Source organism: Dermacentor albipictus, chromosome 1 (genome assembly GCF_038994185.2).
Source record: "Dermacentor albipictus isolate Rhodes 1998 colony chromosome 1, USDA_Dalb.pri_finalv2, whole genome shotgun sequence".
Lineage (NCBI taxonomy): Eukaryota > Metazoa > Arthropoda > Arachnida > Ixodida > Ixodidae > Dermacentor > Dermacentor albipictus.
In genome coordinates, this window is record NC_091821.1 from 176,615,017 (window position 1) to 176,759,195 (window position 144,179).

Consider the following 144,179-nt stretch of genomic DNA (forward strand, 5'->3'; position numbering starts at 1 on the left):
GTAAAGGCATGGGCAGTACGAGCCCACAGATTTTACTAAGTGTGGCTGAGGTGATGCGTCTAGATTTCGCTATGAAGAGAGCCAAATAAAAGGTTGCCTATCCATCATACCTATTCTGGAGCCTTTTCTTGAGCTTTTCTAAAACATTAAGCTCAGCGTGTACACTTTATCACAGCATAATTATTACATGTGATATAAAACATTGTATTGTGCAGTTTCTCCAACTCTTCGTGAAGGCATCTATCCATACATTAAACAGGAATAGGCTCAATGTTGACATATCTCCACAGTAGGATCTCCAGGACCTCGTACTGTCACAATGCATCACAGACATTATTTAAGTGAACTCCAGAAGTGAAGCTCTTCGTTAACATTGGCTAAAATTGTATTTTTATATAGCAAAGTGATCATGCATAAATCTGTATGTCATGACAGAACACTTTGTTTCTCACGGACTTTAGATTACAATTGTTTTCAAGATCAGGAAAATTGTGCAGTGTGCTAGTTGGTTCAACATACTTAACACTGTTGTGCGGAGTGACGAAGGGACAGGACTTGAGCAAGAAAACAATAGACACCTGAGCACAAACTATCAACTGGTGATTATCACAAGGCAATGATTCTGCTGAAAAGTAGGAACCAAAGGAAAAGACAAGTCGTGGAAGCATAAAACCTCAAAGTGGACCCACAGGGCTCATGTGTCAGCCCGCCGTCTATTTCACTCAGCAATAAAGAGATTACCATAATCACTGACAATAGAGGGTGTAGGGAGACCGGGAAGAGGACTCCTGTGCATGCGTGTAGGCTTTATGTACGCTTCACTTGCAGAAAAATAAACCAGTTCATAGTTTGCGCTCAGGTGTCATGTGTTGTTTTCTCGCTCAAATCCTGACCCTTCATCGCTCTGCGCAACAGTGTTAAGTTTTCAGGTTGTTCACTATGTGATGTAGGAAGGGTAAAATTGATGGGAAATCCCAATATTCTCGGGCATATCGCGAAAAATATGGCCCAAGTCAAGTGTCATTTTAGGCTTCACTGTCCCCTTATATAGGGCAAATAGTAATAGTTTGAATTCTACGGACGCTGGTTGCTTTTTCTGACTTAACCTAGGCAGTGCTCAGCTCTCAGTTGAAAGGAACAGGTAAACAGGAGGACTTGCCACATAAGCAGAAGGTAGCACTCCAGACTTAAGCTTAATATACTGCGTGCTTCCACAGCCCTAGGGGGCTAGTCTGCAAGTGTTGACTAAGTGGACTGTCCATTCCAGTACACGCTGAATGAACAGAGCACGAGAGCCCATGGTGATGATTGCCACTTGCTCTACCAGCTTATAGCTCTACCTAATCAGTGTGTGCTGAAACAGTCCACTTAGTGGATCCTTACAGAATCCTTCCCTAGACTGATGTTTATGTTGGTAGGTTGCAAGTATTGCACTTTCTTTCCTTTGATGTGGGCAGTTCCCACATATGGATGCAATTTAACATATTGTATTCATATTGCCTTTGGTCTATACGTATCTAATTCATGCTTATAACCAGGCCTACAAGCTCTTGTCCTACATATTTATATAGCCTTCTCATTGGAGAATGGAGTCATTTTCCATTATACCCTCAAGCACTTGAAGTAGACACTGCAATAACCCCAAGGGAGGAGGGACAGTAACGCAAAAACCTTACTGGGCTTGTGGTGCTGCTGAAGAATGCACACATACCATTTATGCTAAAATTCCCAGCAGACATTCCAAAGTTTGTACGAGTTCGACTTTAGCTGGCTAAACTGAATGATTCATATTGAAGGCAATTCTTGCAACACTTGGTCAAACTGAATGAAACTGGACAGCACAATTAGCTGTGTTCATCTACCATTTATACGACTGCTGCCCCGAGCATTTTGCCTGTTACTGTGCCTTTCGTTTCTGTACTGTAAAGTTCAAGTACACATGTACTTTATCAATGTACAAGTAGAATGGCTTCAAGGCTTTTCCTGGGCATTCAACAGTCACTATTTATTCCTATAAACCTTCCTGCATGTGAAGGCAAAAGAAACTTATTAATTCATGCTGGAAGTATAAAAAGACAGATATTTGCACAGAAATTGTTTATTTTGAGCTCCGAGGTTCTTGCTGATGTAGATATGGTGCTGGCTCCCTCCTTGCCCGAAGCATGTGCTTGCTGTACACAGCACCAGATGATGGCTTCCTAGGTCAAAAGATCAAAGTGAAATAAGAGGCATTTTGTTTTAGCCCCGGAAAGAAAAAGCAGGATTGAGACATTAACATGTATAAAAAATACTTGGCTAAAGAAAAATTAATACACAAGCAAATTCACTAAAGAGGTTCACTTTCAAGAGCGAAAGTATGGTTACGATGAAAATTACAAGGAAGCTTCACTGCTCATTGAGGTTTCGGTTCAGTAGTTGTTGAGCCACGAGGGTTAGCATGCTACATCTTGCATATTATGTTTTGTAGAACAATATTGCACTTTGAACAATGTAGTGCCTATTTAAATGAACTGACAAGGAACGCTGAAACTCCAGGCTAGTTTGGTCTGCACAAGATATGATACAGACACTGTACTGCATTCATTTAGTGTTTTTGTCACTGATCTCGTGCACAAAGGTCATTCACACCTATCCTACATGAAATGCAGTTACTTCTTTGAAGCTTCATCTAGTCCTTGAATTTGCTGCATGCTTATGTCTAAGGGAGTTCGTTTGGTTCCTGTTAATGTAGTACATCTAAGCAACTGTTATCAAATGCCCATAGTGTTCCCTTGCATGTACAAAACATTTTTGGCCCTTTCAATGCACAATACTCATTACATTTGACACTTGGGACTCGTGCAAGGCGCCATTTAGTATTATATGCTTGTCCACATCTGATAATACTTTCATAGCTGGGTCATTCCCATGCCAAATGCCTTGGTTATTACTGTGACCATCTCACACTTTTCCTTTAGAATCTTCTTGTCCACTTTTAAGGAAGCACCCCACGACACAATGTCTCCATCCTAGTGGTGCTATGGAGTTAACTTATGTGCTAGTTGTAGCAGATGACGTCAACTGAAGGCCACTGAAGATAAAACTCTCTGCGACAATTCCTTTTACACAAAAAATGCAAACAATACAGAATAGTCAAAATGTAGTTATCTGGCAAGACTGGCTGCATCCATCATCTTTGCTTGGCGCAATTCTGAGGAGGCTCCATGTTACAAGACGCTTGGCGATTATTGCCATGTGACTGTTTGGGACTCTATAAAACACAAGAATTGCCTTACTCCGGCCTTTCTCTTTGTGCAGCGGCCAAGGTTATTATTCGTCCAATCGCACCGTGTCCTGTTCGTGTGTCCATAGACTAAATTCTTCACCACATTGTTTTTGCGGTATTTCGTGAGTGACCCATGAACTCATCTTGGGGTGGGACTTCTTATCTTTGGCGTTTGCTTCTATCTCTTGTCGTCAGCGCCTCACACAACTGGATGATGCCACTGGCAATTCTCTTCCTAACCATGAAGAATGCATTCATCTCGTCACCTCTTCCGATTACATTCTTTGGCCACCTAGAGAAAAGATTATAGGTGTCAACTCCTGTAACATTGTGGATGGCGGCGTATTCATTCTACCCTATGACCATACCCTATCTCGAGCAATTCTGATTACCCCTGGCCTTATTCGCTTCTCTGAGGGTTCTGCATTGCTTACTGCAATAAACCAAATCGAACCCCAACTGTTGCCTCGTGGATCAACTGCCACTTGAGCTGTTGACACTCATGTCGTTGCAATTGTCACGAAGACAGCTCAGTGTGTTCTTGCGTCTGTTACCGTGCGCTGAACAAAATCGTGCGCAAAGATGTTCACCCCGTGTCACGGATGGATGATGCACTAGATTCACTCCATGGTGCTGAGTATTTTTCTAGCCTTGACTTTAGACCAGGCTACTGGCAAATACCAATGTCCAAATCCGACAAAGCAAAAACGACATTTGCTACCCCTGATGGGCTCTACGAGTTCAGTGCGATGCCTTTTGGACTCTGCAATGTGCCTGCCACATTCGAACGCATGATCGATAAGTCTTGTGTGGCTTGAAATGGAAAACCTGTCTGTGCTATCTCGACGACATTGTGTTTTCAACCATGTTCTCACAACATTTGCAACATCTTGATGAAGTCCTTGCCTGTCTTGCAAATGCTGGTTTGCAGCTCAACACACGCACACGCGCGTGTGTGTGTGCGCGCGCACACACACACACACACACACACACACAAATGCAGTTTGGCCAGCAAGGCCATCAAAGTTCTGGGGCACATAGTCTGCAAAGAAGGTATTTGTCCGGACCCCGAGAAGCTTACTGCCATCCTCGAATTTTGTGTCCACTGCGTCAAAAAGACATGCACAGTTTTCTTGGACTTGCTTCTTCCGGCACTTCATATGCAACTTCGCTACACTTACGTCCCTGCTCCATCAACTCCTCCCCAGTAATGCACCCTTTGTTTCGTCCGACGAATGTGAACATGCTTTCCTGCTTTTGCAACATGCCCTGACGTCAGACCCAGTACTGCGCCACTTTGATTCAACCGCGCCCACCATCTTTCACACCGACGCTAGCAGTCAGTCTCGGTGCCATTCTACTACAATGCGACAACACATTCCGCGAACGAGTACCGTATTTACTCGCATAATGATCGCACTCGCGTAATGATCGCACCCCTAAATTTTGTCGTCAAAATTTGATTTTTTTTATTTCCCGCGTAATGATCGCACCCCGAACTTGTCGCAGCGATATGTCGTGTGCTAAGTCTAGCGAATAATGATCGCGCTTACCACCTGTCGAATGCTACGCGAACGACTCTTTAAGACAAGCCAAGCGGCCTGCACGCACTAAACATTCTTAAGTAGATGCCTCATTTCATTACTTTCATCACTTTCCGCACTTCTATGACAAAATGAGGTACAACCAAACTTGCCTTTATTATGGATTGGCTTTATAATGGCTGATGTCAACAAAAACAATAAAGGCGCATTTCGATTCTTTTCATCTGCTTTTGCACTCGTGAGCACGCAACAAATCGCGCGCGGCAATGATATTAGCCACGTTTACTCTGATACGTTAAAAGTGTACCCTATTCATACGCCGACGCTTGTAACACAGCTAAGATATTCGCCCACCCTTAGCGGAAACGTGCCGTATTAGAATAGTAGTGAAGACAGATGCCGCAGTTTCCGCAGCATGCCCGTCATGTGTTTATATGTCACTGGCTGCTAAGCGCGCCCACTTGTTTCTGTCCCCTCAAAGTGGACATGGCTACGTTATTGCCGCAAACTTGCCGATATTAACGATATTATTCATCACTGATATGGAAGAAACTGTTTCAATGCTCGTAATGTACTCACGAGAAGAAAAAAACATCGCGTTCGGCGCGTTCGGCTTGCTCCGCCAGCCGCCATTTTTGTTTTGGTGTCCCGCACCCGCAATCTCACATCTCGCAGCAAACGCGGAACGAAAAAAAAAAATTTTTTTTTTCGCGGTAAATTTAACCCGCGTAATGATCGCACCCCTGAATTTGCGTCAATTTTTCTGACAAAAAAGTGCGATCATTATGCAAGTAAATACGGTAATTGCTTAGGCTAGTCGTGCACTAACCAGTGCAGAAAATTACTACACCATAACCAAGCAGGAGTGCTTTGCTGTTGGGCCGTGCAAAAATTTCACCCATGTCTTCATGGCCGCCATTTCACAGTTGTTACCGACCATAACACACTGTGCTGGCTTTCATCGCTAAAGAATTTATCAGGTCACCTGGGTTGCTGTGTGCTTCACCTACAGGAGTACGATTTCAATGTCACCTACAGGGCTGCAAAGAAGCATCAAGACACCAATGCTCTCTCTTGCTACCCTCTGTCGAATCATGACGATTCACCATAACCTCTCCGCGATTGTGTACGTCCTGAGTCCTCTTCATCGGCTTTACCCATTGTAGCCCTCGAATGGCTAAGACACAACAGCCCATCTGTCCTTGTGTCCCACTAACGCATCGACCCATACTGCTGAACTATTCTCCAACGCATGGAAGATTCTTCATCACCTCCAAACGCCTGACTTCGTCGACAACTTAATCAATTCAAGCTGCACAATAGGGTTTTACATCGCAACATTTATCACATCGATGGCAACAAATGGGTCCCGGTCATACCATGTTCTCTGCAATGTGAGGTGCTTGAAGCCTTTCACGATCATGCGACGACTGGTCCTCTAGGCTACCACAAGACTTACAACAGAATATGAAGTTGCTGCTCCTGGCCTGGCCCATCTTCAGCCGTTGCAAAGTATGTTGCACCCTGCGTTCATTGTCAAAGCAAACGCAACAGCTCCTTCTGGCTCTTTACAACCTCTGCCTTGTCCCGCTTCGCCTTTTGAAGTAGTTGGAATAGACTTGTACGGTCCTCTTGCCATGACCTCACATGGAAATCGAAAACATGGATTGCAACGTCCATAGACCATCCAACACACTATGCGGAGACAGCATCTCTACCATCCTGGACTGCTGCGGAAGTCGCCGATTTCTTTCTACACAACATTATCTTACAACGCAGCGCTCCGCGCGTTCTCCTCAGTGACCGCAGCAGTCTTCCTCTCTTCTATCCTTACCGAAGTTCTGTGCGCCTCTAACACAATTCGCAAGACGACTTCCAGTTACCATCCGCAGACCAACAGCTTGATGATTGCGATGTACAGTCACGTGCAATATGAATTGCAACACCGGTGCCCGTGGTTGAAGGGGTTCCAAGGCTGTACGGCTGTGCAGACACATGGTAAGTTCCAGACCGAAACACAGCTTCAATTAGTGGTGTCTATTAAACTGCTATTTCGAATGTCAGAGCTGCTGCGCAGCCGTGGAGCCCCTTCAACAACGAACAAGAGTGTTGCAAGTCATATTGCATGCGACTGTACATCTACCCTGGCCACACGAACGGGGATGCAATCCTGTCGTTCATGACATTCGCCTATAACATGGCTACGCAACGTACCACTGGATTTTAACATTTTTTCTTCATCTATGGCTGTTCACCAAGTTTCATTCTTGATGTATCATTCCTTTCGACTCCTGTACCCCCATCAGTTCCTTTCTTGGAACAGTTTGTGTCTCGCCTCGCAGAGTGCAGACGCCTCGCCCCGCTTAACACCGACGTCTCCCAGGACGCTCGCAAGTTTCGTTACGACTCGACCCACTGTGCTGTAACTTTTTCTCCTGGTGACAAAGTTCTTTGGACTCCTGTGTGCGTTCCTGGCTTATGCAAAAAATTTTGCAACACTTCTTGCTTATGCAACACTTCTTGAATGCCCACACCACCGTATCGTCGGGCAGCGAGCACAACCTGCGACACCCATGTGGCCACAGTGCCGAGAGGCGGCCTGCGCAGCTGGCCGGTTGGGGTCATCAGGTTGTCGCCGGCCATCCACTGATTATATTGTTCACGGACACGGTCTTTAACAGGCTTGTTGAGCACGACGTCCAGTGGCTGAAGTGTTGACGTCATGACTCCCGGAATGACGGCGAGTTCCGTCCTCCCGTCGCGGAGTGCCAGCTTCAATCCTGCAGTCAAGTGCCCGCGAAAGGCATCCAAGACGAGCATGCTCGGACACCGCAAGAGTGCCCCTGGTTGCCGATTCCAGACGGTCTTAATCCAATTGAGCATGAGGGCCTCGTCCATATAGCCCTTTTCATTCACGCGAACGACATCCGGTGGGAAAGCCTCTTTCGGCAGCGTCTTCCTCTTGAATATTATGTATGGGGGCAGCTTTCTGCCATCTGCAGTACACGCGAGCATCACCGTGAATGCTCGTTCCCCGTAGAAAGAAGCTCGACTTCTTTTGTGCCGCGTTCGCACACTGGTGAGCGACGGCATGTCGAACCACACCGGCATTTCATCAGCGTTGCCGATCTGTACCAACATGTAGCCATGCTGCTGCCGGAGACGGATAACATAGCGCTGGAATTCGACCAACTTGTCCTCGTATGCCTCTGGCTGCTTCTGCCAGATTGATTTGCGCTGTCGAAGTGCGAATCCCTTGCGTTGCATGAAGCGACGAACCCAATAAATGGAGCCCTTGAATTGTTCCTTGGGCAGTCCGGATTCTCGGGCGATCTCAATAGCTTTGATGCAGATGAGTTCTGCTGTGACTGGCAAAGATCTGGCACGATGCTCGCGGACAAAATCCGCCACCCTGTCTTTGAGCTCCGGGTGCACTGCGCCATAGAATAAAGAACTTCGTCAGAATAAAGAACCGCGCAGCGCCCACGAGTTGGGCCGCGTCGGTCACCAAGGGGGTGATAACAATGTGGATGCCGAAAGGTCTGCGCTCCTACATGCTGCCAGACGACTATTCATGCTGTGCCAAGGGCCGGTATGTAAGTCAAGGGGTGAACTTTTAGTAATATTTTTGGGAAAAAACCTCAACCTATATTCCGCACTATACGGTACTCGCACTGCTGGAGACATATGCCGTGGCCGAGAACCTACGGCTTCCCGACTACTCGGGTGCCACCACCTGTGCCACACGCAGTTGCACTGCGGCACCCTGCCTAGATGGAGTCCATAAGCCAGGAAAGCCATGCACGGCAATCTATGTCCGCAGCACCCTGGCGCGTGCTGTTCTACCTGTTGCTGACATTGCCGGTGGCCCCTTGGAGTCATGCGCCGTTGTGGTACGCCTTGGCAGCCAGGACACGGCTGTGGCGAGCATCTGCATCCGTCCAGGAAAGCCGTGGGATCCCTCCAGCCTCATCCAGCTGGCTGTTCGCCTTGGTGGGCATACAGTTATGTGCAGTGACTTCAACGCACACCACACGGATTGGGGAAGCCGCAGCTGCACCCGCTGAGGCAAAGGCCTCACAGATGCCATCAGCTGAGCTGGCCTGCTGACCTTGGAACACCAGGGAGCCCACCTACGTCTACCGCAGAGCTCGCACGGCCATTGACCTCTCCCTCAACACTGAGCAGTGCTCCTACTCCTGGGCCACAACTTCGGACAAATGGGGATCTGACCACTTCCCTATTGCGATCAGCCCCAGGTCTGGGAGAAGGCCTAGGTCAAGAACTTACGTCACAGACTGGTCCCTGTTCCGGAAGCACTGCAGCAAGTTGGACGATGGCCGTGACTTCCTGAGCGCCATCGTGGATTGTGCTCAGGCTGCCACCATTCAGTGCTCTACCCAACCAGATACCCCCGCTCCAGACCTCCACCTGCTCAACATTCGTGCCTCCAGGCGCCGTATGGAGCGTGGAGCAATCCGGACGGGCAAGGCAGAGCATTGGACCGAGTACAGACGTGCAGCTGCCCGCTGCAGACGCCAAGCCCGGCGCAGGAGGAGCCTCTGCTCTGCCATCGAGGGCAGGTCCAGGGGACCCCTGGCTTGGAGACTGCTCAAATCCCTCACCAGCAGGAGAGGAAGCCTACAACCTGTCCTCGCCGTGGCCATCACGCTGAGCATCAGCGAAGAGGCCCTTGCGGAGCTCCTCGCCAACCAGTTTGTGCTGGCTGTACCACGCACTGCAGCCATCCTGAAGGTAGGGCAGCCTTCCGTCAGCCTGCCTAGCTGCCTGCACAACCACCACAGAGGGTCTTCGCTTCTGTAAATGGCCTGTCATCCAGTCTTGGGAGCCTGGCCTCACAGTTCATTGGCCCAGAAAGCAGTCCGAGCACTTTTTCGCTGCCTGAGGGCAACAGACTTGAGTGCCCGACTATAGACATCCTACACTTAAGTTCTCTCTCTTCCTCTTTCACTCCCCATTCCCCTCCCCACGTGTAGGGTAGCAAACTGGACTCAGCCTGGTTAACCTCCCTGCCTTTCCATCTTCCCTTCTCTCTCACCACCCAGGGTGGCCATCGAGCCAGGTTATGGCTATCTACCAGGACCCGCTGACACTGCACGAGCTCCAAGCATCGCAGTGCACCAGGAGCCCAGTGCACCAGGAACCCAAATGCTTCGCAACCTGGCCGCCAGCGAGCAGCTGCACCTGCTTGACTGCTTAAACATCTGGCAGTCAGGGCAGGTGCCGGAGTCATGGCGCACAGCCTACGTGGCCCCCATCCTGAAGGCCGGCTGAAAAACGTGAGCTCCTATCGGCCAGTCTCACTCACCTCTGCTGCTTGCAAGCTGATGGAGGCCATTGCTTTCTGGCCGATGAGCAGATAGGCTTCCGGCGGAGCTGATGCAGTGCGGACTCCATCGTGGACGTGGTCTCCACGCTGGAAGAGGCCAAGGCCTGCGGTGACGCCGTGCTCCTGGTGCTTATCGGCATGAAGGGGGCCTTTGACGGCCTGCCCTATCCAGTCGTTCAGCAGGCCCTGGACCTATTTGGTAGAGGGCGTCCCACAAGGATCAGTGGTGAGCCCTTTCATGTTCAACCTGGCCCGACTGCCTGCTGTCCTGCAGACTGACCCCCACAACCACGTGAATACCTCCATCAACGCGGACCACATCGCCCTATGTGTGCGAAATCCACCACACAGCCACAGCAGTGCGCGCTCGGCTCTGCAAAGAGCCCTCGACACCGCCGCTGCTTACCTGAGCTGCATTGGCCTTGCCATCTCGGCAAGGAAGACGGAGGCCATGCTGCTCCACCCAAGAGCAACCGCCCGCTGCACAGCTGCAACTGGAAGGCAACCTTGAAGCCCGGCAGTGACGTACCCGGGGCTACACGTTGATCACCGGCTGACCTGGCTGCCTGCTGTCAAGACCCTGCATGTCCAGGTCCTCCGGGTCCACAAGGCAGTCTCCCAGCTTGTTGCCCGAGGACAGAGCTGCACCACTAGGTGGGCTCTGCGGCTGTACCATGCAGTAGCCACCTCACGCCTGCGGTACGTCCTCCCACTCGTGGCACTACCACGTGCCCGTCTCAAGAAGCTGGAGCTGCAGCATAGGGCCAAGATTAGGTTCTGCCTGGGCGCTCCCTGCAGCTCTGAAATCGCTGCAACCTTGGCCGAGGCAGGAGCATGGTCCCCATCACTCCTGTCACAGCCCACATTCTACAATCAGCCACAGGTGTGCACATCGCTGAATGACACTGCGTTCAGGAATATCGGTCACATACCGACCGCACACACAACCCCCATCACATCTGCACTGAGCATTACGCTGCGGAGAAAGCTTATCAGTGAATGGCTACTGACAGCGCAGCGAAATTTTGGTTCTAAAGCAATTTTTCCCGACCGTGCAATGAGGCCGCAATGCGAGACCGCAACGAGGCCGCAATTTGGTGACTTTATTCACTACCGCCCTTAACCGGCAGATCTGAACCATGCATCAGGAATGTGCATTTCCATTGGGGAACAATAGAAACTCTTATTTAGGCTAAACAAGCGCGCGTACGTACGTACTTACATGCCGCACTCGGGACATCTGCCATTCAAATATTCTGCCATGTAGCAGCACCGTAACCAAGTAATGTTACTGTTACGTGCTTCTGACAAAGACTCTAAATAACTCTGAAGGAGCGCAGTTCCGTGTAATATACGTTCTCTGCATTAGGACACTGTAGCACTGGCTGGCCGGTGTGGCGGTCCCTGCAATGCATCACAAAAGCTCGTGAGGAACCTGGCTATAAAGTATCATCACAGAACACCTATATATGGCATCATGCAGTCGAAAGATTAGCTACGCGTAGTAGATGCACATCAAACGCAAAGACGAAGTATACTTACGAGAAGCAAAAGCCCGAAAAATAAGCGATCCACCGCTTCGTGCACTCCGAGCCTGCCATATGCCATATTATGCCGCCAAAAAGGCCGAATGTGACATCACAGACGTCAAAAAACAAAGACCGGATGTGGCGTCCCGGACGTGACGTTTGGGTGAACCTAACGCTTGCGCTGCGTTCACCGGGTGAACGCAGACACTTTCTTCAGCTTGCTTCGCGATCACGGACGTATCCAGATCCGGTAACTAGCCCCATCCACATCCAGCCGCTCTTAATGGCATACTTTTATTTTGTTGGGGGCGTGCTGCGCTGCTGCTGCGGTGAAGAGTCACGTAAATGATGCGGATGTGCCCAGTTATTTCCCACAACAACGTGTAGTAAAGCACACTCTTGATCAGCTGCGCGCGAAATGGGTGCGTATTCCTGAAAGGAGTGGTAGAAAAATATTTACTTTGGCTATCAGCTGTTGCGAGGTGGCAGTAAGCAGTTGACAGCCCTGGGAAGGGCGTGACGGCGCGCGCGAGCTCTGTTATACCATTTGAGGCAGAGAATTCGTATGGAGAAGTTTGAAGCTCCTGTTAAGTAGCTTGTGGACACATAAAATGTGGAAATTTGTCTTCCCCCCCTTTTCTTTGGGTGTTCGTTTACTATCGCCAACTAATCGCTTCAACCATTTTCTCTTCAATCACATGTCTTGTGAATCGCATTTAAGATGCGCTTGTGCACTCTCTTAAGCAGCGTTTCTGCCCAAACACGTTCAAAATTGTTTTCAGAAAGCATTACAGAAATACTCGACGGACTGAAGCTCTGCGTTGGCGACGAGCAAAAAGTGGACGATGCCGATTTATTTCTTCGCCTGAAGAGTCTCCTGGCACTCCTCGCAGCTGATGGTAAGAGTTACTTCAAAGGAGGGCAGTGCAACTTTTTTCGCCGCAGTGCAGTGTTAAACCGTGTGGTGACGCACTTTTGTGCATCTACTATATTGATGCATCTTTGTTGTGCAGAACAACATTCCAAGTCCGAAGCGAACCGGCAGCAGGTGTGTGAGCGTCTCGTGAAGAGTGCGTTTGTCAGTTCCACAAAAGATATTCTCAAGGGTTCCTCAGCCGTCACTGAAGAAACCTTGGCTCTCCTTGTTCAAGTGATAGCCGAAGCGGCCAAATATGGTTGGTTTGGCTTTCACATATGCTTTATGTAAAAAATAGTTGCAAACACATGTGCTGTAATAGACAAATTAATAGCGCTCTGTTTCATCGCATTTCGCTTTCCCGGATTTCCATTTGCATTAATGGATATGTCTGAGTTGTTTCTATGAAGTTTGAAGTTTGTGTATTGCTCCCCATAGCCAAAGGCTTGTTGTTGGGCAATATACAAAATTGTAATTGGCAGTAATCGAAGTCATTAACATCGCATATACTAGAATCGGAACAAAAGTACACTTGAAGGAAGAATACAAGCACCTGTCTATACACTTTCTTATAGTTTTATTTTTCATTAGTGAAATACCCAGATGTCGCACCTGCCTGATTTCACAGACAAGTAAGAAACTTGGTGTGAGAAGCAGTTAAAATCATTGTGATATTGAATGGTGAATGTGGATTCTCACGTTGAGTGCTGCAAACAGTCTGCATCATAGTTTGGTGTCAGCAGAACTTCTGCCCCTTGCTTTCTTGTAGCTGCCACAAAGGTACAGGGAAATAATATAGTAGTGCTAGCTCCTACCGAGTGCGTGGACTTGTTACTGTGTAGATGAGCTGCGAAAACTACAGGCAACTTTTCTGTGCTGCAAAATTTTATGCACATTGGTGGCTCAGCCAGTTCTCGTTGCAGTTGTTAGGTGCAACAAAGCATTTCATGTATACAGCTTCTGTGAAGTCCTGTGCTGCATGCCAGAAGCAGCTCAAGACAGCACTGTTCGAACAGAAATAATGGAATCTAAGGGGCACAAAAGCATCAATTAAGGTGCTAAAAAGAGATTGAGCCCCGGTATGCAGACTTATCCAGCCTGAATATGCACTAGCCGAGCCTGCATTGCACCTAACATTTGGAACAAGGATATATGGGCTGTGCCTTCACTGCATAAAATTTTGCAAAGCAGGAAAACTGCCTTGTAGGTTTTTCAACTCATTGATATTCTTGTCTCTCATTGATCATGGTATAAAATTATTGCTTTACCAAAATCTCTATATATTAAGCATCCAGTGGTGTTGCAAGAACTAGTAACACCACTAGTGAAAATTAAGTTGGTGGCATTTTTGTGGGAAGCTTCCCTCAGAATCTGACAAGTGTATTCTGAGGCAACCAGAATCTGATTTTCAGCATAAAGCCCTGTGGTGTTAAGTGGCATGCTGCATCACTTGCCGTGTTATTAGGCAAGTAATGCGGCACTGGCCCCATTACTTGCTTCGCAACTTTGATAGAATAATTGCAAGAATTTTATAATGCAGAGTGAGGAAACACATGTTCAGCTTTCACTTGTGCAATTTTAGAAAAAGATAGAAAAGTGGCCTTTTATATAAAGTGGTTTTTAGAACTTATTTTTGCTGAACCATTTATGTTGAGTGGAACATTAATAAGATGTCTGTCAGAGGTGTGAAAATTGAGCTGGAAATAGTAAAGACATGTAAATAAGCTTCCTCCATTTATTATTCGGACTGTAATATCTCCTGAAAAATAATTTCCTAAATTAACACTGTTGTATGCCCCATGGTATCTTTCTGCTTTCTTGAAAATTGCATACGTAAAATAGCATAATAAAGCTTCTAGCCGATTCAACTTTATTTTTTTTTAAGCCTAGCAGGAATGATAATCTGCTCGGCGAGGTTGTAGTTGTTTTTGCAGTAAATACCCAAATATGAGAAACTGCAAAATTTGCTGAAAAATAAACTTTTGATATTGATCATCGTGCTGAGTGGTAAAATTGTCGGGAAAAAGAGAGGCCAGGTGGACAGGATAGACACTGGCCTTCACCTGGCCTTTCTTTTTCCCAACAATATTACTGCTCAGCATAATGATCAGTATGCAACACCGACTCGCCCAACAGGCTACAGTCCTAAGCTTTTGGGTCGCCGCAGGTGCAGTTTTTTTAAGCAAAACCTGTTTTTCACGAGCTAGGTTACATATTGCATTCTGATTTCAAAATATGCACCTTTAAATTTTCTCAAAATTGAAATCGTAACCTAGACCACCCATTCGATCTTATCTGGAGATGCCTATTTGCAATGTCAACCTTTAAGCATATAATGTTGGCATTTTCTTTTTCTTTTTTTTTTTTAGTCCTGAACCATTTTGCTGGCATTAGCAACTTGAACACATCATGTTCATGTTTCCTAACAGAGCCTCTGAGGAAACAGTTCACAGAAGCAGCTGTTGTGGATCCTCTCCTGGGACTTATATCTCATAAGAACTATGCAGTGGTGCTCCAGGCTTGCCGTGCTCTTGGAAACATCTGTTATGATAACGGTAAGCGAAACATCAGTTCGTACCTGTGCCACATGGGCGAGGTTAATGCCATTAAACGTTTGAGACCTTAAGTTTCTTAATATCATTATATTTCGATCACTGCTACATGCACATACTTAATGACATTAAACGTTGGGATGGCAATAGCTGCAGTGAAACGGTTAAGTTTGCTTGCCAATTGTAATACAATAAAAAAACAGTTATCTAGGGAGCAAATGTTTAAGAAATGGCGTGAGAAACATTAATCGGCATATTGTATGTAGTTTACTTCAGGAATGTCATTGTTGCACCCAGCCGTAAACTGAAGCCAAAGCTAGCTCAATGGCCAATCCATAGCGTAGCCAAAGCATTGAAATCGGAAAAATGGCGCTCACAGCTTCAAAGCTCTCAAGCAGCGATCCTGAAGAATTTGACCGTGTGCTCCAGTTTGTTCTGGCATACATGCTTCTTCAAGCCAAACTTTGTCAAGAAATTCGAAGGCTTCAGTATGAGGCCAACAAGGCAAGGAGCCGCTTCCGTGCAATGGAACAGCTTCTCTTGGCTAACGCTCTCACGATTAGGGCTCTAGCCATGCTTAGTGGCAAGATCACCTGCTGATCTCTATGAAAATAAAGAGCTCCTTTTAAAAAAGTGAAGAATATATTAGTTATTTGTATCTACAAGTTAGCTTAATATTGTCAGAATGTGGTCACCACGGCCATGGTGGGGACAGTGGAAGCGAAAGTACGCATTCGACGGCCAAGTGAGCTGTAATAATTGTAAGAAAACACTACGCCATGAGAAAAAGCAATATTTTAAAGAAAGTGAAGAATATATTAATTGTTATTCACTAAGAATCCGTTTAGTCTCGTCAGAATGTGGAAACATAGGGAACGAGAGTATGCATTTGATAGCCAAGTGAGTTACGAGAATGCACTATGTCACGAATGGCATTAAGCTTTAATGTCACTAAGCATGTCCATGTGACACGCCGGGAATGACATAAAAGTTTAAGGCATTAGCCAGTTAATGTCATTTTCTGTGCCCGTGTGGCAGGGGTATTTAGGTTCAAAAATAAGGTTGCCACCATCGACAAGCAAAAGAAAGAAAAAAGTGCAGACACAAGGAATGAGGTGGGGGGGAGGGGAGATGATAAGTACAAATACAAATAAATTGAAAACAAGATAAAGTAGCACTGCGTCCTGTACACACTTTGCATAATTGAAATATATTGAAAGGCTTTATATAAATGTGCTACTACACATTTAGAGGGAGAGAGAGAGAGAGAGAGAACCCTTCAATGAAAAGCAGATTTTAGTCCACGTATAGACATCACTGACATGCTACTCTGTGTGGTGCAGGGAATTCGGGAGTGAAAGACAGAAGAATAAAGGCGCAAAAAAAAAAACAATTGGACACTGAGTTTTCTTACTCATGGGCAATGGCGTGCAATGTTGGAGTCCTTCCTACACATTTAAAATTTTCATAAAGACCAGCTGGTATAGCCAGCAGCCCGCTGAGTGTCGTTTTCACAGCCCATGAATGTGTGGGTGCGAGGGAACAAGCATTATGCCTCCAGTTTGCTCATGTGGCCCAGACTGCTTGTTGCAGCCGTTGCATTGGGCGCCAACAATCGGCAGACACTGAGAAGATTTATAGAAGAGAAGTCGAAGTTGCACTTTGACGCATAGGAAAAAGACTTGGAAGAAAACTAATAAATGTAGAACAATGTACTGCTCAATCTCAAAACTTCAGATAACATGACAGTTTCACAACAGTGAAGAGCTTAAGAACTAGGAAGCAATTTGCTTGAAACAATCCAGCTGTTTGCTATGTATCTATGCCTGATGCAAGTTATGGGCCCATTTAGGGAGAACCGGAAAACTGACAAATGGCATGCAGGTGTGAGAGCCGAACTGGCAGCCGTGCCACTGTGAGGGGAAAACCAGCCATGCCAGTAAAAAGCTGGCCAGGTGGCAACTATACACAAAAACCTCTTTCTGCTTTGTGATAAAGCAGCTGTCCAAAAGGCATTAGGTTTTGTTAATGGAACAAGTTACATTTAGCAAATTATGAAAGTTATTTACTAATTTTACAAGTAGTTTGCTGACAGCTGCTCATTCGATTATTTGGTCTACATTTTCGCAGCCCTCTGCATTTCTCTGAAGTTTTGCAGATTGCTAAAGATGCACAGCAATAGTTATTATGCACCTGCCGCAGTAGCTCAATGGCTATGGCATTCTGCTGCTGAGCACAACATTGCGGATGTTATTCCTGGCCATGGCAGCCACATTTTGATGAGTGTGAAATGTAATAAATATGAGTCAAGTTGTGCTGCATAGTTGATGCAAAGTGCACGGGAAGTAGAAGCATCAAGATGCACAAGATGTGTGTGATAATGTGAATCAACAATTATAAGGATTTCAATGAACAGGATGTAAGTAAACAGTTATTTTGTGCATCACCTTGTTTGTCTTCGTGTGTGTTTCGTATCATTCATGCAGCACAACTTGGCTCCCATGTTAAAGAACCAACTAGCCTACACACAACCATTTATCGAAATGCAAAATCACTCGTGTACATAGATTTAGGCGAACTTAAAGAACCTTAAGTGGTTAAAATGAAGCTGGAGCCCTTCACCATGGCTTCTCTCATAGCCTCAGTTTTGTTTTGGGATGCTAAGCTCCGTGAAGTAATTGTACAGTCCTTAGTGCACATGTGCATGTTACCTGATCACATGGTGGTTCTGTGAAAGGTACAACTGTAGAGGAAAATCTATCTTGACAACTTGTTTATTTCCTTAAAGGGACACTAAAGGCAAATACTAAGTCAAACGAAAGGGATAGATCAGTGCTCAAGAATCTGTAAGGCGTCAATATTGTCGTGAACAGAGCCTTAATAATCGAGAAATCAAGGTAAATGCAGGACATGATTAGAGACTCCCCCGGGACATTCAAGCACTTGCCTGATGATGAAAGCACTCCTCAGTTAAATTCTGTCACTAGTACACAACTGCTCGTTGCAAAAACCATCCTCGTATTGTATTATAAGATGAAAAAAAAAAAATGCTGCTTGTCCAGTTCCATTTCGTGTTTAGAAAAAAGAGCTCAATGAAATTACCGTTGACAACGACGCGGGCTGTCAAAAGGTTTCGTTTTCGCTAGACTCTGCGCCGCTGATGCTTTCGTGTTTCAGTACTTTCCTGATTACATACTGCTGCGCTGGTTTTGCTGGCTCGCAAAACTCTCACAAACTGCAAGTGGCAGAGAATTCAATGTGGTGTTGCGCAATGCCCAAACGGTCTCCACCACTTGACCAAAAAGAAGCTGCAGCGGCACTCGGCCATGGCTCGGTGCCGCCGTCTGTCAAGCGCCGTTTTGCTCACCGACGGTAGCAAAGGGCAGTGATGGCGTATGCAACGTCGCCACTCCCCCGGTTGGGTGGCGGGAGATTTGAATTTCCAGAAAGGCATTTGGACCATTCAGATACAATTTTCTCATAACCTTAGTCTTTTCTTTGCATGAAACTTGTGTTGCGAGGTTTCTGGAAAGGTATTTAAACGGCCCACGTCGACTTAGTATTTGTCTTTAGTGTCCCATTAAGAGGTAGCTTTAGCTCGGGTGCTCCTATCTTTATACATGTAAAAGGAGAATTCGTTTTTCTCGGCAACCACTGCACTAAATTTGACAAGTTTTGTTGCATTTAAAACAAAAACTTGAAATCTAGTGACTGTTGGTTTCAAGTTTTCAATTTAGGTCTTCTATTTTTTTTATTAAAAAAGGGCAAAAATGGTAAATTTTCAGTAAACGACACCATCAAGTTTACAACTCTAACTCAGCAATTGAAAATGATATCACATTTATGTGAATTGCATCTAATAATACATCTAAAGTGGACAAAATTGATATGTTACACATGAATCTAATCTAAAAAAAAATAGTAATATGGAAATACAGCTTTTGCAGAACCCCTATACGCAGCATAACGAATTCACACAAGATATAAATTTACATATTGAATTGGTCTGCTTTGAATGATCTAATGGATGCCATTTACAGAACTGGGATATCTGTTCTTGATGCAGAGCTATTAATTTGTGAACATTGGGCTTTTATATTTTTTATCTTCAAACCTTTGAAAATTCTTTTTACAAAATTCAAGCCCTAAATCGAAATTCCACTTTCAACACTCACTAGAATTTACCTTTATCTCTCAAATGCAACAAATTTCATTAAAATCGGTCCAGGGGTTACCTTAGAAAAGCGTTTCTGCTTTTTACATGCATTTGAATAGGCCATGTCGGAGTTGGGCCCGAGCTAAAGCTTCCTCTTAATTTGAGTCTTCAGATATATTAGTTAGGTACGCTTGGTTGTTCACCCTTGCAACCCTGTGGTTAATCTCAAATCTTTGTACTGCATAAGTAAGCCGCCATAGCAAAGCGTTTGCTGCTGTAGGGATAGTTTATCACACGTATTAAAATAATTTCTTGAAGAAGTAGGTCCACAGGTTGCATTGATGGCTTTCATTTGTAGCCTGAACTTCTAGTGTTTCAAGAAATTGTTGTTATAACATGATCTGGTGAATGCATTAATTTTTTGTTCACCATTTTGGGTAGATGTATTATGTGTATTGTTAAGCTTCTTTGGAATGCTGCTTTGTTTTCAGGAACATGTAATGATGGTGACGTTCTGTGATGTGTGACCGGGTCTGTGTTCATACCTTAATGCGCTGTATTTCAGACGATGGAAGGGACCTTGTCCGGGCTAAGCAAGGTGTCGAGCTGCTGTTGCAACTTCTGCAGAATGTTCTTGAAGTCGACTCAGCACCAAGAGATCTGCATACTGTTGTTTCAGGATGCCTCCTAAATTTGACCGATATGCAAGGTAATTGCTGTTACCCATTAATTGCATATTGTATGTTGTGTGCATGGAAGTCAGTACAAGTATTTAGCTTTCCCCACAAAACAAGATCACGCAAGAGTAACTATATAGTTGCTGAATTTTGTAATTTGAAAGTAAAAATTGTTTGTTGCATACTGGAATTGGGAGGGATATCGTCGAAGCTCGATATTACGAACAGGGATATAACAAGTAATTGAATATAAAAAGTAAATATAAAATATGACTGGTCATGCTTTAATTCAATGGAGTATTCTTTGGCCATAACAAAATCAATAATGTGGGATCCGACACGGGTATAGGTAATTGTGAAGCAAATTTTTGTTTGCACATGCCTCAACATATATCTTCTGTTAGCAAAATGTCTAATACAGTCGCCGACCAACTTTCTAGGCACCTGAATTTTCGTATCTGTGCGATTATTCAGTTTCCTGGGGCATCGCCACCTGCAATTAGCACCAATTTGAAATGGAAATAGCTGAATTTGTGGACACCGCATGGTGTTCCAGGCATGAACCACACATGAAATGCGACATATGTGGTAGCCATGATCGCAGTTGCTGCCATATCAGGTAGGCACGAAACCTCAATTTTGGTTCCCAACGCCCGACAAAATGGCGTTGGTTAGGCCTAGTGGCCTAAACATTGCAGCCGGTGCAGTGACTAGTGACAAGGCGTCACGGGAAGCTCGCTGTCAATACGTTAACACTCACAGACCTTATTGGCAATTCAGTGTGAGATCAGACGCACAGGCTAGACTGATGACTATAGAAGCATAGTACGGATCTATTTGCAGTACCCTCCACGTTCTAAAAGCCTGGCGACAACTTGGCTTGGTTGGACCATAGTCATTAAGCCAACTTACTGATCTTGCTTGATAACACCAATCGCACAATTGCATCTTTGCAGTAGTGAAAATTGTGTATATGTCATTTTTGTTTTTTTCAGGTATTGTATAGGCACGATAAGATGCCGACAGGCCATCAAAATCTGCAGGCGACACTTTGCTGGCCTGTCGGAGGCACTTGCTTGTGCTTATTTCGCATAGACATGATTGCAATATTTCTTTTGCTAATATCTATGTGTTTGCTAGTAACAAATGTGCAATACAATTAAACCTCTATATAATAAAGTGGGTAAGATTGGCAATTTGCTCGTTATATAGAAATTTCGTTTTATTGAAATTAAACCTTTTTTGCAATTAAGTACAGTCACCGATCGATTTTTCTTGCACGCAAAGGGGCTGCAGAATTTTCCAAGTTATCGGACAATCGAAAAAAGCTAATTCAAATGAGAAAACCATTCATTTTGATTAATTATTTAGTCGGCGACGAACGATACGGTTTTATACCACGTCGATATCTTCATATCTACGGTTCAAATTAAGCGAAGCCAGCCACGCTTTCGCGTGCACTCCATCCCCGCAGCAGATAGCACTGCCCGCACTGAGACGATGCTATCATGAAAAGCACGGGTTGCGAGGAGTGAATGCTTGGTATGCCTCTCATTCGAAGTCGCTGAAACTCGAGATTATTCAACGTCCAATACTAAACACGTGGGACGACAGCTTACATGATGCCACGCCGTCTCAGCATGCCCACTCTGCACACGTGGAAGATTACCTCTAAATTAGAATGTGCGGCTGCGTATGCGCTCAGCTGCACTTATAGCCATGCGCAGCCAGGGCAGAGACACGTCCCAGAAATCGCCACCGTGGCAACTTACCTCCGCTTTTCGCGCGCACTTGATCGTGTTACCGCAAGCTCGCTCCCCTCCCCCCGTTTCCCTTTGCTTGGTGGGAAGGCGGCACTTGTGAAGCCACCATGTTGTCTCACCCTCGCACACTTTCACTCGCACCTAAAGCACACAGTGCGTGGTATGATAGGATTTTGTCGCGCTCTAAATTTCTAAGGAACATGATGCGACTCTACTTTGACAGTCGCTCTTGTCGCAAAACTTGAGGTTTGCGTTTGCAAGCAGCCACTTGTAATTCAATCATTTGACCATCTGTGTCCTTCCTTTGCGGCAGAAACAAAGTTCTGTTACATTGAAATTGTATACAAACACACTTTGTTATATTGAGGTTCTAAGTACATAGTGCTTATGGACAAGACGTTATGAAAAGTTAAATACTTGGTTATATCGAGATTTTCGTTATATTGAAGTTTGTTATGCCGAGGTTTAACTGTATAAAGAAGGTATTTTTGTGGCCCATGCGACTTCGTCATAACGAGGTTCGACTTTACTGTAATTTGTTAATGTTGAATATTGGGTGCATTGGCAGGGCATACTTGATGATGAAAAGCGCAATCATTCATACAAAACAGATTAAGAGATGCCTACACACACTGAGTGCTTCTTTCAACTGCAAGACTTATTCCCAGGTCTGTGGAATAAATAGGGAAGGCAATTGAAGAGAACAATTAAACAGATTATCCATCAGAAGTAAGAGATAACACAAGATCGGTAGAAGAGTGGACGCACAGAGAGTGCTTACTTGCAACATGTTTGTTGCGCTTGTAAGCATAAATTTGTTGCAGGTCAACGTTATGCGTGTCTGCTCTTCTGTCAAACTAGTGTTCTTTTGCTGGTGTTATGCATCGCCAACAAGGCCATCTTTCCACTCTCTTAGATGAAATATGCTTCCTCATGCTTGTGTAAAAGCGGAATGCTGCAAGCTCAAAAGTATTAAAAACTTTGCAGCCATCTCATTATAATGTGCCATGAAAGTTACATTGCGTCACATGGATTGTGCTGATTGTGCTGCCACTTCTTTCAGAAATACAAGAGGACGCCCTTCGTTTGGGTGTGATTGATATTCTGCTCAAGTACCTCCAAAAGTATTCGGATGTTGAAGATGTCGTCATGCACTGTGTCTTGGTGCTCAACGGCATTGCTGATTCAGGTAATGTTAAAACATTTAGTTTTAATTCTCTGTATACATCTTTGGTCTCCAGAGAATACAGCTGCCTTAATGTAGTCAATGTTATTGTCTGTATTTCCAGATATTGTTTTGATTTCATCTGTGCTTAAACGTAGTTTAAACATAGTGTCCTTTTTGTCCTTATATGGCACTAAAATATAATGCGCCATTTGGCTCATTACTCTGTGTGTAGGCAGCTCAGCCCTCTCCTCCTGGAAGAAGAAAAGCTTAGCGTAGTTCTTGTCGCACATGCTAGGTTTATGCGTTTTATGCTAGGTGTCCCTGGTATACAGAAATTGCAAGGAGGGGGAAGGGGAGGCCCCACGTGCCTAATATTCCCCCGCTTGGTTACACCCCTGCCAGAGTGGCTAAATAAATTCATGCAAGAAAGCAGATGGGCATCTCAAAACAAGCTGAAAGAAGTAGCATAGCTTTTCCAATACATACAGCCCAACACAAGCAGAATATTTCATTTCTAGAATTCGCTCAAATGTCTGGTTATAGTTATACGCATAACCAAATATAACCAGATGTTTTGTTTCCAGCACTTCAATTAAAATTTTGACTCGTCATATTCAGCGCATTAAAAGCAATATGTTGGATGTTGTGGGGTTAATATAGCTGAAATGCCAACATGTCCAACAAAAATACAGGTCCCTGAAAAATTTCAAAAGCAACTCATTAAAAATAAGACCAAATCAGCTTATACGAAGTAGAACTGATCATCCTGCAAATTATGCATATGCTGCCTTGTGTAGGCTTTGGCCTCACCATCAGCTGGCAATGCTTTCTTCTCTGCAGAGGATGGTCGTAAGCGACTTACCGAAAAACACACGCTGTCTATTCTGCTTAGTAATCTTGACAGAGTTTTCTCGGAAGAAGTGACTGAAGTTTTGCTCGAGTTGTTTGGAAATCTTGCTGAAAGTGGTGAGTATTTTTTTATTTGCTGCACTAAAGCATTGTTAAGAGTAGTTGGTATGCCATGTACAATCTTTGTTTACTACCTATCTGCAATGTGTTTGCATGTTTACTTCAGGGCCTCTGATTATATTGCACAATAATATAATTCGAGTTGAATAGGTAACACACTGCTAGAGCATCTCTTAAAGGAGTGCTGGCTTGAAATCTTAAAGGGACCCTAAAGCGATTTTTAAGATTTTTTGTAAATGTATGGAGTCATTAAGGTTGGCCCTTCTGATCATTAAGTAACATATTTAAGCACTCCATGTAAAGCGTGTAATCTATTATAAGGTTTTAAAAATGTACATTGTTAGCAATCGCAATACGCCACTTGCCTGAATTTTCAGCAGCCCCTGACCAAGTGACATGAGGTGACCATAGGACATCAGTTGGGCGAGCTATTCGATTGGCTGCCTAGGGCACATCAGCGATAATTTTTCCACGTTTATGGTGAATAAATGTTGTTTGTAGTAGTTGGAGTGTTAGTTACCGTATTTATTTGAATCTGGGCCAGCCCTGATGCTAAGCCGACCCCCGAATGTCCAAAGCCAGAAAAGATAGAAAAAACTTACCTCGAATGTAGGGTGAACAAGAAAGTGAGGACAGCATTCACAAAATGAAAACAGCATTTATTTAATATGAACATGCCCTCCAAGCTCACTCTACATCATCATCGCTGCTAGCCTTGTAAGCTCGTGTCTGCGTGCCCCTGGATGCGCAGACGAGGCAAAGCTCATACGCATTGAAAAGCAGCGGGATCTTGGTGAACAGCTCCTATCTGTTATCATGCTTATCTTCCTTATCGCTGTCATCGCATTGTGGCACACGCAAAAAGCGTCTCCCATTGCCCCCTCCAACAACGGACATTTTTGTCATCGATGCTGAAGTCCCACCCCACTTGAACATTTCATGGTGCCTCTGTGGCTAGCACAACTTTTAGTTTGAAAGTGGCATTATAGTGGTTACATTAACCCCACGCTACACGCTACATGCCGATACGACACATGTCAAAATGGCATGTCGCTCTTGTACTTTAGTTGGCTACTGGCGCAGCTAGTAGCAGCTGCAATAATGACTTTTCGAGATGGCGCTAGCTGTGCACTATACTTATCATTTTCAATCACGAACTGGCGCGTTTATTAAAACCCTAAAATCTAAGCTGACCCTAGTGTTTGGTGTATGATTATTTGAAAAGAGCTATCATCCTAGATTCGAATAAGTACGGTAATTTGTTTCTATAAAAAAAGCAAGTAATAGAAAGAGAATGCACAAGGACAATTTATGACTACACTCAAGTACTTCCTGCACACGGCAAGTGTCATTTGCTGGGGTTACAGTGTGCTCCAAGTTGACATGAGCTGCGCAGTCTGTGTTGTTCTCGCTCTGTCTTTTCACGAGCACCATGGTTTGCCCTTGCATTGTGTGGAGCAAATGTAGCAATTGGCGACATGTCAAGCTGCGACATCATGTCCCTCGGGAAGGAAACTTGCGAGCAGAGTGGCTGCAGCGCTGGTTATCGGTATCCGCTCGGCACCAGCATCTATGCATTTGCGGTCGTCACTTCACGCCGAAGGATTACTATGTACCAGAAAAGTGTTTCGCGTGTCCAGTATTCGGGTAAACACAAGCACAAGCGGACTGGGCCTGTGCGTAATACGGGATGAGTGGAGGCGCAGATGTGGACGGCCCGTACTATACAGCCACCTGGTGGCACTGAGCTAAGTCAAGCACAGAACTAATATAGCAGCGACCAAGTGTATTCTGCTTTGCTGCTGGTGTAAATTTTTGGCAGGTGCGTAACCATCAACAGACTGTTTTTGTAAATGTTTAAAATGTTTTACATTTGGTTACAGCAATATTAGCTTTCTGTTTGGCTGGTTAAGCTCTGCGCCACCAGGTGGATAGACATTGCAGACCGATTAGGCTGCTCACATACTGTATAATGCGGAATATAGGTCGAGGCGGAATATAGGTCAACCCCCTTACGTTGAAGCAAAGAAGTCAACATAAAAATTATAAGGCACAAAACTTCGTTTTATTTAGTGGTGCCGCCAGACTCGTCACCTGCTCATTCGTTTGAGCTGTCTGAACTCTCCGAAGACATAGCACTGGAATTCGACCAGCTTGTCCTCGTATGCCTCTGGCAGCTTCTGGCAGATTGATGTGCGCCGTCGAAGTGCGAATCCCTTGCATCGCATGAAGCGACGAACCCAATAAATGAAGCCCTTGAATTGTTCCTTGGGCAGTCCGGATTCTCGGGCGATCTCAATAGCTTTTATGCGGATGAGTTCTGCTGTCACTGGCAAAGATGTGGCATGATGCTCGCGGACGAAATCCGCCACCGTCTTCGAGCTCCATAGAATAAACCATAGAAACCGCGCCATAGAATAAAGAACCGCGCGGGTACCCGCCGTGGTTGCTCAGTGGCTATGGTGTTGGACTGCTGAGCACGAGGTCGCGGGATCGAATCCCGGCCACGGCGGCCGCATTTCGATGGGGGCGAAATGCGAAAACACCCGTGTACTTAGATTTAGGTGCACGTTAAAGAACCCCAGGTGGTCGAAATTTCCGGAGTCCTCCACTACGGCGTGCCTCATAATCAGAAAGTGGTTTTGGCACGTAAAACCCCATAATTTAATTTTTTTTTTTAAAGAACCGCGCGGCGCCCGCGAGTTCGGCCGCGTCGGTCACCAAGGAGGCGATAACAATGCGGATGCCGAAAGGTCTGCACTCCATGTTGCCAGACGACTATTCATGTTGTGCCAAGGGCTGGTATATAAGTCGAGGGGTGAACTTTTAGTAATATTTTTTGGAAAAAACCTCGACCTATATTCCGCACTATACGGAGTGTATCTATGCTAAAGCTCCTTCATCACCAGAACAGTTAAATGGAGAGGCTTTAGTTTACGCCTACAGCCATCAGTCAAAACGCCCAGTTTGCCTGTGGTTACCGCAATAATTTACACGCTCAGCGCTGTGACAGAATGCTTGCAACGCATGCCGCTTAGATAGCTCTCGTTTGAGATCGACTGCCGTGCAGCTGGCGGAGAGGTTGGAGAGGCCTCGTGCACTGGCTCCAGTACAGTTTGAAGTAGATGACATGACGTCCCATCCTAACACAGAGCCAGTGAAGGCGGAGCTTAGCCCTGATCACTCTGCGACCGAGTTGAGAAAAAGCATGGCTATGGAGGAGGGTAACTTGTAATGGTCCTAGCTCTCTTATATGAGACACTTGCACAAGTTGTGGTACGCATGCTTTAGTGTAGCTGTGCCCTACACATCTACAAGATTTGTCCAAACCGTTTCAGGGACCCTTTAACGCTTTATTTTTATGTACTGAATGGTAGGCCATTAAAGGCTTGAGAGGCGATAAGGTAATAGTGCACTTGTAACTTTTCTCTTTGGTTATTCTCTTTGTGACATTGCTCAGATGAGGTGAAAGAGGACCTTGTGGAACTGGGCTTTTGCGAGAAGCTCATTGAAGTGCTGAAGCGATTTCAACCTGGGTCTGGCACTCCTTTGTCAGAAGAGAAGCAGAGCGTGATAAAGACTATCTGCGACCTTACAGTCCTAGTCCTAACTGGAGGCAAGTACAAGCAGTGCTGTGATCTCTCCTGCTTTAATTCAGCAACATTTCTTATGTTCATTACCTGCCGTGGTGGTGAGTGACTCTGGCATTGCGCTGCTAAGCCCGTGGACGTGGGATCAAATCCCGGCTGCGTCGACTGCATTTCGATGGGGGCAAAAAGCAAAAACGCCCGTGTACCGTGCATTGAGGGCACGTTAAAGAACGGCAGGTGGTCAAAATTATTCTGGAATCCCTCACTACAGCGTGTCTCATAATCAAATCGTGTGTTCTGGCACGTAAAACAATAGAATTTAATTTTAATTTTCTTATGCTCACTAGTGTAGCTATTTATTATGGCTAAGAGTGGTTCTCTTGAACTTACACATTTGGTTTCTGTAATCGAAACTCAGTATAACGAATTATCCAATTAACAAAGTAAATTTTGAATTGTTCTTGATGTCTGTTTATAACGAATGTCAGACATAACGAGAGTATTTTTTGTGTTTTCATTATAATGAGGATGATGCAGAATTGTACCTCCCTCTTTTTTTTTCTTTTTGGCACTGTGTCTTTGTGTCACTGGTTTTGCATGTGGGACCTACCTTTAATTATATGTGGAAAACTAAATTATTTTGCACATAATGATGTCTCAACTAGCTGTCACTTGTGATACACTTGACATCAGTCACTGATTACTTTCTATTCACTGAAGAGGCCCTTCAAAACAATTGCACTTATCAAAGTTTGTGCAAATATGGAATACGATGGAACCCCGGTTCTACGTCCCCGGTTTTGCGATGACCCGGGCTTTACGATGGATTAGCGCAGGCCCGACGTAGTCCCCATAGAAGCAATGCATTAGAAAGCCCGGTTATCTGATGCAATTTTATGCCTGACCCGCGTTATACGACGACTCTCGCGAAGTGCGGGATGGAATGGCGGTCAAAAGAAAAGTGCCGCGGGTCTCTTTCCTCGCTCCATCTCTCCTCATGCGGCGCGCTTGACACAGCTCGACTGGCTCTCTCCCCCACCAGCAGCCGCACGCGACGCTCGCTGTGCTGAAATAGCGCCTTTTCTTTTCCACAATCACTTTCTCCCTCTCTTCTCGGTGGCGTCGCCTTTTGTCGCATTTGGGAAGCGTTTCTCTCCCCCCCACCAGCAGCTGCCTGTGACGCTCGCTGTGCTGAAATAGCTCCTTTTCTACTCCACAATCACTTTCTTCCTCTCTTAGCGATGTTGCCTCTCGTCGCATTGGGGAAGTGTTTCTCTCCTTCCAGTTTCCCAGCAGCAGATCGCCGACAAGGTAGCACGGAGAGGCCTAGGTTTATCGCACATGTTCTTCGTCGTAATCCTAGTGACCAGCTTTCAGCGGAGGTTTTGAGTTGTGTGGAGCAACACGACGCACGATGTCCCAACAGTGGACAGTTCTGTCGCTCGGCAATAAGCTGAATATTATAAAGGAAGCGGAAAAACACCATGGAGCTATGAAAGCCAGCATTGCCCGAGACCTTAAGATACCCGAATTTTCGCTTAAGACGATCCTGGCAAACAAAGCGGTGATATTGCAGAATTCCAACAAGTTCGGGCTCAAGCGGAAAGCGGCAAAAGAAGGACAGCATGAGAAGTTAGAAAAAGTTCTCGTCAAGTGGCTGCATCAAGCACGGAGCTCTGCGATCAGCGTTGATGGCGCCATTCTAAAAGAATAGGCGGACCTTGTGGCATTGCGTCTGGGCATCGACAACTTTCAGACATCGAACGGGTGGCTGGATCGCTTTAAGAAACGAAACAGGATTGTGTACAGCCACTTCTGCGAAGAAAGCACTTCCGTGGATGTTCTGACGGTGAACGAGTGGATGGAGTCACTGCCGGGGATTATTGCTGCACACAAGCCCTGCGACGTTTTCAGCGCCGATGAGACCGGTATTTTTTACCATATGCAGCCCGAGTAAACCCTTGCGTTTAAGGGTGACAGCTGTTATGGTGGCAAGCGTAGTAAAGAGCGTGTGATGGCACTATTCTGTGCTAATGAGGACGGTTCCGAGAGACTGCCCGTGCTTGTTGTTGGAAAGTTCGCTAGGCCACGGTGCTTTAAGAACTTGAAGACGCTGCCGTGCAGCTACAACTTCAACAAAAAGGCGTGGATGACGTCTTCGCTCTTCAGCAATTTTTTGCACAGCTGGATAACAAAATGGGTGCTAAGGCAAGAAAAATATTGCTTTTCGTGGACAACGCACCATGCCACCCACCCGATACGTCCAGCCTAAGGAACATAAAGGTTTTTTTTCCACCCAACTGCACAAGCTGGCTGCAGCCGGTGCATGCCGGCATCATTAGGTGCGTCAAGCAAGGGTACCGGAAGCAGTTAGTGCAGCGTCGGCTGGTGGCTATGGAGCGCAGTGAGTCGGAAAAAAGAGATCACTGTGCTCGATGCCATGCATTTTATTGCCAGTTCGTGAAATGCAGTGTCGCGAATGTTCAAGCACTGTGGTTTTAAGGGAGAGACTGCCTCCTCTGTTGGGGACGCAACAACCTCAATGCCACTCGAGGCCGATGCAGGCTTCGCCGATGACGATTTCGATGGTTTAAACCTCACCACTACCTTTGCCAAGTACGTGGAGGCCGACGACAACGTTGCAATCAGCGGCGAGGTGTCGCTGGATGACGGCATCGAGGAGGCTTTGCCTAGGGCCGACACCGCTGCGACATCGGACAAGGACAACGACGATGCCACAGATGTTGTGCCTGTGCCTACCACGTTCGCCGAGGTGCTATGGCACATAGACGGCATCCGGAACTTCACTTGTTCATGCGACGCCGCGGAGGACCTCCTTTTGGACGTTGCCCAACTCCAGCAAAAGCTCTTGGTTCACGGATCAAACAAGGTCCAAAAGAAACTTACCGGCTTTTTTTAAAGTTTGCGTCGTCTGATGGGAATCGCAGCAGTGGGCAGTGGAGTGCCGTAAAGGTTCGTTTGAATAAAGCGTGATTGGTACCTGTACTGCAGCATTAATTCTTATCGCATTTACTTTGTTGGTAATTTGGGGTTTCCAAGCCTTTCAGAGTATGTTAGTAGTTTACATTGAAGTTTCTCTTAAATCCATCGCGCGAAATAAGTAGTATTTTTATAGGCATAATTTATGTTTGGATTTTACGACGCCCGCATTTTACAATGCTTTCTTGCGGTCCCGAGAAAGTCGTATAATCAGGGTTCCACTGTATATTCTAATATTTGATCGTATATTATACCATTCAATATTTCCTACGGCTTGAATTTCAGTATTCAAAGTTTTCAAAGTATTTGAAACAAACGAATACAGTCAAACCAACTCATGATGATAGTACTAGTTTTAACTATATATTGGTTATAACAATCGGAAGCTGCTGCAGCGTCAACTTTTGTATATTTCCTAGGGTGAAATAACCCGCTTGCTACATTGTCCCCATGCCGCGTTATCATTTATAACGATAAAGTCTGGCTGTTGGGTGTCTGTGCCAAAAGGTAATGGAATGCAAAATCCTTGAAAAGAAAAACAAATTCGAGCCGCTGAACCCTCGCTCACTGCCCCAACGGTTGCCGCTCGCTCGCACAAGAGAACCTGTTTTCCGGCCTTCTCTGCATCGCCAGCATTGCCAGCCTCGCACGCCTCTCCCGTTGCCCATCCACCCCTCCGATCATGAATGAGCTGCACCCATAGCTCTATGCCGCCCCACCCTCTGAAACATGGACTACACCAACTACGCTGATAGCACTGTTCCCAGATGATTGCTCGTTAGTCCCTCATTCTGCGCAGTTCTGCCAGCGGATTAAGTCACTGGTGCTCGTCTTTGTTAGTTGTGTTGAAGTGGTTCCTGGCCAAGCGGTTTCTCTGCCTTGTTTCACTCAGCACCGGAACGTAAAATAGCTGATCTGCCCGCTGATCATAGGCAATGCACAACATTGCTGGTGAAAAGAAAGTGCAATGCTATATATATGGAAACGAAGTTCAATATTGTCAAAGACTATTTAAAGATTGTAAAAAAAGTGTGACTCGATGAACAAGTGCTGACTCTCGCAACCGACAGTGTCGACAATCATCCGTTCAACAAAGAAGTTCGACAAAGAAAACTGCTCGGTAGACAACGAGCACAAACGCATTCGACAAGGTGCCTATAAGGAGGTGGAATCGGCCTTCTATGAGTGGTTTCTGGGTACCCGGGCCATGAGCTTGCCCATTACCAGGCCAATTCTAGCCACAAAGGCAAAGCAGTTGGCCCTACTCATCAACAATGTAGACTTCCAGCCAGGTGGCAGCTGGGCACAGCACTTCAGAGAGGCACGGCATTGTTTACAAAACCGTCACTGGCGAGGGAGCTTTGCTTGGCATGAAAGTGAAGCACAAGTGGCTGGAGGAAACACTGCCCCGCATCCTCAACAACTACATTGACACCGACGTATATAATGACAACGAAACAGGACTGTTCTTCCAGGTGTTGCTGTACAAGACGCAGGCACTTAAAGGAGACGTGTAAGGGCGGCAGAAACAGAAAGCTGTGCCTCACTGTGTTTTTGTGCACCAACATGGACGGGAGCGACAAGTGCACCGCTAACGCATTGCTGCCAGGATACCGGTACGCTACTGTCACAGCTGCAAGGCATGGATGACACAAGAACTTCTCGCGAGTAGCTCTTGGAGTTCTATCAAAGTATCGAGCCATCTAAAAGGAAGGTGGTGCTCATCCTAGATAATCGTAGTGTGCACCACTCCATGCCTAAGCTCTAAAGCATGGAAGTTTTTCTCCTGTCGCCAAACATGACAGCAGGCTTGCAGCACATGGACGCCGGTACAGTCACCAATTTGAAGGTCATGTATTGTCGCCGCATTCTGAAAAAGTTAGTCTTGTTGGTGGACATGGCCACGCGGACAAGCGGGGAGCAACCAGACTTGAAGATCAATCTATTCATGGCCGTGCAGTTAATCTTAGGTGTGTGTTTCGAAGTAAGCGCTTCTACGATGCGAAACTGCTTTAGTAAAGCATGCTTTGTTCGAGGCAGCAGTGACTTACCTATACGAGGCCTGCAAAGCTCCCACCAACAAAGTGATGCCTGAACTTTGGTCCACAGTTGTTGTGGATGCTTCAGGACTCGAAAGAGTTTCTACATGTGGACAACGCATTAGAAACATTAGAACTTCTAACCGACGAGGTGATCGCCGCGAACGTGCTTGCATCGGATAGTGACGGCAGCAGTGATGGCAACGACGGCAGCGATGACACGATAGGGCAGGCTGCTCAATGTTTTTGTTGCAGGAGGTCCTGCAGACTATTTATTGTCCTTCTGTGGCTTCGTTTTCATGAGGGACCTTCCGCTACATTACGTGGAACGCATGGATGCCTTGCAGAAAGATGTCTGCAAGCTTTGAGTAAGGCATGCAAGGCTGACGGACATGGGGTTTTCTTGTGCAATCATTGTGCAACCCAGTGAGAAGTACGTGACAAGCTTGAGCTGGACTTCGCAAGCTGAGAGGCTGCCATGGCAACCTTCTTGCATTTTTTAAAAGGCCCCTTTAGAGAGCACCAAAGCGATGCCTGGGCAAAGCTCGCATGTTAGTTGCTGCACTTAACCCCTCTTTGCAATTGTTATAGCAGTGCCATTATTGAACGCCAACAGCTGTGTCTTGTTACATGCGATCGGAACACTCGGGAAGCAGAGTTAAACAGTTAAACGAGTCAGTACAAGCAGCAGCTGGATGGAGGAAAGTGGCTTCCCCGCCATTATAGTTTTGTCAACAGCTCTGCCATCCCCCTATTTTGCTTTTTCTTTTTTTCATGCAACCTCATTATTACAATTATCGGTTATGGCAGTGGAATATTCATGGCACTTGAATATTCTTATAAGTGGGTTTGACTGCACACATATTTTTCTGCGTACAAGCTGCACCCTCTATTACAACACTCCAGAAAGGAAAGAATATCTGTGCATATGACGCGCTAAAATAACTGCATACAATGCTCAAATCTTTGTAAAAACAGTCTCCATTCGTGGTTGCACGAATTATCTATGTTGTATCTTCAGCCTTCAGCTGTTTTCTCATCAGCGTAGAGAACTTCGTCCTAAAGGTGGTTTCACGGCAGTGTGGGCTGCACTGCTGGAAGCCACATCTCAAGTGGAAATTCGCATATGACCTGCGCCTCGATTTTACTGTTAATTTTTTTTAAATTTGGTGCGTGTTACATGTGCAACAATATATTAACTTTTAAAACATGTATAATCGACAGCTTCAGTGTTGGTGGGCAAGTTTCATAGCATAGCTCATATTTGCCAAGACAAGGTAAAGACAAATTTGCATTCACTTACTCATTTCTGTACCTGCTTAATTATTCAAATGTGTTATTCAAATATATTATTAAAACGCATTATTCATACATATTATTTCCAGCAGCCATACAGCTTCCTAGGAGCAGTATGGCCGCTATGAAAAGATATGTGTTGACGTGGCACTAAACCGTAACTTTGGTGGCCGACATCTGCAGAAACAGTGCTGGTTAGGCCTAACAGCCAAGGCAGGCACAGCAGTAAAGATGATAAACCTTTGTGGGAAGTTTGCCGCTTATCGGTGATTGGGTCTCAGATCATGTGCACAGGCTACGCTGAGGACCACAAAAGCGGCAAGCTTTTTGTCTGTGTGCTTGCTGAAAAGAATGGGTTGAGCTCGCATGTAAATGTAATGCATCAAGCTGAATTTGCACAGCACAGCATAAACTGCTGGCGTCGTGCAGTTAAAGTTGCACTTCACAGCATCGCGACAATGCACAATAGTTGAACGTGAAACACTCCCACGCCCTCCACCACCACAAAATTTTAACTAGACAAGTATAACAGTGAGCAAGAGCTTATAAACAAATTTTCTGTGCTGCTGGAGTTGTAATAAATGTTGAGCTTACATTTTTTGCATGAAAATATGTAAATAACGGCGCTTTGAAAATAAAGTGACTCTAGAGATAAACCTGTTTCTTTTTTGGCAAGATCCAACTTCTTTTTAGATTTGTCAGTACCTGGATCTTATGTCAATGTCATGTGGGAATACCCCAATTATTCGAACTATTCATTTGGAAATATTCAACACTAATTCCTACTTGTTTTGACTTCGCTTCATCTATATTCGCACACGTCTACACTTTTCTGCTTTTGCCTGTGCAGTATGCTTGTTGGAGATATGCTTCTAGCATTGATTACAGTACCTTTGTCGAAGTGTTTGTTTTCACCTGTCCAGGAAATGCAAGACCCTTGTGCTGGCTACATCACCATGCAGCAGTGGGTTTCAGGAACATAGTAAAAAAAAAAGTAAAATCAATAGACGTTGACTATTACACCCGCAGTGATTGGTTAAACCGAGACTTCACTGCTGAGATTCCTACTTAGTTTCCGTGAATTGAATTGCATATATTATACTTTCTTTTTTTAGCTGTTTAAGGTTCAGGTATGCACATGAGGATAGCAATTTAACAAAGGAACATCATTCCAAATGCTGCAGGGGTTCTAAGTGCCCTGCTACCACTAATGCTTTTTGTGTGGACGTAAAATATGTGAGAGCCATGCACAGAACATGAGCTGCTTTCACAGTGAACTTTCTTTTTTTCTTTATTTTTTTCTTAGGGGACAGTTGGAAAGCTCATTGAAACTGGCAGCCATAAACTGTAAACACTTGTCGTGTGGTATTTTGCAACTGAAGCTTTCCAGAAGTGCACTGAACAAAATGAATTATTACTTCATGCTTAGCTGAATTAACATTAATTTCTGCAATGAAAAGGACTCGCCAGGGTTGCTTAGTGGCTATGGTGTTGGGCTATTAAGCACGAGGTCGCAGGATCGAATCCTGGCCAAGGCGGCCGCCTTTCGATGGGGGAAAAATGCAGAAACACCCGTGTACTTAGATTTAGGTGCACATTAAAGAACCCCGGTAGTCCAAATCCCCGGAGTCTCCCACTACGGCATGCGTTATAAACAGATCGTGGTTTTGGCACAGAAAATGCCATAATCTAATCTCTGCAATGAAAAAGGATTTGGAGATTCCTTTACAGGAAGAAAATCTAAAGCATCGGCAGGATAGAATACTGGACGAGTTGGTATGCATTCATATTTGGTCCCACGAAAGAACACACTGGCAGACAAAAGAAAAGAGCAGGCTTGATGGTTGTGAAACATAAGGCTCAGTGTAATTATTGCTTCAGAGTAACTGCTTGTCAGTAAAATTGAGATTTTTCACTCAACAGTAGCCACAGTAATGTAGCACGAAATGAGTGGAACAATGAGCTAATTGTGTAACTGTGTTCAACTACACTGTGACTTTGTCGAGGCACCAGCTGCTAATTGAGGTGTATGAGTTGTGCCTCAGTCCCAAAGTTACATAGACTGTAGTTAAACTTATTTGTTGTGATGTTTTGTGCCTGAATCACGAAATAGTGGTAGAGCTCCTTGGCCACAGTGACTAGTTTTATTAAAGGCAGATTAACGAATTGACATTTGTTTGCCTAATAATATACTGACTTCTATAAAATTAGCACTCAAATTAGAAGATAGTGTAACTAGACAGTGCCATGCTAGACAGACACATATTGAAAACAGGAGTAAACGAATGAAGATGTAGTGATCCCGCCTGGATCATACCAGAGTGCAAAGTCAGTCCCTGGCAAGCTCCTTGCTGATGCTGCTGGAGCATTACTTAAAGCACTGCTGTCAGTCATGCACAATACCAATAGGAAAATTTACAGCATAGGATCAATTGTGATTAGCTGTGGAACCTGAAGTGTCTTTTGAATTCCTGGGTTCTGTGGTTTCATGACATGGGGATTCTGACAAAGGGGCTTTTAAAAAGCAAGAGAGTCAGATTTTTACATCATGCGTAGTTGTCCAGCCAAAAAAATGAATAAATGCTGGCATGTCACTATCCTCCACTTATATAACAGTGCTCCAGATCAAACTCAGTTTCTGACACTTAACATTCTAAGAAACTCTCATGGCTGTATCCATTCAGGTGCATAAATTGCAGTTATGTCGACAGTGCCAACTGTCTTACTGGCTGCCATAAGATGGGAGGTGGTTTGTATTCCAAGTACGCACAGCGAGCCAATGTGCAGATATAGATGCATGGTTTTGTACTACGCTATGAAGCCAACAGTTAATGAAGCCAAGGAAAGTATAGGGGAAATTTATTATTTTAATTGAAGTGTAGAAATGATAAGGTAAAGGGAAATGAAAGTGTACGAAAAAACAACTTGCTGCCGATGGGAGCCGAACCCATACTCGCCACACTGTTGGCTTTGTATGATGCAAGTAACAAAAATTTAGCCCCTAATTCCCTTCTTACTGTTCTTTTGCACTAGACACCCGATCCAGTTTTTTTGTAAGTAAGAAGCCCATTAATTTTGGTCTTGAGTAGCTAATGGTCTTAATCTAATTTGGATGTTTCAACCTCGCATACAAGTACTTTTAAGTGCAAGTCAGTTGCTTTTTTTTTCAAGCAGAAACATTCTGGCATAAAGAGGTTTATTGTGTGTTATAAATGCTGTTGTTATTGTAGGCGGCTCATTTCTTTTCTGCATGACAGATGCTAGCATGCGGCATGTCTACCAAAATGGTAGTGGGCCCATCTACAAAGCCACCATGGCATGGCTCCAGACGGACGATGACAACCTTCGTGTGGCTGGAGCCCTTTCAGCAGGCAACTTTGCCCGCAAAGGTCAGTCATGCACTTATATTTTCTCAAAGCACATTGTGAAATAAGTGGTTGAAACTGCTTCTGGTATTTGATAGGGGTTTATAGTTGATGACCAATGAGTCGGACACAGTGGGAACTGCCAAAAAGTCAGAGTAATCGGGTGTCCGAAATACCAGATTCTCTAGAATATTAGTGACTTTATTTCACAAGTGGCCAAAAAAGCCTTGCCAGCATGTTGCTGCCCACACGCACTTGCTTCCAACCTGGGGCGGTATTCTTGAATGATCAGTTTCAGGAGTATACAGTCACTTTAACAAGATTTCACGTGACTCGGCACTTAATGCCTGAAAGTATACATCTGACAGTGTTCCTGTAACTGTGCAAAGATAGTATACTTTGATGCATCTAGTGTCGAATCACATGAAACCTTGCGAGAGTGATCATATCCTTGATATGATTGTTGGAGAATACTGCCTCTGGTAAGTCAGTATTTCGACCATTATCATGCTCTTGTATAGATAGACAAAAGTACAGTCAATGCGTGCACCGAATCTCCGTCGACTGTGCTCTGATAGCTGAACGATGGTGAGTTTCTTCACAACAGTCATCTCATGTAACAGTTGTTCTCAATGGCACAGACATCGAGGGGGGAATTGGCACCATTTGATGCTGGTCCACCATACGGAACGACAAAAATTAACATCAGAAATTGGAGAAGTAGCTCAGGACTGTCTTGCTATTTAAAATATAAATAAGCAAATGCAGGATGCACGAAACTCTCACATGTCGCACAACAAACCAGAAATGCAGCCTTAGCGGCTTGGCTTGTTCCATGCTTTGGGCACAGCCAGTGACGACTTCGCTAGGTTTGGTTGTGCGAAGGTGCCAGCAACTTGGCCAACAGCCATGCTCCCCTCCTTTAGAATTGTGTAATGCCTCCAGCACAGATGTTACTGCCGTGGCAATGGCAAATGGTAGAAGGTGATAAATTGTTTGTTGAGGTCACAAAGCATGCTCCGGAAGTACACATCTGAATGGATTTTGTTTAACTTCAGTCAAAATACTCTCACCTGTAATTTTATGCAGATGCATCAGTCGCATGCTAGCGTGTCTTATGCCGCAGTTTGCCCATCTTTTTCTGAATCCAATGTCCTGCACCCAGAAACAAGTATATTTATGGCTGAGGCCTACACACTATTGTCTGCACTGAAACATATAAAGAAAATAAATCATTAAAAAGCAGTTACATTTACTGACTCTTTAAAAGCATTAATGTCACTCCGTAAACACAAAAATTGTGTGCCTAATGAGCTCTATTCGGTCTTGTGCGTAGCATACACATTTAGCCACTATGTCACAATATGCTGGGTACCTGGCCACAGAACTATTGAGGGCAACATGCTTGCAGATGAAGCTGCTGCTTTCCCAGCAAGAAAAGGGAACTGCTCCTCTATAGCTGTCTCTGTGATAGATTTGAAGCCTTTCTTACGGAAAATGCTTAGGGGCTATTGGCAACACTTATGGGACACAGAAACACCTAATAAACTCCACATATTCAAGCCAGAGTTAGAGAATTGGCCACCCCTTACAAAAATATGACAGATATAACAGACTGAAGTCTTTTTCTGCTGTCTTAAAATTCACCACATGTATAGCACACACTTTCACCAGTTAATTGGTAAAGAGCCTCCCAGCTGTACTAAATGTGGTGAGATGTTGACTGTTGTACTTTATGTCTTTATAGAGTGACAGGAATGCGAACCTTAAAGCAAAAGATACTTTTCTTTAGCATATAAACAACACGTTCCCCTCCACCTGGCATTGCTTCTTGGCATACAACCGTTTTTGACCACAAGTTTGTTCTAGGGTTTCTTTGAGATGTCGGTACATTGCAAGTTACCAGCCCTCAAGTTTCATAGCACATCCTCTCTCCAGAGGCTGCTGCTGCGATAGCATTTTTGCAGAGCATGTGCCTCCCAGCCCTTGTGTTCACGGGACCTGTTGAGGCACTAGTGGTACTTTCACCTACTCATTTTACTACATCATCCCTTTGTAACACATCTTTTACAGTCATAGCACACATCTCTGGTCATTGTCATTATTTTAATAGTATACTGGCAGCTAGGGCATATGGAGTTGCCATCTGTCGGAAGAACCATGCTTGCGTAGTATGAGAGATAACGTGACGCCCTCTTTATAAATTTGGCTGTCAGCGCTCAATAAAAACACCAAGCTGGAGCCCTCCTGGACATTTAGTGCAAGTACTCTCGAAACGACAGAAGTTCTTTACAGTCAAAATAATAACCTTGGGCAAACAGAAAGCACAGAATGGTTTACAGATGCTCTCTCTTCACCAAATATGTACATTGAACGTCCACTGCACATAGTTGCCGCGATGGAGTCCCCCAAACCGGTTTCTTGAGTGAAAGGTAGGCAATCACTGAGAGCAAACTATGTGAAACATGCTCTTACAGTGAGCTGTTTTTATGACTGAATGGAGCATAACAGAATGAAGCCTCAATGCAGCGATCGCATGGGTTCGCAGTGACCGACTGTGCTTCTGCATGCATGTCCGCGCACAGTGTTCCGCTTTCGCTGTGAGTGTGTCTTCACACCGTGCCTTGAACTTCAGGCTGCGGCATATGAGTATCTGACAGTACACAAGCAATCATTGTTTCGTGGACGCTATCAGAGCTGTTAAAAAATAATGTTTAACTAGGGACTTCGATGCCTACGGCGACTTGTGATGTGCCATAGCGTTTATTCAATTTTTTTTTTTCATCTAAATTCTTGGACATTTCAATATCATTGTTTCACAAATTGCATCGCACTGTATGTTTATAGGTCTTCTCGGCGAGCAATTTCCCTCTGCTTCTTTTTCTTAATCCAGTATACATTCATTGTTTGATGCTAGCACAAACATCAGTATATTCCATGCTTTTTTTTAATGTGCTTCTTACCATTCCCTTTCCGTTCCAGTGAACTTGCCAGTATCTAGCATCAAGAAGTTCGTAGATCAAAGCTTCATGACATTAGCCGGGCAACGCGTGCGGGCGAACGTCTCAGTGCACACTTTCTGCTACTCACTGAACATCGTAGCCCCGACGCCGAAGCAGAAATCTTCCTCGCGGAAGTGCTTGCTGTGCACCCGAGTTGTAGCCAATGGCTGCTTGCCAGTTCTAAGTTTCGGGATCCAAGATTCATGCAGCTTCTTGTCCCACGGGTATGTCTGAAGGCTGAAATCGGGCTCCATTGCGTATGTCTGGCACGGCGGCTCTGAGCAGTAGCCTAGCATGTTGGACGCCTTCAAAGGCAGCCACTACCTATTATAGTGCTTTCAAGTGCTGTCAAGTAGACACCCTTAGTGGGAAAACCTCCCCACTTAATCAGAACCGCTGCACAGGTGGGACCCTAAACTTTTGATTTCAGCTTGCTTCAGCACATCTGAAGCAGCTGACGCAGCCGCTGTGTCCCCGGGATCCCTCGTACCACGTAATGCCAACGGCAGCGCCAGCTTTTCCATTGGTGGAGCTTGCCCCCAATATTTTATTGCAATACACAGTGACTGATTTTTAGGCTTTTTTACAGCCATGCTACATCTGCGATTTGCCACTAATTTCTCCATTTCATGCATGATTCATAGACAACTTATCACCTCGTGCATGACGCTCTTTGGCTACACTTGGCGCTTGCAACATAAAACCATATACATCATCATCATGGCCGCGCCGGCCATGTATCAAAACCCAAACATAGCTTTTTCTGTGGCACTTGGTGGCCAAATGGGCATGCAGTCGTGCAGGCAGAGTACAGATTATCAAACGACGTACTGTAAGGTGTCCGAAATTTCAGTCGTCCTTACTATGGGCCAGTGGCAGTGTCTCGAAGCTGTCGGAATAATCAGGCATGTGTAAATTATTAATGTTCAAATAATGGTTCAGAAACTGTAGTTCCATGTCTCTGCGAATTAAAAAAATGATCTTTTCATAGCCAGAAGTAATTTTTACTCATACATTTTTCTTTCACTCTTATGATGAACTATCTTTTTATTTTCAAGAAGGCATTCACAAACCTTATTATATACATATACAGTTGCAGCTTACATGCTGTAGAGGATGAGTCATTGATGTTTGGTGAGAAAAATTAATGACAGCAATATTTTGTGGGACATGTGAAAGCCAACTATGCTGCATTGCTACGCCGTCTGATGCACACCTGCTACCAGGACCAACATTGCATGGGCCCATGGCCTTTCTTGCTTATGCGTTTGTTTGGGCATGTTCATTTGGCATGCTACAGTGATCCAGGAAAGACATGAGTTGCCACTTTATGAGGTGCCAAGCTGTGTATTCGAATTGTGGATGGAGGATGAATGGTTAATTTTGATTTGGAGTGGAGTTTTGGTAACCAGATAAACTGTTGTTACTTATCCAGGGCTCCAAGTTTATAAACACAGTTGTTGTTAAGAAGTAGCAAATTGCACCTGTTTTAGACGGTGGAGGGCCATTTGAAGAAAGTGCATAAACAAACATGCAGCAAGGAAGCACATGTAAAAAAAGAAAAAAAAAAGGACAGAGTTGATTGTCAAATGAGGTGGGCAATATTACATGGTGCATAGTGTGTAATAGTGAATGGTGCACAGCAGTTCATAATAGGGTGTAGAACCGAACTCGAACCGATATTTTTAAAATGTCCCTGAACCCAAACTGAAGAACTGAAGAATATAATAATGGTTGCCGGTTTGGCGAATGTTTTTGCGCCGACTTTTTGTGCCACCCCTGAGAACCTTGTGTCGATCGACACGTCGTATCACAAGGATTACGTGGATGCCCATTTTTTGCCGGTGGGTACATTTTTCGCCTCTTTGCAAACTGTTTTCTGCGTCCCACGTAGAAAAGGTGCCAGCCCCTAACTCGCGCTGTAGGCCTAGGCCTCACGCGCTAGACGGAGTGTAGGCATGGCCTCTGGCTTAGCTGTTGAAGGCATGGAGATCACTTCGGAGGAAGATATCGGATGGATGACAGCCATCACTCGCCGAAGGAGACATGCATTAGCCGCTGGCGGAAAATCCGTGGCTATAAAGGATACCAACCATGGCGGGAAAGGTAGTCGCCACATGGCCACCTCGCAGAACGTGCTTAAGCGCGTTGCTACTGCCTCTAGCATCCCGATGCTACCATCACATCAAGATAATTGTCCGCCCCTGTGGCGGCCTCGACGTTAAAAAGTTCAGCCTGGTACATCTCTCCAGAGCACTGGCCATGGCGGCAGCCTTAGCACCGGAAGACACGACGGAGGACATGTACTGTCCGAACAGCTGTCAAAACATTTTGCTGGTATCGACTCCGCGAGAAGAAAACGCGAGAGCTTACGCCAAGGTACGCAAGATCCATACGAGGGATGGATCCTTCAAAGTGGTGGCCTACACCGCAGCAGAAGATACATGTAAGGGTGTTGTTCGCGGTATCGACCTGGACATTAGCGACGCGGAACTGAAAACCCTTTTCGTCAATCACCGAAATCCGGGCCTCGTCGAGGTACATCGGATCAAGCAAACTACAACGGTGGTGGTACTTTTTGAAGTATAAAGAGTGCCAAACCACGTTATTTGTGGTAACGTACTCATGCCCTGTTATCTCTACCGACGACAGATAGATGTGTGCTACGGCTGTGGTGAAATCGGACATAGATTCGACGTGTGTCCCAATCCGGCAAGTGTTAGAAAGTGTAGGGGCTGTGGAATCACTTCCCCACCTGAAGATCATCATTGTGATCCCAAGTGCGCTATTTGCGGTGGCGCACACCCAACTGGGGACCAAAAATGCAGTCAAAGATTCCAGATGCCTTATGTTGCGAGACAAAGGCGTCGAAGGCGCCAACGACAGCAAGCACGCTATACACAGGTGGCCGAAGACATTGAAGACAGCAACGACTCCCAGCGCAAAGGGATCATGCAAGAAAATGACTCCAACTTGCACTCTCGCACGAGAGGACGCTCCAGCTCACGAGGGCGCTCCCGCTCCAGGGGGCGTTCTCGATCCAGAGGACAACCCAGCTCTGGAGAATCTTCTGGTGTCGACCCGCAACCCCGAGGACCTGGGGCAAGATCGAGGTCCCGTTCACAGTCGACCCCAAGAGCAACCTGGGCTGATCGAGTCGAGAACCGGAGGCCTTGGGAAACCAGGACAACCGACAAGGGCAAGGTCTACGAGTACTAATGGCAGGGCACAGCCGGAACGTGAGTCAAATCCCCGAATATTGGCATTAGAATCAGAAAATCGGAAATTAAGGCAAGAACTGTCTGAGCTCAGGGAGGCTTTCTAATCCTTTAAAGAAAGGTCCGAAACACCCCGTAGTTAGATGGAGACAACGGCTCCAAAACCCTTGGCCGGCAAACCTAAACGTAAAGCCCCCCACCCTGTTCCCATTAGCAAAACAGAGGAGGAAGATTTAGAAACCTCTGAGGCAGAGGAGATGGGAGAGAGTGAGGCACCCCCCCCAAACACAAGAAAGTCAGTATAGCCACAAGGTTAGCCACAATAGACAGGACTCTGGCGAAAATCATGGAGCTCATCACTAACCTAGATGCTCGAGTGGGTCAACTAGAAAGGCCCAAAGTTAAGGCAAAGGCAAGCGCAGCGGCTGCATCAGCAGTCCATGGAGGCACAAAAGGTAGCCCGAGCGTGGACTCTAGGGGTTCGGGTAGTCAATAAATGGTATCATAATGGCTTCAAACGACAAGAATAACATTAAAATATGGCAGTGGAATTGTGCGAGTTTCCGAAGGCGCAAGGCTCCCCTGCTGCAGCTCATTAGATCGCCAAAGTAAAGCCGCACATTATTCTCTTACAGGAAACACTAGCTAAGGAGGATATCTCTCTATTGGGTTACAACTTCGAAACCTTGACCATTCCAGGGGGTCGGGGAATAGCGACTCTGGTTCGAAAGGGTACCTCCTATGAAACTCACGAGCTTCCCAAGTACAAGGTCGGTCTAGAAGCACAAATGATCGAAATCCTGAAGAACAAAAAAGCAGCTAACATGTATATAGCTAATGTTTATAGCTTTCCGCAAGATAGGAAAAGGGATTTTAAGACCCTCTTGGGCCGCATTTCCAGTAAGGCAGATACAGCCCCACTCGTAGTGGCTGGGGACTTCAACGCTCCCAACAAAGAATGGGGCTATGGTCATAAGAGCGTCAAGGGTACTAATTTAGCAACCACGGCAAGTGAATTAAAATTTGCTCTATTACGGATGCTAACTTCCCCACGAGAAATGGTACCTCCACTACCAGAAATACAACCCCGGATCTAACATTCCTTCGGGGAATTGAAGGCTCATGGGACAATCTGCAGGAGAATTTAGGCAGTGATCATTACATAATTGAAGTCATCTTACAGACGCAACCACCACCACTAAAGAAATATGAGTACGTGGACTGGGATCTCTTTCGTAAGTTGCGTAAGGAAACCAGCATAGATGACGAATCTTATGACGAGCTTTTAGATCAACTAAAGGCAACGATTAAAAAGCTACTAAAGCAGTCTCAACAGAAATCGAAGTCCCAAAAATGGACTCCAAGCTAGCTCACATGCTGGAAGCGAAAAATTCCCTTCTAACCAGATGGAAGAGTCACAGACTCAATAGAAGACTTAGAGCCAAGATCGCTCAAGTTAATCGTGATATCGAAACATATGCACCTCAACTTTCACGTCAACAATGAGACGAAACTTGCTCAGAAACAGATGGTAGATTGCGCAGAGGAGGCAAATGGAATCTATTGAAGAGCCTACTTAATGACAAGCTCTCCAGAGGTACTACAAACCTTGCCATAAACAGACTCGTCAATAAACAGATAGCTATAGGGCGGACAGCAAGAGAGGTCGCAAACGACCTCGCACACATGTACCTGCCACTTAAAAATGAATATGAAAACGAAGAAGAAATAAGCTAACCTTACTCCGGAATATCGCAACCGGACTTGGACAGTGACTTCACTGGAGCTGAGATAAGGCATGTACTTTTTAATTTAAATGGGAGATCTGCCCCGGGTCCGGATGGCATCACAAATAAACTTTTGCGAAACCTGGACGATGATGCCATAGACATAATAACAGTCAAAATTAATAGTCACTGGAGATCCGGCACTGTTCCACCGGAATGGAAGGAGGCCAAGGTGACGTTTATACCGAAACCCGGCAAACCACTAACAAAGGAGAACCTCAGGCCCATATCACTTACATCCTGTATTGGCAAAGTAGCCGAACATGCTATTCATAACAGGATAATAGAACACATAGAAAACCAAGAGCTTTTCAGGCACAATCTCATAGGCTTTCGGAAGGCATTATCCACACAGGACGCCATGCTCATGATCAAACGGGCTATTATTGACGACCCTAGCAGGGACATAAAGGGCCTCCTTGGTCTGGATCTTATCAAAGCATTTGATACGGTTGCACATAAACATATCCTACATGAAATCTCAACCTTGAACCTGGGAAGCAATTTTTACAATTGTGTGAGGTCCTTTCTAGCTAATCGGACAGCTCGGGTCAAACTCGGGATAGTCACAGGTGGTCCATACAATTTAGGCAACAACGGCACACCACAAGGTCCTGCATTGTCCCCACTCCTCTTTAACATTGCCATGCACAGGCTCTCGGAGGAATTGTCAAAATCCCGAGCTTGGGGCACGTCATATACGCTGACGATATCACTGTGTGGGTCCCCAGGGGGTCACTCGCAGCACTAGAGTAGACACTACAGGCAGCGGTAGACACCACAGAATCCTTCCTTAAGGGCACCGGACTCAGGCTATCTCCTAGTAAATAGCTGCTGCTCTTTAGACAGGGGAGACAAGGTGTTAGAAACCTTGCGCCTTTAGTAACTCTGCCAATTAAAATCACAGACAACACAGGACGGGTCATACCCAGAGTAGAGAAAATTAAAATTCTGGGTCTTCTCATTGACGCAAGGAGCTGTAACGCTACGGCCCTGAACCGTCTCACAGGTCAGGCCAACAGTACTTTAAAGCTCCTGGGCAGGGTCTCAAATCGAAATTCAGGCCTCAAGGAGGACAATCTTATCAGAGCATATCATGCATTTTTCATCAGTCATGTGACATACATTGCATCATACCTGAACTGGGGGAAAGGAGAGAAGGCTAAGCTAAACACACTTGTACGCTCCGGACTCAAAAGGGCTCTGGGACTCCCGCACGGAAAGAGTACCGAACTCCTCAACAAGTTAGGACTTGATAACACTATAGATGAGCTTATTGAGGCACATTCGATGTCACAAATTGCAAGACTCTCCAACACTAAGCCAGGGTGTAAAATTCTAGATGAAGCTGGAATACTGCCTCGAGGAGGAGACGTCTCTAAGTTCAAAATGCCCAAGGAGGTGGAGACACAATTAGTTGTAGACCCCATACCTAGAAATATTCATCCTGTCCTCAACAAGGGCAGAAGGGATGCCAGGGCCAAATGCATTCTGGGTAAACTGCACCAACAACACAGCTCTTTTTGTCGATGCAACTAGTTATGGATCGGGCAACAGCTACGCTATTGCCGTGGTCGATGAGAGCGGTAAATTAATAACCGCAGCGTCACTAAGAACGACCTCCATTCATGCTGTTGAAGAAGCAAGCATAGCACTTGCAATTACAATGAGGAGAGGCTCCACGATTTTCTCCGATTCCCGTACAGCTATTAGGAATCACTGAGCCGGCTTCGTCTCAGTGGAAGCACACAAGTTACTTATACACAGTATTAATACTCATAATTACGACCAACTGGATAGCTCACACCTAGTCTGGTTTCCGGCTCATCAGGGCCACTCGGTCAGCCCCAATGGTTGCAATCCTAATGAGCAAGCTCACTCTGCTGTGCAAGATCTGACATGCCGCACATCAGATCAGGAACTGCTCCAGGATGACTGCGGCTCCTACAAAGACCCACTTAATACTTTTCACGAGATCAGCTCACACTATAGGGACGGCAGGAGGTCTTTTCCTCCCCCCCATCAGAAGCTCAAACAAGCTCAGGCAGTCACATTAAGAATGATTCAAACTAAATCTTATCCCACACCTTTTGTGCTTAACAAAATTGACCAGGATTATCCCGCGGAATGTAAAAGTTGTGGACACACTCCATGTCCATTTGATCATATGTTCTGGCTGTGCCCCAACCAAAGGGCTTCGGATCTCAACAGTGAGGAGGACTGGAGTCGGCGCATATCCAGCGAAGTCTTCCAAGATCAACTCCTGGCCGTCCGGAGAGCTCACGACATCGGGAAAGCCTTTGGGCTACCGGTGCCTACGTGGGCGGAGCCACCGACTTAGCCTTGGGGCTTGTGCCCACGGACCCTAGTTTCTCTGGACTAAAATAAAGTTTTTGCCATGCCATGCCATGCCATGCCGGTTTGGCACGAACCTCGATTAATTCGCCCTCGCGCTGCGATCTGCTAGGCTCTTGGTTAGCTCAAATGGTAGAGTGACCGCCCCGAAAGGCATTGGTCCTGGGTTCAGGTCGCAGATAAGGACGAATTTTTCATCAACTGCGAAGCATTCTTTCTGAGAAACCCACATGGGTTTTCTTTGTAGCTTCGTGCTACATTCGGGTGGATGACAATTTTTCCCTTTACTGGCTTCTTTCTTTGCTGCAGGTAATTTATGTAATACAATGTAAATTTGCGCTGTACTTGACACCATAGATTACATGCCACAGTTTACTGACCACAAGTCCTATAGTAAAACATCTGAGGCAGAATAAATATACTCAGCTGCTACTACTCTCTCCCCACTGTGCGAGCTCGCTCCCTCCCCCTTTCTCCTTGCTTGCGCAGGGAAGACGCCACTCGTCAAGCTGTCATCCTTCTTGGTTCAGCCTCGCATGCTTTCACTTGCACCTAAAGCATACTGTGTGCAGGGTGCGATAAGATCTTACCGCACGTGGACTTTATAGACACTGTTCGTGGAGCAGTTTGCTTTAGACAAACAAGGTGGCACATTCAGCGGCATGCATCACGCTGCCTCAGCGAAAGCGCATGAATATGAAACCATTACCGCTTCTGCCCTGCTACTGTGTGGTCAGATGTTCGAAATGCAGCTGGGCATTCGCTAACACACTGTGCCCCATTTCTGTTGCAAGATGTGGAGCAGTAGGGGGAAGACGTGTGGAGTGGTTGGCTGCAGAAATAGTGACTGGCATATTAAGGAATGGATTGAATCGGTGTGGCCAAATTCATGGACCGCTGCTACATAAGGACAGCCTGTGTTGCTGACCCTCTGAGATGCGCACCTTTTGTCATGGATTAAAAAATTCACTTATTCGTCAACGGTGTATCGGTAACCTTCGAAGAAAGGACTTCAACCCACGAACGTCGGCAAGAATGAGTATCGCTTGTTACATGGTGACCAAGGGAGTAGTGCCTCTTCCTGGCATAAGTTTCTCGCACGTTATATCTGCACACATCTACCGCAACTCACGTGCAAACTTAGGCCCACTGTATTGCCAACAAATCAAGAATAGTGAATGGGCACACTCTTGAATGAATGTGCTGAAGCGTGGGTGACAGCGACTACATCGACAGCACACGAATCTTCGAAGCTGAAAGTTTCGTGATAGTCCACTGAGTAAGGAAGTGACTAGCAATAACACACCTTTGCTAAAAGCTATTACAAAGCATAGAACATTGCAAGCCTTGTGCACAACAAGAACAGATCTATTGCAACTGATCACTCCTGTGAGCAATTAGGGAGAAGGTAAACAATCCGATAGTGACTGCTGCGAGGAACATTACCAAGTCAGAAACATCACAAGCCACGGCTTCAAGTAATATTGGGGAATAAAGAAGAGCAAAAGATGCTGATCCCGATTTCATTTATAAGTGGAAAGTTTGGACAGCTTAACGTAAATTTCTAGCCCTGTTTTTGGTACAAGCACCATACACGCCATTCACATCATTTGGACAAGGCATCATGAGGTCCAAAAGTGCCTACATCTCCTCTGAAGCTATGGCCATAGCTTCCTCTGAAGCTATGGCCATAGCTTCGTGTCGACTACCCAGTCACTGTCTACGATATTTGTTCAACAGAGCTTTGCTGAGCCACACTGGAGTGTCATACACATCCATTGTAAACACACAGGCAGCAGCTGAGGCAAGTAATGGATGCATCGCCACGTGATCGAACGTGGTGGCACCAACGAGATTGCCATGTAAAGGGTCTATGAGGAATATGACGCCGCTTTGCTTCAGCAGTAACTCTCGGTCATGTAGGACATAATTTGAAAGTTGCATCCGCAAGCAGCCGCATGTAATTCAACCATTTTACCATCTGTGTGCGTGTAAGTTTCCATTTATTGTCTCAGTATCCCTTTGTGGTCGCAGTGAAATTAGTTATATTGAAATCATGTATAAACACACTTCATTATATTATGATTCAAAATAAATGGTGTTCTATAGACAAAAAGATATAAAAAGGCAAATAATTCATTACATCGAGAATTTCGTTGTATTGAAGCTTGTTACATTGAAGTTTAACTGTACATGCACACACACCACTGTTTTCTGTATTTGCAGAGCACAGTATCTTGCACTAACTGATAAACTCTGTTGTTGTGCAATAGCACAGTGCTTAATGCATCCAGCTTCCAAGTGCACATTTCTGCAGTGATATGAGTTCGAATCTCCATGGTGGTGGTTGGGGGCAAAGTCTTATTTTTTTTAACCTAATGTCAATAATAAACCTCAGTATGAGGAGACAGCCTAATGACAATATTTCTTATGTCGATGACGACAACATTCACTGTAACAGAATGGACAGACAGCCAGATGGATGAACGGACAAGGTAAAATTAGTCAGCACTGAAATGATGTTGCAGTAAAATGTTCAGGTAGTTTGTGGACTGCCATTAAAGTGTGGCATTGATAAGTATTTGCTGTTGAATGAACACATGAGCTGTGGTGAGGTATTTGCAGTGATTTACCTGTTTGAAGGTCCACGCTCTCTATGGATACACATGAAAACAAAAACAAGAAATCATGGGGTCTTAGGGTCTCGCAGGAGTACCGACCACCGCGGGTTCAAGCTTAGTGAACCACACGGCTACGGCAGCCGTCGCCTCTAGCATGCTGATGCGCGCGCGCTCAGGCCGCAAGGGGCTACCGAGTGATGCACACAAGAACACAGTACTTCCGAGCTAATAGAAGCAGTTTAGTGTCTCCGGAGATACCCAATGCTGCACAAACACCCAGTCCCGGTGCGGCACGGGAACCAAAAGATTCCCTCACCTAGGGCGAAAATACAGATGGGTGCGCCTATATAGCATGTTGCTGCAAGAGCACAGGCTCAAGCTGGGACACGCTGCTATGAAAAGTCCCGGCGGCTATGCTACTTGCTCTCGCAATAACCAATGAGCCAACTTGCGAGAGCTCGAGCAATCTCCTTCAGCTTGGGCCTCCAATAAGAGCTACTTGGCGTGGTATGACCTCGCGTAAGCACTAGGCACCTATTCTTTGGCTTTGCGTCCAGAAAGGATTAACACAAAGTGCATGCTCCCCGCATGGGCAAAAGCATAGTGCGCTAGCTCAAGTCCTAATCGCAAAGGTGTTGGCAGATGAGAGGAAGCATGTACGTACTCATTGATGTCCTAGAGAAAAAGAGACTTGTTGTGCAGCTAGAGCAGCAGACAGCGGCCGCGCCGTGACATCGGCACCCCACCCTCACCGCAAACCCTCGCGAGTGGAGCGCCACCGCTGGCAACCAGTTGTGACTAGGAAGGTAATGATGTGTAGGGATGGCAGAACAGGCGAATGCACCTGCGCAATAGTGCCAGCACATTTCTCAATCCCCACAAGATAGAGTTGCTGATGTTGAACAGGGCTTACGTCTTCTACTGTCTTGTATTCAATCTGACATGTGTACCATTGTATCTCTCTGTCTTGAACCTGACGTCTGTGCCATCGTGTCTGGTCGAAAATGTGATTAGTAAATAAATAACAGTTAAGTTGAATAAAAAAAGATAGTGACCCAAGTTGGCATAGAACATGGCCATCTGAATTCTGAAACTAGCGCGAAACTAATAGTGCTGTTGGAACATTGGGTACCTACATGTGCTAATAGTGTCATATTGTAGTGACGGTGAAAAACACAGTAGCAAAAACTGTGAATTGCAAAATTAGCTCTTTATTGGGCAAACCTTTGTCCAGAAAAGCCAGTTACACTCAAAGCATGATAGTGGTGAGCACAGTCAGTGATCGGCGAAATCTGATCAGCAGGTCAAGCACATCGGCTTTTATCTGACTAATTGAAGGTTCCAGAGTAATCGCTGGTGCCCGCATGGCTTCCTGCAAGTACTGCGCAATTTGCATGGAGCATACAGTCAGATTACACAAGGTTCGGTGACAACAGACAATAGATAGAACTATCAATAACATTCGAGAAACTTCCAATACTTGCAGGCGTGTCCGGTGCCTTGAAGTTACATTTAACGTTTGTTAGCCAGTGAAAAGCAGTCACCAGAGAGATAAACAATACACATGTCAATAGGATTGAATGTCTTGCAGTGCATAATATTGTGTGTACCCTGCATGATGAAGTCTGATTATTTCTGTGCAGAGTGAATGGGGTAGTTGTGTGACAAGAGGAGCAGAGCATAGCTGCTGGAACGAAACAGAGCACAGATGGGGATGCACACGGTTGCCACTGGAAACACTTCAATTGCACATTGCAGCTGTTAAATGCAGAATTTTTTATTTACACCTAAAGTTTTGTAACTGATCACTGCATGTAGTGCCTGTCACTTTGGGATCCACCATTCTTGTTTTTAGGTCAACAGAAGCATTTTTTGCCTACATGTGCTTTGCTGCTTCATGAAAGCCTGTACACTTAATTCATCAAAGTATATTGTGTGGTGTTGCTTATAGTATTTCTCAATCTGAAATCTGCAGATGATCACTGCATTCAGATGGTCAGAGATGGTGTTGCCAAACGTCTGCTGGACCTCCTCACGGAGCACACTGGCACAGACGGAGACATCAGACTGCAACATGCCTTACTGGCAGCATTGCGGAACCTTGCCATCCCATGTAAGCAAGATTAAACTTTTTATGGTGTGTGTGCCAGATGTCTTGTGTTGCAACCAGAAATCATGAGTGATGTGTCATTTAGCACATGAAAAGCCCATTTATATTTTGAAGATCCCCTGGGGGTCAAAATTAATCTGTAGTCTCACACTACGGCATGCCTCATAATCAAATTGTGGTTTTGGCACGTAAAACCCCAGATTTCATTCATATTATGTATCTTACTAACAAAAGCAAAAACAGCCGTAGCTCTGAGTACATTTAGAGGCATGCCAAAATGTAATGCTTATTGTTCGAGGTAACTGTTGACATTTGCTGCTTATTATAGTGGCTGCATTCCACTGGAGACAGAATGCAAAAACAGTGTTGTACTACTGCAATTTGAATGTGCATAAAGAACCTCAGATGATCGAAATGGTGCTGTATACTCTTTTGTGTTGATTATTTTTGTAGTGGGGCATATTTGTGCGCTGCTGACTAATTCTCTGTCATTGCTTGTCGCTCTTTCCTGAAAAGCCGTACACCTGGCCAGGGGGCTGCCTGTCTTATAGACCAGTGGGTGTCCAGTGGTGGGCATCAGTGTCGATCTAAAACTGAAGTAAATAAAATGTAGCTTAGCATCATTGCACGAGCCATGCACTCACTGTGCAAAGATGCAAAGGAAGCTGCAGCTTTGCTTCTTAGCATACACCACTGTGCATGGGGTGAAAATAATTGCAAAAAGATGAAGTGGTGCATGCATACGTCATGCATGCCATCTGCCACTTTTCGGCAGGATGGTTTCATTGTTGCCTTTGACTGGGAAGCTTGTAACACTGCAAAGACTCACATTTGCATTCTTTTTTGGGGAAAACTAACTGTTCTGCATGCTCATGAGAAAACCATCATCTCAAAAGTTTGTTGGTGGAATGCGTGTCTTTATGTTTGCATTTTTAGACCTTATTGGTGATAAAGCATGAAATCTCCACTCATGGGCGAGAAAGACAGCTGTAGAAAGAATCTGTTGTAGCAAAGTACGGATACATGTGTGATCCCCTGCATGTTTGAAAAGTGTCAGCAACATGCATGTGTTGGCCAGCAGCTTAGCTTGGTTGTATGGCAGCCGGCGAGCCAACATGCCGAACCCATGTGATAACACTGATTACATGATTGCATATTCACAGCGGTTCAAAGTGCGTGTATGTAATTTATTCTTCCCAGGCCTTGTATCGGCACGGCAGTACGTCGACGGGTCATCAGAATCCACAGGAGACCCTTTGCTGGCTTGTCAGAAGCACACCCCATTAGCATTTATTTTGCACAAACCTGATCTCAATTTTTTTTGTCAATATCTGCATGTGTGCTTATAATGAATATCGGATATAACAAAGGTATTTTTGTGTTTGATGAAACTTCGCTGTGACGAGATGCGACTGTATAACAGCCTACAAAGACAATGTCTCAACAACAACAAAACGATGCCATCATGGGTTCGCCCATAACACAGCATGACTAGCAACCACAGCAGTGGTAGCAGCAGTGGCAGTAGCTCTGGCTATTACTCGCACTACTGAAAGCAAGGCCTTTTGGCACAGCGGCCCTGAGCAGCGGCCTACCAAGCCTTGAACATCCTTCCTAGTCAGATAGCTGTGACCCACTTCTCGAACTGGTCGCCTAGCAAGAGCACATACCCCTCAGGCACTTGAAGGCTGTAGCACGACATGCTCTGGTTCTCTAGAGACCACGTTGCCCTGTCACCTAGCAGGAGCACGGGCCCTTCAGGTACTTGAAGGCTGCAGCACGACATGGCAATGCGGTCTGCTTCTCCGGAGCGGGGGTCTAGCGAAAAAATTGACTGGCCTCGAACACTGAGCAGCACAGAATGCTGACATGCATAACAATAGTGTACTAACACTTAGTTGTCGTCCCCCTGCCGGCAAAGACCACATATTTTTCTATGTGCTTTTTAACATATTATGACACTAGCAAAGCCGAAAGAATTGTGGCCTTGATGAGCAGGGCTTCCCTTTACAGCACGCTCAAACTTCATTATAAGGAAGTTGAAGAGGAAGCCAAAATTTGTTATATCGATTTACGCTTCTTTGATGCTTCTTTATTCCCATTCAAGCGAATGAGTATTGTACTAAACACACTTTTATGCATAAGTTTCAGTTTCAGTTTATTATTCTTTAAATACAATGAATGGGTGAGAGACAATATACAGACAAGGGTCCTAAAGTCAGACTGCAACAGGACCCTCGGTTAATAATAACAATGGAGAGATGTATTAAATATGAACAAGCTAACCAAAAGAAACAAACACAATCGCGAAAAACACAACATATAAAATATTAAATTAATGAAAACAAATTGTCTGTATACAAGCCTATAGTGCATAAAAAAAAAACTGTCAATACATACAAATGGCAAATGTAGTGTAAATAATGATGTAAACTTAGTTATACATATAAAAAAAAGCTTAAGGGCATGACTACGTGCATGGAAGGATGAAGATTTGATGGTGTTCGGTAAACCATACCACAGTTTTATAGCAGTGAATGTTGGTTTTCCATAGTTAGAATAAACCATAGGCAGTAGAAAATTGGAGTAACATGCAAACTTGCTATTATTATTATAGCAAGGCAATTCGGAACTGCTGCGCTGAACAATTGCTGAACCCGACGGAAAGCAATATGCTCGTTGCACTGCAGTCAATAATTTTTGGTTGTGGGGGCAAATCTAGTTTGTTGTATTCTCATTGGCAGGGCAATCTTACATCATTAAACAAGGTTTTAAATACATGGATCTTTATGGTGATTTCAAGAGAATTGCATTTATTACTTTGTTATATCCATTATTTCATTATATCCCGTTTCATTATAACGAGGTTAGAGTGTATTGGTACTACCTGGTTGTATAAGTGTAGCTTCAGCTTTTCATCATAAGCAACAATTTTTTTTTTTCTCTTTAGTGGAAAACAAGCCTCTGCTCGCAGAACTTGGCGCTGTTGACAAGTTGCTTTCAATGCTGGCTGTGGAGACATTCCCTGTCGTCTTCAAACTTCTGGGCACATTACGTATGCTAGTTGATAAGCAAGGTATGTCAGCATGTCTTAGCTTCTGCTTTTGTTTGTTCTTTTAATTTTAACTCTTTTGCTTTCTAGCACTCTCTGCTTTACGAAGTTTTCGGATGTGATCCTTATGTACTTCACTGTGAATATTGCTTTTGTGAGGAGCAAAAGTAGCAAAAAATTTTTAAACCTGGCATTTTTGGTTTTTCTGATTGCCATATAAATTCCAGGCGGAATAGCAATGTCATTTTCATAAACATGAAACTGTAAGGTTAAGTTTTAACCAGTGGCACACCTTCTTTAAACTGAAAATTTCCATATTGCACATTTAAGCGACGTAAGTTGAGAGTTTTATGAAGACAAGCGTACCAGCTGTCAACTGCTACATCGGCCCTCACAACAAGTAACAGCATAAGAGGTGACAGAGCAAGCCACGGCAAGTGTCAAAATCTCACAATATCCTGCTCCTGTGGAACCACCTTTTGCAGTGTGACATCATGACACAAGAACCTCCTGGGAAATTAAACTGAAGCTATTACAGTTGTCTTCCATTAATTGAACCTTGATGGAACTGACGAAATTGGTTTAATTATCCAATGGGTCGAATAAACATGCTACAGGAAAAGCACCCAAATACAACGCTAATTCATTTAGCAGTATTTCCCCAAGTCTAACAGGTCCCTGAATCAAATGCGCTCCCACTTTCTTACAAGTTCAACTTAGCAGATTAATGTGAAAATGACATTAGAGCACCCAAACATGGCAGTAATCGAACACATGCTGAAATTTTTGTTTTCAGATTCTAGCAATAAAGAAAAGATGCCAGCAAACTTTGCGTTCAGAGTGTAAATTTATTTAATATCGATCATCAACACTCTCAAACAGCACTTCATCACTGTCTCTGAAGAATCTCAACATGTCATCCTCCGTATTGTTGGCAGCACATTTGATATTTTGCATTTATGAAATTACTCCACAGCAGTTGCAAATAGGGGGGGTGGTCTGTGCCAAGACTATCTTCTTCGCGAGTTTGTCCTGCAATGCATGCAATTCTCCGATACATTCAAGAATATGTGACCCAACTTGTTGATGCCAGCTTAACATGTAAAATAACTTATCGTTTGAATGTGCTTGCATAATCAGATTAAAGTGGCACATTGCTGTCTTGCTATCTGAGAGCTCGTTCTGTCACGATCCATCGTTGCCATCTTGTAATGGCAATGGCAATGATGCTGGCTAGACTGGCTCTGATTGCAGGCTGTTGCGAATGCCACGAGAGCAGTTTTGGTTTTGTTTCATATCGGGCTCACTGTCCAAGCAATTCTTCGATGAATTTTCTTGGAAAAATAAAGGTGCACATTACAATACGGTATATACTGTAATAATTTGTCATAAGCTACCAGTTTTTTACTGTCTTCCTGGGGCAGATTGAAAATAGGCACTTCACTGGGAGATGACACATGTTCAATGCATTCACTGTACCCTAAGCGCAGCCAAGACTGACGCTGACGCTATTGGAGTCACCACTACAGTCAGTGTTGGCGGTCAGTATTAGGGTCGGGCACGTGCGTGATGACCAGCCTAGTTCGAATTATCGAGCAAAGGCTAATTTTAGGATTGAAATAATTAAAGTTTGGTTCCATAGAAATGTATAGGTGCTGGCTGGGACTCCAGTCAGGATCGAATTAACCGAAAAATATAATTAACTGCTGTCGAATTGAAGGAAGTCTACTGTATATTAAATTATTTGGGGCTCTTTGAGGCTTGCCACAATGGGAGAGGCCTTTGCCTTGCAGTGGGCGTAGCCAGGCTGATGATGATGATGCTTGCCACTATATTTTCTGAGGTTTAGGGGTCTAGAGCCCTCATTAAGGCAAGAAAAAGAAATATCATGTCGGTACTCGTTTAAATCTGGAGTTCTCCACTATGGCATTCCTCAAAGTTCACAGTGCAGTTTTTGGCCATCTAATGCCATCATTGGATGGCCTGTTTAGCAGAAGTTTATTCATTGCAGCAAGCAAGCCTAGCACATGCTAGTTCATATGTAGCCTTCCCAAAATTTAAACCACATGCCTGGCGAAGCAAAGTAAAGATGCCCAGCACCAAATAATTCATATGACTACCTTTGCATGTCACATTGTTGCATTACATGACCCACGCCAGTTCTCCTCCAAAAATTCTCTTATAGGTCTTTTTCCATTGTTTGCTAAGGGTTCATTGCAGTGCATCATGGTACACAGTTTTGCAATTAGTCATTTTAATTGTAACTTTGATGGTTTGTACATGCTGCATGTACAATTAAACCTCAATATAACAAACTTTAATATTACGAAATTCTCAATATAAAACGAAGTATTTAACTTTCTAGAACCTTCTGTCATAGAGCATCATGTATTTAGAACCTCAATATAAAAGTATTTGGTTTGTTCATTGTGCAATTGTAACACCACAATACTGTATGTTAGCACATTTCTTACACTGTATATTTTGTATATGTATTCACATATGTATTCTAATTGTCGTATATTATAATCTTTGAGTGTTCTCTTCCCCCTTACACAATGCCTCTAGGGGCCTGTAAGGCATCGTTAATTAATTAAATAAATAAATAATAAAGTGTGTTTGTATGCGATTTCAGTATAGTAACAAAATTTCGCTTCCGCCACAATGGAATGCTGAGACAATAAATGGAAACTTCCGCGGATGCAGACGGTCAAATGATTGAATTACAAGAGGCTACTTGCAAACGCAAGTCTCAAATTGCGCGTGACGTGACAAGAGCGACTGATGGCCGCATCATGTTCCTATAAAGTCCAAGTACGATAAGATCCCATCGTGCCCCATGCACTTTGTGCTATAGGTGCGAGTGAAAGCGTTGAAGGGTGAGACAAGAAATATGGTGGCTTCAGGAATGCCGCCTTTCTATGCAGCAAAGGGAAAGGGGGGGAGGGGAGCGAGCTCACGATAACGCGATCAAGCGCGTGCAAAAGGTGGGGTGGGTGGGTCGGCAGAGGGAGAGAGGAGACGGGTAAGTTAGCATACGCCTTGATTTCTGGTGTACGTCTCGGCCGTGGCTGCACATGGCTGTAAGCGTGGTTGAGTGAATACACAACAGTGCACCCTGATTTAGAGATATCTACAGCATGTGCAAAGAGTGGGCATGCCAATATGGCTTTGGCACAGACTGTCAAATTCATCAATATGAATTGTTTTTTCATTCAAATTTGCTTTTTTCGGTTGTCCGATAGTTTGGAAAATTCTGCAGCCCCTTTCTGTGTAAGAAATATCGATCGGCGACTGTACTTATTTGCATAAAAGGTCGAATTTCAATACAATGAATTTTTGATATACAGTAACGAGGCAAATTGCCGATTTTACCTACTTTGTTATATCAAGATTTAACTGTGTAATATAAACTCTATGTGGTTACTGGTAACAGACTCACAGCATTATTCAGACTGCCTTAATTCTCTGCTTTGCACAATGATTTAATAGCGGCTAAGTCACTGTTAAGCTCTCCAAGGCAAAGCAGAAATTAATGGTCATGCACATTTTTCTAGACGTCATCGCCAATTGCTGTTACAAAGTTTGTTGTAAAGCATTGCCTTAGTTGCATTGCTTTCCGATATAATTTTTCCTTCTGCTTTCTAATGAGCAGATTGACTTTGTTGTGCAGAGGTTGTGGCTACAAAGTTGGGCCTAAATGAGCAACTGGTGAAGCACCTTGTGACGTGGTGTAGCACTGAGGACCACCCAGGTGTCAAAGGTGAGATATGTTCTTTACTGTTCACTTATTGCTGCCTAACCATTCACATTTGTTATTAAATTCAGGCATTGCTGTGTATAGAAAGGCTTGGCTAGTGGTAATTGCCATAAAAAACTTTTGATTGCTATCAAAAGCAAGATTTTGCTTAATAAGCATTAAGGAAGCATAAGTGTGCTTAGTTTCTGCAGAAAGACGGGAGAGGGTGTTCAGGTAAGTTGAATGAGACACGTCTGGTGGCCATTTTTAATATTGATGAAAAACATATTTTCATGAATGACTGCTATGAACGAAACTTGTTTTCACGAAAGTCCCTATTAAAGAAATGTTTACCTTTCTATAATTTCTTGTCCATAGCACATGATGTATTTGGAATCTTAATATAACAAAGTGTGTTTATATACGATTTCAATATTAAAAAATTTCACTGCCGTCGTTACGTGATGGAGTACCCAGGTGTAGTCCCCACATTTCTCTCTCGCAACTCACACATGCGCACACAGGTAAAGAAAATGAGGCATATCTCTTATGTGTCTGTCTGCGCTCATGACAAAATGGAAATGTGGGGAGGAGGGGGGGGGGCGCAGGTAGGATTTCTAGCGTGGCCATGGCTGTCAGCCTGGTGGAGCATGTAAGCAGCCTGCATGCCGTGTTTTGCAGGTAATCTGCTGCGTGTGTGCAAAGACTGCGAGCTGAGATAGTGTGGCATTATACGCTGTCTTCCCGTACGTTTAATGCTGGTAGTTGCATAATCTCAAGTTGGAGATGCATTAAGCGAGAGACAGATGAAGCATTTGCTCCCTGCTGCCAGCACTTTTCATCATAGCGTCGTTTCAAGTTGGATGACACTATCAGTCGCGGGGGTGGAGTGGATGCACAAACGTGGCTCGTTTTGCTTTGTACCACCGATGTGAAGATATCGTCGACACGGCATGAAACCGGATCTTTTGTTGCCAACTATCAAATTTAACTAAATAATTTTTTCTCATTCCAGTTAGCTTTTTCCAATTGCCCAATAGTTTGGAAAATTTTGCAGCCCCTCTTGCGTAAGAAAAGATCCATTGGCGACTGATTTTTATAAAAGATCGAATTTCAATATAACGAAATTTCAATATGATAAAGTAAATCACCTGTTTTACTTATTTCATTATATTGAGGCTTAACTGTAGTAGAATATTTGCAATGAAGTGATCTGTATAGCAAAGGATTTTGCAGGTCCCAAGCACTTCACTGTGAAGGCGTTTGACTTTGTGTATCATGGGAACAGCAATAATTACATACATGCACTCTACACAGCTATGAATAGGCTGTGATGATCATTGCTACCACGTAGGATGTGCCCATTGGCTTGCCAACTGTAGTCTAACCAAGCCAATCCATTGGCCAAAATGCACATACTCGAGTCCTTTATGTACCTTTTTAAGTTGCTATTGCCAAGTACAGTCGCCGACAGACTTTTCGGACACCGAGAGGACAACATGTGGATCTGAAGTTCGCTACTAGCCCGTGTGTGTCTTATCTCACGCTCAATAGCAGTGTGGCTTGTCACCAGCCAATCAGCCTTCTGTTGCCAAATTTTTGGTACAGCCACACTGCTTGGGCTGCCAAGCCTAACCAGCGCTGCTTCGTCAGGAGTCGGCAACCAAAGTTCCAGTTTCATACCTTGTTGACATGTCTGCAACTTTTTTAATGGCAACCATGTTTGTGGCATCGCACGCATGGTAGATCCCCGAAAAATTGAGGGACACTGCGCAGCATCTGAAATTTTGGTTGACATTATACATTAGTGCTGGTGTACATATCAGTCTCACAGTCCAAAAAAATCTGGTGTCTGAAAAATTAGTTGGCAACTGTATTTGATGTTTTTGCTACAAGAATATACATTTTGAAGCATGTAAAAACAAAAATGGGCTTTGCTATAACTGATACTGTGTCAGATCCTGCATTTTTGGCTTTGTAATAGCCAGAGAATACTCTATTGATTTAATGCATGACCAAGCAAATTTTAAATTTGCTTCTTTGTATCCAATAATTCATTATATCCGTGTTTGTAATATCGTGGTTTGACTGTACCAAGATTTCGTATGAACCCTTTGCAACGGAGTGTTGTGCCTGGTGATCCCTCGGCACAAAGGATGCTGCACCGGCAGACATGCAGCAGTCATGGGGGCTTATCACGCCTCATCGTTCACTCAAGGCAACTCAGTCAGAGTCACCTGAGTCTTACATACAAGCAGTCATGTTCCAGATCTTTGGCTTTTCGAACTCCCAGAAATGACAGCTCACTTCAAGACAACAATGTTGCCTTCTGACTACCGCGAAAGCCGGTCTCCCAATCCTGACGGATTGACCGTCACGAAGAGGCCACTAATTGATGACATGGTCATTGTCAAGGACTCCCGGGAAAAGGATGTCAACGGCGGATTCACAGTTTGCCACGTGGTTGCCTCATATTGTGCAACATAGGAGACGAGAGAGCCAGCAACGGTGGGACGTTGAAAACGAGAGGTGGTGAATGGTTCAGCATTTGTGATTGGCCAGTGAATTCCCTCATCGAGTGAAAGAGGGAAATAAACAGCATAAAAAGTGCATCTGGACGGCTGTGAATGGACGCTCAGGCATGAAAAGACTCTAGCATGTAGCATGCTCCGAGAGTTGAAGCCATGTTTAAAAACTCAACGATGTACCTTTGAATATAAACTTTTTCTCATCTCTTGAATATCGCTCAGACCCTTTCTTTCATCTGGCACCTGGCACGACACCATCCATGAAACCTTCGTGGCTGCAAGGACCTGCGACATGACAACAGTGTCACAGCTGTGCTTCTCTGATTGATTCATTGATTGATCCATTGATTGATTGGTATGAGAGATATCATGGGGGCGCAGAAATTTGCATAACACTCTGCGGCCCTTTAGGGCATTCGAGTTATCCCGAAACAGAGCGTGTTGAACTTAATACATTCTGGTGAGAACTTTAAAATTTGTATCACCTGGAAATTCTGATCATTTACGATCATATCGCCAGGATTTGACTGTATTACATAGGTGTTGTTTTTATCTCTGCATACACCTCTTGTCACCACCCAATAAGGATTAAACGTCACCTTGGTCCTCGTGGCATCGCTGTGTTGACGTCTAACAGTGTACATCTGCCTGAACTGGTGTTTGAATTTTGGCATAGTTTGTGACTGGTGTAGTGCATAAACAAACATTGCGCTTGCATCCACTTACACGTAGCAGCAATCTCGCGTTCACAATTGAATACACTGATGCTCACCAGTACTTACCCCCATATTCTGAACAGTCTTAGACTCGAACCTTTTCCTTCATTTCACCAAGTAGAGCACAGTGCCACTGCTTGACTAAAGAAGACACTATGCTTCTCAGGAATAGCCATGGATAATGATGGAGTGCAGTGACTGCTTCTATCAATGGGTGGCACTGCTATCTACTTTCTTGATTAAAGGTGGAGTGTGGAGTGCAGAAATGATCTGGAATACAGGGATTAGTCAAAATCACTCTCACATTTGCTCATGCTCATCGGCACTCGCTCACATTCATACTCATGTTTACTCACACTTAAAGGCACTCACTTACATTCATATTCATGTCTAATCACACTCTCCGATTTTCACTCGCGTTAATACATACTGTGGTCCTCCCTCACCAGCAGTCGAATGTTAATTTTTATGCCTGAGAAATGGATATGAGTGAGTTTACTCATCGGCAAGTTTGCCGTCTTATGCTGTGGTGCGAAATGAATTGTGGCAGGGTGTTAATAGTCGTTCACTTATTTCTGTGGCAGGTGAATCAGTGCGGCTATTGGCCTGGATAGCGAAAAACAGTGCATCACCTGAAGCCAAAGCAGTACTATGCCGTCTGGGTGCATTGCCGCACTGGGTGGCCATGCTTTCCTCCGAGCACAGTCTCATGCAGGCTGAGGGGCTTCTGGCTCTCACACTTTCCCTCAGTCCACCGCCATCTGGTGAGTACTCCTTCCTGCTTGGCATGTTGACATGCTAGCCTGCTTCTGCATTTCACTTAGACTGTAGAGCGTTTCAACTGGCGGCATTAATACAGTCGCCGACAGATTTTTCGGACTCCAAAAATTTTTGGACTTAGATATTCCGGACTTCATGAATGCACTGTCAAGGTTCCTATAGAGCAAATGCATTTTTGTGACCAATTTTTCAGAAATTTAGGCCCTAAAGTTCCATTTTCCAGACTAAATCGCTCATTTCGAGCCATGGTACCCGATCTTGAAGGCTGCCATGTTTGATTATCTGCTGGCTTGGCTTCCAGTGGCCTGCTCTATAGCCTCAAAGATTGGGAGGTGGATGCTATCCTCCCATCTCGGAGGCCATGCTCGCTCCACTTTTGCTGACAAAACGCTTTAGGGGGCGCCACTTTTTCTCTTTTCTTTTGGTCAGCACTATCAGCATAATCACTTTGTTAGGGAGTTTCGTTCACAAACTACCTCTGTACATTTGTATAAACTGGATCGCGCACCCTGGCCTTGTCGCGGACAGTTTGCCAACCTGGGTCCCCAACACCCATTATTGTCAAGTACAACGACAAACTTCCCTAGGGCTTCACCGCTGCATCTAAACCATCAATACCCTCTAAGTGTCTTATCAGCCCCACAGTCCATCTCAGGGTGTACCAGGAAATGGGAAAAAGTTTGAGCTGTCGTTGCCTGTGCTGAAACAACTGTCTCTGCTTATTCTGCACGAGAGGTATGCAGACAGTGTACATATTTATACTGATGGTTCCACAAACATCCAGTGTTCGTCCAGTGCTGTGGTTGTCCCAGCAAGAGCTGTTAGCATCAGCTTTAGGACTGACCACCCAACAACATCGACATCTGCGGAACTAGCTGCTCTTCGCGCTGCACTTTGTTTCGTCAGTCGAGAACCACCTCGACAATGGTCGATCTTCAGTGACTCAAAGGCAGCCCTACAACCTGTGCTGTCAGCTCTGCGTCGCGAGCCATTCGAACAGCTCGTATTCGATATTAGATGCCTACTCCATACATCACATGAGAAAGGACACCACGTGACGTTTCAGTAGCTGCCAGGTCACTGCGGCATCATAGGAAATGAAGACGCCGATAATGCCACTCGGGCAGCTCTTGAAGACGCACAAGAAGAGGCCATACCACTTTCACGGCCCGACGCAGCCAGCAGACTTCGAGTGCTTGCACAGGAGATCACACTCTCTCTATGGTGCACACCAAGCAGCCAGACCAACCGGAGCAATCGTATTTACGACCTGCCCTCTTTGATGCATCTCTGTATGCCAACTGGACTCCGCTGAAGAGAGGCCACTCTGCTTTATTGCTTATGGCTAGGGGTGGCTTTCACGAAATCTTACTCATTTCGCATTGGAATGGCCGACAATGCTCTCTGCAATGCCTGTCTTTGCGAGAAGACGCTGGAACATATTTTGTGTGACTGTCCTGAATTTAAAGTTCAAAGACAGTCCCTGGTATCCGTTCTAGCGCACCTTGACAATAGACCATTGTCAGCTGCAACTATTTTCGCATATCACCGACAGAAGACATCGCAGCTGAAGGCCACGAAGGGACTACTTCAGTTTTTGAAAGAGACGGGCTTGGACAAGTGGCTGTGATAGTGATGTCACGTACCGCGCAAGAGTGACGAACTGTAACTGATGATGTGTGTGCTGTGTTATGTGCTCTCTCTCTCTCTCCTCCCCATCTTTTATCCCCCCCATCCCGCTCCCATGTGTAGGGTAGCAAACCGGTTGAGCTAAACTGGTTGACCTCGCTGCCTTTCCTTCTCCACTTTTTCCTTCCTTCGTTCACCATTCTGCACGTGGTGTGTCCACAGAGCAAGTGTGCCTCGCACATGTCGCATCTTTGTGTGTTTGTGCGACTTTGCATTTGTGTGCTGGGCACCTTCACGCCTTTGCTCCTGTACCTTTGCAAGAGCCAAGTAGTGTGAAGAAACTTGGCTCATTTCTTTAATCTGCGTTGGCAGAGAGCGCCAATGTGGTTACGCTCTTGTCGACTGTACACGGAGACGTCAGTCTTGCACAAGTCCAAGCAAAACTGATTGCCTCCATGCATAGTATGAGGCAAGACTTTATCAGAGATTCATTTAAGCCATTTAAAATTCATTTTGGCTGAACAAATTTTTCGGACTGTTTGATTTTTTCAGAATATTTTTCGGTCCCCGCAAGGTCCGGAAAGTCGGTCGGCGGCTGTAACTCACTCCACTCAGAGCTGAATGTAGTAGCTGACCAATTCTTTTTTTCTTTGTCGCTGTTCCTTTTTCTTTTTTTAAACATTGAGGTTATCACAATATTGTCCTAAATATTCAGGCAGCCCAAAAACACAGATGACAGGTAAAACATTTGGTCACATATTATTCTGCCAACAGCCAGAAGGAAGCTCCACAATGATTTTGTTGTTGATCTTGTGCTTTGGTACAGCAGTACCTACTTAAAATTTAATCTGCTGCTGCACCTCCCTTGTGCCTAGTGTGATGTGTGTAGCCTGCCATAATATGCCATAATATGTAGTAACAATGCACTGCACAGGTTGCATGTCGCCTTGACTGTTCATCACTGGCAGACCATTTCATGCTGTGCAAATTTAGTCGTGAACTTTTAGAAACACGGCAGCCTTTAGTATTCCACCCTAAAACATATACAGATGAATTTGGTTGGAACCAGACATAAACAGCCATTGAATAGTTGTCCAAGGACTAGCAAATTGTTTCTGATAAGCAGCCACCCATAGCTAGGCTGCATAACGTCTGACTCAATCATTGTTGGTTACTAGAAGGTAGTGTCGATGGCACTGTGGTGGCAGACGCGCTTGCACTAAAAATAATCAAGGGCCTGAAATATAGTCTGGAAAACTAATTAATGTCAGCATCATGAAATGCGGAGAACAGCAGGAGTCAATGTGCAGGTAGCAAATGGCTCGCATCTTACGGAGCCCTTGTGTTACCTAGGTGGTTCTCCTGGGTACTCTCACTATTACCAGCCTTCCTTCCTAAGTTGTTTGCTTTAGATAAGTCTCCTCACCCGCCGTGCATCACACATGCTGTTTAGTGCCTCGCACGAGTATGAGACCTGCGTTCTATATTGTGATTCAAGTTCCAGTTGTCAATGTTTGACTTCTTTCATTTCTGCACTTCAGCTACGCTGTTCTGTCAGGAGTGTTGGGAGCATTGCTTCCATAGATAATGAGGCAGCAGTCGAAAGTTGTGGTTTCTTGTTAAATTGACCAAAAGATCTTTATTATGAGGTCTAGCTGCCATATAGTATTTGGAAAGCCAACAAATTGCCTTGCCTCTAGTCTTTCTTTGCCAACAAAGTAAGGGCATAAATAAAAGCCAGGGCAAGTCCCTCGCCATGTCTGGCCATTTTGAGCTGACAAGTGCAGTGCAGTGCATACGATGCACATTAACGATTGTGTCTGCAATATATTACACCGCTGCGTGCCGTAAAAGGGCGCTGAAATATCAAACCAAATACCATGCACCCTTCTCCTCGCTCGTGGCCACCACGCTCTCAGCTGGAGAGTTGAGGTCAATTGCACAAGTGTGCCTGTGTAAATTGCAGTGCTGGGATGCCACTCACAGCGACACATAACTTCAAGAATTATTCAAGGCAACATCAGTTATTAGTTTGATCTGTTGCTTCAGTAGACAAGTTAAAGTTTAGAGAAATAATAAAACATACAAGCTGCATATCTACGTGTCTTTGGTTTACTTTGTACCATAGCAAGAGAGATGTACTTCCATTTCGTTTGCTTGTTCTCATGTCATGCAGTTGCGCACACAGAGAACGAAACTATGCCATTTTCTACCGTGTTCCAGTTGTTACCACGATCATGACCTTTCATTCACTCACATCTCTCTCGGTGTTCATGTGGCACTGACCAATCGTACTGCTAGTTAGGGGCATCGTCTCTGAAGACGGTTTCAGCGGTACAACGACGTGGTGTATTGTGGTATGGATCCATGAGCTGGGCCAGCTTCTCCAAACGTTCGTGCACTGAGGGATCCATTTCACAGAAGAAGCCAGACAACAGCGCAGGTGTCCTCGTGCACAGCTTGCAAGATAGTGCACAGAGCGAAACAAAACCCAACGCAGGAGCTCGTGGCTTGCGTGAGACCGTCACAGGAAATGCACCATGCAGCAAAAATGTGAGAAAAAATGGTCGCAGTTTTGCCCGAAAGGCGAAGCATCGATTACGATAGCAAATTAGTAGACAGCTATACGAAGTAAGGATAGTAGTTTTATGTACCATATAGACTTGTAAACATTCACTTCCTAACTGAATTAAATAGCGTGGCGTCAGCGCGCAGAAGCAAACATGAACACATCTCATTCGATGACCACAGAAACTCTCAGTCAAAAATGCTGGGGTAAGGAAGTGCGGCAGCACCAGCGAGGAAATTGACTTTCGTGCTGCCTCTTGCTTCAACACGAACTAAGCAGCAAAAACACATTGTACATGAAGCTATCAGTACCCGGTGAACTCTTTCCCCCGTTGCAGATCGCTTTCAAGATAGGGCCCGTGCGGCCGCGCCATACTCTGCAACTGCCGAAGTAAAACGCCCTCCTCCCCTCTCCCTGATGACTTGTCCGTGACAGAAGACGGCACGCTTCCATCTCGCTTTCCTCCCTTGCGCGCGCAAGATGAAGCCGCCATCGTAGGCTCGCCCTTGCACGGTTTCAGTTGCACATACCGAATACGGCGCACGACGGCTATGACGACGGCAGAAATGTACCTAGAATGTCCATATAATTGCTATCACAGTAAAAAAGAACAAAGGTTAGGACCGTGACGTGTACATGATGTGATCCTCCGGCTCCAGTAGGGGAACATGCAGGGAAGGAATTTTGCTTGCATAGGCTAGAAAGGGCAATTGGCAGGAGTGTCAATGTCTGCCGTGAAGCTCGCCTCCTGAAATCATGGGTTCGTGACACTTAATATACAGCAGAACCCTGTTCATATGTTTTGGAAGAGATGATAATAAACATCATCATCATCAGCCTGGTTACGCCCACTGCAGGGCAAAAGCCTCTACCATACTTCTCCAACTACCCCGGTCATTTACTAATTGTGGCCATGTTGTCCCTGCAAACTTCTTAATGTCATCCACCCACCTAACTTTCTGCCGCCCCCTGCTACGCTTCCCTTCCCTTGGAATCCAGTCTGCCCTTAATGACCATCGGTTATCTTCCCTCCTCATTACATGTCCTGCCATGCCCATTTCTTTTTCTTGATTTCAACTAAGATATCATTAACCCGCGTTTGTTCCCTCACCCAATCTGCTCTTTTCTTATCCCTTAACGTTACACCCATCATTCTTCTTTCCATAGCTTGTTGCGTCGTCTTCAATTTAAGCAAAACCCTTTTTGTAAGCCTCCAGGTTTCTGCCCCATACGTGAGTACTGGTAAGACACAGCTGTTATACACTTTTCTCTTGAAGGATAGTGGCAACCTGCTGTTCATGATTTGAGAATGCCTGCCAAATTCACCCCAGCCCATTCTTATACTTCTGATTATTTCAGTCTCATGATCCGGATCCATGGTCACTACCTGCTCTAAGTAGATGTATACCCTTACCACTTCCAGTGCCTTGCTACCTATCGTAAACTGCTGTTCTCTTCCGAGACTGTTAAACATTACATTAGTTTTCTGCAGATTAATTTTTAGACCCACCCTTCTGCTTTGCCTCTCCAGGTCAGTGAGCATGCATTGCAATTGGTCTCCTGAATTACTAAGCGAGGCAATATCATCAGCGAATCGCAAGTTACTAAGGTACTCTCCATTAACTTTTATTCCCAATTCTTCCCAATCCAGGTCTCTGAATACCTCCTGTAAACACGCTGTGAATAGCATTGGAGAGATCGTATCTCCCTGTCTGACACCTTTCTTTATTGGGATTTTGTTGCTTTTTTTATGGAGGACTACGCTGGCTGTGGAGCTGCTATAGATATCTTTCAGTATTTTTACATATGGCTCGTCTATACCCTGATTCCGTAATGCCTCCATGACTGCTGAGGTTTCGACTGAATCAAACGCTTTTTCGCAATCAATGAAAGCTATATATAAGGGTTGGTTATATTCCGCACACTTCTCTATCACCTGATTGATAGTGTGAATATGGTCTATTGTTGAGTAGCCTTTACGGCATCCTGCCTGGTCCTTTGGTTGAAAGACCCGCAGTGGTTGCTCAGTGGCTATGGTGTTGGGCTGCTGAGCACGAGGTCGCGGGATCGAATCCCGGCCACGGCGGCCGCATTTCGATGGGGGTGAAATGCGAAAACACCCGTGTGCTTAGATTTAGGTGCACGTTAAGTGGTCAAAATTTCCGGAGCCCTCCACTACGGCGTGCCTCATAATCAGAAAGTGGTTTTGGCACGTAAAACCCCAAATATTATTATTATATTTGGTTGACAGAAGTCTAAGGTGTTCCTGATTCTATTTGTGATTACCTTAGTAAATACTTTGTTGGCAACGGACAGTTTTCAAGACTATAATTTTTCAAGTCTTTGGCACCCCCTTTCTTATGGATTAGGATTATGTGAGCGTTCTTCTAAGATTCCGGTACGCTTGAGGTCATAAAGCATTGTGTATATAGGGTGGCCAGTCTTTCTAGAACAATGTTCCCATCATTCTTCAACAAATCTGCTGTTACCTGATCTTCCCCAGCTGCTTTCCCCCTTTGAATAGCTCCCAAGGTGTTCTTTACTTCTTCCGGCGTTACTTGTGGGATTTCAAATTCCTCTAGACTATTCCCTCTTCCATAATCATCGTGGGTGCTACTGGTACTGTATAAATCTCTATACAAATCCTCAGCCACTTGAACTATCTCATCCATATTAGTAATGCTATTGCCGGCTTTGTCTCTTAACGCATACATCTGATTCTTGCCTATTCCTAGTTTCTTATTCACTGCTTTTAGGCTTCCTCCGTTCCTGAGAGCATGTTCAATTTTATCCATATTATATTCCCTTATGTCAGCTGTCCTACACTTGTTGATTAACTTAGAAAGTTCTGCCAGTTCTATTCTTGCTGTAGGGTTAGAGGCTTTCATACATTGGCGTTTCTTGATCAGATCTTTCGTTTCCTGCGATAGCTTACTGGCATCCTGTCTAACGGAGTTACCGCAGACTTGTATGTATTGCACACTCCTTAACGATGCCCATAAGACTGTCGTTCATTGCTTCAACACTAAGGTCCTCTTCCTGAGTTAAAGCCAGATACCTGTTCTTTAGCTTGATCCGGAATTCCTCTATTTTCCCTCTTACTGCTAACTCATTGATCGGCTTCTTATGTACCAGTTTCTTCCGTTCGCTCCTCAAGTCTAGGCTAATTCGAGTTCTTACCATCCTATGGTCACTGCAGTGCACCTTGGCGAGCACATCCACATCTTGTATGATGCCAGGATTAGCGCAGAATATGAGGTATATTTCATTTCTAGTCTCGCCATTTGGGCTCCTCCACGTCCACTTTCGGCTAACCCGCTTGCGGAAGAAGGTATTCATTATCCGCATATTATTCTGTTCTGCAAATTCTACTAATAACTCTCTCCTGCTATTCCTAGAGCCTTTGCCATATTCCCCCACTGACTTGTCTCCAGCCTGCTTCTTGCCTGCCCTGACATTGAAGTCGCCCATCAGTATAGTGTATTTTGTTTTGACTTCACCCATCGCTGATTCCACGTCTTCATAAAAGCTTTCAACTTCCTGGTCATCATGACTGGATGTAGGGGTGTAGACCTGTACGACCTTCAATTTGTACCTCTTATTAAGTTTCACAACAAGACCTGCCACCCTCTCGTTAATGCTATAGAATCCCTGTATGTTACCAGCTATATCCTTATTAATCAGGAATCCGACTCCTACTTCTCATCTCTCCGCTAAGCCCCGGTAGCACAGGTCGTGCCCGCTTTTTAGCACTGTATATGCTTCTTTTGTCCTCCTATTATATCCCATTTACTACCCTCTTAATTCCTCCAATAGCACTGCTAGGCTCGCCTCACTAGATAGCATTCTAACGTTAAACGTTGCAAGGTTCAGATTCCAATGGCGGCCTGTCCGGAGCCAGGAATTCTTAGCACCCTCTGCTGCATCACAGATCTGACCGCCGCCGTTGTCAGTTGCTTCGCGGCTGCTGGGCACTGAGGGCCAGGGTTCGATTGTTGTATTCATCTAGGAGGTTGTGGCCAAGTACTGCACCAGGGTGGCCAATCCTGCTTTGGTGAGAGAGTGCATTACCGGTTCTAGTCACCGGGTCAGGTCGCACTCCAGGCCTGTTTGTGCAATTTTATCAACACGTGGATTTTTTTTTTTTTTCCCCGGCAAAAAATTGCGCGGCACTGGGATTCGAACCACGGTCCTCTTGCACGCGAGGCAGATACTCTACCTCTTCGCCACCGCAGGAGTTGTACGCCTCATTTAACCTACTATGGTGCTTTCTTTGATCAGTCAAGGTCGTCCAATCTGAGCTCTGTTAAACCGCACAGATGGCACTCAACTGGAGAAACCTGGTAGCTTATGACCTGCACATGAGTGGCCATACATAATAGAGGAAATTTAAGAAAATTGATTTTAAAAAAGGGGGAAAAAAGAAGGAAAACAAAAACAGGAAGAGAACAGGGGATTTGAACTCGTCACCCTTAAATGTTGCCCGGAGAGATAGCTCAGTCGGTTGGTCTATCAGGCCCCAGGTTACATTGAAGCGGCATAGCTCCTGTCCAGAGCCTCGTACTTGTGTGGAAAGAGACTGATGTTGTACATGATGGTCCGCGATGGTCGATGGCCGAGTGGTTGGAAGGCATACTTTCTTGGAAAAATGGCCGCCTGTCGATGAGAAAGAACTCGAGCAGCTCTAGAGACTAGGAAAAGCTTAAGCAGGTGCGAGGCGAGCACGGCACGCTTAGCGTGGGAAGCTTGCCCGAGTAACTATCCCAAGGAGTGCTGCTCACGAGAGTGAAATACCTTTGTCTAATTATAATAACCCTAGTATGACTACTTTTGAAAAGAGAACAGCCCAGAGGGCCGTACTACAAGTGCTATGACTGATAATTATATATATAATATGTATAATAATATAATAATATATATTATATATAATATATAATATAATTTTTTTCTCATTTATGGGATCGAATGCGAGCGCTGTTGCTTTGTTTCTGCGTGTAGTAAAAACAACAAGTTTAAGAGAGGAGAAAAAAAAAGAAAAGGAAAATTACTGAAGCATAATTGCAGCGCCGTGGTTCTAAAGCGCACCCGCGGTAGAGAAACGGAAGGAGATATAAACATGCATGGCCATGGTACGCACGCGAAAAACTGCCTTAATAAATTCAGAGACCTGAGAAAACGTTTTGTTAATGACCGAAAACATGGCAATCAACACTCGAATATGGCGAGAAATTATTGAGACATGGAAAATTCCTTTGAACTAAGTATGGTTTGCGAGAGAAATGCTTCGAAGTATAGAACATTTTAAAAGGTGAGGGAATATAAGATAGTCTCCGCGCTTACCGAGAGCATGGCGTTCGCACGAGACTACACCAGGCACTTTACTGAGACATGGAGCTCTGTGGCCGGTGTAAAGCCCCTTTCTCTGCCGGCCGGGCGTAGATAACGTGCATTCCGGTCGCCCAGGGTTGCGCGGACATTGTTTCGTTTGAATCGAGCAAATTAATAAACATACTAACTGGGAAAACACATGATCCCAAGTGACTAAAAAAAAGTGAACTCAACCATAGTTAACATCTAATTACATGTATATGCAGACTAATATCCAGAAGACAAAGATAATGACGGATAGCCGGGCAAGGGAACAAGAGTTCAAGATCGCCAGTCAGCCTCTAGAGTCTGTGAAGGAGTATGGCCTCAGACATGTTGTGTTGTTTTCCTAATGTGCAGTCTTTTAATGCGAAAACATTATATGCCCCATGAAGCGGAAAATCTGGCGTCCTGTGTTATCATCCAGTGGTACCAAAACCCAGATGACCAAGCGATAATGTTATGGTCCTGGCACTGGACCTGTTGTGGCTTGCACTGCGAAATCCTATGGTAAACAGCCACAGCGTCAGACTTGGCCCACTCCCAAAATTGGATTAAGGTGGATTGAAGTAGACTAAGCTTGGTACGAATTAGAGCAAGGTGAATTAAGGTGGAGTATTAACTTAAGGTGATAATTTAGCCAAGCCCTAATGCATTCACAATCATATCACCTAAGGATACTTAAGCGACTGTCAATTTTTACTATGGCAACAGGAAACAAACAAAATCAAGCTGGTGGGTGACGGCAGCTGCCGCCGGAGCAAAACATGACACTCACATTGCGCCACCTGCAGCAGGAAGCGGCGGCACGTTTGGATTATCGCCTATGAAAAGTGTGCAGTATGCTTCCAACGGCACTGCGCCCCACGCGCTGTAAAACATATAGGTGAAGATGCGGCATGCGGCAACATGGGAGGAGATTTGCTGCTACTTGAATAAGAAATAAGTGCGTGCCAGCATTTTCGCGTGAGACGGGTGGGTAAGTATCGCGGGGAAGCTGATGCGGTGAGCGGCTACTGTTTTTGATTGCGCCTGCCTCGCGCCTTTTCTTGTTTACACGGGATCTACTGGCCAGAAAATGCATCATACGATCTCGATTTGGCGATGCGCTGAGCATATTTTTTTGCCAAAATATGATGTTTTCCGGGAGCATACGAACCCGTCAAATATAAGCGTAATTCTCTAGGGTCATGTTTTGTGTTCTTGATCACAAACGTTTCTGCAGAGAAATCGTATGTAATGGGATCGTGTCACCAAGGTCCTACTGTATTTCTATCTCTGCTAATAATGAAACAATTCGAAAAATTATTGATGGCATAATGCTCCCTAGAGAGCATGTAACAAGTTCCAGCATATACAGTGAAAGCTCGTTAATTCGAACTTCAATAATTCGAATTTATGGATAATTCGAACTGTACGATTTGGTCCGGCCAAGCTCCACAGAAGTCTATGTATAAAAAAGTCTGTTAATTCGAACGCGAGAAGGTTCCCTCACGGATAATTCGAACTACGCTCGCCTGACACACGGCCAGAGAAGCGCGCCTACTGCCTACACATAAGGCTGTATTGCCTCCGAAACGGAGAGAACGGCGAGAGAAGGTAAAATCAGAAAAGAATCTAACCGATGCGGGGTCAGCCAGAAGGCAGCGGCGGCTGCCGCCTCTCCGTTCTACGTAACCTCCGAGACTTCTTGCCCGTTGCGAATCTCCGAGGCTTTGCAAATCTTGTACAGCTGCTAATGTTGTGTGGAGATGGCACGGCAAGCTCCAAAACACAGCGAATCAAGTACGTCGCAGCTGTGCTTGCAATCAAGAACCAACGAATGAGGGCCTTCGCCACCTTCACATGTTCAGCGTCTTTGTCTCGGCAGTCTTCATCGGTTGTGCACCTCTGTTTTCAGCTTAGGAGGTATCGGCCGTCGCGATTCATTGTGATGGTGTTAAGCCTCGGCTAACGTTCGTTTCGGTGGACATCGGTGGTGTGGCACAGTCGGACCCAGAGCTTCGACTTGAAGATGGCGTGTGCCCGCGGCACACGACATCACTTTCCGACGCACCAAATTTCTGACATGCCCTACTGCTTCCAAATCGCAGTGTACTGTTGCCCTCCTTCACTTTCGTTAGTTCGACCTTTCGTTAATTCGAACTGCAGCATCTTCCCCTTGCGGTTCGAATTAACGAGCTTTTACTAGCCGCGTTTACATGAATGCGACAGTGTCGCATCGCATCGCATTTCTAGCGCATCACATTCATGTAAACAGCAGTAATGCGCTAGAAAGGCGCATCGCATTAATGCGCCAGGCGAGGGTAGATTTACGGGCGCGAGTCGACTCTCGCGGAGCATGTAAACGCAGGATCGTCGCATTAGGAATGATGGGAAGGAATTGCCAAACAACATGGCGGCGGTCCCGGCTGCCCGCTTCGAATTGAATTTGGCGTTGCTTTTGTAAAATGCACTTCGTTCGCAGCAAATGAATGTGTAAACGGCTTTCGCTTAGTCTCAGGCCGCTTCGACGACAGGGTATTATGGATAACCTTGTGGTGTTTTCGAGATCGCTTCTCGTTTCGAACGAGGCGAAGCCTAATGAAAGAAACATTCGAGATGTCAGCGCTACCTATCGCTATAGTCGGAAAGTAGCCACAACGACGACTAATGGCCTCCGAGATCCGAAGATCTCGCTGGCCAGCTAAAGCTGCAAAAAACGTGCGCTGCTTCGCGTCCGCTACACTATAGCGTATAGCGCACGCTATAAGTTGCGTACGCTAAACTAAAACTGTCTATTTCTCGGCACTCAACCACCAACGTGCACTCGGCCCACAACCGGAAACCAGTTGCACCGGAAGTCGGTTGCACTTCACTTATACGACACCATGTGGCGCTACGTTTTTGCGAGAGTTAAGGCGCTACATGTAAACGGCGTCGCATCACCTTTCCCAAATGCGCTTGAAAATGCGATGCGCCGCTGTCGCATTCATGTAAACGGGGCTATAGTAACCAAAATTTGCTATGTGGCCTGGTGAGAGGCCTTTTAAAAACCATTTTGGACATCTACCGTAAAAACCGGACTATAGGTCGGACCGGAATATAGGTCGATCCCCCAACTAACGAATTCTCAAAATGAAAAAAAAAAAATTCAATGGCAAAAGTATCGAAAGACATGACACCCTTACCGTGAAACAAAGGCGACTCAGGGGGTTGCACAATGGTGACAGTATTTATTTAAATGCTGCTCGCATGTGCACCTGGCCAAGTTTTTAGCGGTATCGCGCAACCATCGACCCGCGTGCTTGTCAGCACCTTATTAACGGCGCTGAGCAGCGAAACAAACGAGATACGCGCATGTGTACACATGCCCTTACTTTCGCTATTTCGCCGCTTCGTGCCGTGATGACAAGGTGCTGACAAACACGCGGGTCGATGGTAGTGCGATACTGTTAAAAATTGGCAGGGGGTACAGTACACAGAAGGGCACGAAGTGCGCAAGCGCTACTCCGAATCAGAGCAACGCCTTTGATCAGAGTCGGATGCATTCGGCAGTCACAGGCAGCGGTCCTACACACAACTCTCGGACGGACTCCGCAACCTTGCCTTCCAGTTCTGCAGTCCGCTGCGATCCGGCACGAAATGACGTTTTATTTTGGTTGCTGCAAGTTGTAATACGTTGCTTTTGCCTCCGCCACTACCGAATGCTCTTTTCGGATACTTCAAGTTCGCGCTGTGCCGCCAGGTTGCCGTGGGCTTCCGTGTACTCAATCGCCTTTTTCTTGAAGGCGACGGTGAATTGACGTCTGCTTCCGCTTATTTTGAAACAAAATGAAAATGCAGCCTTTAATTAATATAACTTTGCGACAATAGAAATGCAAAATGCCTGTGTGCTGTGCCTACAGTGAACTAGAATACATTATAGTGACACGACCGGAATGGCGCGCCTGCTTTTCCCGCGGCCCGTTACGCTCCGGAAAGCCGCTAGAGGCGCTGCCGCTCTCTTTCATATTGCGGCGCGGACGGCTGGGCTTGCGTGGGGCACGGATAGGCATTCGTCAGCCTGCCTCTCCTGCGTTTCGCAAGACTGTTGACAGTGGTGTGCATACGGTTGGCCTTGTGTTTCGTGCGAAGGGCCTTCTCGTGCGGACCGTGTGCCCTGTGCGTCTTCGCCGCGTGCAGCCCGCGGCATGGCGAAGAGGCGGACAGATTCACACTGCTTCGCTCCGGGCTGCTGCACGGGCTACCCAAGCGGACCCAAAGCGTAGTTGTTCGCGGCACCGAAAGACGACGAACTCCGCAAAAAGTGGGAGCGCAACCTTCACAGGAAGGATAAAGCTCTCACCGTAGACCAGCTCTCACCGGAGACCAGCGTCTGCCTGCAGACGCTGGTCTCCAAGCAAGTCCAAGCACTAAGCAACAACTTGTTGACAAACTGCTTGACTCGGGAAACTTGATTGTAGCAGAAGACCTGCTTTGGACAATGCCCCAGACCATTCATCCTGTGTTGTTACTTCCAGTGACAACAGGCTCATTTTCTACATTGCCGGGTATGTTGCCCGAAAGTGCATCGTGAAATCAGGGTGTGAGGCATGCCTCACTCGTCTCTTGATGACTAAAGAGGCTGCAGAATGCTTGAACTTGGCTTCATTCACACGAATGAGAGATAATGGCGGCCTCCTCTACCCATCATTTGTGCTTTATACGTTTGTTGTAAATTTGGAGAATGCCTTTACTGAATGCTTTAGTCTTTTGGAATTACATTCTGACAGTGTAATTGATGTTCTGGACCACATCAAGCGAAAGCAGAAGATTCAGCTTGGATGTCAAGATCATTGTGAGCAAGTTGCAGCTGAGGTTACAGCATTTTATATCACAACACGCCTACATTTTTTCACAAAGAGCCTAAACCAGGCTAGCATCAAAAGGCGTGAAGGTGCGAAGCACCTTAAATTGAGCAGGTGCTAAACATTACTCGGTGCTCTTTGAATAAATCATACTACAGCCCTGCCTTTATCGCTTTGATTTCTTCAGCATGCAGCTGCCTACCACGTGTAGAGCGTTGCGTTTATACTGAACTGCATGCGAAAAATTTACTGGGCGATCAAGAATTTATCTGGAGGGTGAAGGTGGGCGTAAGTGAGTCGAGGGTGGGCAACCCACTAGCTAGGGTCTTCGGACCACCCTTGGAGCAGCTCAACACTGAATGAATTTGCGTGCCATTAAGAGTGTTGAGAAACTGCCCATCAGGAAGGTCTGCTGCTTTTCGCTACGACGTCGTTACAAGGACGAAGATGCAAGTTTCGCAAAATCGATCATTCATTGCCCGATCATGTCTGTGGACAGCTTGTATTAGTTCAGCACAGTGTAATTGTGTCCAATTCGCACAGATGTGGAAAGGCGATCGAATGAAACTTTTTCTACCCGCAGCCGGCGATTGCCTTGTACTCGGTTGAAAATGCGGAACGCGATGTTCGGGCTTAAATTATTTATCGGCATTTCACTACCTGAAATGTGCAAATAATAAGTAATCGCACGTGTAAGATGAGTGTGTTTAGGTAACAGCACCGATCGTTTCGAAATCTGCAATTATTGCGTGCGGAAAAGCCCCAGAAACCGTAGGCCGCTGCGCCAAAGCAGTATGAAAAGTTGCAGTGGCGCCATCTCGTGGCATCAATGCGAAAACGGGCTGCCTGCGCGGAGCCGTTCGTGCCACTAGAATATATTCTAGTTCACTGTAGCTGTGCCACAACGTCGCCACGCCGCCATAGATGCCGCGCTGCTGCTGATGGCGATGGCGGCTGTTTACTTCATCCGCCCATTGTTGCAGGACTTCCGTAGTTTTTCCGCCAATGTCCGGTATATAAGTCGAGGGTCGACTTTTTGCGATGGTTTTTTGAAAAAAAGTTCGACCTATATTCTGGTTTTTACGGTAGTTCAAGTGCACACATTACAATTTGTGCTCTTATTTTTCTGCTGTAGCTCTCAATTTGTGAAGTACTTATTGCTGAACATTCCTTGTAGCTCACCAGCACCATATACAGTGGAATCCCAATTATGTGTTAACCCCAGTCAACCTCAGTTCAGCTAATTAACCCCAGTCAAGTAACCCCAGTTAATCAAGCTGATCCAAAAATTTTTCCAATGCTTACATGCAGTTGTCCCTGCCAAGCAGCTCGGCAAAGCTGCTAAGCATGAAAACAACTACATTTGAATGCTGTGCCCTGCTATCCGCGGATTGGCAAGGAAACTTGGCTGAGCTGCTAAGCTGAGCACATATTGCATATATGCCCAAGCATCATAAATGTAGCCACTGGCCCTACAGGCTACAGTTTATGCTTACCACAAACTATTTATTGGAGCAACACAATCACCTGAATTGAACCACATAATTTAGAAGGTATGTAAGATAGTGCAAATTTTTATAAATGTATGAGGTGAGTTAAAATCAATTTCGTAACAAAGCTGTCTATCCTGTGTTTCTGGTGCTAAGTGTTATTTCAGTGCACTACAGTGTCGAAGTGCAGAGTAGTATTTCAGAATTTATGTGATATGCATGGACATCCAGCAGGCACTTGCTTTCCATGACAGTCCTGTAGTCTCTGGCTGTACTCCTTAAGAGGCTGGTAATTTTGCAAATGAGGCACAGATCAGCATGCTGTGTTGTCTCTTATTCTGTAGCCACTCCAGCCACATTCTGCTGATACCTTTGTTAAAAATACCGTAGTCAAGTGCCATGTCAGGGGTCAAAGAAAGAGTAAGACGATGCACATAGCAATTGATGGCTTCTATTGACCGAATGCCATTCATGTGATGATGGAATAAAGCAAGAACATAACAATATACAGTAGGCAAAAATGTTTAGCCTAGTAGCCAGAAACTTTTAATCAGGGTGGCTTTGAATTGAATTGAGCTTCTTATAAAAACATTAACCTTATTATAGCTCAAGTATCTGGGTCTGTGGAGTGAAGCTGAGTGAAGCAGCTGGCATTATGTCCTTGTATAGGAAAGTCATAATTTGTTCTATAATGACACAGAATATGTTGAAAGAATCCATTTTGTAGCAAGTTTCTTTAATTGTAGTAATGCTTGTGTGGTCCCCTCAAAACATTTTTGTATGAGCATCTCATGCTTTTATATGCTGCTTTATCATACCACCACAGGTACCGCTCTGGAAGATTTGAAAAAGGCTGATGTTCTTCCCCTGCTGCGATCATTACTTGAGTCACCAGAAATATCACCTGAAGCTCTGCAGAATGCAGTTGCTTTCACTACTGCACTAGCCAGCCTTGGTGAGTTCTTACTTTTTCTGGCAATGCCAGCTGGCAACTAGCACTTAAGGCGTAGCACTTGAGGCTAGTAATGCATAGGTGATGGCTTTGATGTAGTACAATGAGTCTCTGCTGTTGCAAGTTCATCTCTTCAAAAAATTTTCAGTACTTGAAATAGGGCACCATCTTTGTCAAAAGTCTGTTTCTGCCCACATCACAGGCACTGGCTCTTGGTCATGCAGTGGGACTCGCATTGTTCCCCCAGCACTCCATATTTCTGAAGGCTGCAAAGAACTCTTGTTCTCGCCCTTTAATTTTGGAACAAAGGAGAGTGCTTCACTGCACAGCCCAGTGGCAACATTTTGCATGTACATAGTGGCCTTGGAATGTAAGATAGTACATGACTTGTGCTTAATATGTTTAATATATTTTGTTAATGTATTGAGCACTTGAGTTCCTTAAAGAGGCCCAGGGAAGCTGAATTATAAGTGCATATTTTAATTTCAGGAAAGTTAATGTTCTAGCTATTTTGTGCAGACTCTTTCAGGCCACTTCTACAGGCTGAAGGCTATGCAGCGGTCCTCACTGACCTGAAGGACCACAGCAACCATGTGCTGTCAAAATCTGCAGCACAGGCCCTGCAGATCCTTGAAAAAAAGGCGTGAAATTACACGCTTGAGCATTTGGGGCGTAACCACTGCTGCATTGGCAAAAACCATTTGTTTGACGTTGCTGTGTGCAACATATGTAATTAATGTTCAGGCCTTTGTATGTGTATGCACCTTTGGCTATGACTGATGGTGTGAGGGACAAACTTTGTTTTGTCCTCTTGAAGTTGAGTCATTTTTTGAAAACTCTTTGGGGTGGCAACCCTCCTTTCTTCATGGCATGACCACTGCTTGAAAAATATTTAAATGAAATGTCCTTAGTGGCACTGGCAGATGCCGGCACTTCTGAGACGACTTGGTCTGTGCCACACATGTTTTGTTCAAAATTTGCTCGCTGACAATATTGAGGGATGCTGTTGAGTACATGTAAGCAGTGAAAGCATGACTGACCACCATTATCCACACTCTCCCCTTTCTAATTTCATTGCACTCCTTCTTTCCATCCTTTTCTGTATGTTTGGTGACTGTGGAATCTCATTATGAAATCACATCCTACACGAAAATACCTTCTTTATATCTTATATTTGTTATTCGGTATATGCCTCTTGGATTATATCGAAGTTCGAATGTGTTTGTAGATGTGAAGGTTTTTCTAATGGTCTCAAATACTTCGCATCGTCAGCTGTGCATGATTAAACATAAAACTGAAGCAAAACTGCAATAAATTTCATCCCGCCCATACTAAATATAAAGCGCACAAAAGTTACCTAGTATAGAGCATGGTTTCTCAAAGTGGGTTCTGCAAGCCACTGATGAATTTTCCCTGGTTACGCGTTCACCAAGTAGCCAAAATGACGAACACGGGGTGCACTCGATCCAAGGAGCCTCCATTGCCCATGCCCAAGTGTCAAAAAGCACTTCACATTGCGTAACAGAAACGTGCCAGCAGCGTGTAGCCACCCATCCTTCGGAAATGGGCAGTACTACTAAGCTTTCGCACTTGAACGGTCTAGCGTCCGACTGAAACGAAGCGGCGGAGTCTGCATTGCCACGGTCATTAGCGGCAATCATATATGATACGTGACTCACAGCAACACTGGAACGCTTCGTGCTGAATTGTGCCCTCTATTTTTACATTTATAGCTGTGCATAACACCGCGTTGGCGGCTCGCCGCATGCCTTCATAAGCGCATAATCGGCATCCATGATTGCGTCTATAGCCATGGTTTCATCTGCAGCGGTTGCAGCAAATAGTTGTTTCATTTCGACTTAGTGCATGCGTCAGCCGCATGCCTTCATAACTGCAAGGTCGCTGACCATGATTGCGTGGATAGCGGTCGTGGTTTCGTCCACAGTGCATGTGGCAAACAGTAGTTTTGCTTTAACTTGGTGCAAAGCTATCGAAGATGAAGAGCACTGGCTATATTGCGATGGAGAAACGATTTGTAGGCAACCGGCGAAAAAATAATCTGGATGTGCACGCGGTAGTGAAAAGCGTGTCTCAGATGACGCACATCGCGGCCACGCTGCGAAAGAAGTCAAGAGGCCTTTGCCGCTGCGAGAGCTAATCAATCACGAGATAACGAGAACTGCAGCGTCCGCACTGCTCTTGTACAAGATAAAAACAGGATTTGATGATTCATTCAGTAAATAAAGGCGTGTTGACGTAGTAAGCATTTGTTTATTATTTTCTTGATACCCTCGATAATTTGACATTCAATTAATTTGGTCTTTTTTTTTCCCGGTCCAGTTTTACTGTGCTTAAAGTAGAGTCGGCACTAGTTCTAAGACCTCTTGTGATGAAATGTTATAAGTGCCCTCATGCAATAAGCACTCAAGTACATAGTGCTGAAGTACAGTTGAGAGCCCCGGGAATGAATAGATTTTCTGAAATAAATAACATGCATCTTTTTACCTCATTGTTTTTTCTGTGGGGCATCTAAATGCACGGAATGGCTCCTAACTGGAACAACCACAAACTGGGTCGATGCCTGAGACCGCAAAGGGTTAAATCTGAACGTACTTCATTGCACTATTATAGTGGATCGATCTGCAGCAACCCTAGGACTAGAGAATTTTTTTCTCTATGCCATCGCCACAGATGGCGCACATTTCTAATTATTCTCAAAGGCTTACTATACAAATTCGAACAGACTCGCAATATACTGCCTTTTAATACTTCATTCTGATTATGTAGAACCATTATGCTTTAGAGAGCCCCGATTTCTGCAAACAAATTGTTTCCTAATGCTTGATCTGTACTTTCAATGAAGCATGCTACGTAATGTGCTGTGTAATTAGAAACTTGCTATGTTGCAAATGCCAGAATGTGAACATTGGTTAAATTGTGTTGCTCATTATTTGAACACTATTCAAAATGTATTCTACAGTTCATTTCATTGGCTTTTGGTAGTATTCAATGTGGTCTGAATAATCGCTATTTGTACACCCTTAAAGGAGTTCTGACACAAAATTTTTGTGTCCCGCTTCTTGATTTTTTAGGCACTTGACTCTATAATTACGGTACATAGCCACAATTCCTTGAGAGCACCACAAATTATTAATTACAGCACCTTCTGTACTACCTGTTCAAATGCTCGTCAAGCACAGCACGGCTTCGGATATGAAAAAGGACTCATCGTGGCAGCGAAAGCATAGGTGGTGGGGTGGGGTTGTTGAAGGCCATACAATGACCATGTCGGCAAAAGCTACCATATTGGCTCTTCCAAGTGTTTGCTTCTCTTGGAAATGCAGGGGGTTCCGTCGAGTGCTGAATAGCTCTTTTGGCACAGCCATAGTGTGTGTGTGTACATGTCAGTGGTATCTGGTACCGTGAGACCGCCATAGTAGATTTCGTTGACGTGAGGGGCCACCTTTTTCATGCCTGAAGCCATGTTGCTCTTGGCGTGTGTTTTGAGCTTGTCACATTAAAAGGTAGCATAATTATTTGTTTCTGTCTTGAAGAATGGAGGCTTCATAGCATAATTACTCGGTCAATGGTTATCCAATTAAGCAATAAAAATGACATATACACATTTTCCTTCAGTACTCCTTTAATACAACAGAGACATTTAGGTCAATTCTTTGTTGACTTTGTGAAAGCACTGGCTTGCTCTTTTGCAAGACTTTGGCATTGAGGTTGGAAAAGATAGGTTTGCCAATGGGAGGTGTGAGGGATGATATGACTGCACAACTGCAGTGGTGGGAAGAAACACTTTGACTGGAGAACCATCTGAGGCCTCCTTTACCACATTTAGTCCTTGTGAGCAGTGCTTGGTGTTCATAGCTTTTTCTTGTAAAGGAATGAACTCATAGGCGGTGTAAAGTGAATTGTTTATATAAATTGTTTTCTCTTATAAACTTTCTACTCCCCTACCTGCTTCTTGCTCAAACTGACGTAGTCAGCTGCCTTGGGGTGAAACTGTATTGATCACTTACTGCTGCCAGTTTCATTGCTTCTTGCCATCAGAGATGGGACACCATAGACTTTGTTGTACAGAGTATTTACAGGCAGTTATGTGTAGAGGAGCATTTAGAGAACCGTTCCTAGGTCTAGAACACTTGTAAGAGGTCAAAAGCTCGGTGTTAAAACCTTGGTTGCTCCTCCCAAACCACTTCACAATGAATCGCTACACACCAGTGACCTGACTGGGTCACTGGAATGTGCCATGCATAAGACCACTTCTTGTTCTGCATGTTGTCCAGAACACTGCCAGAAAAAGGAAAGGGCAGGAAAAATGGCTGTCTGAAATGTTGCCACTCGCGTTGTGCCATTCATGCAACCTTTGAAGACGAATTAGCTTGTAGGTGAAAAACGTGAGCACACGAACCACCTTTGCTGCCAACACCTTGCCATTCTCCAAAATGTGCACAGTCAAAGTGGCAACAGTTGCTGGACAGTGAGGAGTGCAGGGGCGCATAATAATAATGATTGTGGAATGCAACAGCCTAACCCCAGCGCCCAAGTGGTGCATTGCACCCATTGACGGCTACTGTGTGAAACTTAAGCGCCTGATGACAATGGCAATGCTGCATTCCAGCGAGACTCAAAGCAGCGATTGCTTTCACTTCCAGAGCTAAGCTTCCTTCCACCTCTCCTGCCTCACTTCGCCATCCTTTAGATTATAGTACTTAACAAAAATGATTATAATGTTGAAGATTGGGCTATTTGGTATAGAATACTTGTCTAAATATAAAGCAGTAATCCACATAAACCAAAAAAAGAGCCACATGCACACACAATACCCTGTGTGTCCATGTGACTTTTCTGTTTTATGACGATGAGCAAAACGAGCATGTTTTCTGTATTATGCAAAGCATATTACGAGAGCTCAGCCCAGCTCCTCAGGCGCGGTGGTGTCGCCTTCAATGACCTTTGACCCCATGCCATACCACGTGACACCGTGACGTCACGACAGAGGAGAAACGGTGCTCCAACTCGCGCCGTCGCGGCGGTATATAAGCAGCTGCGCTTGTTTCTAGGTGGCTTTGGCTCAACTCTTGCAAGATGGGCTGGGTGGGAATCGAACCAGGGTCGCCGGAGTGTGAGACGGAGACGCTACCACTGAGCCACGAGTACGATGCTTCAAAGCGGTACAAAAGCGCCTCTAGTGAATGCGGTGTTGCCTTAGAAACGAGCTGTTTCTAAGGCTCAGGCGTGCGTCGCTTGCTCAGGCGCACATTTCGTTGCTGCGCCGAACGCTGCGTTGCTCGACGCTCACCGCGTCCAATGCGGGGCGCGTAGTCGCTGTGCCGTAGCCCATTGTCTTACACCCCTTGGCGGGTCGACGGGAACGCTGTCGCATTCCACTCGACCCGCCAAGGGTGTTCCACTCGACCCGCCAAGGTTCCACTCTTGAAGGCGAAGCAGAGTAACGCATGAGTTGTTTCTTCGTCTAGCCGAACCAAATATAGCCAAGCAACAGCAGTTCACCAGGCTAAACAGTGGTTCAACAACTAAAATAAAGGCTAGTATGCTTCGCATCCTGGGCTTAACCTTAGCTAAGCAACAGCCATTTTTATAGCACTGTTTATAGGCAAGAAAGATAATTCTGTAGGTTTTTTCTTAGAGTGGGTTCAGTAGCATCAGTGTAGTCGACAGGCCCAGCAGTGCAAATTACATATCTGATGCTACTGATTGGAAGTTTCCTTCAACCAACCAGGATGGTGGGCTCAGTGGCCATCGCATTCTGCTGGTGAACATGTGGACACCGGGTCAGTGCACATTCCCTGCAGTTTCATTTTTATAGGGGCAGAACACAAACATTTGTGTACGAATATTTAGCTGCATTAGTAAAAACCCCAAGGAGCTCAAATTTATCCAGAGTCGCCAACTATGGCATCTCCCATAGCCTGTGCATCACTTTGGAATTTGTTAAGCCCCCTCTTTTTTTTTTTTTACTTTATGACTAGTACGCAAGCTACTTTCTTAAGCTGATAATCGCATGTCGAAGTGTAAGCCCTCATTATATTCATGCAAATACAGCATTTCAGACATGCAAACACATTTCAAATATGCAAATTAGTAATGTCTTTTTATTTATTCATTTTAATTATTTATTTTATTATTTTTCCCCCATATTTTGTGGGCATTTCAGGGCCCGAAAAAGAGCTTCACATAAAAGATAAGTTTGCGTAGACAAGTTGGTTATTAGGTGTTCCATAATAAACTCCAATTACTCCACGTAGAACCTATTCTATATTTAGAAACATTTAGAAATTGTCATAAATAAATTTAATTATCTAACTATGCACACAACACTGAATATTCCAACTAAAGACAAGTGCAAACAATGTGCCATCAGTTGGCCCCTTTGCCTACAGTATGCCACAATTTTTTTAGAGGTGCAATTGTGACCAAGTATACTGTATGGTATTGGCAATTTTCTGTGAAAAATTCATTGCCAAATTTTGTAAGCTATATGTTGCTGCTTTTTCAGTATTGTTGAACAGCATGTGCACTGCTTGCACCGGGGAGAACAGAGATGTATAATAGTTTATTGTTAGTGCCATATAGCTCCACTTTCCACTTAGTTTTTAGATTAACGTTAGTTAATTTAATGGTGCTCACTGTTGCCTACATTTGAGTTTGTGTGCCGAGTGCTTATATTTTATTTTCTGTCACTTTCTTTAATCATACAATAAACTTGCAGTGGTATGTCAAACCTTTCACTCGGCTAGCCTCTACCATTAACCTTTCTCTCCCTGGCACACGTGCATATTTTCAGACACACTGGTTGAGGTGCACGATTTCCTTGTGGTACATTCTCGGAATATGCAGGTCATGTGTATGATGCATAGGCTACGCAGTGTGAATAACTTGGCGGTGGGTGTTCCTTAGGATTATTTTTAAGACTAGCAGTTCGGCATAATGCAGCTTCAACTTTCTGAACACTTTAGCTCAAAATGTATTCGCATTTCAAGGATTTCATTTAAAAAGTAGCAGTTTTACGCATTGAAGCACAAAAGTAAGTGAAACATCAACGCATTTTGTCAGACGATTTGAAAATTTATATCTCGGAGCTGGTGCAGTCCTGAGAACTCATTCCAAGTGGATAAGCCTTGCGAACTCACCGGCTGTAATTCGTAGATTGAACTATGTGCCATAAAATAATGAATTAAAATGTTAATTTGCATAATTATATTAATTATTCAATTAAGCATTTTTATTTCTCATAATGGCCACCTCATTGTGTGATTTAGGTCAACGATTAGAATTGTGCTATCTGCCACAGACAGTTTTTTTTTAATTTGGTGCAGCTAAAAAAACACCCTATATATTGAAATAGATGAGGGTGAAGATGTGGGCTTGCTAGCGAGTTATACTGAATTGGGATGAACTGCAGCCTAATATGGACGGGTATATGACACATGCTGTGGGTCTGTCATTTTTCCTTGTGGCCGTGTCCCCATATGAGACATGTACACATTACAGACAGAAAAGTTGCCAATTACAATTACTTCATTAAAAAAATGCAATCCGCCTCTCTCATGGCGCGACAGCGCATGGCCACATGCCGGAAAGTACCCCGAAAAAGAAAGAGGTGCTCGGACGCGTGCTGCTGCGAGCACTCGTGCAGTGTACCACGTTGAAACTCTACTGGTAGCTCGACATCGGTGCAGTGCCGAAAACATGCGTGGCGTAAGACCGCAACTCCACTTTAAAAAAGAATGTGGCTCAGGCATCGTCCGACTTGTCCGGACTGCACTGTGAGCCAGGTAGTTGCCGCCTTTCATGAATGACTCGCTAACTTAACAAAAAACCCATGCGTTACACGTAGGCAACACTTAAGTACATCACGTTGCTGACAGTCTTTTTGCAGCGTTGGTCCTCACTTGCTGGTGGTGGTAGCGCGTTCCCGACTGCACGTACTCGTAAGGCGCGGCAACACTGGGTTGATACGAGACCGACAAAACGCTCACTCCAATGATTGACCGATTGTTGTGCGTCACTGAAACCTTTTTATCATACCAGGTTGACAACGACGCAACCGACGAGCGCGAGTTGTTCTGCGACAGGCTTTCTTGTCGAAGGCACCAACAAAATCGGCGTATTGACCGTCGTTTGATCGAACCCCGCATGATCGGCCGTCGAACCGACAACACAATAGCGACAGCGTCTTTGCTTGTATGTATAATTCATCATCAGCCTGGTTATGCCCACTGCAGGGCAAAGGCCTCTCACATACGCCTCCAACTACCCCAGTCGTGTACTAATTGTGGCCATGTCATCCCTGCAAACTTCTTAATCTCATCTGCCCACCTAACTTTCTGCTGCCCCCTGCTACGCTTCCCTTCCCTTGGAATCCAGTCCGTAACCCTTAATGACCATCGGTTATCTTCCCTCCTCCTTACATGTCCTGCCCATGCCCATTTCGTTTTCTTGTTTTCAACTAAGATGTCATTAACTCGCGCTTGTTCCCTCATCCAATCTGCTCTTTTCTTATCCCTTCACGTTACACCCGTCATTCTTTTTTCCATAGCTCGTCCGTAGTTTGTATGTATAATTAGTCGTGCTCAAAATGAGTCAAGCATGCCTACCAAGTTGAAATGCACAAGCTTTAACCCTCTCAAGCCATGCCCACGAAGTTTAAGCTAATGTCGATCCTGTTCAGCGAAGGTTAACCTGGCGCCGTCGAGTTTGTGCACTCGCTACCGGCGGACCTGAACTGAAATGTAAGCAGTTAGGTCGAACGAAACTGCTTCTATAGTTCAATTCTGGCTTTAGCGATTTGAAATCAGCTACACTTCACTTCACACGGCGCGTACACAGTAAGCGGTAAGCAGCGACACAGCGCTGTGCCAACGTCTGTACGTCACCGTATCTGTAGACAAAATCCCCTGTGTCCCGAGCATTGGGGGCAGGTTAAAGATCCCTTTGGTGGTCAAAATTAATCCGGGGTCCCCCTACAACTAAGTGCCTTGTAATCAAATTGTGATTTAGGCATGTAAAACCCCAGAATCAATTCAGTATATATGCAATGAAACATGAAAACCTGTTGAGTAACATCCATTTGAACCAGCTGTTCACTTGTGACCATGTTTTGAACTGTTTTCTTTCTGTTTTAATATTCGTGTGACTTGTTTTAGGTCTTGTGTTATATTTATATATTCTACTTACAGTGTGCTTGTAATATTTGATGTGAAGCGATGTTGTTGGGCACATAGTTTTTAAGACTTTACACCGGAAGCCAAAAGCATTTTGTTGCTGTTGTTGCTGCTGACGGATATTTTCCTTTTTTTCTTTTTCGATGTTCAGATTTACACAATTTTACAGAAAAAGTTATTTATTGCTGTGTGAGCAACTTGCGTTCTTGGTCTTGCCATGTGGTCAGAAGGGTTGCCCCTAGAAATGTTTTAGAGCACTTTATGTGATGTTTTCTTTTAGATAACTTATTTTTAACCTGAAATGTTTTGTTGTCCTTGTGGCAATTTATGCTTTTATAATTATACTGTTTGGTATAAGTGTTGTATAAGAACTTCTTACTGGCTGTAACATTCCTTGTCCATCATTACGTATATTTAAAACAAAATGTATGGAATTGTCGAGATAACCAATAATCCTTGGTTCTAGCTTTATTAGGTATTCTGGAAAATTTAGCAAACAGTCAAGCTTAATGAAAAGAAACCTTCAACATTATTGTAGGCATTTTCTGTGCAAAGATGTGAAGTGGAGCATGTGTTTTCTTTTTCTCTATCTCTAAGAAACAAAAACATCTCTTGAATTTGCTAGCCCATGTTGGCATGTTGAGCAACAGATAAAATTAACACCTTCTCAGAAGAACACCGTCTTGTGAGATACCCAAAGTTCATTGTTTAAGGTCAGAATCAGCACAATTTTACTGCTTGGTTGGTTGTAGAGGTTAGAGTTTCTTTTATTTACACTCGTCTTTCTTTTTTTTTCTTGTAGAAATTTATATGGCCGTGAGTTTTAATTTGGGCCTATACTTATGACGAAAAGTTTTAATTTAAGTCATTTCTGAGTGAAGGAAGACAAATTCTGCTGTCCCAGTTCAGACTACTTCAATATTCAGATGAATCACGCGCTTAATGTGTTGCAGAACAGTGGTTGTAACCAGTAGCTTACCATATCTGAACATTGTTAAGGTTATCTAGTTCAGGAGCACAGCATGTGTGTAAGAATGTGAAGTTTTTTGGAAACTTCTTAGCCCTGTGTTGTCATGTGAAAACTCTTCCTCGTAACGTGTTTTGCCTCTTCTTTTGCAAGCATTACAATGCACAATTAAATCTTGTACACTTGTTACTGCTTTGTGGCTGTTTGACATGCATTACATGTGGTTCATTAACTCAAGAGTTGCTGTTATCGTAATTGTCCAATTAATTTCAGTTCAACTTTTGTTGATCATATTTGGGACTAACTACAGGTATGGCCTCAGTTTCTGTAGTGTCAATTTTACCATAGACTCTTCCAAGCCTGACTTAAAAAGCTTCTGTTGTACACTTTGTGGCATCAGTGGGTGTAAGTAGCTCTAATGCAGTTGTGCTTTTTGCCAGTTTTACTCGAGCAATGCAAATTTGTACTGCCTCAGCAATGAGCTCAAGTATGAGTTCGTTCCCAGTTACTGTGGGCACACAAAGTAACTGGCTGAGCTTTGTAACTCTTTGGTCTCTTTGTAACTCTTGGCCATTTGCACACTACACCCCAAATGAAACTGTCTGTGGCTACAGAATGTGGCTTGATCAGGATAAACCACAGTTGCTAGTGCCTATTGACGTGCAATGCTGTCACGCTATTTAGTATCTCATGCAAGCATCACATTGACAGTGTGCTTCAGGTTAGTGACAAAAATGAGGGAAAAATAAAATGAAAGTTTGCATGCTGTGCAGACATTCTAAATCTGTAGGCATGCAGCCGCTCTCAAAAAAGTCATGCCAAAGCATTCATGGCCAGAGCAGACATGCAATTGTATTGGCAATGTAGTTTTCACTAATTAATAACAGTGGTGCTCTACATGTGGAATAACTTCAATGTGGTGCTTGTTCTTCACATTTCTTAGTGACCTTATTTCCAAGGAAAGCCTTCTTTTTTTTTTTCCTTCACTGCATTCATTTTTATTGTGTGGGCAGAAGGCGTTTACTCATAATTGTTCCTTTACTAAGCAATTTTTTATTCTTGAGCATCATGTCTGAAGTACTTTTCGTTTATGCATTTGGTCTGGGCCTTTCCCTGTCAGCGCAAAAAGTGCATGTAAAGAATGATCAGCTATTGATCATCAGGTTAGCAGGATGCACAATCGTTGCTGTATATCACGACAAAATTTAAGGGTGCTGCTTCAACCCATCCCTTTGTGCATTCATTCAGGTTAACCAGTTTGAGCACCATTATGAACACCCTGTACCAGCATACGGTAGATCACTGAGTCAGAGGGAATATGAGCACCAGCAATAGTTACATGCATCTTGTTGGAACAACACATGCCTGTCCTTCCAACCCTTTAGCACCGCAGTGTGTCTCCATAGTAGGGTGTTTTGTGCTTGTTAAGTCAGTGACTCTATGCTAAAAAGTACTAAAAGGCTTGTGGCCGTGTACGCTACTTCTAAACTTCATCTGTACCTTTGAGCTAAAGTTTTTTGATAACCGATTCTGCACTGTGCAAGAGCAGTGCCAGTTAAAGCGGCCCTGCAATGTCTACTAGACAACTTGTGTGGCACCGATTACATTACTGCCCAGCAGCAGTTTTCTGCACCAATAGTAAGTTGGGAGACATCAGGCCACGCTCTTATATTGGTTGGATGGTAATATGTAGTGTAGTTTACATTCATGTGCTATCGAAATTGCCATGCTAAGCAATGGTTTTAAGGTCTAGAGAAGGTGTTTCAATTAATTTAGAAAATCTACTCAAAAAGGAATAATGCAAACTAAGTTTTTCTAAACATTATTTGAGGGGATTTATCATTTTACTTTTAACTCAATGTCAGTTGCTGCCTACAATTATACAGGAGGTCCCAGCTCTCATGCACCGATGTTAAAAAAGAAATGAAGCTTTTCTATGCGGATGAAACCAATAGTCTGTTGTTGCCATCCTTCTAAAGAAGCCTTCAGTATATTTTAATTGATATATTTATGGCAGATATGTGAACACAACCCACTGTGGTGGTGTAATTGCTTTGGTATTGCGCTGGTAAGCCTGAGAGCGCAGGATCAAATCCGGGCCGCGAGGGCCGTGGTTCAAAGGGGGCAGAATGCAAATACGCCCATGTACTGTGTATTGGGTGCACTTTAAAGAACCACAGGTGGTCAAAATTAATCCAGAGTCCCACGCTACAGCGTGCCTCATAATCATATGGTTTCGGCATGTAAAACCATAGAATTTAATTTTTTTTATGTCAGCACAAAAGTGTTAGAACTCATTTGCAAGTATCAATTTTAATTGTGAGACTCTTTATTTCTGCATATGAAAGAAAGCCTGTGAAATATATAAAAAAAATGGCTGACCCAGCTTTCCTCCTGCACGCTGCAGCATTGGTGCTCAAACATGCTGTGAAGCAACGAAACGCACTCCCCGCCTAACCCAGAAGTTGCACCACTTTGACAGTGTGTTTATCTTTGTGTGACTGTGCAATCCCTTCTAGGGGCCAAGCCTTGCATCTTTACACACATTTTGACAGTGGTGAGCAGATTGCCAAAGCCAAGTTGTCAATCGCAATGAACACTATCTGTTTGTTGTGCAAGGCCAAGGCAAACATAAGCATGAATGTAACAGCCACCTCAAAGGAAGGCGATATGTCATGTTTATGTCTGAAACGGTCCATTACCATAGCAGAATTAGTTGGGTCATTGCAAGTTTGAGAGCAGCCATTCTGTGGCACGCAAGCAGGGGCTATATTCTCTGGTGACCACTTTGGGAGATACTTTTACTTTCGCAAGATTTCAGACGCGTCAGCGCCTAGGGTAATAGCATTCTTGGGGCGCAGTGTCCAGCACACTGTCGTAGCACAGTGCCACAAGCACTGTCACTGTATCTCCAAAAGTGATCACCCGAAAGTAGCACCCCAGAATGCTGGATCGGCTTTTTTATATTTGGAGAGGGCCTTTCTTTATATGCAAAAAATATCCATGTAAATGATAGCACACCGCAAACAATTGGAATTGATGTTTTCGAATGTGATCTAGAAGATAGCATTGACATATCTGTCATAATCAAAATCATTGAAAAGTAAATTAATAATTGCAGACTAATTAGGACATCACCAAAATTACTGCATGCCTCTCCAGGATACTGCTACTGGCATAGTTTCCTCCGCATTGAAGGCTTTGCTTTTGTTTAAATAAATCTTGGTGCATCATAGCTGGGGCACCCTGTACGTATCTACTTTCACAGTCGCACAGGTCTAGGCTTGTCACAAAGAAACGAAATGAAAGTTGGCACCACTTTTAGCAGGTTTGACCACCATGGCTACTTCTGTGTCTTCAAGGGGGTGATGGCGCGATTTGCTGCATGAAATAACACTAATGGGATAGTAAATTGTAGTACATTGTGAGATTTAAAGCCACCAAAACCAAGTTGAGAGTACTTTTTTGTTTGCCTGTATTTGGAATTCTTCAGTTGAATAATTTGTGTTACATCAAGATATGGCAAGTCAGGCTACTTGGTTGACGCCACGTGTTTGAACAGATCTTAAAGTGCACCGGCACACAGATGAAAGTTACAGAAAAGCAGGCAGCACAGCCCTGTCCTGTCTTCTTCTCTGTAAACTTTTTTCTTTGTGCCACCGTGTTTCAAGATCTGTCCTGTTTACATGCTTTGATATTTTCTTTTTATTCTTGCACTTTACCTGTGTCGGATGCAGATTAAAGGGCCCCTCACCAGGCCCCATAGCAAATTTTGGTTATACGCTGGGAGTTGTTACATGTCCTCTAGGGAGCGTTCTGCCACAATAATTTTTCAAATCGGCTCATTAATAGCCGAGATAGAAATATTTCAGCGCCGCAAACCCATAATTTCAGCAGGCCGGCTCTACTGCCAAGAAAGAAGCTCTCTCCACTCGCCCCGTCTAGCCTCTGCAACCGAAATTTCTTCCCTGCGTTGTCCCATACCGTATCTCGAGGATTGCCTGACGTATACGTCACAGGCCCCATCTTCATTTTTTGTTTTCTCCTCATTTTTTTTTTGTCACTACGCACTTTCACTGACGGCGTCGCGTGTGAGCTGTTGTCTTTTTCGTGGAGCGCACGATTTTGCGCGCTGTGCAGAAGAACACATGACTAGCGGTATAATTCAGTGCTACATGAATACTGAGGCAGAACGAGTGGATTGCAGAGCATGATCACTCACTGGAACACAGTGGAAAATGATAGTTTTGGTACCTGCGCATATGACTGCATGACTGGGAATAAGCAGACGAAGTGGAAGTACATCCTCTTGCTTGGGTGCGAAGTTAAACAAAAGAACACATAGACATTCCGTTTGTGTGTTTTATTATTTCTCTAAACTTAATTCGTCAATTCAAGCAACAGATCACAAAAATAACAGATGATGCCTTGAATAATTCTCGAAGTCACCACGAGCAACATCACACTGCGGACACGACTACGTAGGTGCAGGTACACGAGTACGTCACCGTCCAGCTTGGAGCGTGGTGGCCACGAGGAGAAGGAAAAATGGCGTTCGGTTGGAAATTTCAGTCCTTTCCGCGGTGTGTAGCCATGTAATTCTTTGCAAACACGATTGTTAGCGACATTGTATGCTCTGCGCTTGTTAGCTGAAAATGGCCAGACCTGGTGAGGGGGCCCTCTAAGCAAGCAACTACCTGTTTCTGTGTTGTTCTTGTATATTCTATGTGTTATGTGCTGTTATGAACTTACATTGCTTGTTTATGACCTCCTAATTTCTTTGTTCTTGTGTTCCCTTTATTGTAACTTTTCTATCCCATCTCTCCATTCTTTGTTATTTTTATCTTCTCCATGGCAGTGAGACAGTTCAGGTGTCCACAAAAAGGTGAGACAGTTGCAGTTCCCACAGCCTTTCTGTTTCTTTGTTCCTTTCCTAATGAATGCAATAAACTGCTACTGGTTGCACTCAACAGTTGTTGCAGGGCCCCATTATTAATGTGTGTTCTTCTGTTTACCATGTTATTTCCCTATAAATTAATTTTACTTTTTTCATGCTATGCAGAAGGTCATTTCCAAATTCATTTCTCAAGCTTGTTCTTCTTCAGCAGCAAAACTGTTGTACAGCCTATTGCAATCAAGTAGCTGTGTTAATGTATAAATTGTTTTATTGATTGAAGCCAAATGCTTCTTGAAGATACCAAATTTATTGTAGGACTGTATAGTTTTACTTGCTGTATTTTTTCTTGGTCAATGGTTTTCTCATGGGTACTTTTACATTGGTGATATGCCAAGAAAGGGCATAACCACATTGAAAGTAATGAGATCTTTTGTGTTTTAGCATTGTGACCGCACAATCTCTAGGCAGCATGTTGCACTCTCTGCACAAATTGTAAGATAGCTTGGTCACTTTTTAGATTGATCACCAACTCTACGTAACAGAGTGAGCTCAGCTTATTTTCTTCATATATTTAGAAAAGTACACATGAGGCCTTTTGGCAATGATCAAAGTGTGTTATCCATTTATTTGGTGGAATTGTTGTGTTTACGTAGTTGTGGCATTTCAGTCACTGTAATGTGCTAACACCCCCCTTCCCTCAAAAGTAAAAGTACTGCATAATCTTATTTTATTTGGTGTCGGTGTTATTAATTTTGAAGTGCGAGTTCAGCGTGTTAAGTCTCATGAATGAGTGTCACTGTAGTGCACACATTGTGTTGTCTACTGCCTAGCCTGCCAGTAACTTTCCGTGGTGGTGGCACTTATTCATGGTGTGTATCTCTCATATCTCTGACACTGCACTGTTCTGTTTCACTCAACTCAAATTTTGTGACCTGAAATAGTGACTCCAGTGCATCTGTGGTAAATTATGCTTGAAGAATGTTGTCCAAGTAAAGTGACAACAATAACTGTTCTGCTGCCAAAAAGTTTGAAATCCTTGAGCCTAATTCATGTCAAATTAGCCTTTTCTGTGTCATTGACAAGTCTCACTCCTATGTGGATTCCATGTTGCCTCCTGATTGCGATAAGCCTCAAGCCTCAAGCCAGCATTTTCTTTCTTTATTTCAGTTTTTTTTTTAACTTGCATTGGACCACTAAATTACAGAAACCTTCTGAAGAGGAAATATTTCACATCATTGGTTTAGGGGGAAATGGGCAGTGGGCTGGCTTCCTTTTGTTCACAAAGTGGCATCCACTCGTAGTGGCAAAGGTTTTTGTTTCCTTGTAGTGTACTTAAAGCATGTCATTGTCAATGTATGTTCATTATCTAGTGAGAACTCGCACAGCAAACCAGCATTTTATTGTTGTCCAAAGTTGAGCTTAGCTTAGATGGGAGCAGCAGAAGTTCAACTGAAGTTTCAGCAATGTCGTGTGTGGACACTGCTGGATAAGAACACATTCTTTACTGGCTGCACTTGGCACATAATTGGCTGTACTGTTAAGGGTAAAACACCATAATACAGACGATAGGGAGCTAGACGAAGCAATAAAAAATATACTGAAGTAAGTTCAGTTCATTGAACTGAATGACAGTGTTGTTGACTCTTCGCAAGTCAACAATAAGAATGCTACTGGCAAGAATCTGTGAATGCAAATCAGGAACAATAAACTGAACTCAGCCTAAAAAACTTCTTGGGAACAAATGAGAAAAAGAAATTCTCAATTTTCACATTTCTTGCAAAAAAAGAAAAGTACCGTTCAGCCACAGGCAATGCTGATTGATTGACTTAATGTGTGCACTGATGTGCATCAAAGAAAAGGAACAGAACTGCTCATTTTCAGCCATGAAGTTGTTAATGTTGTGTCATTGGCACTGTGAAGTTGAAATCCATGCTAGAGCAGTTGGTATTCTTTGCTAGCTTAGCAGGCTTGAAGTTTTCATATTCCATTTTCTGAATTTTGCTGCAGCAAGCAAGGCTCCCCTGGAGATGGAAACTCCCTAAACAACCAAACACAGTAATTTTCTTCAAGATGCCATGTCACTTCGCTCATTTGGCTTGCGTGACTTGAACCAGTTACCTGGTTTAGAAAAGTATCCCCTCTTAAGTGGGCTTACCCATCTTCTGGGCTTGGTCATTAAACACATTGTACAGGTAGAATGGAGCTGTAATATTCTCAGTGAGTATTTGTAGTTGTAAACAGTATGTGGAGCTAACATAAAGATTATTTCCCCTCCTTGCAAAAAGAAGGCTCACCTTCTTTATTTCTGGAACTTCTTGCCAACATATCAGGCAGTAGTATCCCGTAGCCCAAATTAGCCACTACTGTGTCACTCTCGGGGAGCTCTCGCAGGAAACCACATCAACAGGCACTCGCCAACCATTAGTGAAGGGTCCTAGGAGTAGCCTCTGATTTTAGGTGTTGGTGGGGGGCCTTACCCATCATAGCACTCCCTTTTCAGATATTGCAGCTGGTGCTAATGGCAGTGACCTGAAATAAAACTTGCCATAAGCGTGCCGTGAAAAGAAAAAAAAACAGAAAAGACTTAAAGCTATGTGGCATAGGCGCAATAAGCAGCACTTGCTGCAGTGTCACCCCTGTTGAAGGGAACTGATAAGTTGAGGGGGAATGGGGAAAGGGAACAGTAGACCATTAAAAGCTCTATTGATATTAGGTCTTCTTCTAAAGTTGTTTTGGAAGTAGATTTCCTGAAATACTTAGCACTTGTTCCATGTTCTGCAGGTTTTAGAAAACGCAAATAAGAAGGTTAATTAATCACAGTTGTAGATACAGCTAATTACATTTTCAGACAGCACACTGCACTGTGAAATTCACCATTCCACTGCTCAGCTCTTTTTGAGTCAGGAAAAATCTGGTGCCATGCCCAGTTGCTGAGCATAGTTTCTGATCATCTGCTCCTTTCACTGAGTTCTGTTTCGTACAAAACACTTAAAAACTCATGAACACGTTTGAGCAGTCACGGGTCACAAAATTTGCGTTGTTGCTTTTTTTTATAAATTTCTTCTTTCTTCTAGACATGAATAACGTCCGTAGGTTCTAGCTACATTTCTCGCATAAAAAATTGCTTTTAACTGATGTCAAGCTTCTTTATTTAATGAATGTTTACTCGCTGCTCATATTTTTTAAAAGCTTGCTTGTGGATGGCAATGGATGTCTGCAATTTTTGTCCGGCAGCTGTTCAATCATTAAAAATGGCTTAGGCTAAAGCTAAATATACTGAAGTTTGCTGTGCTATACTGTGTTTGGCTCCTTGTGGTGTGTCTTCTAGGCACATGGTTGAAGCAAGACAACCGGCTAATTGAAAACACCAAATGTGGATAGCAAAAAAAACAAACAATTTTGACCTTGGTGCTCTCCAAAGACTGTGTCATGGACATTTAATCTTTTATTGCTCATGTATTGAATATTGTAAGCACATACTTGCTTTGTTTTTCTTCTAACCACAGTTAACCACAGTGTCTGGCTTGTCAAAAGTCCAGTTTTGTGGCCAGAATGTTTTGAAGTTACATTGTAAGAAATGCCCTGGAAACATTTATTGCTCATGACATCATACAAGCGTTTGAGGGTAAAGTCTACTGTTTTCTTTGGCTTCTATTCTGAACTGTTCCAAATGTTGGAGTTACCCTATGGTGCATTTGAAGTAATCTTCAGCTAGGAATATTTACCACTTCTTTGACACACAGAATGCTATGTAAAAACATTGTACTAGATCAAACTTTGTTGACTACAATTATGGCAGAGCTTTTGCTTTTGGCTGTACCAAATAATTGCAGTTGTGATCGAATGACTTGTTATACGGCTTGCTAGTGATAACTAGATATTTTCAGTGCAGTATAATATTTGGTGGTAACTTTCAGGATCCTCATAGCAAATGGAGTTATTTGCTCATATTACAGTTTGTATTAGCAGAGGAGTATTACAATATAGCCTGCTTGTTTACACAGATATGTATTTCACCGGTTTATCAAAATGTTCTTGTTAACTTCTCAGCAGTGGTTTTGGCACGTAAAACCCCAAATATTATTATTATTATTATTAACTTCTCAGCAAATATTTTCCTTATATATAGAGGCTGCAGTTGGAGAACAAAATTTACCCTGTGTTTGGATTTTTAAAGATCACTTTGAACTTCTTTTTCTGAAGTTTCGTAGCTTAAGTAAATGTAGATTTTTTTTTTTTTCAGTATCAACTGCAGTGTACACAGTTCGAGCAGCTAAAAAAACCATGTACAGGAGCACTGCCTGAATATTCTACCTTTATCTGCAAGTATTAGATGTCATCCGGCCACGGCGGCCACATTTCGATGGGGGCGAAATGCGAAAACACCCGTGTACTTAGATTTAGGTGCACGTTAAAGAACCCCAGGGGGTCGAAATTTCCGGAGCCCTCCACTATGGCGTGCCTCATAATCGGAAAGTGGTTTTGGCACGTAAAACCCCATAATTTTAGGTATTAGATGTGATATGATAGGTCTGTGTAAGCTATGTAAATTATGAGGATGCAGTTAAAAGCATTGCAATATAACTTCCACTAAGCCTTCTGAGCACAAATGTAAGGTTGATTAGAGACATCCTCTGCTTAGCAACATGTACGTACATGCTTAGCTGACTGAAAATCAAGAAGTGCTCTTGTTTTTCAGAAATCCACATCATAAACGTGTGTTCCTTTTTATGAAAATGTGCATGAAGCCTGCTGCTGATAAACACTTTGCCTGAAGTAGCAAACATCAAGTGCTTGATGCTAAAACTGATGGTCATTTCCATTTAACAATACTTGCTGTGTGTTTTCTGCATTGTTAAATTGACCATATCTTTTGCATCCTGCTACAAAACTCAACCAGCTTGCTGGGGACCAAGTTAGCATGTAAGCCTTTGAGCAGTCAGCAGCACACTGCTGCCATAATAAATAATTTCCTGACCCAAATGAATGTGTTGTGCTCGTTTTCTTACCCACCTGCTCCAAAGCAGTTTGAAATGATAAAATGTGAAAAAAAAAATGAATGCCTGAAATTGTATTGGATGTACTGACACATTCTGAAAAGTGAGCCCTGCTGTCAGCTACAGCTTGCTCATTCTGTTGTGTGAATGCAGTGTTCGTGCACCTCCTTGAAAGCCTTGAAAATCCTCTCATTTGGAAAGATTCAAAGGCCCTTAAAACTCATTGAAAATACATCTGTTCTTTGAATTCCTTGAAAACGAGTCCAAAAACAAGAAAGGGGCTGGCAGATGGAATGGCACACTGTGGTATAAACTTTTTTAAACAGGGTTGAAGTACCTCAGACAGGCTGGCCAACGTTTCGATAGGTGGACCTATCTTCGTCAAAGGCGGCCTCGTCATCCTCGGCGTGTTAGTTTTAAAGGGTTAGTGCAGTGACGTCACGTGCGGGTGTTGTCGCTGGCGGCTGGTTTTAAAGAGAGAGATTACAAGAGGGAACAGGCGTTGTCGTCCGACATCTGTGAGCCTCATTCTCAAGACGAAGGGACAAGAGCGTGAGAGTGGGCACGCGGGGAGGAAAGAAAAGAAATAGAATCAGAAAAAAGGGGGAAAAAAGGAAAAAAAAAGCAGGGGGGAGCCAGGGCCGTACCAAGACACAACAAAGGGGGGGGGGGGTGAAAGAAAAAGAAAGAGAAAAATGAAATCTTTAAGAAATACGGGGGCTTGGGAGCGTGTTGGGGATGTGAAAGGTTAGGAGGTATTCAGGGGAGTCGTTGGCGGCATGTTTTTGAGGCATTAGAACGGCCGGTCAAGCAATAGGTCGAGTAATTTTGAAATAGTTAAGGTGGCGACGAGGAGTCTGCGGTGCAATGTGTGGGGTGACTGAAAGGCAGCGGCATGGTCTTTCAAGGGGCACTGCCCCACGCGCTTAACGTAGGTGTCGTTACGGCGGCATCCAGAAGGCGATACTCCGGGTTGAGGCGCCGAAAAAGGCATATTGACTTCGGAATGTGTTGTCGAGGGGGTTTAAAAAAAAAAAGACTAAAAAAGGGGGCAGGGGGAAGGGGGGGGCGAAATCGGTATAGCAAACAGGAGGGTGACGCGTGCAGAAGCGGGCGCGGGCAAGTGTACATGGAAGAAGGGGATCGTACACTTGGTGTAGACGTAAAATCCTGAAAGAGTACATTAAATTGAGTAGTAGGCAGGAAATTTTTTTTTCTTTTCTTTTCTTTTTCTTTTTTTTCCTCCCCTTCTCCCTCTCTCCCTTTTTTTCCTCCGAAATGAAAGAGTAGGTGAGGTTAAGAATTAAAGTTGGCTGGTGGCCTAATGTGTTTTGTGTATTGGTTGATGATATGAGAGTTTCAGATTTAAGTTACAGAGTACCAGCAAATTATTTCCATGTGGTGTGTCTGCAGCCACCAATAACATGCTTGTTTATATCAGCTTTTCCATTGTGGAGCTAGGCAAAGCCAAGTGAAGCGACCAAGCCTAGCCACCATTTTGCTGTTTTGCTAGTCGGTTTACATCACAGCCATCATGGCTCCATTTTTGTGCCCTAGGCTCTAGAAATGCGTGGCAGAAGGCAAGTTTCACTCGCTTGGCTTTCAACATGAATATCATTGGCTGAAGTCTGACACTACTAACCATCATGCCAGAAGGCGATTGACACCATTACAATGAGAAAGTCAACTTAGAGAAGCAACCTGAAGAGCTTGAAGTGTTTGTGCAACTAGGCAGCTGCATAGCTGCAAGGAGATTTCACTATTTTTCAGTGTATGTGTACAAATAAGGTTTGTTTTCCCCTCCTTGAATTTTGGCCTTTGGCTTCTTTAAAATCCTTTGATTGTACTTGAATTTTGAGTCATGTTTTGTACGAATTCAGCAGTAATGTAAGTGTGTTAAATGGTGGAAAAGAAAAAGCCGAGTTGTGTAATTGTAGTATTGTCTGGTTCGATGCAAATGAATGTCCGGGCATGGGAACTCGGCAGTGTCGCTAGAGTAAATATTTAGACCCCCGATGCAACATGACAGCTTTATGTGGGCCTCGCGGCTAAACCTACCTATGTTGAATGTGTTGCATGTTTTCAGGAATAGCGTTCCACTCGAGTGTCTGTGCCAGGGATGCTAGTCTTTTGGATTCTTCTATACAAGAGAGTGCATTCGCTAAGCATAGATTAGCCAGCGAGGCCCTCTGCTGAGACTGTTCACAGCATAGAATCCCATTATGGTGGCCCACTGGCTATGCGTTCTGCTGAGCACGAGGATTTGATGGTCCCGAGGCGTGTAGTTGTGACGTTCTCTCGCGAGGGACGTCACAGCCAAGGTTGACATATGTAGCGTGCCTTGATGCGTGCGCCTGCATCAAGGCATCCTAGTGTTATGACAAATAACACTGCGCTTCGCATAGCTTGGCTGAGGTGCCCTACTGGACATTTCTCATAGTGCTTTCAAACTGAAGGAAGTTATTCACTACGAAATTAATGGTCCTGCACTTACTACAAGCCCGCACACTACTAATTGCAAGCTGTACAGATCCTGTCTCCTCATTTAAAAAAAAATTCAATAAACGGTCACTTTTTGCATATATTGAAACATAGTCCGCCTAACAGGCTTCTTGCACAAGAGAATCATCTGTTGAGAGAATAAGATCAAAACTATACTCGTGTTGTGCACTGTCTGCACAAAAAAAAAAATTAATTATGGGGTTTTACGTGCCAAAACCACATTCTGATCATGAGGCACGCCGTAGTGGAAGACTCCAGAAATTTCAACCACCTGGAGTTCTTTAACGTGCACCTAAATCTAAGGTCACGGGTGTTTTCGCATTTCGTCCCCATCGAAATGTGGCCGCCATGGCCGGGATTTGATCCCAGGACCTCGTGCTCAGCAGCCCAACACCATGGCCACTGAGCAACCACGGCAGGTTGTACAAACAAAACCAATGATGACTCAATGCAGTGATCACACGTGCTCACAGTGGGTGACAGTGTGTGCGTTTATGTACCGCATTGTGTGAATGTTTCTATTTCATTGCTGGCGGTACTGGCGGTGTGTTTGTTTGCTTGTCTCTTTTGTCTTTGTTGTTTTGAACAAATATTTTAAAGGTCATGTGTGAAAGATAACGCAGTTCAACCTGTTCAACCTGTTCATGTTTAACATGAAGAGCTAAACCTTACATTCGTAACATGTAGGTTATTTTTTGTAGCTGATTAAAATTATTCACTAATTTTTTTGATACAATAGCTAAAATTGCTATACTTCAACTGAGTACTTACTGTTGCAGTCATACCCCTGCTTAGTGGAAATCGTGAAACTATCATTTTCTATATGTTCACGATATGTGCTAATATATGCATTAGCGTCGCAGTAGTATTTCAGACTCCTAGAGGGCGATTTTTTAAAAACGCAACAGGGAGCGCCAATGTATTTCGTACCACATTTTGGAGATACGACACAAGTGGTGCTAGTCTTGGCATTTATGCTAAGCAGGCATGACTTCACTGCTGTGCAGTTTCACCATTTCAAAGCATAACATAAATTGAATACTTAAAAATGTTAATTAGCCAGTATATTTAATTAGCTACATGTACAGTGTCATATATTGCAAAAATATCTATCTTCAGATAATCAGCCTGAAGGGGCTGAATTGTCATTTCACGGGCAGTTCATAAAAAATATTAGTAAATGTGTTCTATCTAAACAAGATACTTAGAAGATATGGTATACTTCAGAAGCCTTGGGAATTCGATATCACTGGCGCAACTTCTTGCCAGAAAATTAGCGACGAAATAAAGAGAGGTCAATACAAAGCGCACTTTTGTGCACTCCTGTCCTGTATATTATGCAGTTTTTTTTTTTTTTCGGCATCAATGTGCCGTGTTATACATGTTTATACGAAGCTGTGTGCCTTAGGTTACAGCATATGAACAGTACAGGGCATAAGCAATCATCGTCTAGCTAAAGCTGACAAGAGCTTTTCGAAAATACTTTCGTTATGCAGCTATAGGAATTTCGTCGTGCATGGGGACATGCAATAGCCCTTTGCAACGACCTAATATTTCTGTGAGTGCTTCGATGCCTCATTATTTATAGCTGCGCTGCGAACCACAGTGCTGCTAAGATTCACACGGCAGGTTGAAAACCTTTATTTTCAGTTCCATTTCTCTACTTTCACACCAACTCTATATGCTCCCGACACCGCTGACGCAGCCAGCGCAGCAGGTGCGTGTACGTGGTCCCTCACTCAGCATCGCGCCGATGGCAGCGCCAGGTACAGTGTACTGAACAGAGCACGTGTGAAATTATCGAGGTATTTGCCATTATCTAACGTGGTCCTTCATGCATGAGTTCACCGTCCATCCACTCGTTAGACAAGGAAATCTCATATCTGCAAGTTTAAAACACCTCTGGCCACGTGCAACCTCAAGTAATTCTTCTCCAAGTTTATCACGCCCTTTATGTTTCACTCATGCTTCTCTGCATATATATTTCGCGCTTGCGCAATAAGCATATCTATTGGAAGTCAGTGCCTGTGTCATGTGCTCCTTTACTGTGCCCCGTTTTTGCGCTGTTTGCTGAAGCATGGGTTTGTACCAAAAGGCCCGGCTAGCCAATATCTTGAAGTAATAGCTAGTTTACACAAATCATAATCATTAAGCACTTAGTTTATTATACTGTCACAAGCCTTTGCAAGTCTTTGCACTAATGCACGTAGCTGTCGCCAGAACAAGGATCCTTTACGATTCTAAATATGTCGTTCACCTAATAACTATATATGGGCGAATTTCAGATATCTTGAAGAGGGGGGGGGGGGGGAGCTGCTGAAGGACTTGTGGGCCAAGGACACCTGTAAAAGGGCCCTTTGCTAGAAAAACTACATTGATTACAAACCGGTAAATATTCAAAAGCAGAGTCGATTGTGTGTTTTTAAGGTGGTTAGGTTAGACGGCCTGGACAAACACGAGATGAAGTAGGCAAGGTAAGGTGAAACTTGTTTTGGACTTCCCGGTGGTGGCCTCCTCTGCAATGCATTCGTGCAAGCCGCGTCCAACGGGGCCTTCGAAGAACCATATACATTTAACTACTTCGTGAAGCCAGCCGAGCGTCATCTGCTAGCGCATTGCAACGAGGCCTGAAAGGCAATTCTCTCTGCCAAAGCAAGATATATGTAATAAGAAAAAGCATACTTATGTGGGCGCTATTGTGAAAGACAGCTTAACCTCAGTTTTTTTGATGGATTTACCTGTGTGCAGATGACAGTGCCCGCTTACAAAAGTGGGGGGCAAGTGCCCCCGTGCGCACCCCCGGTAGATTCCATATGCGCGCGTACATTTCGATATAGTTTTCTTATGAATGTGCTCTTCTATGTACGGGTGAGAAGTAAATGTTCCATTTAGCGTGAGGTTGCAACCGCGAACTTGTTCTTAACATCATGCCTGGTTACGCTCACTGCAGGGCAAAGGCCTCTCGCATACTTCTCCAACTACCCTGGTCGTGTACTAATTGTGGCCATGTTGTCCCTGCAAACTTCTTTATCTCATCCGCCCACCTGACTTTCTGCCGCGCCCTGCTACGCTTCCCTTCCCTTGGAATCCAGTCCATAACCCTTAATGACCATCGGTTATCTTCCCTCCTCATTACATGTCCTGCCCATGCCCATTTCTTTTTCTTGATTTCAGCTAAGATGTCATTAACTCAAGTTTGTTCCCTCAGCCAATCTGCTCTTATCCCTTAACGTTACACTCATCATTCTTTCCATAGCTCGTTGGGTCGTCCTCAATCTAAGTAGAACCCTTTTCGTCAGCCTCCAGGTTTCTGCCTCGTATTCACGTACGGGACAGAAACCTGTGTTAATAACAACCGCTTGTTAGTAATTCACATCCTACAAGCATGCAGAATTGGGTTCTAAAGAACATACAGTCAGAGCGAAAAAATTTGATGGAAGGTAGAGAAATTTGCATTTCTAAGCAAACTGTCTGCACCTTCACAATGCTCATGTTGCAAGTGGCCGTGCGATCGCTCGCTTGATATTTGATTCCCGGCGCAGTGAGAAAACTCTCGGTACCTGCCAAATTTGACTTCACCGTTGTGGAAAGTGGAGTTGCTCGAGTATGTTAACTGCACTTGCGTGGCAATTAAGGACGTAGCACTGACCTGCGTGCTTATCGAAGATAAACATCGCATGATATTTGGTGCTAGAGATCACTTAACGCTGTGTTCTTGCTGCAGATGGTGTGCTTAAGCTTGACTGTCATTGCCCGTAATTGCCTATGCAGTGCTGACGGTAGAGCTTATGCTTGCTTTGCGGAAAGGTGTGCATGACGAACCATCGTAAATGCGGGCACTCCTTGTGCAGCTGCGGCGGATAAAGTTTGCATGTCAGTCTCATCCCATACATTCAAGTCTGTTGCTCAGTTCTTGCAGTTCACGACAGAGCACGTATTCCCTCTACTATTCCATAATTTAAGTAAATAATCCTAAGCGACTCCTGGCCTCCCGGCGGAACATTGCTGGAGTGGCGATGCAGTGGCTTATGCCTGCTTGCTCACGATTCAGAAGGCGTTCAATGGCGACAGGTGTGTGGTGGCCCCTAGTGCGCGGTGCGCATACTGCTCGGTGTAAAATAAAACGAGGTCAAGAGGCCAAGGAAAGCATAAGGGAAGGTAAATGCAGTCTTTAATGAAATGTAGAAATAAAAATTTGGGAGGGGCCAGCTGACTTGCACTATGTTGCAGAAACACAACCCAATTTTCAGTGAAGCTGTTCCTTTCGAGCAGTTGCACCGAGAATTTGTCTCCTGTAATTAAAGGACATGTTTATTGCCACAAATTAAGACACACATAGAAGAAAGAAATATAGACGATGGACGCTCGCACAATTGAAAATGAGAAAAAAAATAGCCGCGCAAGCACTCCGTACAGATGGTTAACCCGCGAAATTGAAACATGCAGCCCCGGTGTTTATCACTGGGTGAAACCTGACGGTTCATGAAATGACACCTTGGTAGGCTGCCGGATCCTCGGTACCCACTTGATGCTTGCGCTCGGCTGCACAAACCTGTTGTGCCCGGGCTGCAGCATCGGCACGCCGTAGGCGAGCTCGTTCCCGGTACTGCTTGCGGCATTGCTGTTCGAAAGCTGCCTGCTCCTCAGGAGTACGTATGACGCGTGGCCTACCCATTTCGGAGCCGGATAGAAACTGCTGCGCGCGCGCTCGTCTGCAATGGAGAGCAATGACGTCGCTACTGACGCTGCCAATCGCACGCCTCTTTTTTTCGCGCATGCGCATGTGCTGCGCCGGAGGAGTTTTCAGCGTACAGGCGACGGACGGACGTGTCGGCTAGCCATATACAGCTTCGCTGTAAATGTCATGCGAATCCTATGCACTGTGGGAATCGATGAAAGCGAAGCTTTCTGAGCTGCTTGCCTGCTTGCTTGGATTGGCGGTAATTAGCGGTAATGTTGAAGGCGAATGTTTAATTTACCATTTAGCACAACATGAGAGCGGTGAGTTGGTGTTAGATCCTGAAACGATTTTGTACAAACGTATGGAGTCCTTAGGGTAGGTCCTTCTGATCGTTAATTGACGGATCTATGTGCTCCGCGTAAAGCCTGTAATTTATTATGAGGTTTGAAAAACGTACATTGCTACCGATCACAGCACGTCACTCGGCTGTGACCATTTGACGCAATTTACCCGCCGCGGTTGCTCAGTGGCTATGGTGTTAGGCTGCTGAGCACAAGGTCGCGGGATCGAATCCCGGCCACGGCGGCCGCATTATGATGGGGGCGAAATGCGCAAACACCCGTGTACTTAGGTGCACGTTAAAGAACCCCAGGTGGTCGAAATTTCCGGAGTCCTCCACTACGGCGTGCCTCATAATCAGAAAGGGGTTTTGGCACGTAAAACCCCATAATATAATTTTTTTTTTAATTTGACGCAATTTGTCCTAATGGCGCCAGTAGGACGAGTTATCCGTTTGGCTGCCCAGGGCGCATCATCGATAATTTTTCTAACTTCATGGTGAACAAATGTTCGTAATAGTTGGAATGCCAGTTAAATTATTTTTATAAAAAGAAAGTAACAAAGAGAATGGACGAGGACAATTTCTCACTATACTTAAGCACTTCCGGCACAAAGCAAGTGTCGTCTGCTTGTGTTACAACGTGCTCCGTGTTGACGAGAGCACCGCGGTCAGTGTTGATCTCGATCTTTATTTTCACAGGCACCAGGGCTCGCTCTTGTTACGCTGTGGGCCGCAAACGTAGCGATTGGCAATATGTCAAGCTGCGACATCGCGTACCTCTGCAATGCAGCAAACGAGCGGAGTGGTTGCAACGCATTGGACTGTCGCTATCCGTTCGGCGCCAGGATTTGAGTGTTTGCGGCCGTCACTTTACGCCGGAATTTTAGTGCGTCCCGTTTTCCGGCAAGCGCGGCAGCTTTGCCGGTTGAGCGGGGGCGTAAGCGTGATCAGCCTATCTAGAGCAGCCAGATTGATGGCGCCAGCTGGTGGTGCAAAGCTCGATCACACAAACACAGAGCCAATGACTATGTTCTTCTTAGCTGCTGGTGTAAATTTTCGATAGCGGCGTAATCGTGTTCACAATTACGCCGCTGACGAAAATTTGCACCAGCAGCGAAGCAGAATATAGTGTGTTATTGCAAATTTAACTGTGTTTGACTGGTTGAGCTCTATGCCACCAGGCGGCTGCACCGCTCTGGATGCTCACGTTTACGCCCCCGACCATCCGGCAATCCGCCCAAACCACTCCCGTTTGCCGGAATAGCGGGCACGCTAAATGTCTACCTGTGTCCGTTATTCGGGTAAGCGCAAGCGGTCTGGGCCTGGCCGTTTGACCGTGCCGTTTTACGGGATGAGCAGAAGCGCAAACGTGAATTGCCTACACAGTGCAGCCACCTGGTGGCGAGAGCTCAACCAAACACAGTAGCTGTAACGAAGTCTATGCTACTTTGCTGCTGGTGTAAATTTTTTCAGGAGCGCAATCGTGAACACCTTGTTTTTGTAAACGTTTAAAATGTTTTAAACTAGCTTAGAGCAATATTAATTAGCTGTTTGCTTGGCTGGCTAAGCTCTGCGCCACTAAGTGGCAGGACCATGCAGACCGATCAGGCCGCTCACGTACGTCTTCGCACCTTCATCGGCTTGAGTTTATGCCTCCACCCATCCGTCGAAATGCCCATCTCGCCTGTGGTTACCGGAATACCGCACGCGCTCGGCGCTGCGACACAATGCTCGCAACCTAGACCATATTCTAGTACACTCTACTCGCAACGCTTCGCTGCTCGCTGCTTCAGTAGCTCTCCCTTGGGTTCGACTGCCAAGCGGCTGGCGGAGAGGTTGGAAAGGCTTCGCGCGCTTGCTCCTAGACAACCGGAAGTAGACGACACGACGTGCCATCATGACGCAGAGCCAGTGAAGGCGGAGCTTAGCTCGGATCACTCGGCGAACGAGTTGAGAAAATACATGGCTATGGAGGAGGGTAACTTGTAATCGTCCGTAGCTCTCTCAATGTGAGACGCTTCACACAGGTTGTGGTGCGGATGATCAACTGTAGCTGTACCCTACGCGTCTACAAAATTTGTCCGAACCGTTTCAAGGGCCTTTTATACGTTACCTCGCGTTCACCACTGCTGTTTCTCTGTGTAGTACACATGACACACAGGGGGAAGTGCCTGCTGTAGGCGTTGTTGTGCGCCATACTTAATGACCTCAGATGGTTGAGCATATTCAGTGCCTCAGAACATGGCATATCGCATCGTGGCAGAAATATTAAATTTTATTTGAATTATGGGGCTGCACGTGCCAAAACCACAATCGGATAATGAAGCACGCCGTAGTGGCGAATTCCGGATTAATTTTGACACCGTGGTGTTCTTTAACGTGTCGAAATATCAGCGCGCGAGCGCTTTTTATTTCGCCCCCGTCGAAATGCGGCTGCCACGGTCGGTATCAAACCCGCAACCTCGAGCAATGCCATAGCCGCAAAGCTATCGCGGCGCACACAGAAGTGTTGATTTTACGTGCGACCGCTTCCGTTGTGTCGCCTAGACCCTACGGTACGCTTTAATGCGGCTCTGCTTCTGCACTCCCTGCGTAAGTCGTCCGCTTGACATATTTGCATGGTGTTTATTTTTCAGTAACAGAAACGTACCTTACCGTGCCTTGAACTTAAATTTATCCCGTTTGCCCGCAACTGCTTTCGTGTCTATAATAGTAGCGTTTCCTTGCCTCCTCACGTACTTTTCCCTATCCCCCCCCCCAACCCCCATCCCCACCCTGTATGGGAAATGCGAGCGAAGAGGGGCAAGGCAATTCACTCGTTTTGCGACTGGCACGCTAGTAGGAAGGTAAGCGCTGCACTTTCTGCAATGCTTTTGCGGAGGTTCACGGATAATTACAGCTGTCAAGAGGCTAATGTGATTACGCCCAGGGAGCTCCAGAGGGCATCGTGCACATTCGACGCGTTGCAAAGGTCCAGACGAGTTTCTCGCGTTGCCTTTACTCTTTGCCATTACTCCTGTAATCTATGCACACGCTCTGAAACAGCCCCCGACGCGGTGTGCCAGATAGCAGCATCAGCAGCAGTGGGAAAGTCGAAGGAAGAGGAAAAAAAAAGATTCGCTTTAGTAAGAAACAGGGAAATGAAAGTGGACGAAAAGTTAGACAGCTTGCCGCCATGATGGGAGCTGGACTCACTTCTTAGAGTTGGGTTCCCCATGCCGTCGGTTTTGGTCCTTCACAAGTGGGGGCTTGAAAGCCGGGATTGCGAATACGGCTAGAAATGAGAGCGAGACAGCTAGACTATAGATTGACGTGGCTGTGCGCGTCGTCTGGAGGTTCGCCAGGCCGGAGGAGTTTATCTCGGCTCCATTCGGACCTTGCTCTGCAGCAAGGCTGCCGAAGGTTCGCAAGGCTGGGATGCTCATGTAGATACGCGAAGTACATCCTGTTAGCCCAGCCCTTAGAGCAGCCCATGGCCCGTTCATCCATCAGACTTTCACGTGAACTATAACTTCGAAGCTCGCAGGGCCAGGATGATGAATTTTTGCGGCTACCCCCGTCCTGTAGGCCTAGCCCTTGAAGTCACTGACTGTGCACCTTTCGATCTGCTTGGCCTTCGTCACGGGGGCCACTACGAGAATTACGAGACCGGGATGTTGAGGTCATCCTGGCGGCGTTGCCCTTGGAGCAGCCAGCGCCATACCAGCAGTATTGGAGATGACAGAAACCACGCGGATCACCCTAGAATTACTCCTAGAATTAAGGCAGAAACTGAAAAGCGTAGACAGAAGAATTCGTGACGTTATCGAGCTCTATAGATATACGATATTGAAAGCGACGTTTATACAGGTGAGGGCTTCGAGATGGAAATCTGCCCCGAGCACAGGCTAAGCCCTGTATTCAGTATTGACAAACTAGATAGTCGGCCAAAAAATAATACTAAAGCTAGAAGGAGTAATATTGCTACAGGAATCTCAAGTGTTTTCATTTCATTGATTTCATTTATTAATACTGTTAGCCCATTTATTGGACCGTTACAGGGTGGAAAATATTTGTTGCAACGCAGAAAATGCATGGGCAATCACAGCCTTGTAGACATGTAGATACAAAATAAAATTAATGGGCACAACCTGCGGATCACAACAAAATACAAATGCGGTAGTAGAAGCACACACAGCAACATCAATATTTCCAAGTAGGTGAAATTCGCTACAAACGAGCGGTCGTGGTTAATTTGGCAGGTCAAGGTAAAGGTGTATAGATTTTTCAAACGAACTGACAGAGTCTGTTTGCGGTATGTGCTGTGGCAGCGAGTTCCATTCTTCAATTTTTCGTGGGAAGAATTAATATTTGAATGTGTTGATCCGAGCTTGGAGGGGTGTAAGTTGTTGGTTGTGACTGGTCCTCAATGTTCGGGCCGAGCGCTGCGTTATGTACAGTCCGGTGTTTATGTTAAAGTTACCCCGCAAAGGATAGAGGAACTTGAGTCTAGCAACTCATCTCCGCTCTAGCAGATGAGGACATTCAAGTTCAAGACTGAATCCGTGGACTTATATCTGGACAGAATAAATCTAGCCGCCCTTCTTTGTACTTTTTCAATCCTTGCTGTCTGGTTTTTCGTAAAGGGGTCCCACACGATACAGCCATATTCCAAAGTTGGTCTTACAAGTGCCAAATAGGCGGTTAGTTTCGCTGTCGTGGTTGCCTGCCCTAGTTTCCGGCGCAAAGTCCACATTTTTCTCTCGGCTGCACTACATAAGCTATGAATGTGCCTATCCCAATTTAAATGTTCACTTATCGTTATGCCTAGATACTTAAAGTAGCTTACTTTCTGTAATTTGTGTTCTTCAATTTCGCATTCAAACGGAAGAATATCTTCAATTTTGTTTGTTATTCTTATAAATGACGTTTTGCTATGATTTATTTTCATTTTCCATTTTGTGCACCAGTCATGGACACTACTTAATGCCGTGCTTAACGTAATTTGATCTCCTTTGGATGTTATATGTGAGTAAAGCAGGCAGTCGTCTGCGAATAACCGAACCTTAACACGAGGAAACTGTCTCTGCAAAATCGTTGATATAACACAGAAATAAGACGGGACCGAGCACGGAGCCCTGGGGCACACCTGATGAAACACTCAGAATGCCGGATTTCGCGCTGTTGATTTCCACATACTGCGTTCTATTTTGAAGCGAAAAGCTTCACTACGCTACTCAACACCGCACTTCGCGCGAGCCGGCGTATGTCGGAATTGCCTCCGTAAGCGTGTTCGGAATCGGCGCAGGTGGCCACTGCCGCGCGCTATGCGTCATCGTTTGACGTTCGCCGCAAGCGCGTGTTTATCGCGGAGGCCGACTATATAACCGCTTGCAAGAGAATAGGCGTGCGCATTCAAGAGAGGAGAAAAAAGTGATACTACCGATACGGAGAGCTGTGTTTATGGCTGTACAGAAATCGCAAGACAATGTGCCCAACAAGTATGAATAAAGAAGTTGAATAATCCTGCATAAGTTATGGTATATATCATTGATAAGCAATTTGCATAACTAATAATATATGGGGTTTTACGTGCCAAAACCACTTTCTGATTATGAGGCACGCCGTAGTGGGGGACTCCGGAAATTTTGACCACCTGGGGTTCTTTAACGTGCACCTAAATCTAAGTACACGGGTGTTTTCGCATTTCGCCCCCATCGAAATGCGGCCGCCGTATTTGCATAACTACACAAGGCACACGTATAGCATAACCATAAGCTAACCAGAGCATATCCATAAGTGAAACCGTAAGCATAACCATAGGCTAAATCATGAAGCATAACCATAAGCTAAACCGTAAGCATAACCATAAGCTAAATCATAAAGCATAACCATAAGTATCGCCGAACCTTTTCGCTTCGAGATATCCAGGCTTAACCTTAGCTAAGCCCCAGCCAATTATTTTGAGATTCTATTTAATCCAAGCAACAATAGTACTATTAATTCCAATATTCTTTAGTTTCCTTATAAGTTCTGTGTGTGGAACCCGATCGAATGCTTTCGACATATCAATACAAATTGCATCTACCTGATTTTTATCGTTGTTTGCTTTTGCTAACTCGTGGAGTGTTTCTACGAGCTGGGTGATCGTTGACAATTTGCGTCTAAAGCCATGTTGATTAGGATTAAGCAGATTTTTGCCCTCAAGGTAATCAAATAAGCTTGCCGATATTATATGTTCTAGTATTTTGCAGCATGTGGACGTGATTGAAATCGGCCTGTAGTTTTTAACACAGTGTTTGTTGCCGGTTTTGTGGACAGGTATAACTTTCGCTCTTAACCAGTCAGAGGGTAATTTTCGCTTATCCAGGCATAAGCTGAAAATAATGTTTAAATATTTAGACGCCCATTCTGCATAACGTTTTAAAAACTCATTTGGGACGTTGTCAGGACCAACAGACTTTTTTTCTGTCAATATCTTGCAAAAGCGATAATATTCCTTGCTCGGATATAGTGATAACTGGCATGCCTTCCTGTTCGTGGATACTTTCTGCGCAGATGTCTGCGCTTTGAACTTCAGAAGGTACGAATACAGAGTGAAAGAACTCGTTACATTTTTCAGCAATTTCTGTGTGATCAGTTATGATGGGGCCTCCGAAATCCATGTACGGAATGCTGTCTTTCGTCGGAGCGATGTGACGCCAGAAACATTGTGGTGAACATTTCATAAAAAAAGGTAAGGTCTCAGAAAAATATTTTTCTTTTGCTGAAATTAATTTGCGCTTAAGCAGAGATGATACTTGTGAAATGCCATCTTGTTTCCTTACGTTGCTTCTTTTCATGCGTTTCAGTTTGCGTTTTAACTGAATTATTTCCCGATTAACCCATGGGTTACGCTTTCTGACTTTTCTTCCGTTGAGGCACAAATTTTTCCACACAATAATTGATTATTCTTTCAAATTCCGTCCGCAAGATATCAACGTCATCCGATCCATCGAAAGAGTTGCTTTTCTAAGTAGTCTAAAATGCTGACGTCGTCAGCCTTGTTGAAATCTCTAAAGAAAATTTGTTCCCTTTTCTTATTTTTACATGGTAGACTATTTTTTACGCAAAGTATAACAAGCTCGTGGTCTGAAAGTCCTTCAATATTCACCTCATATTCATGTATTTTTTCATTTAGGAACACCAAGTCTAGCAATGTTTCTCTCGTGGGTCTACGTCTAGTTGTCTCATTCACAACTTGTGTTAAGTTTTGATTAAATGCGATGTCCAACAGGGTGTCACAGTTCGTAACGTCGTGAGAACCACTTTCGAGACTGTCCCATTGTATACCCGGAAGATTAAAGTCTCCCGCAACTATCAAACGCGCGCTGGCAGGTACATTGCAGCACAGATAGTCTTGAATTATTTCAAAAATGTCAGAGGGGCATTTGGGGGGTCTATATATTGCTCCAAGTACACAGCAAATGCCGTTGAGTTTAAGCTTGCACCAAACACTTTCGGTGTAAGGACACTCAAACGTGCGATGTCAATTCCTTCTTTAAAGATGATAGCCACACCGCCGCCCCGCGTGTCAAGTTGCGGATAACCCCATAACCAGGGGGGACTATTTCGGAATCAGCAATTTCGGCGCGCAACCAAGTCTCCGTGACAACGGCAACATGTGGATTCTGCTGCATAAGAAGGTGCTCAAGCTCAACTGTTTTATTTGCTAGGCTTCGCGCGTTTACATTGATTAGGATAAAATTATCTGTGTCCGCTTTGTAGCGTCAAGCAGACTCGTCTTCACTTGCATGCTGCCGGTCAAGTTTCACTCTGCACCCTCTCTCATTGTCCCATGCAAACGCCTCGTTACCAATAAAAGCCCTATCGTGCACGAGCCGTACCTTTACCCATTTCCCTTTCCATTTTTGTGCTCGCCCACAGGTTAGGACTTGAGACTGACTCCAACCGAATAACTGAATTTTATTAGCCCGACGTTTCGGAGCCCATTCGGCTCCTTCTTCAGGGGGTTAATTGTTCTTCGGGGGGTTGTTCTTTGAAGAACAACCCCCTGAAGAAGGAGCCGAATGGGCTCCGAAACGTCGGGCTAATAAAATTCAGTTATTTGGTTCGAGTCAGTCTCGAGACCTAATCAATTTCCCAACCAGACAGGCAATTCTGTCGAAATGTTTAGCCCACAGGTTCCTGCGTTTTTGCGACGTTGCTTGTGAGTAAACATTCGATACAGAAATTTTTGTTCCCTTCAGGTTCTTGCAATTCTTTAGTATTGCCATCTTTTCGTTATAGTCAAGTTATAGTAAAAAAATTGTATTATCACTGCTCGTGTTCCCGTTTTTCTTGCCGAGTCTGTGGATTCTTGCCACAGAGCTAACCTTCACGTCGAGTCGCCCTTCTAAAATATCACACAAAACTTTCTGTTTAAGTTGATCGGAAGTCTCGCTCGAGTTTTCCGCGTTTCCAAATACGACTAAATTGTTTCGGTGTTGTCGGTCCTCCAAGTCAATAATGTTTTGTTGCTGCTGCTGAATCGTTAATTTCATCTCCTGTGCCATTTTTTGAAGTTCTGTTCTACTTTCCTGCACGTTCATTAGGATATTGCGCAGCTCCTTGATTTTTAGCTCGACAGTACCTAGTTCCTCCTGAAACGTGGATTGATTTGCCTTAATTTGGCTCACATCTTTTATGAGGTCTTTCTGGCCTTTCAATAGTTCTTTAAGCATTTCCTCGACGTGATCCGGCCCGGGCTTACACTCCACGTTGCCGGACAGCATTAACAGCATTTGAACGCATATCAGAGCATTTTCAACACAAGCCGTTGGGCACGGCAGAACAATAATGATTCGATTGTCACTTCGGAAGCACTTTCCGTGCTTACCAACCTGTGAAAACAGGGTGTGCATTTCAGGCTTCATTCCTTTTGTCCTGCCGTGCCCACGGGTGAGTTCGTCGCCGACTTGGCTTATAAGGGCTGCGCGCTCCGTTGTCACTGCTGCGGTTCTTCGTCCATGCGCATGCGTTGAGCCACCCCAGGCAGTGGCGGGCCACGCAGGTAGGAGTAGCAGGTGGACTTCGATGCTTGAGACAAGGAAGCATGGGCCCGGATCCAGCGCCAGGGCAGACGCACCGCAAAGGAAAATCTGTAAAAACAGGGTGTACATTTCAGGCTTCATTCCTTTTGTCCTTCCGTGCCCACTCATGCCCACTATAGAACACTCGTTAGATAAGACGACTACCACGCATGCAGACAGAAAGGGTGCAACTTTACTAGAGCCAGCGCAATCGGAGGAGATCAATTTAACCTTTGCGAAACGTTTTTTATTACGGATTGAGCTCCGACTGCGGTGAGTGCCTTGACAGAGTTCGCAGTGGTTATGTCATCGAGGACACGCTTGTTCAGTGAATTTTCCGTTGACTGTGTTTCCCGAAGGAAGAAAAAAAGAAGCGAAAATGAAGACTGAAAATGGGAAGCCTCTAGCAAGAAGAAGCAGACAAATTGAAATCAAGATAAGTTCCTGCCCGACCCTTGTCCAATTCCTGTGCGTGGATATGTGCAATAGACTTTAAGGTCATCATCATCATGATGTTCCTGCAACCGCTAGTGAAGAAATGTTAAGCAGTCCAGGTTTATGGCGGCTAACATGAGAAGGACAGTGTCCCCCCAAAAATTCAGGTTCAATTGTTTTACATAAGCTAGGAGTGGAAACTATGCTGAAGGCGTCGACAAGATTACCACCGAAAGCAGAAGAAAACTCGGACCCATGCGACACAAGAACGTGCACTCAGACATCAAAAGAAAGCGGCAATTAAGCGGACACTATAGAGCACTGGTAAAGCCAAGAGAAACAAACAAGCCAAAGAAGAAAGCAATACCAAACAAGAAGTTTCAGTGCTATGACATCGAACCAAAAATGAATGGGGCACCGGCAGACAGCAGCGCTCAAACGGATCGCGGTAATGGCATCAGAAAGGTCATCGTACGAAAGCGCCACAAGCAGTGGAAGTACCGCTGAAAAAGGAAGTCCTCTTACGCAAGTCTGAATATTCTCAGCATATACTAATTGGACTGACTGGGATGCTCACAGAGCACGACTGTTTATAGTGCACCATATAAAGTGTCAACGACTACACAGTATGTGCCACGCTTCACGGACCTTGAGTGGAAGGTGATGATTGGCTATATTGGCTATTGGTGTGCAGCTTCTGGGCTCCCTTTCAAGCGATGGCTCGGATCATGGAACACTTCCTACGGTCCAAATCCCTTGTTGCTGCTCGACATCGACACGCCTGGTTATCAACTGCGCCGCCACTGAATCTTCACGTGCGTTGGAGAGCGGAGCACCCAACCTTTCTGACGTCATTCCTTGCCCGAACCTCGAGCAACGCTGTCCAACGTCAGCGACATCGTCATGTGCGATAACGGACAGTTTAAAAGCACGCATCACTTGCTACCACGCTAGCGGTCACGGAGGCACAAGCAGAATGGAGGACTCACAGTGCATCTTTTTTGTTGTGCAGGTTGGTGATATCTTTCTCCTACCTTGTAAATGTTACAAGACAGACGACCCGTTTGCGGTTGTGCTTCCGCGCCCAGAAGCATTGTTGAAACCCTTTTGTTCTTTACTGGTTTTGCTTTTGCGGCGACATTGAAGAAAATCCGGGGCCCGACAAGGCCATTGCGCAACTAATTCAGATGGACAAAAGACAAATGAGCGCTGTATTCGAATCGAATCTAACCATCCAGTATGTCGCAGGCAATGGCGGATCTTAAGATTGCCCACAAGATGGTTTCTGCTGCTGTAACTGACATGCCCGTGTGGTTGAAAACTGTAGAAAATAGGGTTAACGATTTCCCAAAGCTGCAGCAAGAACTATCTAACACATGCCAATCGCTCAATCGCGTGGAACAAGAGGCGGCTGAGCTACGAGCCCGCCTTGACGAAGCCGAAGATATGTCTCGACGGGACAACTTGCTGTTTTATGGCATATCGGACAATTCCCACGAGTTCCGAATTCCGACGCCCGCCAGTCTGAAGAAAAAGTTATCGCTATGGCCTGTGACAGGCTGGGCATTCACTTATCATCTGAAGACATGCGCACAGAATGGGCAGATATGTAGCAGGCAAAGATCGGCCACTCATTGCTAAATTTTCTAGCTTCAAATCAAAAGAACTCTTATTATCTAAGCGGTCTGCCTTGCGGGGTATTGGCTTCAGCATTACTAAAGATTTCTCCGCACCAACTCGCCACGCTCATAAAAAGACTGGAGGCAGTCGGCCTTGGTATAAAAACGCCTTTCGAACTGCGGTACAAAAGGCTATATGCAAACAAAAATTTGGAGGACCGCTTAAGCTTCGTCAAGAGTGGAACGCGATAGCGTTATCGCACCTCGTTCGCACCGCCCACTCATTCGCTCGGCATGCTCTTGCGTCACACAATGACGGGACGTGCGCCTGAGCAAGCGGAACGAACCAAAGAACTCGGTGTCTCGGAGGGAGAAACGATCTACGCGAGCCAAGCGTCGTGATCGGCACGGGCAGCCGCACCGCAACGCGCCATGAAGGCGGACGCGATCATAGGGCTGACGCCTCGATGGGATCGTCCTCTATCTCGCTTGGGAGCACCACGCAGACGCATGACTCCTCGCCAGCAGCACGGCACACATCGCAGGGGACGCCTTCCCACCAGACGCGCTACGGCGCAGCGATCACGTCAGATGCGTCCCGCATCGGACGCTGCACATAGGAATCGCGCTGTGAGCGGAAAGAGGAGCCGCGTCGCCTAAACACGAGGGTTCGAGTGACGCACGCTGGAAGTTGGAAGGGGAGAGAGCGAGAAAACTTATTAAACGCAAGGGTATTGGGGCATCCTCGCACCGGTCCCCGCACGGCCCCAATGCGCTCAAGCGAGACGAAGGGGAGAAGCGGGCGAGTGGCGCGCCACCTGTCGGGGCAGCGCCGTACATTGTGAGGAGGGAGTCTTCTGTGTTTGCCGCAAGATGGCTCTGCGTGTGCGCCAAGCGCAGAAGAAATGTAGCGGAAACGTACTTCGCTACTCGTTTAACTGCAACTCTGTAATTTACATGCCCATAATGACCGATATACACCGCAGTATAACTTTTTGCGGCACGTTTCCAAGGCAACACCGCATTCACTAGAGGCGCTTTTGTCCCGCTTTGAACCATCGAACTCCTGGCTGAGTGGTAGCGCCTCCGTCTCACACTCCGGAGACCCTGGTTCGATTCCCACCCAGCCCATCTTGCAAGTTGTTTTTATTTACGAATTGCCTTCCTGGCTTTTTCGCTCACGGCCAACGCCGCCGACGCCGACGACACCGGCTTTTCTGCGGCACGAGCTCCTTAACGCTGTCGCGCTAAAAAGTGCTACATGTATGATGCTTCCAAGAATTCCGTCTGCGAAGCACATTCCTTACAATCCGACACCACTTCGCCAAGTGCCGCGATGCCCTTTCCCCGAGAGCGACCCGCTCAGGCCGTACTTACTCTGCCGCTAGCTAGGACAGTGCGAGGGGTGGTGGCACACCACCAGTGCTTTCCATACTTGCTGCCAATAATCGCAGTCTTATCCCGAAAAGAGAGTCTAAGCACCTTAATTAATGATACAGATGCTGATATAATCTTGCTTATTGAAACTTGGCTATCTAACAAAATTTGAACCCGTGAACTTTTTCAGTGCAAGAAAAGATTCACTGTATATCGTTGTGACCACACTGAGAGAACGGGTGGCGGTGTCCTCATTGCCATGAATGAATGCTTTGAATGTGCTCTTTTGAACATTCCATTCAATTTAGAAATACTGCGGTATTGTATAACCATTTCTTTTAGAAAGATGGTTTTTGGAATTTGTTACCGCCTGCTTAACTCCAACAGCTCTTTTTGCGAGGCAATTCATGATTGCCTAAGCCAAATTTCAGCCCGATTTCCCGGTATACCAGTTTTTCTTCTAGGTGATTTTAATTTTCCATCAATCCAATGTTTCATTTATGTTCGCGTGCAGAACCTGCTTCCGCCGAAACTAATGGCTCTCAACCACATGCTTGGATTTCAACTTATCGCAACTAGTCCATCTTCCTACACGTGTTACTTCTACGGCGTCATCCTTACTAGATTTGATACTAACGTCATCACCTGAAATTGTATCAGCAATAACTCACTTGCCCGAACTCAGTTATCACGACGTGATACATTTTTCTATCTATGTACCGACCGCTAAAAGGAGCAAGCACTTTAAACTTACCAGAGGTTATAATAAAGCCAACTTTGACGCTATCGCTCAAAACCGATCTTCCTTCCTCGACAGCTTTTATATATCTTACACCGACGCATCAGTTGAAGAATTGTGGACATCATTTAAAGGTAAAGCAATTTAAATGCATCTAATAAACAAATACATTCCCTTAAGAAAGGTTTATCAATCATCTAACGTGTCGTGGTACACTAGAGATCTTAACCGACTATCTAACAAAAAAGGAAGACTTTTCCGTGCTGCAAAACAATCATCAACTACTGACAAGTGGTCCACTTATGCCTTCGCAGCAAAAGTCTACTCCAATGCTTTAAAAGAAACTAAATTTATTTTCTATAACATTACGTTTCCATCGTTACTCAGAATGAATCCGAAACGCTTTTGGAACGTCGTGAAAAGCCGCGATAGTCAAGCTCTTACTAATTATTTATTAACGATTATCTCTTACTAATGTATTAGGTGAGATAATCTCAAGCCGTCATTAAGCGTCTACACTTAACATCGCTTTCACCCATTAATTTTGCCCCCACTCACTCCGGCAGCTCTCCACCATTCATAGCATCTAGCTTCTTTCCAGTGGAACCGATTTTACTCGACCCATCTGGTATCCGCTCTATTATTAACAATCTAAAAAGATCCTCTTCGTGCGGTATTGATAGCATTACATCCAAATTCTTGCAGGGTACTACCAAATATAATCTGAAGTGAAGGCGCTAAAACGACGGTGGACGAAGAAAGAATACACACACACAGGGCGCCACTTCCAACAATGTATAAATCAGTGTCACTTTTTCCCTGATTAAACATTGTTTTAAGTGGCGCCCTGTGTATGTATATTCTTTCTTCGTCCGCCGTCGTTTTAGCGCCTTCACTTCAGATCATGCTTAACCAACACGCCCAACTATCCATTCTAACGCAATACCGAATATAGTTCCATTATATTGTTACGTAGGATGACGCAGACGAAAAGCTATGTACAAATATATTTACAAGGAAAATACGCTGCGCTAGGCCAAGAGGCAACAGCCCGCGCTTGCATCTAATCGTCGTCGTCGTCTTCACACTGCTGGCCTTTCGTGATCGCACATATTGTGCCGTAGCACTACCCCCGGCTGCAAAAGCGCCGTCCCGGAGCGACTAAAGATCGGACTCGGAAGCAGTGTAGTAGGCCTTGAGCCTACTGACGTGTACGACATCACTAGATGCCACAGGAGAGGACGAGGTTGAGCCCACAGGAGCAATTTCGTAAGTCACAGGCGTCACCTGGCGCAGCACGCGGTAGGGCCCTGTGTATCGCGAAAGAAGTTTCTCGGAAAGTCCGACGTGACGAGAGGGCGACCACAGGAGCACGAGCGCACCAGGTGAAAACTGTACGTCACGATGGCGGGCGTTGTACTGACACTGCTGAGTGGTCTGTGAGGCCGTAAGTCGAGCACGGGCAAGCTGGCGTGCATGGTCGGCGAGGGCGATGGCGTCGCGCGCATACTCGCTTGTTGAGACCGCAGCAGGAGGAAGTGCCGTGTCTAGGGGCAAGGTAGGTTCGCGACCGTACAGGAGATAAAAGGGAGAAAATCCGGCGGTCGACGACACCGTCGACGTGCACGTGAAGAAGGTTCAGATGAGTGGGCAAAGTCAGTAGAGGATTTGGCGGCGTAGGGAGCAATGCAGCGTCACCTCGAGGCGCTGCATCGTCTAGTTTTCCGGCTGGGAGCGGCGCCCGAAGGGAGTCGGCGAATAGGAGCGACGGGGCTGGGGAGAGCGAGATTGTCGTCGTTGGGGCGAAGGCGAACGAGAATAGGGGCGGTTCGTTGCAGGAGAATCAGTGGCGGCATTATCGGAGCGTGCGGCATAGGGACGAGAAGGGCCACCTGAGGGGTGAGAGTAGGCAGTATAAGTAGACCGGATCGGGGAACTCCAGCGACTACGACAGTGCCGAGAAATGTGCCCGATTCGATGGCAGTGGAAACAAATAGGCTTGTCGTCAGCAGTGCGCCACTCAGATGGGTTGCGGAAACGTGGTGGGTAAGAAGATGCGGGACGGGGCGAAATCGAAGAAGCCGGGCGGGTATCAGGGCGATGGGCCGGGTGGGTAGCAGGGCGATGGGCCGAGCAGATGGTGTGAAGACCCATGTTTTCAAACTCCTGGCGGACAACTGCCTGGATCAGGGAGACCGTGACTGCAGATGTGTTGGTGGGACTGGAGTCGAAGGCAGCCGGATAGGCGGCCTCGATCTCACGCCGGACGATCCTGGTAACATCGGCAGTGTTGTTGGGACGAGGAGCGTCGGCACAGGAAGATGTCGCTGGGGTGTTGGGCGGACGGGCAAACTGCTGGTCAATACGGCGGCTTTTGGCGAGTTCCAGGCGGCGGCACTCTTTTATAACAGCATCCACCGTGGCTACGTTGTTGCAAACGAACAAGTTGAAGGCGTCATCGGCAATGCCTTTGAGGATGTGGGAAACCTTGTCTGACGCAGTCATGTGGGTGTCAACTTTGCGGCACAGAGCCAAGACGTCCTGAATGTACGTGACATAGGGCTCTGTTGACGTCTGCACACGGCCGGAAAGCGCCTTCTGCGCGGCAAGTTTTTGACCGTAGGGGTTGCCGAACAAGTCTCGAAGCTGTGTCTTAAGTGAATCCCAACTGGTGAGCTCATCTTCGTGCGTGCGATACCAAACTCGAGGTGTGCCACCGAGGTAAAAGACTACGTTGGCGAGCATAATAGTAGGGTCCCACCGGTTATTGCGGCTGACGTGTTCATAGAGGCTGATCCAGTCATCGACGTCTTCCCCATCGTGGCCCGAGAAGACGCCAGGATCACGGGTAGCGGGGAGAGTGATGTAGGTCGTCGAAGGGGCAGCAGGTGTCGGAGCCGGCGGAGTCGGGTTGTCGTCGCCGGGAGCCATGAAGGAAGGCTCGACGTACCGGCCACTGCGAAGCTCCGTGACGAGGTACAGGGAACGTCCACCTCCACCAGATATGTTACGTAGGATGACGCAGACGAAAAGCTATGTACAAATATATTTACAAGGAAAATACGCTGCGCTAGGCCAAGAGGCAACAGCCCGCGCTAGCATCTAATCGTCGTCGTCGTCTTCACACTGCTGGCCTTTCGTGATCGCACATATTGTGCCGTAGCACTATTAAACCTGATTTTTACACAAGCACTGAACAATAGCTACTTACCCAGAGACTGCCTTCTTAAGCTGGAAAGGCTGAACTTCATAAGTCCGGCGACACCCATAACCCATACAACTACAGACCTATTTCCTTGACATCAGTACCGTGCAAAATATTTCAACACATAATTTTCTCCCATCTTGTCAACTTTTCGGAATCAAACAGGTTTTTTTTTCATGTCAGTCAACATGGGTTCCGTAAGTCCTTCTCATGCGAAACGCAGTTATTAACATTTTGTAGCGATCTCCATTCTTTTCTAGACGCTGGCTTTATAGTAGACTGTATGTTTTTAGATTTTGCAAAAGCCTTTGACAGGGTTAACCACCACTTACTCCTACTAAAACTCGGATCCTCTGGTCTTCAACTGGATTCGAGAGTTTCTTTCTAACCATACCCAATATGTGAGCATTAATGATAATGATTCTCCTGAAGTTCCGGTCGGTTCAGGGGTACCTCAAAGGTCTGTTTTAGCACCCTTACTTTTTTAAATTTATATCAATGATCTTCCTAGCCAAATCGCGAGTTCCATTTGTCTATTTGCTGACGCCTGTGTTATATACCGCAAGATTGAAAGAACTAACGATACTTTGACACTCCAGCATGATCTCAATAGCACTACTGCATGGTGCACGCTTTGGCTAATGGAACTAAACACTTCTAAATGCAAAACAATGAGAATTGCCCGTCACCAGTCAGCTTGCCCCGCCTTCGTACTTAATAATACTCCCCTTGACCCAGTATTTCTTTAAAATATCTCGGTGTGCATATTACTAGCAATCTTTCATGGAAAAGACACATTGAGTACATCACGTCGAAAGCTAACCGCATGCTTGGCTTATCTCAGACATAACTTTTATCAGTTCCACCGAAACTAAAACAACTCTACATCACTTATGTCAGACCCAACCTCTAATACGCATGCTAAATATGGGACCCTGGGCATGCTACTCTAATAAATATGCTTGAAAGTGTACAAAATAGATCGGTCCGGTTCATTCTTAATAATTATCATCGTACTGCTAGCGTTACTAGCATGAAACTTGCTCTTGACATTCCCCTTCTCTCTTCCCGAAGAAAATTATCTCGTCTCTCCCTCTTTCACAAAATCTACAATCATAACCACGAGCTCAAGTGCCGCTACATTACACTAGCATCTTATATCTCCGCACGTGTAGATCATCGCTTCAAAGTTCACATACGTGCGCAGCGCACAGTCACCTACTCATACTCATTCTTGCCGAGAACATGTCTCGAGTGGAACCGCCTGCCTGCGTCACTAGTCGCTATCACTGATACAGGCCGTTTTCGCAGAGCACTAACAAACGAATTATAAACCTACTTCAAAACTGCGTCACTACCGCGTTGTCACCTGTTGCTATCGTTTCTTTCATTGCTTTTATTCCGTGTTTTCGTTTTTCTATTCTTGTCACTTCATTTTTAAGTGTTTCTTCTTGCTGTGTTACTTTTGTGCTCATTTACCTGTAGTTGCTGTACTTTCTTTGCAATATAACTATGTTCTTCACTACTCCTTATATTTATTTTATATGTACTGATGTACTAAATCCCCTCCCCTTTATAATGCTTCTTGTAAACCCTGTGGGTAATAATAAATAAATAAATAAATAAATAAATAAATAAATGCGTATCACGGTCTAATCGCTGATGAATAAGATAAGTTCACCGAGTTCAGCTAATTCTGCAAGAATGATCTGAAACTGCAGTGCAAGCGACGAGGAGACAGTTGACACGTCAGAATGGAAAATTCAAATTGACGGCTACAGTCGCGAGAAGACTCTTAGCAAAGAACGCTAAAATGACAGCGATGTGGCTGGCTACCTGAAGCGCAAGGCATTCAACTCGATGACAGCTGACTGACGACGCTTGCAAGCGCAGACGCGGCACGAGTTTGGCCTTCGCCTTTGCGCGGGTGGAAATATGTTGAGTGTAGAGGATGGCGATGGCGGCTTCCCGCGCAAATAATGTCATGCCTATTTCCGACCGCGAAAAAACGCGACACTGATATTACGCGACACTGATAACAGTCATAATTCATTTCTTGTTTGGGATGCGCTTTGGTCTAGCACGTTCCTCACAGCGATTTTTTCAAAGATCTTTACTGACATCATCTGTTCCTTCAGACTGGAAAGCATCGAAGGTTCTCCCATTGCATGTCTTTTAGTAAACACAATATTTCTAACTACCGACCAATTTCTATAGCCTCTCAATGCAGCAAGCTTCTAGAGCATGTAATTTATGAACATATTACGAAGTTCCTTGAAGCTAACAATGTTTTATCTGACTGTGAACATGGATTTCGTAGAGGACTAAGTACTATCACACAGTTACCTGAAATTGCACATGATATACCAAACTCTCGATTTAGGTTTTCAAATGGACGCCATATTCATAGACTTTTCGAAGGGTGTCGATACAGTTGTTCGTTCCAAACTTTTGCACAAACTAAATGATATTGTCGCAGCAGTGCGCGACTTAGGCAGAGAAAGAAGTAGAGTGTGCGCGCGTGATCTCGGAACCCTGCGCCGGCTGGGCCTGGCCTGTAGCTTCCTCTCGGACCTCGTTTCACCCAGTAAATAAACATCATTCGTAACAATAAAAAAAAAAGTTATGTTTTCTTGGGATCGGAACGCTACCTTTCGCAGAGTTGGCGGGGAAATGTTACGCCCACTTGGGGTCTGTTCTGTTTCAGTTATAATGATAGGGGACCAGACATTTCGAAGTGAATTTACTGTGCTTGCACGTACAACGCATGTCATTATTTTAGGAATTGATTTCTTGTGTGAGTGGGGGGCAACTTTGGATTGTGGAAGTGGCGCGATTCCTCTTCGCCGCGACGCGCGAACTTTAATGTCAGATAACACCAGTGATGCCGCCGACGTTCTCTCCGTGTCGCAAGATGTGTGTTTGCCCCCTCAGACAGCAATCTTTGTACCTGTCAATACTTCTCGCCCTCGTACACGTTCTTGTTGTGGTTTAGCCGAGCCCGATTATAACAATGCGCTTAAGAAAAATGTGATAGTCCCTCGCTCCCTCGTTGTCACTACTGATGGTTGTACTCGTTTGCGGACAGTGAACGTTTCAACCCAATCCATAACATTGCCGCTAGGACTTAAACTGGCAAGTTTTGATGAACAAGCCATGGTCAGCGTCGGAAGGGTCGAAATGTCAACTACCGGAAAAAAATCCAACCCCGATTCCAACCATGATAGTTCTGCTGACTTTAAGCGCATGATTAACAAGTCGCTGTCTTCTAGTGAACAGTGTCTGCTTGAAGGAGTGCTCGCTCGCTACGCCACAGTGTTTGATTTTGTTCAAGGCCAACGAGCTTCCCATACACCACCGGCGTCTCGTATGCAGCACCGCATCCATACAGGGCAAGCGACGCCAATTCGTCAGAAGCCCTATCGCGTTTCACCTTCAGAGAGAAAAGTCATCGCCAAGCAGGTCGAAGAAATGTTACAGAAAGGAGTGATCCAGGAATCATGTAGCCCTTGGGCTGCTCCTGTGATCCCAGCCAAGAAAAAAGACAACTCATGGAGATTCTGTGTGGACTATCGCCGCCTAAACACCGTCACAAAGACGTGTACCCCCTACCACGAATAGACGACGCCGTCGACTGCCTCCATTCCGCGTCGTATTTCTCTTCTGTTGATTTAGGGTCAGGATATTGGCAAATTCTCATGCACCCTCAGACAAGGAGAAGACAGCCTTCGTGACACCTGACGGTCTCTTTGAGTTCAACGTTATGCCCTTTGGCTTATGCAACGCTCCAGGGACAGCGACATTCGAGCGATTTATGAATACCGTGCTCAGCGGACTCAAATGGGAAATTTGCATGTGCTATTTAGACGACGTCATTATCTACGGCCGGACATTTCACGAGCACAATCAGCGCCTGTCGGTCGTTCTTGACTGTATCCAGCAAGCTGGCCTTATTTTAAACTCGAAGAAATGTCATTTCGGTGCGCGTCAAGCCCTCGTACTAGGCTTTCTGGTCGACAGAGACGGCATACGACCAGACCCTGAAAAGATAGTAGCGGTTCACGACTTCCAACAGCCACACACGGTGAAAGATCTGCGAAGCTTTTTGGGCCTTTGCTCATATTTCCGGCGCTTTATCAAGAATTTCGCACAGCTTGCCTCTCCCCTCACGTCTCTCCTTCACAAAGATACCCCGTACTTGTGGACTGCTGACTGTGAGTCGGCGTTTCAACAGCTAAAATTTTTGTCGACTTCTGGACCGGTTCTGCGGCATTTTGATACGGAGGCGTCAACTGAGCTGTATACTGACGCCAGCGGTGTGGGCGTTCGCGCTGTGCTTGTTCAGCTCTGCGGTGGCCGTGAACATGTCATTGCCTACGCTAGTCGGACACTTACAAAAGGGGAGACAAACTACACCGTAACTGAACTCGAGTGTCTAGAGGTCGTCTTCGCCATTAAGAAGTTCTGTCCGTATCTACATGGCCGCGCATTCACGATAGTGACTGACCATCATTCACTCTGTTGGCTCGTTGGGCTGCGTGACCCGTCTGGCCGGTTGGCCTGCTGGGCTTTGCACCTTCAAGAGTACAGCTTTTCCGTTAACTACAAGAGCGGACGCTGCCACACGGATGCCAATAGCCTATCCCGTCTCCCTTCACCTCACACTAAAGCTGAGGATGATGACTTCGATGACTACCTAGTTTCCATCTCTTCCGACTTTCCAGACCTGAGTACTTTCGAGAGCGAGCAACGTTGCGACCCTACCTTGAAATCTCTACGGGCAGCTGCACGTGAGTCAGCAGGAATAACACCGTTTACTTTTCGTAATGGTTTGCTGTACAAAAAAAAATTACTCGGCTGATGGTCCTCCATTGCTTCTAGTTGTGCCCGAAAACCTGCGCCCTGCTGTCCTTCGTTCCATGCATGACGATATCACGTGCGGGCACCTTGGCTTTGCCCACACACTACACCGACTTCAACAGGGATTTTTCTGGCCCACGCTCTGGAAAACAACGAAACAGTATGTCGCCAGCTGTACTATTTGCCAGCGCCACAAGCAAACGACGACGGCTCCAGCAGGCTATTTGCAACAAGTTAGGCTACCGACGTTACCCTTTGAAAAAGTCAGCATCGACTTGCTTGGCCCGCTCCCAAAGACGTCGGCTGGCTACCGCTGGATTATAGTATGCGTAGATTACCTTACTCGCTACACGGAAACGGCGGCACTTCCATCTGCCATTGCAACAGATGTCTCTTCATTTTTTTTTTCTTGCATCACGTCATACTCTGTCACGGCGCTCCCCGGGTTGTCATCAGTGACCGTGGACGGCAATTCACCGCCGACGTCGCTGAAGAATTTTTGCGTCTTTGTGGTTCTGCATATCGTCATTCCACTCCTTACCACCCGCATACCAATGGCCTCACGGAGCGGACGAATCGAACCTTTACCAAGAAGTTATCAATGTATGTCGCTGCTGACAACAAGAATTGGGACGCCGTCTTACCTTTTGTAACGTACGCGTACAATAGTGCCAAGCACGAAGTTACTGGATATGCGCCGTTCTTTCTGCTGTACGCACGCGCTCCCCAGAGCTTTCTGGACACTATTCTACCTTTATCGTGCCAAGAAGATCCTTCCATCGCCCAAACTCTGTGTCGTGCTGAGGCAGCACTTCGACTGGCGCATCTTAGGACGTTATCCTCACAAGGCAACAACAAGATTCGCTATGATGCGCGGCATATCCCCGTCAGCTTTACTCCCGGTGATTTTGTTTGGTTGGGGACACATGTTCGCAAAAAGAGATTGTACCGCAAGTTTCTCGCTACTTACACCATACCATTGGTTATACTCAGCCGCTTGAGTGATGTGAACTATGCCGTCGCCAGAGTGACGGCAAGTAATCGGCGTTCATGTGCGACGCAGGTTCACATGGCTAGACTCAAGCAGTACCATCACAGGTCTCCTTAACTCGCTCAGCGAGCTACGTCTGTCCCCGGGGAAAATGTCGCAGCACTGCGCGACTGAGGCAGAGAAAGAAGTAGTGGGTGCGCGCGTGATCTCGGGGTACTCTGCGCCGGCTGGGCCTAGCCTGTATAGCTTCCTCTCGGACCTCGTTTCACCCTATAAATAAACATCATTCGTAACAATATGCTAAACTACGGTTAGCTTAGCTATCCATGCAGGGACACCGGCACAGATTGCTTTATTTATTAGGAAATTTTAATAAACCTTCTCATTTACGACAGCTTATTCGTTTGCCATAATGATTCTCAAACGCTTGAAGTTTAATTTTAGTTACTTCTGTTTTATTACTTGGCGCTATAATAATACCTGCGCTGTCGTTATTCTGCTTGGCCATTTCTCGCAAAGCCTCTTGTCTTTCTTTCTCCTTTCTTTCTTTTTTTACTATTCCGTTTGATCTTAACATGACATTACTTGTATAGTATGTATAACTTGCAGTGCTTATGTAGTTTTTTTTTATAACCTATACTTTGTTGTCTTTGCACTGTACAGATGAATTATTGTACTGCCGCGCGCTCGAAGGAGAGCAGCAGTATTGAAAATAAATAAAATAAATTATATATATATATATATATATATATATATATATATATATATATATATATATATATATATATATATATATATATATATATATATATATATATATATAGTAACTGCATTTTTCAGTGGGCCAAACGTATTTAGACAAATGAGAAAGCACAACTTCGCGGTCATCGTTGGTTTATTTACCCAACAATATCTTTACATATTTAGGTAGAGAAAGACAAATATATATATAGTCAACGGAAAGCTCCGCGATAGAATGCGACAGATGTAGCAAGCCCCTAACCATATGATGGTAATATCAGATTGGTGTTACGCGAGCATGAAGCAGGCACATCGCCTCGAGATCAATACTGTGCTCCAAGTGGTACAAAATCTTGGGCTATGCGTTAGATTCGGGTAGCCCAGTATGGGAATGAGAAAAATGAACTGGAATTTGCCTTTTTCGAGTGCTCGCACGTCGATACTGATTATTCGAAAGCTATATGATAAATATTTGGTGTATCGTATAGCTATTTGAATCGAGCACCGAATCGAATAGAAATATATTAGATTCGTTATAAGAAATTTTCGAATAGTCGTACGCACCCTACTTACAACTATTATGTGTTGCAGTGTCACCGCGATTCTAAATATAAAAAAAAATAAAAGATAAAGAACAACAATAATGTTACTGTTCAAGAAGGTAAGGATCGTGACCTCCGTATCACTTCACTTTCGGCCAGGCAACTCAGTGCGTAACATTTTATTTTCCTTAGTTTATAGGCGGGGCAGCAGTAGTAGTTAGCTTAGCGTAACAATAGCTAAACGGTTAGCTTAGCTTAATTGAGAAATGCTTTATGGCTCTGTATACCTTCGCTAGCAAGCCAAACCTCCCACTGCCTGTTATTTGGCACTTGCGCCGTAAAGGGCGAATTGAAATTTGGAGGTCATAGTCTACACGTCCACGTTACCTGGGCAAGAGTTGGCCGCTCCCCACGCCAAGAACATGTATCTTCATAAAGTGCAGGGTGTATCTTACTGAATATCTGGAGGTGTGGATATGTGTTAGTCTGTATACGGTGCCAGTCCCTGGCCTGTTCTCCCGTAAGGTCGGGGTGTGGACGGCTGTATTTTTTGTCTCTTTGGAGGATGTCGTGCGGGTGGATGGGGGTTCCTCGAAAAGACCGACTGGTTTGGTGCTCGGATGCTTATTCCTCGAGCATTTTGGTCCGCCCTTTCGTTTCCCTTGAGGGCAGAGTGCGCCGAGCACCACATTATCGTGTGGTGTGATTCTAAGGTGGTGCCTATCATTCTGTAGATTTTGTGTGGTATGACACCCTTTATGAACTAACGGCATACTGTAGGGGTTGAAGGACGGACTTCGGGATGAAGACAAAACTTGGGAGTATTTATTTTACATTATATACAGAGAGGTGAGACTCAAGTAACAGTCGTACAGTCATTACGGGCCGGCAGCAACTCGGACGCTGCGGCCCGCGGCAAGAAGTTCGAGAGAGGTCAATCAGGTAATCAGGGAATGCTCTGGTCTCTCTGGAATGCTTCTTTTAAACCCTTCGAGGACTGGAAGTCGCGTCATGTTTGGCCAATGGGAGAGTCCGCTCAGATGACGCCATTTTCAGCCAATGGTTGGCGCCCGTATCGCGTTGTCACACCCGGCGGCTCTCTGCGGTCTTGCCTCGCAGACTTGCAATGCGCTTCTTCGAAGGAGGAGAAGTGGGGCGCTCATGCTCCATTGTCCGAGGGCCCACCTGCTCCCGGTGCTACGGCCCCGCAGCGGTAGCAAATGTCTTCTTCAAAGGCGATGAAGAGGGACGATTGGGCTCCATTGTCCGAGGGCTCCTCTAGTCCCGGCGGTACGGCTCCGCTGTGGTAGCAAATGCCTTCTTCAAAGGCGAAGAAGGGTGACGATTGGGCTCCATTGTCCGAGGGCCCCTTCTAATCCCGGCGGCGTACGAACTGGGGGCCGCAAACTTGTTTGCAGTTGTCTTGTGGCCTTCAACTTGTTTGCTCGGGCGCTCCTCTGGAATGTGCTTTCCTGCTTCTGCATTCCTCAATTAGCTGTGCTGCGATTCGATGTGGTCCTGGGGAACTCGAAGTAGGCGCAGGAAACAGCTCCATATCTAAAAATACTGCCTGGGAGTCTGTCAGGACCAATGCACATTGTTCTTTTGCCTCTGTATCTCGAAGAGCCAGCGCTATGGCTGCTGCCTCGGCGGTGCAGGTCGAAGGGGTCCGAATGGAGGCTGTTATCGCTGTGGACTTATTGAGGGCCACTATTGGGAATTTGTCTGTTGTCACTCTACACGCGTCCGTGTTGTATATGTCTGGATATCTTCCATATTTGTTTTGTAAAGCCTTTGACCGCGTTTTTCTTCTACTTTGATGGCGGTCCGTGGTCACATTGTTTGGGATTGGTGAAACTGGAATTTTCTCTCTTGTCTGGCTAGCAAAACTTTCTACCCCGCTGTATTGCGCTCTCAGGGGATATCTCACCTTTTGCAGCAGGGCCCTTCCGTGTTCTGTCGAATTCAGGCGTTCTCTATGTGCCACGACCACCACCATGGCGTGTTCTTCGTATGTGTTGTAACTACCTAGAGCCTCCAGACTCTCGGTGCTCGTGTTTTCGTTTTTTTCTAGCCCCAGGGCGGCCTCATACGCTGCCCTGATTATGGAGTTCACTTTGGTCGTTTCGGCCTTATTTAGCTTTTGAAAGAGGAGGCTATAGGTCACCCTTGTTCCGGCGTCCAACAATGAACACGCAGCGTGAAAGCAACCAGAAGAAGAACGTTTATTCGGGAATGCTTCCCAACATATATAGTGTACCGGCGGCTGCATGATAACAGCCACGTGTTACAGATAGCATGCTGGCCAAGGCACATGCATAGAGCGCATGCGCGTCTGATACAATACATCTCCCTCAGTGCAATATTTAAGTCTGCGAGCACAATACGGGACACTTGGTGGAAATCCTGGTCGTAGTGAAGACGACTGGGCTGTCGCTTTTGTCGGTTGGACCGCCTTGGCACATATTCGGTGGGCTGGGTTGTAGGCTGCGATACTCCAGCGTTTTCCTGGGCTTGCGTGGGCTGGGTTGTAGACTATGGTGCGCCTGCGTTTTCCTGGGAAATGTCTTCACTCTCAAAATCATCCGTTAAGTCACGCCGGAATGGCTCACGTGTGGCTAGAAGATGTCGGTTGCGTCGAAGCACCTTGTTGTCCTCTGTAAGGACGCGATAAGACCTTGGTGCCACCAGGTCCATGACTCGAGCTTTGCAGTCCCATGCATCCCCTCGTACTCGTACAACTGCATCTTTCTTGAGTGCTAGCAGGTTTTTCCCTTTGGATGGCCTTTGGCTGCGTGGTTGGCGCCGAGACGTCAGTTGACTGGAGCATGACACGAAGTCTGGTAACCGAGTGCGTAACTTCCTGCCTTGGAGGAGTTCTCCAGGGGACCGGCCTTCGGCTAGTGGAGTCGAGCAATAGCTGAGTAGACCCAACCAGAAGTCCTCGTTGAGCTTGCCAGTCTTCTTCATTATTCTTCTCACAATTTGGACTCCTTTCTCGGCGAGGCCATTGGATCGTGGGAATCTCGGACTCGACGTCACATGCTTGAATTCGTATCTGGATGCGAACAAAGCAAATTGATGAGATGAAAACTGAGGACCGTTGTCGGTGCAAACTTCCAACGGAATTCCATACCTTGAAAAAATTGAACTAAGTGTAGCAATGACAGTGCACGTCGTTGTGTCGATTAGCTTTTCGACTTCAGGAAAGTTTGAAAACGCGTCAAACACGCACAGGTAGGAGTTTCCGCCGTACATAAAAATGTCAACACCTGCCCTGTACCAGGGATGGTCTGGGATCGGCCTTAGCACCACTGGTTCGGATTTTGTTTGTACGCGTATTTTTGACAAACAGAACAGGTCTTGACTATGTTTTCAACGTCCGTATTCAGTCGCGGCCAAAAAACCAAGTGACGGGCTCTCGCTTTGCACTTATTTATGCCTAAGTGACCTTCATGAATGCCACCGAGTATTTCAGCTCTCATAGCCTTTGGGATGACGACTTTGGTCCCCTTCATAACAATGCCCTTGACTTCTGATAACTCAGGACCGAATGGTTTCATCCACCCTCCAATTTCTTCTCCATTCCTTAGTTGCCGCAACGCTGTCTGCAAGTCTGGGTCAGCGGCCGTCGCTTCTGCCAGTCGATCAAACATTTTCTTGCTGACCAGCTCCGACGTCACGCTCACTGCATGGACGTCAACGTCATCAGTGAAGTCATCTTTGTCGTTTGGAACGGCCGGCGATGATCTTGATAGCATATCGGCCAGGAACAGTTGTTTGCCTGGGACAAAGTGAAGAACGTAATCGTACCTTAGCAAGCGCAGAAAGAACCGTTGCAGTCTTGGTGGCATGTCGCCAATGGCTTTCAAAGCAATTACTAACAGTGGTCTGTGGTCGGTCTCAATTACCAACTTGCGGCCGTAAACGAAATGAAAAAAATTCTCACAACCGAAAGTAATGGCCATCGTTTCTTTCTCTATTTGCGCGTATCTTTGTTCAGCCTCAGTCATTGTGCGTGATGCATAGGCGACCGGCCGCTAACTACCACCATAATTCTGAAGGGCAGCACCAATCCCATTTTTGGAAGCATCTGCAACGACCTTCGTCTCCCTAGTAGGATCGAAAATGGCTAGCAAAGGTGGACTGCTCAATGTGTCGCAGACAGCTTGCCATTCTTTGGAGTGGTTTTCGGACCATTCAAAAACGGTGTCTTTTTAATGAGGCTTCGTAGGAGCGTCGTCCTTTCCGCCAGATGCGGTATGTATTTTCCGAAATAGTTCACGACCCCGAGCATTCTGTGAACGCCGGCTTTGTCCTTTGGCTGGGGCATTTCACTTAATGGTGCGGTCATTGCGGGGTTAGGTCTTATTCCGTCTTTGTTTATGACATCACCCAAGAAGTCAATTTCGGTCAGACCGAATCAACTAGCCTTTTTAGCTAGTTGCAAGACTGTGCGGAGGCGAGTATCGTGCTCTTCCCTTGTGCTCCCCCAGATCAGTATGTCATCGATGTAGATTCGCACCCCTGAAGCCTGGTCGAATATTTCATTCATAGTTCTCTGGAAAACTTCAGGCGCCGAAGCAATGCCGAAGGGAAGTCTCAACAAACGGTAGCGTCCAAAACGCGTTCCAATTGTGCACACCTTTGACGTAGCCTCATCTAAGGGGATTTGATAAAAGCCCGAGTACGCGTCGATGCGAGAGAAAAAAGCGGCACCGGCAAGCTCAGCCTCAATGTCTTCTCGTCGCGGCATTCGATAATGCTCTCGTTTTAGGCACTCGTTAATTCGCCTCGGGTCAATGCATATGCGCAGTTTCCCATCCTTTTTGTGTGCTGCAACAAACGGGCTCACCCAGTCCGTCGGTTCACTGACTTTGGCCACGATTCCAGCACGTTCCATCCGATCCAGCTCTTCTCGCAGGGGCTCGAGCAACGCCAAGGGCACCCGACGCACCGGCTGGACTACCGGTGTTGCATCCTCCCGCAGAACCATGTGGTACTGGCGGGCTAGACATCCGATGCCCTGAAACAGCTCGGGAAATTCCTTGACCAGTTGGTCAGTGCTGTTCGTGTGCACAGCGTTGACAGAACGAGACACTAGTCCTAACGCTTCGTTTGCAGACAGCCCAAGTATGGCTTGGCTGCTCTTTAAAATGAAGAAGTCGAAATGCCCACTTCGGTCGTTCACAGCCACTTGTAGCGTAGCGACCCCGATGTGCTTTATAACGTCGCCGGCGTACGAGCGGAGGACGGAGGGGCTTGCTCTTAAAGCAGACTTCGCTTTGAGTCTTTCAAAAAAACGGAGTAAAGCAACAAATTCGTTTGCGAGCCTGTGTCTACTTTCAGAGACACTAATTGGGAAGCCACGCTCGCGTGGACGATCTAATCGGCTCTGTTGCCTGTGCTGACGTCGAGGATTTCGAACCCTTCCGGCTCGTCACGTACTTCGCTCACTTGAGAACCTTTTCTGCAACAGGCTGAGAAGTGGCCAACGCCACGGCACCGAAAGCATGTTTTGCCGAATGCTGGGCATCTGCCACGTTCGTGGACGCGGTTACACTTAGAACACTTGAACTGCCTGCGTGCTTTGATCCAAGCCACTTCCTGTTCTCGTTGAGCCTCGTCATGCTCCGAACCTTCTACAGGTTGTTCACAAGCTGAACATTTGCCTTGCTGGCGCGTTTTAATTTGTGCTACTTGCTTCTCCACTTGAGCCCATACATTGTTTTGCTCGGCGCATAACTCTTCAGCTTTGCAAATTTCCTCCGCCTTCAGTAATGTAAGGTCCTTAACTTTCAGCATCTTTTCGCGCAACTTCGCATTCTTTGTTCCAAAGACAATCTGGTCCCTGACCATGGAGTCACTTAGGCTTCCAAAATTGCAACTTCGTGCAAGTCTCTTCAAGTCCCGTGAAAAATGTTCGAAAGGTTCGCCCTCAACTTGCGTTCTTGAGCGGAAGACATAGCGTTCGTACACTTCGTTCTGCTGCTGCTGGCAGTACTCCTCAAACTTCTTAGCAACTGTTTCATAATCTTCCTTGTTTTCGTTCTCCGAGAACAAAAAAATTGTTGAATACCTCTAGGGCGTCCTCTCCGGCCACGATGAGTAGCAGTGCGGTCTTAGCTCCCTGCGTCCGTGGTTCTTTCGGCGGCTCCGTGGCCTGTAGGAACAGCTCGAACCGCTGCTTGAAGAGGCTCCAGTTCTTCGCGGTGCTACCGGACAGCACCAGCGGCTGCGGTGGCTTCACTAAATCCATCGTGCCCTTGCACAGCAACGCCTCTTCTACCAGCGTGTTACTGCATACGTGAGGGCGATCCCACTTCTGACACCATGTCCCGGCGTCCAACAATGAACATGCAGCGTGAAAGCAACCAGAAGAAGAACGTTTATTCGGGATTGCTTCCCAACATATATAGTGTCCCGGCGGCTGCATGATAACAGCCACCTGTTACAGATAGCATGCTGGCCAAGGCACATGCATAGAGTGCATGCGCGTCTGATACAATACAACCCTGCTTATAACGAATGCTTGCATGAGTCTAACCGTCTCTGCTTCTTTGAAGCCTCTTCGTTGTTTTCTGACTCTGTGGATCATTCGGGCCACATTCATTGTGGTTTAACGTTTCTAGCGTGTGTGATACCCTGCCGTTGTCTTGTATACACATGTTTAGTATTCTGAGTTCTTGTACCTCTCTAATTGGTTGTCCGTACAATATCAAGCTTATGTCCGGGTGCTCAATTCTCGAGCATTTGGCTTTCACTCGTATGCATTCCGATTTTTCTAGGGCGCATTGTCTTGCGTGGCTCTGGAGAAAAGCGTTCCACTTTCTCTATCGCCTTCTGCAGTAGTGTGTCCTATTTTTCCATGAATGAGCCTCTGGTTGCCCATAGCGTGATCTCGTCTACGTATCTGGCGAGCCCCAGGTCTTGGTCCTCCGCGAGAGCTAGTGCCAATTTCTGCATTCCTATATTGAAAAGGCGTGGGGATAAAATGTCGCTTTGTGGAGTTCCTTTGTTGGTTAGTGTGATGTGTGCGGATCTCATTGACCCTATCGTTGACCAACCTATCGTTGCCGTTCTGTTCGATAAGAAATATCTTACCTAATTCTACGTTCGCTCTCCGCGGCCAGTTTTCTCAAGTTCCTCTAGAATGTGATATGGGCGATGGTATCGAAAGCTTTTTTTTTAAATATGTAGTGCTAGGATTATACTATCCTTGCCTCCGTTTGGTGGGTTCGGTGCCTTCTCCCTTAAGAGTGGGAACACGTCTTGCGCTGAAATGTGTGGTCGAAAGCCGAACATTAAGTGTGGGAAGACTCCCCAATCTTCGATATGAAGGCTAAGGCGCGTTTGGATTACCTTCTCGAAAAGTTGACTGTGCACGAAGTGAGTGATATAGGTCGTAGATGCAGGGCAACTTACTGGAACTCTCCGTCAAGGACGATTCTATGGCAAGCCCCCGCGCTCGAGGCTTGGGAGTGTGCGATCACAACGGATGACCCAGAATGCGAAGTCAGGCTGGCAGAGCGGGCTAACTGCGTCGCGGCCACATGGGCTCCACGCTAGCTCTTCTGCCAGGGTCTCAACTACTAATTTACACCTCGAATAAATTTTACTTTCTCTGTCACACAGGAAAAGTATCTGATGTAAAAATTCAATATGGGTAAATATTTCACATGCAGCAATGCAACAACCGACCTTTGCAAGAAACTGTTTTTTACATTGGAGCTGTTTGTGATCAATTGCTCATCTTATTTTTTTTTCCTTACAAGGCATATACGTCTACTGAATTACTTTTTCTGCACGGATGCATCGCGCGCCGAGATTTCGCGACAGTGGTTTTCATCAGGGCCTCACGAGGAGTACCAGCCCCGATTGTGAAGGTTGCATATTCTGCGCGGCGTCCGGTCAGGCACTGGTGTGCTGCTGTTTGGGCACAGGCGAAGCAAGCTTGACGCATTCGCCAGTGCGGCAGAGTTTCCTGGGTTCTAAGGGGTACCGGGGGCTTGAGCATTTTTTTCCCCTCTCGTGACCGCATTCTTCGTTCTTTCTTCCTTCCTTTCTATTTTTCTTGGTTTCTTTCTTTCGCTGAATGTTTGAGCAAAAGGTGTCCGCGTGTGTCCCGGTACATTGTTTCTGCTTTTGCGCTTCCGCTACGAACTCGACCAGCGGCGAAAAAACCGCGGGCGGTCGTTTTCGGGCGCGGAAAGCAGAGGACGCTGGCTGTTCCGCCCCGTGGCCGCCGCTGCACTTTCTATTTTTTGCTGGGGCAGGGCACCGCCGGAGCCCGCCTGTCTGCACGCCACAGCTAAGAAGACACTTCCGCTCTGCTGGCCGGTAGAGCAGTTCCTGTCTCCGGAAAGCAGCGGCAACCAATGAGACCCCCGAAACGGGATAAACAGGCCAAGGGGAAGAAAACACACGAGCATTACGCGGGAGAAAGCAGAGAGAGAGAGAAAAGCGCGTCGCTAAGGGAGAGACAGTAAACAGAGTGCGAGACAAACCCGGAAGAGCGAGCGCCGCCGGAGAAGGGCGCGAAGAATAAAACACGCGCCCGAAAGATGCGCGGCGCTGGGAGGTGGGGGGAGGAGAGCGATCGCGATGTCGCTATCAATCTGGCCGGGGCCCGGGGAATGCGGGAGAAAGAGTACAAAAATGGGGAGCAGAGCACGTCGCGCTCTTCGTTGCCGACTGGGCTCCCATCGCAACAGGAGAGGGCCAGTGATTGGCCGAAAGACTTTCTTTTTTTTTTTTTCAGGACCCTCCTTCTTCGACGGTTCTCCCTTCTTCATGCCCGGGGACTTCTTCGCGAGCTCGCGAAGAAACAGAGCGCCGCGCGTAAAAGGACTCTTAGGGCGAGTACTGTTGTACTAGAATCCTCGGATGGAAAGGAGTATAGGGGACGAATATACGGGAACAACACTGCTGCTTCTTCTTCCTCCGTCCTTTCGCAGTCGCGAAATCGCCCTGTCATTCCAAGGGCGCCGCTTTTTCGCATATTTCGAGCTGTTGTTTACTCGCCCAGAAACGCGCCAAAGTTCTCCGCTTCTTCTTTGTTTCTTTCTTTCTTTCTTTGTGTTTTTTTTTTTGCAAGTACGCTTTGGAAAGCCCGCCCGCTGCCGAAATGGCATCAACAGGAAATGGAAAGTAGGATTGCTAAGCACTGCATTTTGAGTTCGCTTGACGTGCAACGGTGACATCGCATTTATTCTGCGTAGCGAGAACCGCTACAAACAGAAAGAACACGACAGTTGGTGGAACCACCGTTCGCTGCTATTATTGGCAGTCTGAATCGTCTGTGCTTTTTCAGGGAATAATATTTAAAGATAGTGGAAATTGGGGCTTGTTTGTTCATGATCTTCGGGTTGTATAGCGCAGACGGAACGACCACAAAAAGTGCAAGACGACTCACAAAGCACAAACAACCAACAAAGACTTTTTTTTTTCAGAGCATAATTTTATACGCTCGCACAAAGCTACCACACATGCGCAAATGGTTACCTCCTAAGAAAAAAAAAAAAACATTTCAGATAGGCTCACAGATGGAGTACCAACGCACTCAGGACCTAATCTCAAAATATTTTCACCCTCACTGCTTTCTCTTGTGAAATTGTCATGCATAAAGCATACAATGGTGCATGCGCTGAACAATGGCTCACATCCACAGGATTTGCAATAAATATCGAGCCACCAATCACGTGCATTTTCGACATTGTGTTCTCTGAGTCTATCGTTAAGGCACCTGCCTGTCTGCCCGATATACTTATTACCACAAGAGAGGGATATCATGTAAACGGCATTGCAGTACATGTAACGAAGGGGATTTTATGTTTCTTTTCATAATAATTCCGTCTCCTATGGAGGTAATCATTTGCGCATGCGTGGTGGCTTTGTGTGAGCCTATAAAATGGGGCTGTGAAAAAAAATTCGGCAGACACACTTAAGACTGCTTACGCATGGGAATGTGAAAGCATTAGAGTCCCTTTGGTGAAATGTTTTCGATTTATGTTTGCTAGTTGCATCAAAGGTATTTTCGTTGATTCGGTGTGTGTTTGTTTGGGTATATATTTGCCGCAGGCCGGCTCGTTTTATACACTCATGTCGTCGCGTCGAGAGCTCACCGCAGTAGATACAACACCGATGAAATCCGAAGAGCAAGCGACGCGCGGGAGGCAGTGCGCTCGCTTTATAGACTCAAGACGTGGTGTCACTGCCTCTCCATTGGCTGCGCAGTCAGGTGCCCAATGTCGCATGCACTAGGCCACACCTTTAGTCAGCCGGATGGCTGCAATGTGACGTGTGCAAAGACGCACGAACATGCAGGCACAACTTTAGTAGGCCATAAACGTGGAGCCACTGTGGCGTCTGGGAATTAAGCGTGCTCGTCTCGCACGCGGGTGTCCCGAGTTAGATTTCCACCCAGACCGAAATACACAAAATTTTCTTTTCAAATCCATTAACTTACTTTGCTTACTGGAACCTCCGTGAGAAATTTGGCGTAAATACGAGCATTTCTGACGTGTTTTTACTCTTTGCGCCATCGGCCATTTTTGGTACCATCGATCGGTCACGCTGCCGACGTCTACGAATTTTCGCGTGAAGGCCGGTATACATGGAGCGTTTTTACGGCGGCAAGTCTGCGATTTTCGCCCAACGGCGCGCATTCGACGCTCGGCGTAGAGAAAAACGCCCGCCGATCAGGACCCGCCAGATATTTGACGTGCGTCGTCGGAGGCTGCCGTAAGCGGCCAGCAAGGGAAGCCAATCATGGATCACTAGCCGACACCTACGTCACTTCCGTCTTCCTCGCCGGCACATACTTTTCGCGCGGATGCTTTTCTGTTCGCGGGCTTGGCACTTTGTGTTAGCGACACGGCCGTGACTTCAAAGGCAGCTCGCGTGGAATTTAACGATAATCTTATCTGCGCGGTGCAGAAGCGTCCCATATTGTGGGATAGTGGAAGGGTCGATTCTAAATATTATAAAGACGGAGGCATATCTGTACGTCAATCTTTTCCGATTACGCACAGCGCGGCCATACCGCTTATTTCCAACGCAATCTCTCCGCTAAACAGGCACAAAATATACTGATGCATTATTAAAATCAACTGAAGGAGCTTTAGATAAATTTTTAGGGTTTTTCTTTTGTATTTTGTTGTTGTAAAGAAAGAGCAAAGGTCTATAAACTTTATTTGTGCATTTCATGTTGTCTAAAGCAGTTTCGCCTTGTCTGGCCACACTGAGGTGGCACCCGCCGCTTTTTCGCTCCATGTATCTCCAGCCAGCGGAAGTTGGGCGTCAGGCCGCCGCGGCGTTTTCTGCTGCGCGAAATTCGTCGACAAAAACGCCTCATGTATCCCGGCCTTAATGGGGCGCATATAATTCTTTCGCATAAAAAAATGAACCTTTGCTGGTAGCTTGCGCTTTGTGTGTTGTCTTGTCCTTTTTGGATTGTTCCGTCTGCACTATACAACTGGAAAATTTTAAAGGTTTCTTTCGATATGACTTCAAACAAGGCAAAGAGGTCACAAGAAGATATAGGCGAATTGATCAACAGTAGGCGAACGAGGGAAGCCTCCGCCCAGAAACAACGCTTCGACAAGGGGATTAGCCTTCGTCGATATTTGTCTTCATCGATGGGGCTTCTTTCACCGGGTTTGTTTCTTAGTATAAGAATAGAGGGTATTGTGAAAGCACGCTCCTTGTACTTGATAAATAAAGGGCTCGTATTACTGGCGTGTTCGCTTATCTCGCAGGGCTGGCGGTAGCCAGTAATTCGAACCCTTCCGGTGTATCCATGGGAACAATATGAGGTCATCTTCATATGCTTAAACTCCAGAAGCATCGTTAAGCAGACTGATAGTTTAGAAGAACTACTACTGCTGCATAGTTCTGATATCGTATTTATAAGCAACATGACTAAATTCCCACATTCATGATTAGGCGATTGTTTCGCGGTCTTGCACTCTCTGCGATCAAATCTATATAAATATAGACACGGCGGTGGTGTCGTTCTTGCTGTCAGAACAGAGACCAACATACCAAACCACGAAAGGTTTTGGTGCGTTATCAAGACATAAGATAGCTTCGTATTCATATATATACTTTTCGCGGTGAGGACGAACGTAACCTCGAACTCAGCGGAATTTCGCCGGCTGGCTGGTCTTTTCCTCGCAGTGGTATGTGCTGAGCGCCTGTTTTTCAGTGGCAGATTGGTGTGGTAATGGTGTCGTTGTGAATTACTGTGATTCTAACGTGTTTAAGTAGTGTGATGCCTGATGACTCAAGGTTAACGGGCTACCACTATGCCGATGCGGTGTGGTTACCATTGATGCGCATCAATTATTTCTCCAGGGCACGACAGCGTGCGCCTAAACAAGCGTGCGTCAAAATATAAGTGCCAATACAAAAAAAAATTTTTTTCTTGTCTTGTGCTGAACGCGACGTTGCTTTCTAGCGATCTACGTGTTTTCTATTATACTGGGCAACCGTAGGATAGTTCTCTGCTGAAATTTGTATGACAGGGCGAGCCCACTAAACGAAATCATTTGTGGAATAGATCTGGCTAGAGGCTTCATCGATATGCAGCACAATTATCACTTTTCAAAGCATAACCACCGTACCCACACAGGCACACACAAACGATTCAACGCTGCTGGGCGGTTTTTCGAATTATCGACTACTCGCGGGCACGCTAGGGCGTTGAGACGCTTGGCGCGTTTTGATTTGGCCTTATACCGAGGCGCCGTTAGAATGCAGGCGAGAGCTTGCGCGGGCAAGGAACGCGCGGATAGCACAGGCTTGCGAGAACGAGGGTGACGTGGTGTCGCGGCAATGTCATCTCCCCTCATCCAAAATCTGGCACGCTATAGCAGCAGCAGGTGTGATCCCTTTCGCCCGTTCTGCTCCGTCGAGGCGCGCTCATGACGTGGCGTCGCAGCCCTGGCAATGGGAGCTTTTTTGCTCAATGAGCCATTTGACGCTTTCGCATCAATCTATTTTGAACATTGTTGTTTCTCCCTTAATGGAGCGTTGATGTAAGCATGAAATGGGAACCGGCAAAGCAGTTTGGTTGGAGATGATACTAGCCACAATCTTAAAATGGGTGTAGTG

The 144,179-nt window shown here is 45.4% G+C and overlaps 1 protein-coding gene and 1 long non-coding RNA gene across 7 annotated transcripts; one reads left to right on the forward strand and one right to left on the reverse strand.

The window, feature by feature from the left end:
• Positions 1-2,082: 2,082 nt before the first annotated feature.
• Positions 2,083-11,872, reverse strand: LOC139052629 (uncharacterized). 2 transcript variants are annotated; one of them, XR_011509999.1, is made up of 3 exons: positions 11,382-11,872; positions 10,139-10,910; positions 2,083-2,198 (listed from the first exon to the last, which is right to left on the reverse strand). It is a non-coding gene; the product is annotated as an uncharacterized lncRNA (long non-coding RNA). The 2 variants fall into 2 exon arrangements; XR_011509995.1 differs by having other exon boundaries at positions 10,139-10,434; positions 10,566-11,820.
• A 76-nt stretch (positions 11,873-11,948) lies between these two features.
• On the forward strand, positions 11,949-114,178 carry vimar (visceral mesodermal armadillo-repeats). 5 transcript variants are annotated; one of them, XM_070529695.1, is made up of 16 exons: positions 11,950-12,110; positions 12,471-12,587; positions 12,702-12,863; positions 15,034-15,159; positions 19,878-20,021; positions 22,816-22,941; positions 23,761-23,886; positions 27,350-27,505; positions 37,072-37,203; positions 52,138-52,275; positions 55,223-55,348; positions 58,998-59,087; positions 62,892-63,071; positions 79,798-79,926; positions 94,946-94,972; positions 114,106-114,178. In XM_070529695.1, the coding sequence occupies exons 1-16, from the start codon at positions 12,107-12,109 to the stop codon at positions 114,117-114,119; spliced, it is 1,797 nt and encodes a 598-aa protein (XP_070385796.1). In that variant the 5' UTR covers positions 11,950-12,106; the 3' UTR covers positions 114,120-114,178. The 5 variants fall into 5 exon arrangements, with proteins under 5 accessions (XP_070385784.1, XP_070385796.1, XP_070385791.1 ...); XM_070529690.1 differs by lacking the exon at positions 114,106-114,178 and adding an exon at positions 98,313-99,952; XM_070529700.1 differs by lacking the exon at positions 114,106-114,178 and adding an exon at positions 95,502-95,518 and having other exon boundaries at positions 11,951-12,110.
• Positions 114,179-144,179: the final 30,001 nt, after the last annotated feature.

Excerpts from the sequence above, each read along its gene's own strand:
- vimar (XM_070529683.1), top strand. Across the intron at positions 22,942-23,760 it reads CAACGGCATTGCTGATTCAG|AGGATGGTCGTAAGCGACTT; the intron begins GTAATGTTAAAA and ends TCTTCTCTGCAG. Across the intron at positions 55,349-58,997 it reads TATGCTAGTTGATAAGCAAG|AGGTTGTGGCTACAAAGTTG; the intron begins GTATGTCAGCAT and ends TTTGTTGTGCAG.